The sequence below is a fragment of the Xenopus laevis genome, chromosome 2S, assembly GCF_017654675.1.
Source record: "Xenopus laevis strain J_2021 chromosome 2S, Xenopus_laevis_v10.1, whole genome shotgun sequence".
Taxonomy (NCBI): Eukaryota; Metazoa; Chordata; class Amphibia; order Anura; family Pipidae; genus Xenopus; species Xenopus laevis.
Genome location: NC_054374.1, coordinates 81491048 through 81635226, shown reverse-complemented (window position 1 = coordinate 81635226; position 144179 = coordinate 81491048). Strand labels below are relative to the sequence as shown.

Genomic DNA, 144179 nt, shown 5'->3' with positions numbered 1-144179 from the left:
GTAGCCCTAAATATAACATATGGCTTTATACAGTATTCATTATCATTCGTGACATTCAATTATACTGTATGTCAATGTTATCTATTCATAGGGGGGCATTTATTTCATGTAGGCATATAATTGGTTCCATTACTATAGCTGTGGCACTTACAAATTGCACCTATGTTGGTACATTAGGTTCACGCACGCTCTGGGCTAAGGTAGCTCTATATTTAACATAGACCATAAATGTATTTTTATTGGAAAGCTGCTGTTTGGGGTTTGCAGATCACAAAAAATAGGTAACATTGTATACAATGAGTCTATTTTACTGTTAACCTTGTTTCACTCCCTTCCGTGCCTTTGGGATAAAAAACTTGTTCAATAGGACTCCTTTTTATGTGTCATTGTACAGGGTTAGAAAAGCGTCAGAACAATTCAATACATTATACCTTTTTTTAAGATTGTTATACCAAAGTTATTTTGTGCAGTGACTTTAGAAAAATATGTCCCATTGTTCTTGTACAAAGTTGTTGTTGGAATATGTACAGTATGTGTGTAATAACATCTATCTATTATTGTCCAGTGTCCTCAATTCCTGCTTTTCAGTTCAGATCTCTTCTCAGCATTTCATCTATTTGGAGCAGAAAGTAAAATCACTCTTAAATGAACCCTTTATGTGCTGGTGCTAACATTGCAGGGTGTTGATTAAGGGAGGATGGCAAAAAAAATCATCATGCACAGTGTTAAATACATCAAAACAAAAACAATTCTTTATTAGTTTTTCAGACACCCTTTTTGAGCCAGTTTAGTGTTTACATGAAGCATTTTTATTTTCCTTAGAAGCAGTGGGGATAATGAAAGGCATTCTAGATTTTAATATCTGAATGTGAGGTGTGCAAACGTCTGCATTCCATCACGGACTCTTTGCTTTGCCCTCCATGGATGTTTATACAAACAAAGCAGAGTTTGTTTTTGTAGGTGAGATCAGAGAATTTGCCCTGCACGTTTCCAAATATGATTTGTGACTGGTCCTTTGTGAGTGAGAGACAAATATACATCAAAATCTCCAACATACTTTTCGCTCCACTTATCTTGTATTTGATAAGCCCTGAATAAACAAGTCAGGGTATGTCGATTAAACACATTTGGGATTTGATTTTTACCCTCTGTCTGCACTTGAGATGAGAAGAAAACAGGACAGGTGGACATTATGGGAGTTGTTTATCAAAATCTGAAAATATCTGGGTATTTTCGCAAAACTACTCTAACCAAATATGCATGGGTTTTTCCCCCTTATTTATCAAAACATTTTTCTGAAAATTTCCTGTGCGGGAAAAAAAATCAATTGTTCTCAGTGTTTGGATTTTATGCCCAAAAATTTTGATTTTTTTTCGATTTTTGCCCAAAAACCATGAAATCTTCGGATTATTGCACGAAACCCATGCAGATCAGGATATCTTCAGGACTTCTCCCATTGACTCCTACATGAAGTCGGCAGGTCTGAGTTGGAGTACTTTTTTATTCGGACTATTAACAGGGTTTAATAAATTCTGAAAAATCCTTATTTTTTTTCCACTAAAAATGGATTTTATAGTAAAATAGTATAGCGTTTTGGCATTCTGACTTTAATAAATAACCCCCTATGCGTCGACTGATTAGTTCTGCTTATAATAGAGGAAAATAGAGGATCCCATTGGAAAAAGAGGTTATCTCTATTGATGTGCAGGCCGGTCCGACACCTTTGGGTCAGAAGGGTAATACTTTGTGGATCTCCGGTTGAGCTCTTCTTTCCACTCTCCCTGCCCGTGACCTTATTGTACTGGCTTCTGCTGTTGGTAGCCACTATTTATAGAAGTGTACTGTACCTGCCCTGCCTCCTTTCGTATATTAGATATGGGTGGATCAGGTGTGGGTCTATAAACAGAAGTGCTGCTGGGGTTCAGGTCAGGTGCGGAGTGGTGGGTCCAGGTTGACTTTTCGTCAACCCTCATATCACTAGTTATTACATACCTGACTCACTTTAGCATTTGTAAGTGTAACTTCATTTATGCATCTATTAAAGGAGCGATAAAATGTGAAGTGTGCTCTCCCTTTGTTTTAAATTACATGCATAACCACCTCCTCCTCAGGACACAATATCCATTTTTGTTTAAAAATTTCGAGCTTCCAGAGCAAGCTTTGATGGCATTATGGTGGCTCTTGTATGTGGTGAACATAAACAGTATAGAGAGTGCACATGTTATTTATTTATTTTCATTGCACACATCTAATGTATCAGCCTGTACAACTGATTCAAGGAGAGAATTCCACATCTTCACAGCTCTCACTGTAAAAAACCCCTTCTCAATATTTAGGCGGAACCTCTTTTCTTCTAATCGGAATGGGTGACCTTGCGTCAGCTGGAAATACCTACTGGTAAATAAAGCATTAAATAGATTATTATATGATCCCCTTATATATGTATACATACATTTAGGCATATATTGCCTGCCCTTCTCTGTGCCTCAGGCCCCTATTCAGGTCCCTTATTCTGGTGTATACCCAAGATTTCAGGGTGATACAAAATTTGCCTTAATAACAGAGTGGCACCTACTGCTTACTGTGATTGCAAGTTCTCAGACTGAAGAAACTAAGATTTAAAAATGTATATGTTTGTGCAGGACCATCAGTTTTAGCCGGTGTTGGTACTGTTCTGAGGTGGGTGGGGGACAGGAAGTGGGTTGGCAGAGGCAGGGTAGGAATCACTGTGTGCGGAGCCCCTCCACTGATTTTTTTGTTGGGTGGTCTAGTGCCAACAAGTTACGCATGTAAGTGTCCCTTCATCCTAACCCATACCTTGTGTGTCATTCAGAGGTGCATGGTACTGAGCAGAAGGAGGCACAGGCTGCCCTATCCTTACCACTTGTCCTAAGGCAGGGCTGAGTTGTGTTTCCTGACACAACTCTCTGGACTGTGTGCTCATTTTTTACACTTGCACCCCCTGGCAGTTGTAAATGACCCCTATAATTTATGGCTGCAGGGCAGCAGGAAGTCAGACTAGAAGCCAAAAGTGCCTTAACATCTTCCAGCTCTTAGAGCCACAAGCAGGGGTGTTTGAGGGGTCTGTGCCCCCCTAGGCAGCCTTTCTGATGCAGCTCCCCCTCATAACATTTTAAGCACCAGAGCGAGTGTAGGGCGGGCCACATCGCTAATGCACTAGCTGACATGAAATTCCAATTTAAAGACTGGAATTTTGGCTCTTAAAGTTACCAGAATTAAGAAATGACCCTACAGATTCTCCATAACTCATATTTAACCCCTGAAAGACACTATAAAATGGGTAATCTCCCTTCAGATGGTTGTACTCGATGTCAAGCCCTCAAAGCAGACCTCTTGCATATGTCCTGGTTTTGTCCTAAAATTACAGATTTCTGGCTCTAACAAGCTAACAAGCCGATCCAACCAAATATGGAGTGGGCAATGTTTAGTTCCGTAATACAATATACAAATTTAACTAGAAAGGAGAAACACCTAGCGACCCGGTTGGCAGCAGCATCCAGAAAGGCAATCTTGCATCAATGGCTCTCTAAAGACAGCCCATCCCTTCTACTTACCAAACAAAAGCTACACTACATCTTTTATATGGACTGGCTGGAGGCTACAGTCAAAAAAGAACAGCAGGTAGACAAAATCTTCTCTGTTTGGTACACATATATCAATAACCTCCCACACTCACTTAAATATCTAACCACATATACATTTCAAAATACAACATGGTATGACTTGGAAACTCTTAGAGATAACCCACTATTACAGGAAACTTTTCAATATGTTCAAAATGTGGGAGTGCGACAGCTCCAGGATCGCCCCCCAGGACTCAGCGAACCAACAGGCTTTTGGCCTCATATTTACGGTAATTGACCTTGACCTATGGAAACATTTTGTGCTTTTGTAATTTACTATATCAGAGCAAATAATTTCTGTTTATATGTTTCTTCTTAAATTTTTTTTCCCTCTTTACCTATTCCTTAAATTTATGACACGCGTACAGATTATTCTATGTTACTCTACTTACTCTCTGGAAGGTCCAAATGCTTTCATTGATGTACATGACTGACTTTCAATAAAAACAAGTTAAAAAAAAAAAAAAAGTTACCAGAAGTGAGTGTAGGGTGAGCTGCATCACTAGTGCACTAGCTGACTTAAAAATTCCAATCTTAAGACCGGAATTAAAGTTACCAGAAGCGGCTTTATTACTGCTAACTTGAGGGCTGCTGCCGCCTGAGGCGAGTTAAAACAGCGCCCCTGGCCACAAGAGACCCTTTTGATGATGGATCACCAGTATCAGAGGGTCTATCGGAGGAAATGTAACCAGGATTTTAAGCTAAGAGATTTAAAGCCAAAAAGTGTCAAATGAAAGGGCATGCAGAGACCAGGTTCTAAGAACTTCCCTTGGGTTGGGGTCTCGTTACATTAGACAGTCATACAAAAACACAAATATTCAATTTGCTAAAACAATGCTGTGATTATATAATGGTTATTTCCCGCATTATACATTAGCCCAGATGGAGATCTCATAAGATTAATGCAGTGTTTGACTTTAGCGTGGTGATTAAATTGCAATAACTGCCAGCTCACATTCGTGTGAACCCTGCCTGGTTTATCTTGGCCACGAGTCAACATCATTGTATGAAAAGGGTCAGTAACGGCAGCAGCTTAAAAAAATGCCCACTAAGGTGCTGATTTATGAAAGCTGGAACTGGGAAATCCTGACAGATTTCCAGTATTTGAATTTTACAACACTGATTAACACTTACCTGACAAGAACATTTTCCTTCAATGAACTGGCATATTTAGCAAATCAGATCAGTGCACACAAGGGCTGCTGTCTAAATGCTATGTATGGGAATAACCAGAATGCAACCTTTGCTACTAATTGTTTGGGCCCCCGGTGTCCCAGTCCAACACTGTTTGTGCCCCTCACATAATAAGGTATAATGTGGTAAACTATAATACAATTGAATACAATTTTATTATTATAAAATTTGTTTTTTCCACGTCACCCTCTGACGCTTAAGATGGCCATACACAGGCTTTTATCAGCCCCTGTATTAGATGTGAAGACATGGGAAATACAACATTTCGGACTGGGTTGGCAGCTTATTGGCCTGTGTATGGTGTTGATAGAATCTTTCCTTGGCCATTCTGTCAAATAACAATTCAGAAGTGGTTGGTGTGTTGTCAGCACTAGAGTTATGTCAAAACTTTTTTTTAGTGTTTTCTGTAAGCTTACACATTGATGAAGTGACTGATTTCAAACAGGTGTTGTATGTATCAAATTTTGCTTGAGGAGTTCGGTTTCATTGTGCTCTATTGTTTTCAGTGTTGCGGCTAAATCATAATTCTGATTTTCAATTCTTACTAACTTCAAACGTAATTTAAAATTGCTCTATTTCTTGTACGCTGCAAATTCACCATATCATTATGGCATCTTATTTCCACATAAGAATTGTTGAAAGATTAGAATACCTAGACAGACTCATGGAATGGATCCAGTGCACCTTTAGAATGGTCATCTTCAGGTGGTTCCTGATTCTCCTCTGGCTCCTCTGAAAATACAACATCATCATGTTATTGTGCTTCTTCCTCACATTCTACTTCAATTACAGGGTGACTTGTATTGTCTACATTTGTTCACTACAGATTGTTGTATTATCAACTATTTCAATATTTGTGCTTGTACAAACACTCAAAAAAGCTCTTGGATTATTTTGTTCTAATATAGTGTTTGCTGTTTCAGTATTTAAAGTATTTATTACATTTGGAGAGGTCATTGCTGTTGTAGGCATCAATTGTTGCAAAAAAGGCCTTTGTGTAGGCCACATATAAGGAGACACATTGGAATAAGGATGTGGATGTAAAAAAGGATCATGATGTCTAGCTGTTGCAACATCATAAAGTGTATAGTGTATAGTTATTGGGTTATTAACGACATATATGTTGGGTATTGTTGCACCATAAACACTGTATGGGTGTGTTGTTGGCCAGCTAAGAAAATATGGTTGGTACATGACAGCATGATCCTCTCTTACATTTTCAGGATGATATACAATTGGATTAGGAGTGTCACTTGAAACAGCACCCACTTTTTTGTGCTACAGAAATTGTTAATCACCCATAATCAAATGGCAGAATGTTCACAAAATCAGAATGTTCACAAAATCTTGATGCTATTCCTCCATATGCAGAGTTTTCGATTTAGTGTACATTTCTTTCTCTCTCTCTCTCTGTCTCTCTCTCTCTCTCCTGCTCCCTCCCTTAACCTAGAAATTGGACTCTATTTAGGTATTTATAGATGAAAAGATTACATGTTCAATTAGATTGATAGATTATATAGTTACCGATATTATAGAGAGAGAAACCATTAGACGTACAGACAGACTATCATACAACTTCAATGGTTGATTGACCTTTATCTTACATTTTGTAATGTTAGACTATATTTGTATTTTTTGGGGGTAAGAATGTTAAAATCTGACTATTTTTTATGGAAATTATATCATTTTTCACTCTTCCCAATATTTGGAGTTTTTAAATGTGGTCGACTGCGACACCCACATTTGTGTGTGAGGGTCATATTTCAGTGTTATAACTTTTTCACACTTGGCTTTCAATGTATACCAAACTGTAAGCATATTTGTGCTTCTGTTTCAAAACACTGGCTGGTTGCTAGGCTCCATTTGACCCTAGCAAACAGATACATGCTAACAGTAAAAATAGGAGATGTGATGCAAGTGATTGTTCTCCAAATATACATACAACAAAACCGGTTGCAAAGTGTCAATGAGAAACAATCTTGACATCAGAATAAATGTTGAGGTTAAGGTGAAGTACTCCTTTACGAAACCATAAGGGTATTTTGGTTGCAGTTTAAGGCAAAATAAATAAATAACCAGGTGTTTGATAAGTGGATGGCTCTTCTGTATCCATGTCACCGGGTATCCCAGCCATGCCAGAAGGAGAAATTTTTTTCCTTTAGCAATAATTCCCAATTTTTGGCTCAAAATGCAGATTCATTGTTCTTTACTGAAACCCGCCAAGTCTATTCGCGCTGAGCCGAGGCTCTGCCCACAGTAGGGCTGAAATCAGCCAGCGTTTTTCAACTAGCTGATTTTGGCTCCCTTGTGGCCTAATGCACTTGCATTAGAGGTTGTTTCAGCAGGTACATACATAAAGTACATACATACATACATACATCTAGCTTGCCCTACAAGTATTTGGAAGAGATGGGAAGCTGGAGTTTGGAGCTTCAATGGTAGCAGCTCTTTAAGTGATGGATTTTTAAGCAATGGCTTATTCAATATCAATAAACCTATCTCTATATTCCTAATACACAATATTTGTTCTCATTTATTGGGCATATATGTGTACTAAAGGATATCTGTGTGCTTCTGCTATGTGGCTTCTCTAGAGATCAAGGTCTGAATGTAAACATTAAGGCTTTGCTTCTGTGTTTTCTTTTAGTTTAGAATTTCAGATAGCTATCAAATACTGAAACACTTTTATGTGCATAATTTCTTCCATCTGTTACTTTTTAATGCCCCATATAAATCCAGCCATCAGTATGGGATAAAACTAACAGTCATTTATAAATGTTTTAGCTTGTATTCAAAAACTTTATGAGCTCCCTAAAGACCCATGCATTGAGCCTTCAGCTGAAATCCTGGTTTCTGTGCAAATCCCCCAGCATTAATGGAGAGAAGTTAATAGGTGATATTAAATGATTAATCAGTGATACAAGACAAGTCAACTGTATAGGAAATAAAACTAACAATGTTTTATGGAGAAACTGCAGTAGGAATGTAGGGATAGCTAGCCTTATTTCTTGCATTGTAACAGTAGAAATTAGATTAATTCTTTTGTAACTGGATGCCCAAATATAAGTGACTGGTAATGTTTTCTGCTGTTGATCACTGATTCCTATCAGTGGTGTAAGTAGATGCTACTGGGCCCAGAGCAAATTCAATTTTGGGTCCCAGAACATTTGGTAAGTTGACCTGTTTATCAAGATATATTGAAATAGCTTATTAAATAGGGTCCTCAATACTGCAGGGTCCATCGTCAGACTGGGGGCCCAGAAGGTCCACCAGACCATCCGCCACAGGGCCCCTTTCTATGTCCCAGCCACGACATTCCTCCAGGGCCCCCACTGTACCTGTGCGGTAGTTGCACCAGGGGCGGATGTGATTAGGGCGGCAGCATATGCTGTATGCAGGTGCATGTCTGGGTCAGAGGGGCTCACGAGCTTTGGAACCCACCGGGTTTTTACCCTATCCTGCCGGCTCAGTCCATCCCTGGCAGGGTCTGCATCCTCTGTAGTCATCCCTGATTTCTAATCAGCTATGCAACAGGTTAATAATGTTATACGTTTTCAGTTTTAGAAAAATGATGCGCCAAACCCTACTATACCAGCATAGCATTAGTGCTTATCATTGGCCACTCAGACTGTATAACAAAAATATTTTTTTATCTTGTTCCTGGGACAAATTCTTTAAAAGTCAGTTTAGTTATGTGTGTATGTATTTCATCCCTCACAAAATAATATATTGTCTCTGAAGTCTCAATAACTTTGACTTTTGCTTTTTTTATAGGAAACTTTTTATTTGTTTTTATTCAAAATCATACAGTGGAACATACTGAAAATAAGAAAAAAGAATCATATATAATTTTCAGGTATGAATTATTTACACTGTTTTATATGATACAGAAGGTGTTGGACATTGAATTAAAGATAGGAAGCAAAGTGAGAGTCAGGTTTGATTTGGTATGGAGGTCTGCTAATTCCCATATAAGTCTCAAAGGGCATTGGCAGTTCTAACTTTAGCAAGATTGAAAGTTCTTGAGGCTCCCAGTCCAGATTCCCACCAGGGGCTCCAGATTTTATAAATTTTTTTGTCTTTTTGACTTTGTACATAAGTTTAATGAGAGGAATAGTGTAGTTAACCATGCAGATCCACCAGGTAGGTGAATTGTGGGTATTCCAGCTCCGTTTCCAGAGTTCGGATTATTTGTGCCCAGTAGTAGGGCATTCCCAAAGCTTGTGGTAGAAGTTGGCTTTTTGGGTGTTACATCGTGGGCAGTGGTCATGGGGAGTTTTCCCCATGAGCTTAAACTTGACTGGGGTTACATATAGTTGGTGAAAGAGTGTGTAGTGTATTAATCTGTCTGAATTGAGGTAAGAGGTTTATACATATGTTCAATGGCTTCATCCCAGTTCTTGGGACAGAGTAGATATGTATTCTGACCATCGCGCTTGGGCAGAAGTGAAAGGTGAGAATATTGTTGTATATGTTTGCTGTTAGTTTAGTAGGATTATCAGATGCGAGGGTATCTTCAATACTGGTGACAGTAAGAGTGGGTGAGAGTGTGCCAAACTGTGTCTTAAAGAGGTGTCTCATTTGAAAATACCAAAATAAAGGTACTTGCTGTGTAACGGTCCACTGTTGCAGGGTAGGCTATGAAGCAAAGCTCGAATCTTGGATGAGGTCTTTTAGATATTTGACACCTTGAGAGGGCCAACAGATAAATTCCTCTAGTACACGGTATTGAGGGAGGTTTGAGTTGAGAGGCATTGTAAGAAGAGGGGGTTTCTTTTTTAGGTATTTTAAGGCTTGTAGCCAGGAGGTATGTGGGGCGGTCGTAGTCGGTGGGAGATTGTCCAGGTCTGCCATTGAACGAAATGGAATATTCCTCATGCCTTCCAAGGATCCCATCAGTAAGGATCGGAGGGTCATATTAGGGTTATAGGGATCTGGGTGGAACCACCAATGTAAGTAGATATTTGTGATGCCAAATAATATAAGTAGAATGTTAGCGGCAGATTGGCCCACGTTTTGAGATTGGATAAGAAGTGAGAGACCATTGATTCTAAGTTAAGGTTTATGAATTGTGCAGGGCTGGCGTGGACTATAATTCCCAAGTATTTAAAGTAGGAGGCCCAGCAGAGAGGAGTTGAGGGGTTTAGGGGTCTCACAGTGTCTCCATCTATCGGGAATAGGATTGATTTGTCCCAGGTGATATGAAGGCTTGAGAATTCACCAAAATGGTCAACCAGGGCTAGGAGTTTTGTTAAAGAACTTTTTTTGTCTGCTTGATAAACCAATAGATTGCGTACAGGGAAATCTTCTCCATGATTTTCCAGTTTATGGAGAGGCCTCTGATTACAGGAGTATCGAATAAGGGCAGCTAGGGGTTCAAACATTAGAGCAAATAACAAGAGAGATGGGGGGCAGCCTTGTCGAATGCCTCTGTGGAGGAGAAAGGGTGTAGATGTGATCCTATTGACCCTTACTTGTGCAGAGGGTTTTTGATAAAGTAACTTGATTTATGTTATGAAATGCTCTCCTAGGTTGAACTTTCGAAGTATCTACCACAGGTAAGGCCATTCAATTGAATCAAAGGCTTTGGCCGAGTCCAGTGATGCCACAGCCCTGGACCCCATAGGTTCATGCTTGATGTTAAGGTTGGTAAATAGCCTTCATAAGTTAATTCTGGTTGATTTGCCTGGCATGAAACCTGATTGATCTGGGTGTATCAGATCCGTAATGACCCTTTTAAGTAGGGATGCACCGAATCCACTATTTTGGATTCGGCCAAACCCCTGAATCCTTTGCTAAAGATTTGGCCTAATACCTAACCGAATCCAAACCCTAATTTGCATATGCAAATTAGGGGTGGGAAGGGGAAACAATTTTTGACTTCCTTGTTTTCTGACAAAAAGTCACACGATTTCCCGCCCCTAATTTGCATATGCAAATTAGGATTCGGTTCGGCTGGGCACAAGGATTCGGGCAAAGCCGAATCCTGCTGAAAAAGCCCGAATCCTGGCAGAATCCCGAACCGAATTCTGGTAACTGTAGTATTCTGCGAACCGTTGGGTTATGGCTGTGGAGTTGGTCAGCTTATCTCCTCTCGTGAAGTAGATACTGTATATGGGATGGCTGTAGGGGGGGGATTGTGCTTTTGCTAGGTAAGATCATAAGCGGCCATTTTTATCCCCTTGTTCAAAGTATTTTTGTGAATAGTATAGAACAGCCTTATGAGTAAGTGCAACAATAAGTGTGGAATGTGTATTGTGGTTGGGCTCTGCTGTAAAGTTGTTTTCTGCTGTGAATGACTTTTAATGAGTCTCAATTTGCATTGCATTGTAGCCCAGGACAATGAGTCATGGTTAGAGTAAATCTTACTTGGCTTTGTTTGACAGTCAGTTTACTATATACTGTATAAGCCTCAGGTGTCCAGTCACACCAGCTACAGCTTTGACCCAAAAATAATGTAAAAAATGTACAACGTAAATGTACAATATCTGCTGAATATAAGACACCATACTTCCAGGGCTGTATTTCAGAAACCCCCCAGTCCATCAACTGCGCACGTGTGTGAGACATCACTTAAGTGCATGCCAAGTGACCAGAGCTCCGCCACTTGATTTAGACAGCAAGGTCTGGCTGTGGCTGGGGGATAGTCTTTTCTTTTTAAAAAAATATTACATTTTTATATAGACACACTCCCAACCTGCTGGTTGCATAGGACATTGGCAGAGGAGAAAGGAATGAGGAAGACCAACATATCCTCTTAGCTTACTGTATTAGAATGTCACGTATGACCAACTGTTTGTTATACATTTATAATACACAAAAGCCATGAATATCCTGTAAATTATATCCTTATAAACGGTGAGTAGTGATGTCATCAGTTATAAACGGTGAGTAGTGATGTAATTTCTGTCACATGACTCACTAAAATTTGTGTATTATAATTAATAAAGTACCCCCAGTTGTAAAATATGAGGATATTATAAGTTACCTCGGAGTTCCATGACCTGTATAAAAACACTCGGCCTTCGGCCTCGTGTTTTTATATGGTCATGAAACTCCTCGGTAACTTATAATATCCTTATATTTTACAAGAGGGGGTACTTTATTCACTATATTATCCTGTAGTAAGAGTACATTCCAATGAAGTACATTGAGAGACAGCCATTACTGTAGTAATCTTACTCCCTTTTACAGAAGCGATTTAGTCCCCCTTATACAACACATTGTCACTGAGCTGCCATTATCTGTGGGACACAATACAAAATCTTGGAATGATTAGATTAGTTGTAATGCCTGTATATACTGTATAGCCCCCTTATAATGAAGCTTAAAATACCTATAAATCGATCAAGCATTTTTTACTGAAAAAGTTGCTTATTCACCTTATTTATTCCTTATGCATGTGGAATGTGGATTGATATTTCAGAAGGTTTCGCTGCTGGATGGCAGGATTGTTCTGTGACAGGTGAAGCTGTGCCTGAAACTGATGGACGAATAAATGACAGAATGATTGAATAAAGAACTCCCCTTTCTTCTCACCAAGGGACAAATGATACCTTTATGAGGGTTCTTTTTCATATACAGCCTGCATAGCTTTGATGTTTCACCAGCTGTCAGGTGTATGAGAACCTCTAGGATCTAGGCTAGGGAGGGATGCCTACTGTCTGGTTTTCACACAGGCTGCCTGTCCAGGTTTCAGCATTCTGACAACCAGACAAAGCTTTGCTGCTGTGATCCCTGAAATGGACCAATGCCTGCCTGCCATCTCAATACACCCCCCCCCCCCCACTGACATCATCACTCTTAAGCCTCTTAAATGTCATCAACTGCCCCCTTAAAGGAAAACTATATCCCCAAAATGAATACTTGAGCAACAGATAGTTTATATGTGACATATTAAAAAATCTTATCAACTGGAATATATATTTAAGAAAATATTGTCCTTTTACATCTGTTGCCTTGAACCACCATTTTGTGATGGTCTGTGTGCTGCCTCAGAGATCACCTGGATCAATGGGAGACCAGCACCACCAGTGCAGTGAAGAGGAATACAGGTGTACGATGGAACTATTACATTGATCAGAGATCACCTGACCAGAAATACTACAACTCTAAGGGGTCAATTCATTAACTTCGAGTGAAGCAATAGAAGAAAAAAAACTTCGAATTTCGAAGTGTTTTTTTGGCTACTTCGACCATCGAATGGGCTACTTCGACCTTCGAATCGAAGGATTCGAACTAAAAATCGTTCGACTATTCGACCATTCGATAGTCGAAGTACTGTCTCTTTAAGAAAAAACTTCGACCCCCTAGTTCTCCACCTAAAAGCTACCGAACTCAATATTAGCCTATGGGGAAGGTCCCATAGGCTTGCCTAACTTTTTTGGGTCGAAGGATAATCCTTCGATCCTTGGATTAAAATCCTTCGAACCGTTCGATTCAAAGGATTTAATCGTTTGATCGAACGATTATTCCTTCGATCGTTCGATCAAAGTATTTGCGCAAAATCCTTCGACTTCGATATTCGAAGTCGAAGGATTTTCATTCCCAGTCGAATATCGAGGGTTAATTAACCCTCGATATTCGACCCTTGATGAATTTTGCCCCTAACTGTAACAGGAAGAAGTGTTGAAGCAAAAGACAGAGCTCTGTCTGTTAATTGGCTCATGTGACCTAACATGTATGCTTTGTTTGGTTTGTTTGTGTGCACAGTAAATCGTACCATCCCAGGGGATGGCCCTTATTTTTTAAAATGGCAATTTTCTATTTATGATTACCCAATGGCACATACTACTAAAAAGTATATTATTATGAAAATGGTTTATTTACATGAAACAGGGTTTCACATACAGTATGAGCTGTTTTATGCAATATCTTTTTATAGAGACCTACATTGGTTGAGGGGTATAATTTTCCTTTAATGGCATCCACACCATCCCGTGACATCACTGTCTGTATTCAGAATACAGGAAATGTAGCAGACCTGGGACTAGGTTTTCCTAAAAGAAATAACATCTTTCCAAAAAGTTCTTCACAGTGTAATTCCATGTTTATGACTTTAATATTTTTATAAGCTGCATACAGAGGCATTCTAGATTCTTTTATTTTAGATGCAACCCCACAGTGCTGCTCTGCATTATTTATTAGCTCTCTAGATATTGTGGTATTTACAAATGACATTTCCAGGCCATAATTATTTCGCAATTAAAACCATATGATTGTGCAGACACTAGACTCCCTATTATTAGTATCTGTATTATTATACAAATTCAAATGAAACTTTATTGTATACTCATTTTTACTAATAAGTAGGGCTAATGCATACAAGTTGTTTACATACATGTTGGGGCAGATTTATCAAGGGTCGAATTTCGAGGGTTAATAAACCCTCGAATTCGACCCTCAAAGTAAAATCCTTCGAATTTGAATATCGAATTCGAAGGATTTTAGCTCAATTACTACGACTGGATGATCAAATAAAGATCGTTTGATCGAACGATAAAATCCTTCGAATCCAACGATTGATCTAAGGATTTTTATTCGATCATAAAAAACTTAGAAAAGTGCTGGGGAAGGTCCCCATAGGCTAACATTGAACCTCGGTAGGTTTAAAGTGGCGAAGTATGTAGTCAAAGTATTTTTTAAAGAGACAGTACTTCGACTATCGAATGGTCGAATAGTTGAACGATTTTTACTTCGAATCGTTCGAATCGAAGTCGAAGGTCATAGTAGCCTATTTGATGGTCGAAGTACCCAAAAAAATACTTTGAAATTCGAATTTTTTTTCATTCGAATCCTTCACTCGAGCTTAGTAAATCTGCCCCGTTGTATACATGTTGTTTATATACATGTTGCATACATGTTTTATATGTACTTAGTAGTAGCAATAAAAGGAACATTTTCTAATTGGACAGTGTTGTTAGTGGAGTACCGCAGGGCTCTGTCCTTGGTCCTGTGCTTTTTAACCTGGAGGTAAGCATTGAAATACTGTCTCTACTCTTGCAGATGATACTAAATTGTGCAGAACTATAAGTTCCATGCAGGATGCTGCCACTTTGCAGAGTGATATAACTAAATTGGAGAACTGGGCAGCAAACTGGAAAATTAGGTTCAATGTTGATAAATGCAAGGTTATGCACATTGGTAGAAATAACATAAATGCCAGTTATTCACTAAATGGCAGTGTGTTGGCCGGGCACAGGGCTGGATTTAACTTTCGCCCCTTTAGGCCCAGTTGCTGTTCATTCCCAGATAAGTCAATAGTAAGGGAAACCGAGACCACCAACCTGCAGCCTTATGTGACATCCACTCACTTAAATCTTATAAAAACTTCTCATCTATCTGCCAAAGAATAGTATATTTAAGTTAATTTCCCTGCACAGCAGTGGTTTATTAAAACTCCTCATCTGATCGACGGGCAAAGAAATAATGCATTCAATTCAGAAAGGCATGTAATGACATTACCATGTGATTGCACACAACGTCATGAGATCACTACATTATTTCTATGTCTGTCGGATCAAAAATGGGAGTGCTATGTGATGTAATAAAGCACTGCTCACCTACTCTGGCAGTCAGATGAGATGTTTTTATACGATACCGCTTAAAAAAATATTGTTATTGGGGGTATAGTTAATTGAGAGGGATTTGATTACTTTTGTGGATAACAAGTTGTGTAACTTTAGGCAGTGTTCTTTAGTGACAAGCTGTCTTGCATATAAAAAAGATATTAACTGGAGGAATGAAAACTTAATTTTGCCTCTTTATAGGTCCCTGGTAAGGCCTCACTTGGAGTATGCAGTGCAGTTTTTTTGCACCAGCCTAAAGTTTCAGCCTCTCAATAGCAACAATGATCCAGGACTTCAAACTTGTCACGGGGGAGGGGGTCACCATCTTGGAAAGTGTCTGTGACACTCGTATGCTCAGTGGGCTCTGAGCAGCTGTTGAGAAGCTAAGCTTAGGGGTTGTCACAAATTATCAAGCAGAGAGAATTTTCTGTAATATAAACTGATGTTGCAGGACTGATTTTTTAATTCTGATGCCAATTGCATTGGAATCTGTGCAACCATGTAGAGTAATTATCTGTATTAATTACTAATCAGCCTTATATTGTGACATTTCTATTCTATGTGTACTGTATATTGTGAGTGGGTCCCTAAGCTCAGTAAGTGACAGCAGCACAGACATGTACAGTGAATCACCAGAAAAGAAGATGGGGAGCTACTGGGGCATCTTTGGAGGCACAGATCTTCCCTGTTAAAGGGCTGTGGTTGCCTTGGGCTGGTACAGAAGCCCAAAACATAATGTACAACATTTCTAGTCTACTTCTTTAGTTGTTTATCTTTACAGTTTAAAGATACAGTTTATATATGTAATTAAATAGATAGTACTGTATGTGTATATGGAAGGGTTGAACATGTTGGACCTTTAAACCAGTTAGAATTCCAGGAGAAATTGACCAGTTGGGACCACAGTTTTTGGCAAGATGAATGGGGCCTTTGAGGCAGTACTTATTGTTGATATTCAGAGCCCAGAAGAGATGACTGACATTGTGACAGGGACGCTGCCATTGCTGTTTGTTGCGGTTTTTTGTTTATATATATATATATATATATATATATATATATATATATATATATATATATACGTGGTGTGAAAAACTATTTGCCCCCTTCCTGATTTCTTATTCTTTTGCATGTTTGTCACACAAAATGTTTCTGATCATCAAACACATTTAACTATTAGTCAAAGATAACACAAGTAAACACAAAATGCAGTTTTTAAATGAGGGTTTTTATTATTTAGGAAGAAAAGAAATCCAAACCTGTGTGAAAAAGTAATTGCCCCCTGAATCTAATAACTGGTTGGGCCACCCTTGGCAGCAATAACTGCAATCAAGCGTTTGCGATAACTTGCAACGAGTCTTTTACAGCGCTCTGGAGGAATTTTGGCCCACTCATCTTTGCAGAATTGTTGTAATTCAGCTTTATTTGAGGGTTTTCTAGCATGAACCGCCTTTTTAAGGTCATGCCACAACATCTCAATAGGATTCAGGTCAGGACTTTGACTAGGCCACTCCAAAGTCTTCATTTTGTTTTTCTTCAGCCATTCAGAGGTGGATTTGCTGGTGTGTTTTGGGTCATTGTCCTGCTGCAGCACCCAAGATCGCTTCAGCTTGAGTTGACGAACAGATGGCCGGACATTCTCCTTCAGGATTTTTTGGTAGACAGTAGAATTCATGGTTCCATCTATCACAGCAAGTCTTCCAGATCCTGAAGCAGCAAAACAACCCCAGACCATCACACTACCACCACCATATTTTACTGTTGGTATGATGTTCTTTTTCTGAAATGCTGTGTTACTTTTACGCCAGATGTAACGGGACGCGCACCTTCCAAAAAGTTCAACTTTTGTCTCGTCGGTCCACAAGGTATTTTCCCAAAAGTTTTGGCAATCATTGAGATGTTTTTTAGCAAAATTGAGACGAGCCTTAATGTTCTTTTTGCTTAAAAGTGGTTTGCGCCTTGGAAATCTGCCATGCAGGCCGTTTTTGCCCAGTCTCTTTCTTATGGTGGAGTCGTGAACACTGACCTTAATTGAGGCAAGTGAGGCCTGTAGTTCTTTAGATGTTGTCCTGGGGTCTTTTGTGGCCTCTCGTATGAGTTGTCTCTGCGCTCTTGGGGTAATTTTGGTCGGCCGGCCACTCCTGGGAAGGTTCACCACTGTTCCATGTTTTTGCCATTTGTGGATAATGGCTCTCACTGTGGTTCGCTGGAGTCCCAAAGCTTTAGAAATGGCTTTATAACCTTTAGCAGACTGATAGATCTCAATTACTTTTGTTCTCATTTGTTCCTGAATTTCTTTGGATCTTGGCATGATGTCTAGCTTTTGAGGTGCTTTTGGTCTACTTCTCTGTGTCAGGTAGCTCCTATTTAAGTGATTTCTTGATTGAAACAGGTGTGGCAGTAATCAGGCCTGGGGGTGAGTACAGAAATTGAACTCAGGTGTGATAAACCACAGTTAAGTTATTTTTTAACAAGGGGGGCAATCACTTTTTCACACAGGCCCATGTAGATTTGGAGTTTTTTTTCTCCCTTAATAACGTAAACCTTCATTTAAAAACTGCATTTTGTGTTCAATTATGTTATCTTTGACTAATAGTTAACGGTTTTTGATGAGCAGAAACATTCAAGTGTGACAAACATGCAAAAGAATAAGAAATCAGGAAGGGGGCAAATAGTTTTTCACACCACTGTATATATATATATCAAGAAAAAGACATTGCATCAACCCAGCTTGTGGCCTCACTTGGCTTCCTGCCGAATACACATCATGGTCAGTATTTTTATGCTGTGTATTATTTAAACAAGTGGACTTTATGAATAATGCTTCTCATGTCTGGTTCCTTGTTTATATGCAACACATCCTGGGGCACCTTGTATTTGCTCAGTTTTGAACTATGGATTTACATAGAATATTCATCTACCGTAATTTCAAGGATAGACTGTGTAGAACGGTTTTCACTGTGGTCCCTACGTTAACTATATCAGACCATGTGGGTCAGTGCAACAGTGTTGTTGTATTGAGGGGAGGTCAGGCTGTGGGGATCAGTTCTGGGCCAGTGGGGCCCACCGAGTTTTTTCCTGGTGTTCCGTCACCCCAGTCCGACCCTGGCAGCTTTACTCTTTTTGCTCAGTTTGAATCAGTCATAATAGGCGGACCAATAATTTAAAAACCTTGCAAAAAAAACCTGAAAAGTTGCTTAAAATAGGCCCATCTCTAACATACTAAAAGTGAATATCCTGTTTAATAAATAAAATGCTTACATTCTATTCCATTTGTGTTTAAAATATACTTGACTGGCATTGAGCTAAAAAAAAAATAGACTTTTTATGCATGTTTAGTATTCAACTTCTTGGAACATGTTCAGGCCTGGATTTGTGATGAGGCCCCCGGCTTAGGGTGGCAAAATATTAGGGGCGGCATGCCGCCCAGCTGCTTTCTGAGGAGCCCTAGGGACGAGCAGCTCCCCAGTGCTCCGGCGCATGAGCGCTCATGGTGGGGGGGGGGGGGAGTGTGGGCGGAAGGGCGATATGACCGCTTGGCCTAAGGGGGCCCATGCAGGAAATCCGTACCGGACATCTTCTTCTTTTGAGATTTGTTTTGGGCTATGGAAGTCTACAGCATTGGTCAGGCAGGTAGAGTATTGGACTTTAAGTCATAGTTTACCCAAACTTGAACTAGATTGGCACTCTGAGATTGTTTCTATGGGTAAATGATTGATTTAAATTATATGATTTATACAGTACATGGAATTCAGAGTTAGATTCTGGGTAGAGATTTTGACTGGGCAAAAAGTTACAAAAATAATTATCATTGGTGTATGCTATAAACCACCTCGTTTCGAGTATGAAGCCCAGCTACTCTTGCAGATACAAGCGGCTTCACAGCTGGGTCAAGTTGTTGCTATGGGTGACTTCAATTATCCAGACATTTACTGGGGTAATGGGGTTGCCAAGACAGAAAAAGCTAGTTGGTTTGTAAATATGCTGAATGACAACTTTTTATTCCAGCTCGTTCAAGAACCTACTAGGAATAACTCTCTTTTGGACAGTGTAATAACTAATAACACTGAACTCATCTCTAACATTTGTGTGGGTGAGCATTTAGGGAATAGTGATCATAACATGGTCTCCTTTGAGATTCTGTTACAGAAGCAATTCTATAAGTGTAAGGGTTACAGCGTGGAACCGCTGTGATAGTGGATAGCCATTCCATTGGGAGAGGATATGGCGGAAGCCCAGGGGTGTACCCATAGATGATAGGGGAGGCAGACATGGTGAAAATAAAGCAGGTTTACTTGGAGCTTGCAAATAACACAGGAACAGTTCAAAATAAGGTAATTACCAGGAAGGTGAGGATAAGGAAACAATGCTGGAACAAGGCAACACAGGAGCTTGGAATCCAGGAGCTTGGGATACAGGTAAGGAATCACAGGAACAAGATACAGTGACCAGATACAGGATACGATTACAATTAATGACTCAGCCCTGAGCAAAGCTCAGGGCGGGGTTAATAAAGGGACGGTAATTGGGAATGGGAAACACATGAGGGTAAACGAGGTGGGTGGAGAATGGGGAGGAACACACTAGAAACTGACAGGTACATGAAACACAAGACACACAAGGGTAAGGATCAGCCTCAAAGAGCCCCCAGTGGCTCAAAAGAACACACAATGTCCAGAATCTGGGAAATAAAGGTTTGAGTCCCGGGCTGATCCTTACAGTACCCCCTCCTTAAGGGTCGACCTCCGGGCGACCCAACGAAAGACCCCCATCCTTTTTAGTCCAATGACTGGAGATGGGGACAAAAGTTTGCCAGGGTCAAAGGCTGGAGAGCCGCCAGGGTCAAAGGCTGGAGAGCCGCCAGGATCGGAAGCCAGATCAGAGAAGTCGCCAGAGTCAGGAGCCAGATCAGAGAAGTCGCCAGGGTCAGGAGCCAGATCAGATGGATGGCCAGAGTCAGGAGCCAGATCAGAGAAGTCGCCAGGGTCAGGAGCCAGATCAGATGGATGGCCAGAGTCAGCCTGCATAGCAGAAGAACCAGCCAAGGCACCCATTACAGGCGGCGGACCAGCAGAGGCACCCATTACAGGCGGCGGACCAGCAGAGGCACCCATTACAGGCGGCGGACCAGCAGAGGCACCCATTACAGGCGGCGGACCAGCAGAGGCACCCATTACAGGCGGCGGACCAGCAGAGGCACCCATTACAGGTGGCGGACCAGCAGAGGCACCCATTACAGGTGGCGGACCAGCAGAGGCACCCATTACAGGTGGCGGACCAGCAGAGGCACCCATTATAGGTGGCGGACCAGCAGAGGCACCCATTACAGGTGGCGGACCAGCAGAGGCACCCATTACAGGTGGCGGATTGCCCAGGACAACAGGAAGACCACCACGAATAGCAACAAGACTGGTAGACTCTGGAGCACCAGAACTATCAGATCCTGCAGCAGGAATGGCAGGTCTAGAAGTAGATTTGTCCGTGGGCCCAGAGGCCATGGTACACAGGTCCTCACAGGCTGAACCCAGCAAGGCTGCTGGCACAGAGGCTGGAAGTGGCAAGGCTGCTGGCACAGAGGCTGGAAGCGGCAAGGCTGGGAGCGGCAAGGCTGCTGGCACAGAGGCTGGAAGCGGCAAGGCTGCTGGCACAGAGGCTGGAAGCGGCAAGGCTGCCGGCAAGGCTGCTGGCACAGGAGCTGCAGGCGGGACCGCTGGCACAGGAGCTGCAGGCGGGACCACTGGCACAGGAGCTGCAGGCGGGACCACTGGCACAGGAGCTGCAGGCGGGACCACTGGCACAGGAGCTGCAGGCGGGACCACTGGCACAGGAGCTGCAGGCGGGACCACTGGCACAGGAGCTGCAGGCGGGACCACTGGCACAGGAGCTGCAGGCGGGACCACTGGCACAGGAGCTGCAGGCGGGACCACTGGCACAGGAGCTGCAGGCGGGACCACTGGCACAGGAGCTGCAGACTGGACTGTAGGAACTGGAGCTGAAAACGTAATGGGAGACATGGAAATTGACAGACAGCTTTCGGGGAGCCGGCACAGGAACAGGCAGCTTTCGGGGAGCCGGCACAGGAGGCAGCTGCTGGGGGCCTGGCATTGGAACAAGAGGCAGCTGCTGGGGGACCGGCGCTGGAGCAAGAGACTGCTCTCGGGGAGCCGGCACTGGAGCAGGAGACTGCTTTCGGGGAGCCGGCACTGGAGCAGGAGGCAGCTGCTGGAGGACCGGCACTGGAACAAGAGGCAGCTGCTGGAGAACCGACACTGGAGGCAGCTGCTGAGAAGTCGGCACAGGAACAGGCAGCTTTCGAGGAGCCGGCACAGCAGACAGGACAGGCTGGGAAGCCGGCACAGCAGACAGGACAGGCTGGGAAGCCGGCACAGCAGACAGGACAGGCTGGGAAGCCGGCACAGCAGACAGGACAGGCTGGGAAGCCGGCACAGCAGACAGGACAGGCTGGGAAGCCGGCACAGCAGACAGCCAGTTGGGAGCCAGTCGTCGGGAAGGTCCAGCTGGACACTTGGGTAGCCGATGCTGCTGCGAAGTCTCCTCTCTTGGGGGTACTAGGCACGGCAGAAGCCCCATTTTGGGAGGCACAGAACATGACAGAAGCCCCTCTTCTGGGGGCACAGGACAAGGCAGAAGCCCCTCTTCTGGGGGCACAGGACAAGGCAGAAGCCCCACTTCTGGGGGCACAGGATCAGGCAGAAGCCCCTCTTCTGGGGGCACAGGATCAGGCAGAAGCCCCTCTTCTGGGGGCACAGGACAAGGCAGAAGCCCCTCTTCTGGGGGCGCAGGACTGGAGGTAGCTGTTGCAGAGGGGTAGCAGGACCGGGAATTGAAGCAGACCGCTGTGGGGTAGAGGGCCCAGGAATAGACTGCGGAGGGATGGCTGGCCCTGGAACAGGAGCAGACTGCAGAGGCATAGCTGGCCCTGGAACAGGAGCAGACTGCAGAGGCATAGCTGGCCCTGGAACAGGAGCAGACTGCAGAGGCATAGCTGGCCCTGGAACAGGAGCAGACTGCAGAGGCATAGCTGGCCCTGGAACAGGAGCAGACTGCAGAGGCATAGCTGGCCCTGGAACAGGAGCAGACTGCAGAGGCATAGCTGGCCCTGGAACAGGAGCAGACTGCAGAGGCATAGCTGGCCCTGGAACAGGAGCAGACTGCAGAGGCATAGCTGGCCCTGGAACAGGAGCAGACTGCAGAGGCATAGCTGGCCCTGGAACAGGAGCAGACTGCAGAGGCATAGCTGGCCCTGGAACAGGAGCAGACTGCAGAGGCATAGCTGGCCCTGGAACAGGAGCAGACAGCGGTGGGGATTTCAAAGGCCAAGAAACTGGAGGTGGACGACCAGACACAGGCCAGATAGCAGTTTGTAGCTCATCTTCGCTCGAATCTGAATCCTCCCAGCCCACATCGAAGACTGAATCCTCCCAGTCATCGTCAGAGAGAAAATCCTGCCAGACATCATCACAGAAATGGGAGCTGACTTTTGCCTCATTCTCCCCACCCCAAGGGAGTTGTAGTTCCACATCGGGACAAGAAAGCATGGAGGGCTTTCCCAAGGGCTTCTTGTTTGGCTGAGTCATTCTTTAAGGGTTACAGCGTGGAACCGCTGTGATAGTGGATAGCCATTCCATTGGGAGAGGATATGGCGGAAGCCCAGGGGTGTACCCATAGATGATAGGGGAGGCAGACATGGTGAAAATAAAGCAGGTTTACTTGGAGCTTGCAAATAACACAGGAACAGTTCAAAATAAGGTAATTACCAGGAAGGTGAGGATAAGGAAACAATGCTGGAACAAGGCAACACAGGAGCTTGGAATCCAGGAGCTTGGGATACAGGTAAGGAATCACAGGAACAAGATACAGTGACCAGATACAGGATACGATTACAATTAATGACTCAGCCCTGAGCAAAGCTCAGGGCGGGGTTAATAAAGGGACGGTAATTGGGAATGGGAAACACATGAGGGTAAACGAGGTGGGTGGAGAATGGGGAGGAACACACTAGAAACTGACAGGTACATGAAACACAAGACACACAAGGGTAAGGATCAGCCTCAAAGAGCCCCCAGTGGCTCAAAAGAACACACAATGTCCAGAATCTGGGAAATAAAGGTTCGAGTCCCGGGCTGATCCTTACAATAAGGGAGTAACAAAAACACTAAATTTCAGACGTGCAAACTTTGACAGTATAATGGCATCTCTGCAACATATTATGTGGAAAATGCTTTTCACAGGGTTAAACACAGAACAAAAATGGGAAGTCTTTAAAATGCTGCTTAATAAATATACTTGTCAGTATATTCCACCTGTAAGCAAGGGACGTCGTTGCAAAGCAAAACCTTTTTGGTTCAATAGAAGCGTTGGTGTTGAGGTGGGTAAGAAAAGACGTGCTTTTAAGGCTTTCAAGTTAGCTAGTACAGCCGAATCATTAATAAGGTACAAGGAGGCCAATAAATCATGCAGAAAAACTATAAGACAAGCTAAAATTGATATAGAAATGGATATTGCAGCAAGCAGTAAAAAAAATCCAAAATTATTTTTTAAATATGTTAATAGTAAAATTGAAGCAGGAAGGGGTGGGACCCTTAATATCAGAGGGGGGGGGGGGTCAGCTGGTTGATTAAAACAAAATAAAAGCGCAGATTCTGAACTCATATTTTTCATCTGTCTACACAAATGTGGAACCAGTAAGTGAAGGTTCACACATGAGGAAATTCAAAAGAGACTAGAACATGTTAAGATAAACAGAGGTCCGGGGCCAGATGGTATTCATCCCAGGGTACTTAGTGAGCTTAGCTCTGTGATTGTCAAACCTCTTTACTTAATTTTTCAGGATTCATTGAGATCTGGCATAGTGCCGAGAGACTGGCGAATTGCTAATGTGTTGCCTCTATTCAAAAAAGGATCCCGTTCTCAGCCTCAAAACTACAGGCCAGTTAGTCTGACGTCAGTGGTAGGAAAGCTTTTCGAAGGGTTAATAAAGGATAAGATACTGGATTTCATAGCAAATCATAATACTATGAGTTTGTGCCAGTATGGTTTTATGCGTAATAGATCTTGCCAGACTAACTTAATTTCTTTTTATGAGAATGTAAGTAGAGACCTCGATTCTGGGATGGCAGTGGATGTGATTTACTTGACTTTGCTAAAGCATTTGATACAGTGCCACACAAAAGGTTACTGGTTAAATTAAGGAATGTTGGCCTGGAACATAGTATTTGTACCTGGATAGAGAACTGGCTAAAAGATAGACTACAAAGAGTGGTGGTAAATGGAACATTTTCTAATTGGACCAGTGTTATTAGTGGAGTACCGCAGGGCTCTGCACTAGGTCCCTTGCTTTTCAACTTGTTTATTAATCACATGGAGGTGGGCATTGAAAGTACTGTTTCTATTTTTGCAGATGATATTAACTTGTGCAGAACTATAGGTTCCATGCAGGATGCTGCCACTTTGCAGAGTGATTTGTCTAAACTTGAAAACTGGGCAGCAAACTGGAAAATGAGGTTCAAGTTATACACTAAATGGCAGTGTGTTGGGACTTTCCTTAAATGAGAAGGATCTAGGGGTTTTTGTAGATAACAAATTGTCTAATTCTGGGCAGTGTCATTCTGTGTCTACTAAAGCAAATAAAGTTCTGTCTTGCATAAGAAAGGGCATTAACTCAAGGGATGAAAACATAATTATGCCTCTTTATAGGTCCCTGGTGAGGCCTCATCTGGAGTATGCAGTGCAGTTTTGGACTCCAGTCCTTAAGAGGGATATAAGTGAGCTGGAGAGAGTGCAGAGACGTGCAACTAAATTGGTTGGAGGGATGGAAGACTTAAATTATTAGGGTAGACTGTCAAGGTTGGGGTTGTTTTCTCTGGAAAAAAGGCAAGGGGACATGATTACACTTTACAAGTACATTAGAGGACATTATAGACAAATAGCAGGGGACCTTTTTACCCATAAAAAGGATCACCGTACCAGAGGCCACCCCTTTAGACTAGAAGAAAAGAACTTTCATTTGAAGCAACGTAGGTGGTTCTTCGCAGTGAGGACAGTGAGGTTGTGGAATGAACTGCTGGGTGATGTGATGGCTGATTCAGTTAATGCCTTTAAGAATTGCTTGGATGATTTTTTGGACAGACATAATATCAAAGGCTATTGTGATACTAAGCTCTATAGTTAGTATAGGTATGGGTATATAGAATTTATGTAAAAGTATGGAGGGGTGTGTGTATGGATGCTGGGTTTTCATTTGGAGGGGTTGAACTTGATGGACTTTGTCTTTTTTCAACCCTATTTAACTATGTAACTATGTAACTATGTAGGTGGGGACTGTTAGCCCATGGATGCTTAGTCTCCCTTTACAAACCAATGACCTACATTGTCACCTGGGGACAGTTGGTACTTGCTGTAAGTAGCATTGCTAAAAAGGTAGAGGTGTGCATATCAGCTGTTATTTTCATGGTAAACATGTGATGCTCAAACTCTTCAAACAGCTGCTCTATGATTCTACGATGATCAGCTAATGCGTCCACAAACTTTTTTTTACCCGTGAGTCACATTCAAATGTAAAAAGAAAGTTGGAGAGAAACACAAGCATCAAGGTCCCCTATGATGCCAACTAAGGGCTGTGATTTGCATTTTGGTAGCCCTTGTGTGGACTGGCAGTCTAAAGGTGGCCATAAACCTGTTTTTATGCAACCAAAACTTGCCTCCAAGCTTGGAATTCAAAAATAAGCAGGAGGCCACTGAGAGCAACATTCAAGGGGTTGGTGAGCAACATGATGCTCACTGTGCATCATGTTGTTCAACAAGAGCCATTGGTTTGGACCCCCATTTGTGTGGCCCCCCACATGAAAGTCTACCTGCTGTGACTGCTTATCTTTTGTAAGATTTAAAAGGTCTCACTACTGAGATTAACTGGCCCCTGAATTATTAACACCTCAAATTCAAATCCTGCATTGTTCACACATGTAATAATTCTATTGTTCACACCTGTAAAGCCCTGTACTTTTCAGACCTAGACTGAAAGTGCCAAAAATTGTTCACCTGTTCACATCTCAGACACACTGCTGGAGAGGCACCAGCGTTTTGTCACTTTATGAAGCACAGTATGAACTGTGCAGAGTCCTGATATTTTTCCCTGTCTCCTGCTCTATGCTCCCGGTGTGTGCCATACTCTGCCTGCCCTATGCTCCTTGTCTGTACCATACTCTATCTGCCCTATGCTCCCTGTGTGTCATACTCTGCCTGCCCTATGCCCCCTTTGTGTTTCATAGTCTGCCTGCCCTATGCTCCTTGTGTGTACCATACTCTGCCTGCCCTATGCTTCAGGTAGTGGTAAACACTGGCTTCCGTTATTGGCCCTCCACCATGGAGGCCAGAAAAATTCCAGAAGTTGGACAGTACTGATCTAGTGCACTTTCATTTGTTGTGCCAAGAGCTATGGATTTGGCAATGTGGACAATTTAATGGTTCCTGTTGGTTAAGGGGCCACTGTGTAGACTAGCGATATCTAACAAGATTTCTAACAACATTTCAGATATTGAAAGCTCCCAGATTATTTTCTGTTTTAAAAAAATCCATTTGGCTGCAAATGTAAAAACATGTAGCTGTAAGGGTTAAAAACACATATAAAGTGCCACAGATGTTCTCTCACTCTGTATTCAAAAAGTGCTGAGGAAAGTAAAGGTCCCCATAGATGCAAAGATCTTTCGTTGGTTAAAGCTTGATCTCAGTGCAATCCGACCAATCTGTCAAATTATAGTGAGGTTAGTGGGAATCAAATGATCGTGCATCTTACGATTTTTCGTCCGACATCTGTCAGGAAATTGATCAGCCAGGTTAAAAAATGTTATCGGTCCCAGTGCAATCTATCTATGTTTGCAGGGCCAAGCAGGCAGCTCCCCTTCAGTTTTCCTGGCAATATTGCCCGAAATGGTATTTTTAGTTGATGGACAAATCGTACATTTAAACGATCGTTTTGAGATAATCGTGGTCTCACTTTAACCAAAAGATCTTTTAAAAAATGTTGCATCTATGGCCAGCTTAAGGTTCCCTTATTTCTGAGCAACAGGCTTAAACCAGGAGATTTAAGTTACAATCTGTAACCGGTTTAACCAGCAGTAGCTGCATGACCTAGAAATCCTTCAGACAGACATAAACACGTGAACAATGGTGCATTGCGCAGGGGTTTTCTTATAACAGAATTATTTGCTAAAAAGGCTGACCTACCTTTAGGTTAGTTACAACTGATGCCCATGTTCTGTCTTTAAAGGGTAATATATATAGGATAACCAGAATTATAGATTGTATACATAAATATTGCATACACCATTGGGGAATCATTGTTTATGATTTTATTATATTATTTTCTTGCTTTTAGGGGGGCATAATTAGTTGAATGAATGAACTTTAATAAAGGAAACAAATGCAGTTCCCAACCATGTTACCTTATAGAGCTATGACCCAGTTGTGAGACAGACAGGGAATATCCTGTGTGTGTCCTATTTTCAGTGCTGCCCGGTGACATTTGTTTTCATCTGAGGCATAAAAAAAGTCAGCTGCAAGAGAAACTGCTTTCTAATGTCTTCTGCTTATCAAACATAAACTTAACTGAAATAGATAAGACAGCAGTTTTCTGTCTTTTTTTAAAGATAAATTGTATTGGTTTTCAAACACAAACAGAAAAGGAAATAGGAAAATTGATCATGGTCCATAAGCGTAACAATGTTAGTGTACACAGCACATTATAGTTGTGATTCTAGTTCAATCCAAGTGGACCATATTTTATTAAATCTATTTTAATTGTCTCTAACTTCAGCTGTTTGATTAGTGGTATGGCCTTGTCTAGTTGTCTCCATAGGGACACAGAGAGGAGGGATGATCCCATCCAGTGTAGTGCTATTTTCTTTTTGACATAGAACAAGAGGGTGTGGTACTTGATTCTAGCATGTTTGGTTGGTATGAGTTAGTCCATTATACCCAGCAGACAGAGGGAGGTTGTGAATATCTGGGGTTCAAGGTGCTCAGCTAGAGTTTTCATCACTTTGGCCCAATATCTACTGTACTACTTGAGGGAGAAGAAAAAATCATATGAAAGAAATTGGCACCTTTCACATTACATTAAGGACAGCAGTTATCAGCCCTCCTGCCCATTGTATAGTGCCTCATTGGGGTTATGTACAGTTGGTACAATACCTTATATTGAATCAGTCTGTCTCTGTTTGAGATTAGAAAGTCAGAGCAGTTTGTCTGCTAATAACTTAATTTGCTATAATTAGGAGAGACATGGTGCTCCAGAATAATTTGTAAATGACTCACCAAATAGTAAATGTGGTCCGGGTGCTCCAGCCCCAGACCCCAAGCTTTAGGGAACGGTACAGCACAGGATAAGTAGAAGCAGAACCAACCAGCACTTGAACGGATCCAAAGGACCAGAGAGGATTGGTTAAAAAAATATTGAACTAACCGTTCAAGGCATCCATATAGACCCAATGCACTATTTTTATTACCCAGAAAGAACACAAGACAACTGGACAGAACTCGTGTCCTTTCTTTTATCATTCATCATTTCAGATTTATTTGGTATATATGAATACAAAATAGTGCTACGTTTTCATATGACTCACTTCCTTATTTCTAGTTAAGTTACCTTAGAGTAGGATAAATATAATTTTACAGGGATTCTGTCATGAATTTTAAGTTTTTATTACTAAATTACACTGTTTAAATTGCAAGTAATTCATTAAATCGTTTCAAATTTTATACTTGAACTCAATAAGTGTACTTTTTCATTGTTTTATTGGTGTGTAAGCAGCCCTCTAAGGTCAATTGGGCCAAAGTGAAACTGCTTTCACATATGATATTTTTTTCTCCCACATAGTGTAACTGAGGGAGTCAGGACTTGGGTTAGCTGGACTTTTACTGTTGAGTACTATTGTCATATCTACCACTAGGTGGGGCATGGGAGCATTTTTAGCAATGCAGGTGTCAGGGAATTTTGTTTATTGAGAAAATATTATAGTACAGTAACAAAATCTTATTAAATAGCACAAAACTTTAAAACAGAGCAATATAGAATCTTCTTTACAAAAAAAAATTGAATATATACAAACCAAACAGTTAATAAGCAAATTGTTCCTCCCCGAAAAAGTTTCCCTTACACCTATATCATTAACTGAAAACTTATTTTCCTTTCCCAGACACTCCCTATATTACATTAAACTGTATTTAATCAGTTGTCCCTTTAGATTTCTTTGAGGATTTTGGGAATTTAACAAAATCTTCCTCCAATCCATCCCCAAGCCAAATCTCTTTACCTGAATTCCTTTTACTCCTTGGGAATCACCTTCCTCCTCCAGAAACACCAGCCCACCTCCCTCTGAAACACCCTGCTCTCCCATTTCAGGGGCCCTTCCTTTCCTTTTCTTCCCCTGATCCTCTATGATGGGCTCCTTTCCCACATGCTGCTCTTGCAAATAAACAGGGGTTTGCCTGCATGAACCTGCAACCTCCCTTTCTCTTTCCCTTTCTGTTCCTCCCGGCCTTCCACCTGACTGTCAACTTCTGCCTTATTACTCTGCCTTTTCTTTTTCTTCTCCTCCGTAACTTTCCTTTCTTCCTTTCTTCCTCTTCCCTCTCTATCTTTCTCAACTCCTCCTCCACCTCTGCTAGGTCTCCCCAGTTCTTCCCATCTGGCAGGAGGTACTTGTTTGAGGTGGGTATGTCAGTACCAATCTATCCTCTCCTGTCTGCTGCCTCCATAACATTCCCTTTCTGGCCTCCCCTCCTCTGCTGCCTCCATCCTCACTTCCTGCTCTATCACTTCCTCTTGCCCAAAGAGCTCCCTCTCCACCCTGGCCCAAGTATGAACACAGGTTACAGTGGTTCTTGTTGCACTCCTTACCGATGTTTGTAATATAGTTAGTTAGCGAAAAATGTAATGTATAAAGGCTGGAGTGACTGGATGTCTCACATAATAGCCAGAACACTACTTCCTGCTTTTCAGCTCTCTTGGTTTACACTGACTAGTTACCCTGGTTACCAGGCAGTGACCAATCAGAGACTTGAGGGGGGGGGCACATGGGTCATATCTGTTGCTTTTGAATCTGAGCTGAATGCTGAGGATCAATTACAAACTCACTGAACAGAAATGTACCATGTGCCCCCCCCTTCAAGTCGCTCACTAGCTCAGTGTTATAGAGCTGAAAAGCAGGAAGTAGTGTTCTGGCTATTATGTTAGAAATCCAGTCACTCCAGTCTTTATACTTTACATTTTTGGTTAACTAACTATATTAGAAATGTTTTTTATTTTGCACAGCCTATCTATTTACCCAGTTTTTATTTTTACACCGAACTGTTCCTTTAAAGCTGATGTTAAACTCCACCTCAGAGACAGAGATAAAGGCAAATATATCACTGGGGATAAAGCCCAAATACAATTTTATTAGATTGTTGGCTACAAACCTCTCCCCGGGGGCCTTCTCCTTCTCTCCCTGCCACTTGATCACCACTACATTCCTTCTCTTGAACACCTGTCCCTCAAAATACTCATTCCTCTTAATCTGCCTAGCAAAGAGTCTCCTCCTCTCGCAGATATTGGTTTTCACTAGTTCTGGGGCCCTTTCCTGTGTCCCAGTACTGTCATGAGCATCTGCCCCCCATGTCACCACGTGTTCACCCAGCACCTTACAGCCACTCTGTGCAGGTACCACCCCCCATTATCACTTGTACCCCCAGTCACAGCACTGACACACTCCACTTGCTGCCCCCCTCCATTCTCACTCGCCACTTTCTCTCCAGTCACACTGTCTGTGTGGGTAATGTCCATAGCATTCTGCAGAGGATCAGGATTTTGCTGCTCACTCACAGGCAGAAAGTCCTTTAAATCAGCCAGTAATTGCTGCACAGTCTCCCAAGGCAACTTCCTGGGGCCCTCCATCTCCTTACACTAGGGACTGTTTGTATAGAAATCTACCCAGGGTTGGATTAAACTCATATGGGGGGAATGTAATAAAAGTCAGAAACGGAAAAAATATTTGCAATTCGAAAAGTTATGCCTCTGTTTGAATAAATTTGCATTTGTGCGAATTTAAAACCCGGAAACTGTTTAGCGACCACTTCCAAAAGTGGAAGAAGGTTTGCGCCAGTGCGCAGTGAATGTAATAAAACTTCTTACTGAAAAAGTTGTTATGTTTGCTCCAAAAGATTAAGACACCTTCAAGCACTTCTTAAAAGTGGTCAATGCGCAATTAAAATTCCCAAAGCGCAATTTAAATTTGCAATGTAATAACAGTTTAAGGAAGAGTATTACATTGCGAAATGAGACTTGTTATTCTAATTTGTGCTAATTGTTTTGCTCTTTGTGACTTTTATTACATTCCCCCAATAGTCTGTGTGATTTCTTGCTCCACATCCTCCAGCTCCTTGTTCAGCAGTGTGGCCCTTCTGATGGATTGGGTCCTCACTTCTCCCTAAGCCTGGGGCATTACACTGATCTCAGTCAGTATGGCAGCTTCCAGCTCCACTTTCCTGCACTGCAGAGTCTCCATAACTCGCATGGTTGCCATTATTGCACCAGAGACAAACACAGTTTCATTGGGGGATACAGGGCCCAGTTTGCTACAGTCAGATCTAACACAGTCAATATTAGTCCCCTGGGGCCCATTAGCAGCAGAGGGAATATGAGGGAAATGTATTACCTGCTCTGCAGTGGCCCCAGCACTGCTCCTTCTCTCCAGAGCCTTCTCTACTTCACTCACTGCCAGATTCTAACACACCGGCACCAGCTTGGATTCTCCTCTGACTGACCAGCACATGGGACTCACTTCTCCTACAGTTGCTACTTGAACTTTCTCCCAGCATCCTCCTGGGGTCCCCTGGAAGTTTCCAAGTATAGCCGCTGCCTCCTGCTGCTCTGTCTTTCCTCCATGGAGTCTGTGACCCCAGGGGAGTTCTGTGCAGGTTTCTTCACAGGGGGGTTTCACTGTGACTCTTCTGAGTCTATCCTCTCAGGGGGAGTACAGAACATCTCCACACAGCCTGACAGTCCATGGGAGTCACACTCCAGAGCAACAGAATCAGAACATTCACCAATGATTTCTTTCAGGTGTTCGGCACTTTTTCCCTCATCCAAGATGGCTGCAGGTACCTCATTCCCTTTTCCTCCATTACCCTCCTTCCAGCAGCAGAAACAGCTTTGATTTTCTCCTACAATGCTCTGTGCTCACTGGGTTTCTTGGCTTCCACAGCCACATCACAAACTCTGGTTCTAGTCACACGTTTTCTTGTGGCCGGACGTGAACCAGGAGCCTTGGCTTCCCCACTGCTCTTAGGGCTCCTAGCCACTTTCATCCTCATGCTGCCACTTTGGGGAGGAAAAACTGAATAAAAGTTCAAACAAATTAATTTACAAGGCTGAAACCTTGCTTTTGCTGTTCAAACGGTCCCTCAGACCCCAGGGTCCTGGGAAAACCACTCTCTCCACAAGCTCACTCTAATCTTGTGTTAGGGAGGTGTTATCTGGTTACCTTCCCATTGCTCTGCTGGGAGAAAGGGAGAGGTGATATCACTCCAATTTTCAGTGCAGCAGTAAAGAGTGACTGAAGTTTATCAGAACTTTATCAGAAGTTTATTAAGTCACGTAGCACTTGAGGGCACCTGGGAAACTAACAACATGTCTAGCCCCATGTTAGATTTCGAAATTAAATCTAAAAAAAAAATCTGTTTGTTCTTTTGAAAAATGGACTGCAGTGCAGGATTCTGCTGTTATTAACTGATTTATTTAATATAAAAAGTTTTCCCATGACAGAATCCCTTTATTTAGCTGTATATTTTAACATTGTTAAACTCCAAGATATATTGGTGTTTGGCTAAATTCAAAAAATGTTTGATTTGGGTCACTCATTAGTTAATGTATGTTCACTAATGCAAGAATGGATTGGTGAGTGACCACTGTTCCTGCTAATTAGACCAAGGACACTCACTAAGGTGATACAAAGAGTGGAGAATGTCTATCTAATTTATAACTTATGAAGTGTGAAATGAAATAATACAATTTAGCTAATTGGCTCTGGACTTTCTGATAAATATACATAGTTATGATTACTATGGAGTTTTGGAGCATCCGGCTTTCTAACTGTATAAAGTCTATGTAAAAAGAATGTGAGCAACAGATATTTTAGAGGCTGAAAACAGGAAAGAGGGAATTGTCATTTGTAATGGAAAGTATTTAATCAACTTAACAAAAAATAAAACAAATAAGGAAATGAAAGCAGCATTATTGTCTAATAACTTAACAGTTGAGAATCAATATCCAAGTGTTTTTGAACTTTGCAAAAAGTTCCTGAGATGAATATGCTTGGGATCCAACAGGCCTGGATGGACCATGATGGGTTAATGGTCCATCCAGTTTTATAGAAAATCACAATCTTCATAAAATCATATTACATGTTTCTAAGGTACTAAATTAACATTTTTCAGAAATTCCTAATGTAAGTCATATATAAATATAGACTAATGAGAATAAAAATGCAGATTAGGAACATGAAATTGTAGCTGAAACCCCAGCTTGATGGTCAGTTAGGCTGAGATTTGGGGTGAATATGTATTTTAATTATAGCTGAATGACTCATACACTATTTTCCCTATTATAATGTACTATAAATGAACTAAGGGAGGCTCTGACCAAAGGCTGGACCTTTAAGGTCTTGGCCATGGGTTTCACCTTCAGGTGGGGTTTCAAGTATTGATAATGACTGACTTACTGTCACAAAATGGCACAGGAAGCATGCATGTGAAAACATCTTTATAGACAGATACAGGTAAGGTTATCAAACTTAAATCTGTTAAACAATCTACATTTACAGCTTGAAACCAATGATTCACAGGTACAGTGAAATAACCATTGCAATCAAGCAATGCTAAGAATCATGGCTATATGACTGTTGGTATAATGAGCAGAGTTTGCCTGTGTATGAAATCATCTTGCATCAGCTTGCATACAGGTTTGTCACTTGAATATATATATTTAGATCTAAAATAACCGTGACGTTTATCTGTTTCCAAACTGGAATAAGAAGTCAATCCACATAGAGACTGGAGCTTTATTTCTGTGCAATGAGAATTTCTCCAAGAAAGATGTGCAAGTTGTGCTGGGCAGTGAGTCATTGCTGGATTCCAAACAGCTTCCTCATTAACAGGAAAGGCCACATGGGTATCTGCTGAATACCTCTGACACAATTTTGAATGCATGATTGTACAGTCATTAAGCAATAGAAAAGGCAATTTTCTCACATCATGAACTTCAACCCGCTGGTATTCACAAGTCAGAGTCCTGAACTAACTTTAGTTGTGAACCATAAAACCATTTCAATAGATGTTGCCAAGGTGAAAACACAGCTATTGTCACCGATTCTCTAACTGTATGTCAGTTGGAATTGTTATTAATGATGTGGGCTGACTTGTGATGCTGCTGTTACATCGTGCGCTTTGATTGGTTGTTGCAATTTTGGTGCTTTTCATCTTCAGCTCCCGTTCTGTCCTTGTGCGTCTGTTATGGTAGACAAGAAACACAAAACATAGGTTAGAAAGACAAACTAATGTCATCGTAGCCATATAAACTGTACTGCTGCAATTATATGAATAGAAATTATTTTACTAGGGTTACTAGGCTTCTGAGATCCCCTGGAAGAGCAGACAGAGCATCTTGGTCTTGGAAGATGATTCTGTTGGGTCTCCAATTGAAGAGGGGGATCTCAGAACTGCTTCAATACTTGAGAAATGTATTATACATTCTCTTAATGGCCTGCCAAGTCATCCTAAGTCCTTGTACAAAGCATCAAAATTTGTTAGGGGGTATTAAAGGTAAAACCAATCAGCAGGTAGCAGTTACTAGTCAACTGTTAAAATGCAAACATCTAAAGGGCGTGATGTATAGGTTACTGAGTCTGGTCAATCATCCCATCTCTTGCATCATAATTGCAACTAGGACATTAGTAAATGAGAATTAGTCTCTGCTACTCTTTTGGGATTATACCACTTAAATTATAAATTTACATGCAATCCCATGCTGGAAAAGTACGAGGTTACACGTAAGGCTGTAACATCCCCTAAATCACTTAGAAATCCTTCTATTCCTCTAAATCACTCAGCCCTCTATCTCAGGAATTTGCTTTGGCTGTTGGCTGATGAGCATGCTTAGATTACTAAACACACCCTCCAGTCTAACAGCCAATGAAGAGAGAGTATTGCTGGTTCCCATAGAAACTCTGTTCTCACTGTCTGATCCTATTTTTTATCCTAACCGCCTCTCCTGAACTCAGCTTAACTATTACAGTGTTCAACCTCAGCTACTATTCAATTGTGGATCAGTGCAAATGTGTTTTATATAAAAACAAAATCTTGTCGTATTCCTAAAATTATCTTTTGTGAACACTTTTAAAATGCCAGCCCATGTGATGCTATAGCAAAATTACATTTCACTTCTTCCATTCTAGTGCATTAACATACCTGTTGTACATCTTTAGGGTTACCAGAACCAGTGAAAAGATGATAATTACACCAACAACAATGGCAGCAACTATTGCACCAGCACCTGCAAAAAAAATAAATAAGATAAGCTTTGGGCTCAAATACATACTAAAGTTATGGGGCCTGTTATCCAGAATGCTTGGAACTTGAGTTTTTCCATAATGGATTTTTCCATAATTAAGATCACACCATACCCTAAGTCTACTGAAAAAAAAATCCAATGTGATTTTCTTTGCAACTAAAACAGATTAATTATATCTTAGTTGAGATCAAATACTATACAAGGTACTGTTTTATTATTACAGAGAAAAAGAAAATCTAATAAAAAAAACTTAATTATTTAATTACTATGGGAGATGGCCTCAGTGTTGGACTGGGGGGGGGGGGTCTGGGCCCACCAGGACTGCCATATTAGGGGCCCTCATGTACCTGCTCTGGTCCTGACCCCCCACCAGAACTTTAGCGCACCAGACTGCCCCCTTCAAAAGCTGCCTGCAACTTCCGCTGGGCCCACCAGGTTTTTTGCCGCTGGCCCAGTCCGACCATGGATGGCCTTCCCATAATTAGGAGGTTTCTGGATAACGCATACCATACCAGTAATTTCTTGTTGTTAAGAAAGATATTGACTGTGACACTGAGAATTTTACTGTGAGACTGCCCTGGCAATAAGTAAACTGGCCCTCAGGCCCATTAATTCTAAAACTCACCAACAGGTTGCCATTAACTCTGTTCGGCTAAAATGCCCACACACAGGGTGACACAATCACAATAGGTCTGGCCAGACACACAGTGGCCTGTGTGTCTGACCCCCTTCCCCATGAATCTCACTACCTACTATTAGTTCATTAGATATCATGCCACTGAAATTCACCATGAGCTCTCCACTTACTCTGATAAAGAATTTGTTCTTGTGACTTTGCCGTTGTATTTGTTGGAGATATGGCTGTGTTCATTAATGGAGGAGTCGTTGCCATGACAACTGTAACAAAAATATATAGATGACATTGAAATCCTGGTAAAACAAATCTTGTGTTTATCTATACACACAGGCACGTAGCTCCTAGAATATGAAAACCGCTTATTGAATCTGGGATTGATGTGTTTAAATCTCTATACTCAATACTGGTCATTCATTTTAATATTTGCTTCTTTTACCAAGTTGTCACTGAAAATAATCTTTGGCACCCAACACTCAAATCTGAGCTGATGCTGATCCCAAAGTTCGGCTCGAAGGCCAATATTTGGATCATGCAGAGACCCTGTGTAGAAACTGGCTTTAATGGACTATATACATGGCCCAATGAGGTGTTTAGTACCCTTTATATCTCATATCAAGGGAACATTCAGAAAGAAGTCAACTAGAATCCCTTTCCATTCATTGTAATGGTAATTGTGTGGGCATCACTAGAAAATGCATTGGTCGATGTTTGAATGACTGTAAATAGTGATGAGCGAATAGTGATACATACTCAGCACCAGAGGTATAGTAAGCCAAAGGGCACAGATATTTCTGAGCAAGGACACAATGTATGCTTACACTACTGCAAGAAATGTAATATAAATAAATATATATGATCTGCCCCTTCATGCGTAAACCCTCATGGAAGCTGCATTGTGGGGTTAATGAAAGCACATTGCCGAAGGCTTAGAAGGGTGTAAAGCAAAGAGAGAAGCGGAGGGAATAAAATGAGAAGTCTTGGTAGGAAATGAGAACCATTACAAACAAGAGCATGGTATAAGCCTCAGATTGTGAGGAACAGTATGTGACGCATAGAAGGCTATGAATGGGAAGGTTTATGGAGTGTGAGGAGCTGAAGCTATAACATTGAAGGCCAGGGACTATGTCGAGTATGCAGGAACAGGAAATGGGCACCGACCAATTTCTGAAATAAGAGAGAGGGACTTTGTTTCGGGAAGATGGAATGACAACAGAGATTTTATTCACACGTGCAATAAAATATATTTTTAAACATAAGTAATAATAATAATAATTAAAATTATGTTGACAATTTATTTACACTGTTCCAGATATAAATACCAACGCCATTTTTTTTAAGTATGCTGCTGTTAGAGATACAGATGAAGTACAGAAAGGTCTGCAAAATTAGCAGTTGTTAAATAACAACAAATATTAGTTTCAACATTGTAAGTTCAATTGACCAGGGCCCTCTTTACTTGTGTTTTGGATATTTTGTATGTTTTCTTGTATGTTTTATGTATACACCCATTTATTGTACAATGCTGCTGAATATGTAGGTGTTTTATAAACTGTAGTAGTGTTTGCGAAGCAAACACATTAGTTGTACCAGTGCATCACAACAGTACATTATATTTGTATTACTTTAATACACTTTCATTGTTTAGTCTTACTGTTCCTTTAAATGGTGGGGTAAATAAGACCTAATATAGTAATTTATTTTAATTGGCAGTTATTGTGCAAATTAGATATATATACTGCAAAATGTACGTGTCAATATTTTCCTCCTATGCTTACACTTGAACGCATGACACCTGCCAAAAACTTCAAGGGGCCGCAATTCCTCCATAAAACTGTCCAGCTGTTCCCGTATGGAAGATGACCATACTAAAAGCTGCTTACCAGCACCATTATAAAGATATAAATGTATGCACAAATATACAGCTCCCAAAGCAGAAATCCTGCAATATACATATTATTCAAAATACTATAATTGAAAACCCAACTTATAAGTTATATATTACTTTAATAAAACATGTATTAATCGCTTTATAACCAGTTCCTTGCAGAATAACTTTTGACTGTAAGATGCCGATACAAAGTCGCAGTTTTTCTTTCTTTTGCAAAATTTTGTCTATTTAAGCCTCAAGATCACACTTTTTAATGCCAAACAAACTTGGTTTTACCTTGTGTAAAATGTTTGCAAGAGAAATTTAAGGCCTCTTAGATTCTGGCTTTTCATCAGTATAAATATTTATATCCCTTTAACCTGATGAAGAGAGCCATTGTATGTATCCTGTACACTTCCTACTGACAGCATGGGACTTCTGAAAACTCCACGCTATGTTAAGGAGTCAGTGTTTTGCCCCACAGCCCAAGTGAGTAATTAATCTTTCATCCACAAATCAATAGATTCTAGATTACATATATAATTGCTGGATTCTGATCAGAGAACTGTATAGTGACAGACAGGTGGCTGAAAATACCTTCCCTACTTGCACTATATAGTCATGAACATGAATGTACCTGCACCTTTTTTTGCACTACTAGGGGTAATGCTAAAATCCTGTTTAAACTCAAATAATCCCACGGATTTAGTTTCTTATCAGGATTTACAGAGTAAGTCACTACATCAAAAAATACATAGAAAGAAGGCTGTGAGAATGGAACCAGGTCAATAAGAGAAGTTAAGAATCTGTAAATTGTAAAAAAACATTAATAACATTAAAACATTAATAATTAACAAACAATATTAATATTTCAATTATTTAGCACAGTATTTATATGAATGTTTACTTGTACACTACCAAGGTTGTACTTTCAAGAAGCTAAAGGGATATTTTATTTTCCTTTCCATCCCATCATTTCCTTCTTTTTTATGCCTCTTTCAATTCAAAATTCATGATAAAGGCAGAATGGGTGACAAGAGACTTTGCCAATAAATTAATTCCAAAACGTTATTCACTAACGGTATATAGGGCTTGTTAATTGTACAGAGAAATCATACTTCTAGAGCAGTGATCCCCAACCAGTGGTTTTCAAGCAACAACCCCTTGGATGTTGCTCCCGGTGGCCTCAAAGCAGGTACTTATTTTTGAATTCCTGACTTTAAGGCAAGCTTTAGTTGCAAACTAGATGTATTGCCAAACAGAGCCTCCTGGGGAGGCTTAGAGGAGAACATGTATATGCATTTATACAAAATCTCACTCCAAATGGCCTTCAGGCTCCCTACCAGCTACCATTCACTGTTTTTTTGTACCAACCCCTTAGAAGAAACTGCTCATGACTCACTGATGGTTCCCTGTACATTTCAACAGTCCATATGTTACCAGATATTTACATGAAAAGTTCTTCAATCACTGATTACTCAAAACCAGAAAACAAAGTAGTTATTGACGATAAACTTAGAGGAAGCAAATTAAACCTGCAGGAGTAGGAGGAGGCTATGATTAAGACTGAATAATATCCCTTTATGACACACACTTATACAGTACAATTAATAATAATTAATAGTTCAGGAACAACCTTGAATTGGCGAATCACACCCCTAAGTACAGGCGACAATAACTGGCATTTGTACACATTTAGTAAATGGGAATTCCCTGACATTCCATCGTGTGTCACTTCAATTATCCTCTTCTTCTCCTTAAGGAAACAATTAACGGCTATAAAATTCCAAACTGTAATTTAACTTGTATATATACATATTTCATTCATCGATACAGTGAATCATAACATATTCCTGGATGAATAGCTGAGTCAGTGACTTTGGAACACCATTTAGGGCAACCCCAAAGAGGTTCTTTAAATAGGCATGTTGTCTCTGCACAGACTTGGTAGAGTTCTGTCCCATTTATTTCAAATCAATATATCCTAATGGAGAACACCAGAGCTGTCTCTGTCATAATATGTTTGAATTGTTTACATGCTTGCCCTGCAGCTCTCATTTCTGAAATTTCATCCACTATCTGATTGCTATTCTACCTTTTATCCCATCAACCAGGTAGCTGTTTGGTAGTCAGCATGGACATTAAATAGGAGAGTGCCTGAAAAGACAACTGGTAATCAGTGATTTCAGGACTTTTCATCAGAATATCTGGTAAAATCTGGGCTAATGGAATATGCAGGGAGTCCGTGAGACATGAGCAGTTCCTTCTTAACCATAGGTTCCCAAACTGTGGGGTTGGTGCATAAATCAGTGAATAGTGGCTGGCAGGAAACCTGATGGCCATTTGGAGTGAGATTTGGGATAAATGCTTAAAACATAGTTGCTTCATCTGTGACTACTTTATTTCATTTTGTTTAGAATTTATTCCTTGAAATAGCATTTACAGGGCTCCAGCCCCCATAGGCAATTATATTTAGAGCCCCCGATAACTCAGGAAAGATTATGGGGCACATTTACTATTGGTCGAATATCGAGGGTTAATTAACCCTCGATATTCGGCTGTCGAAGTAAAATCCTTCGACTTCGAATATCGAAGTGTAAGGATTTACCACAATTTGTTCGAAGGATTTTAATCCATCGATCGAACGATTTTCCTTCGATCACAAATTGCCTAGAAAGTCTATGGGGACCTTGTACCTCGGTAGGTTTTAGGTGGCGAAGTAGGTGGTCGAAGTTTTTTTTAAAGAGACAGTACTTCGACTATCGAATGGTCGAATAGTCGAACGATTTTTAGTTCGAATCGTTCGATTCGAAGTCGAAGGTCGAAGTAGCCAATTCGATGGTCGAAGTAGCCAAAAAAAACCTTAATCTATTCCTTCACTCGAGCTTATTAAATGTGCCCCTATGTGTTTTTATAGTTAAATATGGAATTGAGCAAATGTCTCTACTGCTACATTTCTGCTGCTGCATGAATTTGTCTGTGTCTGTGTGCACAATCCAGCTACCAAATCCCATGGCAAATTCACCTGCTGTATAAATGTCATTTTCCCTTCCATGTCTCTGTATGTTCTGTGGTTCCACCCTCTTTGCCTGTCTTTCTCCACACTCCAGCTCATCCTCCTTATCCTTGCCTCTGACTATTTGTGCTTATTTCTTACATCCCCTTTATCTGTCTCCATCTGTGCTGCTCCATATCTTCCTCATCTCTTTTTACTGCCCTCCCTCACTCTTCATTGTTTCCTATGGACTTCCTTAAATAGTCTGTTTTTATGTGTTGTATGTCATTCCCTGATGCTATAGATGTCCCGTGCATTGTGTTTTTATGTTGTGCTACAGTGTGTTTGAGGGCATTATTTCCATGAGGCTAAAGAAAGTTTTACATATATGTTTAAATGTCACAATTTCATATTGTTTCTATTCCATGACCCTTTAACAGTTATAGCAAGCCTAAACAGGTGAGAAACCAGCATGCATCAATAGCATGTGTTTAGCTAAAAACATATATACTTAGGCAATGCTCTAAAAATGGGCTAATTTGTTCTTCTGACATGGTAAGTGACTGTTAGTATACAAATGTCTGATTGAACATCCGGCCGTGCCGCTTTGCTCTCTGTTTGACATTTCACGCTTGCTGCATTTGGACACAACAGTGAAGGACACAATACTATAAGAATTATCAGCATTAGAACTATGGGAACAGATTCAGATGTTACAGAACACAAAGAAACCTGCAATTATATTTTGAAACTGTAACTTTTGGATGTATGTCTCAACCCAACAACACTTCTTTACAAATTTCACTTCATTAGGATTTTAATATAGATATATATCTATCCTGTAAGTGCAACAATATCGGAGAACCCTGCCAGGCTTCGAATTGCAAACCGGATATTGTGAAACATGCTACCTCTAAAATACTGCAATCTTCCACAGGGACTTAAGGGGTCCAAGGAATCCCTGAGGAAGGAGAAGGAAGAAAAGGAAATTGAACAATTTTTTTTTTATATTACCAGGGAAGAAGGAAAGCCAATATTTATCCTTCCAGAAAGTGGCAACCCTAGAGGCAATTACTGACAATCATCAGTAGGAACATGACCACACAGCACAAATAATATTCTATGTAAAACCATCAAAAAAGATCAGCACTCAAGTATAGTGCAATTAAGAACTTTTATGTGAAGGGCAAAGATATTGGCCAACACGTATCATCATGAATTTGTATATGAAGATTTTCATATATCCAGGACTTGATATACAGTATCTAGCAGAATTAAGTTCCTTAAAGGAGAACTAAACCCTAAATATGAATATTGTTAGAAATGCCATATTTTATACACTGAACTTATTGCACCAGCCTAAAGTTTCAGCTTCTCAATAACAGCAATAATCAAGGATTTAAAACTTGTTACAGGGGGTCACCATCTTGGAAAGTGTCTGTGACATTCACATAATCAGTGGGCTTTGAGCAGCTGTTGAGAAGCTAAGCTTAAGGGTAGTCGCAAATTATCAAGCAGAAAATGAGTGTGGCCTGTAATATAAGCTAATGCTATAGGGATAATTATTAAATTCTGATGCTAATTGCAATGGTTTCTAGTAGTAGTAGTTTCTTGTAGTAATTATCTGTGTCAAGTATTTAAGTATCAGCCTTATACTGTGACATTTATATTCTATGTGTACTGTATATTATGAGTGGGTCCCTAAGCTCAGTAAGTGACAGCAGCACAGAGCATGTGCAGTGAATCAGCAGAAAAAAAGATGGGGAACTACTGGGGCATCTTTGGAGACACAGATATTTCATTCTAAAGGGCTGTGGTTGCCTTGGGCTGGTACAGAAAACCAAAACATAATGTCCAACATTTCAAGCCAACTTCTTTAGTTAAGCTTTAGTTCTCCTTTATGTCCCCTACTCTGCTTGATATTTACTATTAACGGATGTTCATTATCGTTTGCACACATTCTCCTTTAGAATCAACAGGATTTACAAGAACATTCCTTAAATTTTGGGCTGTACTGACTGTCTTTGTATGACTTTTAAAGGGGATGCTGTAGAGATTTTTTTCAATTCCCCAGAGGAGTCTTTAGAAATGATCAGTTTTAAAGCCTTAGTGGGTTCCTGCTTCTGTGCTGGACAGAGCTCAGCTCTACTGCATCCTGTGGGATGATGAATAAACTGGGCGCATCATCCAAATTAAACAGCAACCGAATTATATCTTATCAGTTGCTATTCATATTTTGCCTTCCCTGCCTCTATGCTTTGATAACAGCTTAGACAGAATGGTTGCTGCCTGTTCGCTGTGATTGTGGTTTCCAAAAGAAAAAAAGGGTAACAATATTTAAATATTTCATATAGTGTATGTAAAGTTTATTTTGCCCGAGAAGCACAATAACATAGAAACTTGAATTATTCCTTACAGTATATATATATATATATATATATATATATATATATATCTACAAAACAGTTGATATTTTCCAAATTCTGACCACATCACAAAGCCTTAAATCTAAACAGACTATACGGATTATTGAAATATTTCTAGATGATGGTTACAGTACTTAACTGTATTATGGATTGTTCCTTGCTACTCCATAATACAGTGAACTTTTGTTGCTAGACTCTGCATAATAACATGGAGGTTTAGGAAGTATTTTTATAACATGAATTATTCTCCCCATCTAAGATAAAGAGACTTCTTTATTAACAGCTGGTGAAAGACTGAAGCTTGGCACAGAGTTCAAAGCAGTGATATACTTGCGTTTTATCTGCACATACAGTAAACTCTTATTTAAAGGGTATATTTCTTAATAAAGAATGTCTGCTTGGTGAAAACACTAACTTCACTGGTTTTCAGAACTCTAGATAGCAGTGTTTGCCCAAGGATAATTAATCTTATATAAATGCATTTACTCCAGCTATGGTAGATCATATTAGTAAACGAGTAGCTGGCACATTAAGGGCCATGTTGCTAACTTTCATCAACAAGACATGTCGGTCAGAACAATTTACAACCTTGTGGACTCATAAACACAACCAAACTATGTGAACTCATGATGAATCTATTTTGGAAGTCATTTCACTTAAAAGGCATTTTGTATGGTTCTAGTGATCAGTGTCATTTTTGTAAAAGGACAAGAAGGATCTACAAGAATTGACAGGCAGAAAGGCATTTTGGAAAACTATTCCACTTTGTCATATGCTTGTAGGAATCTTGACCCTTTTCTTCAAGGTGAGCAGGTGGGTGACCTCACCTTCAGCCACATCTGCTACATGCACATAGGGTTGCCAACTGGCCAGAATATTACCAGCCTAGCCAGTAAAATACCAGCCAAGGCTGGGGCTGGTATTACAAATTTCCCAGTAATGTATTTGCCAGTAAATTAGTAATTACTTGATGTTTCACTTCCTGCCTGTCCCCAATCCTCACTTCCAGAGGGGCCTCTCCTTTCCCTCTGCCTCCACCCAATTTTCCCACAGTTTGGACCCTACCCATAATGCCCAGCTCCCTTCGTGTTTTAGAAACACCCTTTAAGGTCATTACCCTACCCCCATTATCCTGCCCCACATGGGAACAACCTCCTCCTCTGGTTGGAATAGGTGGCAACTCTACACGGTCACTTCTCTGACCAAATAAGATCATTTCTGTTTAGAGCAGAATGAAACCACCCTCCTTTCACAACCTCATCACTTGGTCATGGTTAAAACTCCATGTCTATTCTCCCCCATACCTGTACATGCAGAACTATGCATCATGGCAGGTAGTCACTATCTTTGGCACATCCATTGTTGGAATTAAAGGCCAGGGATCCTGACACCAGATATGACACGGAAAATATGGCCACCAACCCAGTTGTGGAGCTCTTGGAATGTGCATTGATCAATGTACTATCTTTTGAATGGCTGCAAACATGTCTGTCATAGTCTGAACTATGCATTTTGTATACTGTATATAACATATTTTCAAATGTCAACACACACATAACTTCATATCACAAAGCTACATAAGTATAATATCTGTGTGATCAATCATTACCACTCTAGTGATCTGCCTTTCTGAAGCCTGACATATAATCCTTCACATATCAGGCAGTATTTTATTTGCTGCATACGCTATCAAATGATAAGGTGACTCTCTAAAGGTCAAAGGGAGGAACAACAACCTTTGAAACCTGCCCATGACACTGGGATCTAAGCATTAACTGTAAAGAGTGATATGCAGTCATCTATGGTTTGTGACTACAGCCAACTGTAAAGAAGCCCCCAAGGCTTATGCTAGACCTTGCAGATCTTGGCCTGTGAAGAAATGTAAGCTGTGAATATGCTCCTCCATTGCTTGCACCCAGATACATTACCTTTGGCTGGGTGCAGGCAGACGTGCGCCAAACGCAAATTCTTGCATTGTGGCTCTGATATCCACCATGTCTGCCTGCATATTGCATGTCTGCCTGCACTAGGTAGTGTATCTGGGTGCAGTCACATCAAGCAAAGGAGAAGCAGCGGTGGAGTAGATTCTATGACTGCAGTTCTCCACAGACTGACATCCGCAAGGTCTAGCACTAGCCAAGAGCTCTGTATAGAATGTTCAAAACAGGTGATCAACAATAGATAGATTCAGTGTCGGACTGGCCCATTGGGATACCAGGAAAACTCCCGGTGGGCCCAGGTGTCAGTGGGCCCTCTTGCCTCTAAACATTTGACCTAGTTTATGGTCATTCCCTATTTCTTCATTGGAAAAATGGCAATATTGAAAGACTATAGTAAGTAGATATAAAAGACTAGAAGAATAAAGAGGTTGAGTGAGGAGAGGAGGAATAATAGTTTGGAAAGTGGACCCACTGTCTAAGGTTTTCTGGTGGGCCTCAGGCATGCCAGTTCGACGCTGGATAGATTGCCACCAGACGAAAAAGATGTCCAATGGAAAAACAGAAAAAATATGTGTATTATATTCAATATCTTTCCCAGAATCACTAGTGTGAGACTTACAATATTATAAATACATGCATTGCTCCTCATTACTATCCCAGGTAAATATCTTGGGACTTACAGTCCCACTTACAGTCCCATTATATAAATATGCTTACATAAATATGCTTTACGTAGAAAAAAACCCAAATAATGTTATGGTATAGCTTAAAAATACATACCCACATTGCGAAACTATCTTCACTCAAGAATATGCTATACTTGACACACAAACATGTGAGCTCTCTATATGCTCACCTTGACTCAGGTTCAGTCCATTTTTTAGCATGTCTGTCTCCTTATGATTTACAGTTACAGTGGTTATACTTTTGATGCCATAGAACATGCTCCTAATAGATGACAGTGTTTAGCTGCTTGGGGAAACTTTTAGCAACACATTTTACCTTGCAGGGCTTTTTTTTTTTTTTTTTTTAAAGAGCATAAATTCTATCAAATAAGAAGGTGACTCCCTCAAGATCAGATTGAGAAATGGTGAATAAACTTAAAAAGACTGAAACTATCCTTAACTGTAAATTAATATGTATCCTTTCCTGCTGATAAGTCAATGCAGGTTAGAATATTCATTACTTTGAACCTTCTGTAAACTCTAACCACTGCCAGGTCTAGATTATGACCCTGGCATACCCCGTATGTGCTTGTGCCAGCCACATGAAAGAGCCTTTATTTATCCCAACCATGCTGATCCTTCTGCTTCTCCTGTGTGCAAGGATATTAATTTCCATTTGATAAAGACACATTGAAACCAACCTGTTATATCTCACCATAGTGTTTTTTTATGTTGGCTGCTCTTCTGGATTGCTGCACTGAGCAGTGACCTGTATAATGGCCAAGAAATAAATGTACCTGACTCCTTGATGCTACAGACAGCTCATTTATTCTGAAAACTTCTGTTCACCCAAGCAAAACCTGAGCCATTCAGGCTGAAATTTACACTTTTCATCTCTCCATATTTACCCAAACTATTTCTACATTCTACAATCTGCATTGCAAAATAGGTTTGGATCCAGAAATGTACTTTTAGGTTTATTTTGCTATGGATGAAAACAAACTCTTTCTAGCCCTAAAAACCATGGCACACAGTCAGATGCTTCATTTCCTTATTCATAACTGCAGTAGACCACTAATAGCTAAAAGCTTATTGGTTGCTTTAGATTTCTAGGCCAAATTAATGAATCCCAGCAGACGTTATCCAGTTTCAGCAGAAGTGGTCCAGAGCCAATGGCTCAACATACCTCCCAACACTATCTAAAATCAGTTCAGCTTACAGCTCTGATGTGCTTTGACTACTCTCACTTGAACTTTCTTTTACTTTCACCACACCCACTTCCCAGGAAGCCCCGCCTTTTCTTATGATTCACTGAGGTGCAGGTGCTAAAAGATATATAATATAATTTCTAGATGAGGGTCTTTGGGCAGTTCACCACCCCTTAATTTTTAATTAACCAAATCCAGGATTTTGTTTCTGGATCCTAGTGATTGGCTGAAACAAATCCAAATCCTTAAAATCACTAGGGATGCACCGAATCCAGGATTCGGTTCGGGATTCGGACAGGATTCGGCCTTTTTCAGCAGGATTCGGATTCGGCCGTATCCTTCTGTCCAGCCGAACCGAATCCGAACCGTAATTTGCATATGCAAATTAGGGGCGGAAGGGAAATTGCGTGACTTTTTGTCACAAAACAAGGAAGTAAAAAAATGTTTTCCCCTTCCCACCCCTAATTTGCATATGCAAATTAGGATTCGGATTCGGTTCGGTATTCTGCCGAATCTTTCACGAAGGATTCGAGGGTTCGGCCGAATCCAAAATAGCGGATTCGGTGCATCCCTAAAAATCACATGACTTTTCCCCTCTTTTAACCCTTCCTTGCCAGACAGATTTAACTCGGGATTCAGTCGAATCCTTCATGAAAGTTTCAGGATTCTCCAAAATCCCAAAGTAGTGGATTCAGTGCATCCCTAATCTTCATACTAGTTTCCACCGTGCCCATGATTTTATCATTTGGGACCCCTAACTTCTCCAACTAAAAAAAATATATATATATTATTTGAGGAAATACATTCTCCTTTACAAATAATTATACTTTTGGTGCATTTTCTTTCTAAATTGTTGATTATAAGAACCCTTACATTAAGGATTGTACAAACCAGGGATACAAAGTCACCCCGAAATAACTATGTTTGAAAGTGGAGTGGACTTCTGTTAATGACATCTGTCTCCTGACATCCCAGCTTAAGGTGTACCAGTATGTTTTTTAATATGCATTTTCACTTAAAGAGGAAACACTTGGTTCTGTTCAGGTACACTGAGAACTGAAAGCACGAAACTGTATCCAAAAACCATGAGAACTTTAGGGCTACCTGCCATATATAGTTTGATGGAATGCAGATAGAGTAAAAGGGATTTGCCTCTGACGTATTTCTGTTACATTCTTCCTCCTTTGTCAGCAAACAGCTCAGCTTTAGAACAAAGGAGAACTGGACTGACAAATGAAGACACATACTGTACTGAACTCTCTATTTCTCAGTGAGAAGTATGATTGCACACCTGCCCAAAACCTCAGTACCTATGACCGAGAGGCAAAAGCAGGCATAAAATTCCTTAAAATTAAATTTTTTCAATCAAACTAGAGATGTAGAGGTATCAACAGCCAGAAGGTAACACCATGTCAAAGTGTTTATAGGCAAGACCAGGTTACTCAACAAATGAGAGCAGATTAGGGATAGAATGGCAGATGTGTCCAGTGTAACACTTTTGGGCCAGTTCCTAAAAACAGTGATTGAAGTAAAAAAAACCTACAAGCCTACCTAGCTCATTGGGTGTGCCAATGTTTAGTTTTGTACCTATTATTTACATAGACTGCCTTTCCCTTTGCCAAGCTTAAAATACAAAAAAAATGCTTTTTAAAGCATGAACAACAAATACCACCTGTTTCCTTCATATGAAAAATATGTCTTCTTATATGTCATAAAAAAAAGCGAAAGAAATGTTTATGATGTCACCATAATGGCTAAAATTCATTGTGGTTTAAAGGAGGTTATTTATAATTATGTTCGAAATTGAGCATTTGTTGGAAAACTATTGTGTATATTAGTGTCATTTTACAAGTCTAAACGTTTTCGTTTTTGTTGACAATAAAACAATGCCATAGTGTAAATATATAAGAAATGCCAGTGCTTTAAAAATGATCATGTGCACCTTTCCTTTAAACAGCATGTGGAGCTAATTTGGGGTCCTGACCCATAGGTTAATAATGACTGCCCTGAAAAGAACAGTGGCAGGGAGTCTATGTAAAACTAAATGCTATGAGTGCCTAATTAATTACAAATAAATAGATGGTTCAATTACCTATTAAAAATGATAACATATGGCCTAATCTTTTTATATGGCATAGCCTTCCAAATTAGCTCAACAGTTAAGGCAACACACAAATTTGGAGCATTGTTAGGGAAGGAAATTGCTGCTGTGAATCACCAAGAGACGACAAAAGTGATGAGCACTGCTTAAGCACTTATTTGCAAGTAACTATTATGCTTAACAGGAGGCTATAGCAATTACGATGGGCTACAGGATGATTAAAGGTTTTATGCAAGAGGGGCTATTAAAGACTTAACACAAACTATATGACTGATTACAGATCGTGCTGTAGATTCCACATGTACATAGACATTCATCAGAAAATGAGTTTCATGCTTCACTTCCTCCTTAAAATGTTTATAAGATAAATACCTGGGATCAATTTAACTGGAGAGACATAGGCACCTCAATGAAAGCCTGAAGATTCTTGTATTTTAATGCCAGAATTAATGTAACTCCGTTCCTGCCTGCTCTTCCTGCTGCAAAGTACCAATCGCTTTTCCAAGATTACTTTGAGATATCTAGCTCTATTTTATGGCATTGCACAGCAAAACGGCTTATCATAATGTCAAACAGATTTACACATGAGCGTTTTTACCTGCGCTCCCCTGCGCTCCGTTTTTCGGCGTTCAGCCGCAGGGGAGCGCAGGAATAGACGCATTTCATTATTTCAAATGGCTGTACTCACACAGGCGCCTGTAGGCGCAGAATGCAGGAAAAATGCAGCATGTTGTGTCTCAACCTGCGTTCGGCGCCTACATGCGCCTGTGTGAGTACAGCCCCATTTGAAATAATGAAATGCGTCTATTCCTGCGCTCCCCTGCAGCTGAACGCCGAAAAACGGAACGCAGGGGAGCGCAGGTAAAAACGCTCATGTGTAAGAGCCCTAAATCTGTTCTTTACATCTATTAATAGTTTAATGTTTTAAAATAACTTCAAGATACATAATCAGGGATCAATTGATATAGGAGATGCCTTGAAAAAAAAAAATTAATGGATTTTCCCCACAATCAAAGACTGCAATCGGCTAGTTGATGTGGTCCTCTTCCAGTCTGCGCCCACTGTTGCAATCCCATTGTTTGGTCCTAGGCCGAATGATCGGATTAGCCCAATATTGCCCTGACTGTCATTTGTGGTTTGCAATTTCAGCACTGTGGTTGCTAGGGTCCAAATTACCCTAGCAACCATGCATTGTTTTAAATGAGAGACTGGAATATGACTAGAAAGATTAGTAATAAAAAGTAGCAATAACAATAAATGTGTAGCCTTACACAGCATTTGTATTTAGATGGGGTCAGTGACCCCATTTGAAAGTTGGAAAAAATCAGCAGAAAACAAGTAAATGAAAAACTATAGGAAATAAATAATGATGACAAATTGAAATGTTGTTTAAAATTGCCCATTCTATAACATACTAAAAATAACTTCAATGTGAACCATCCCTTTAAGTCACTTTTATAGCACAGTGAGGTAAGAGCAATGTTTTTTTGTATAGTATAAGTCACACTTTGCAATATTTAAATATAGAGAGATGTACCAAATCTTTATATTCTTCCAAATAAACAATCCTTTCTAGAAAACATGACAGATTGAATATCCTAATTTGTTTGCACAGAGACAGTTACAGTAACAGCTGTACATTTTAGTTGTTGTAAGCAAAAACAAATCTTTGTCTTCAGGTATGTGGCACCAAAAAACAAGTATTTGCATTGGCTGATACTGAATCTTACAAAAGATCTATGGATTCGGCCAAACCCTGAAACAAATACTGGTTTCAGTACATTTCTAATCTAAATCTCATGCAGAATTCTGGGCAGGACTCATGTCATTATCTAGTGACACGACCAATCAGGGAGCAACCTACACACCCTAATATATATATATATTCTAAATCTTATAAATGCAAACAGTCCTGGTAATTATTACACATTTAAAGTGACAGACCTACTTTCTATATTGCTCTGGCTTCAGCTGTCATACTAGAAGTGCAGGAAATCACACAATTTCTAGAAATATTGTCCGGTGGGTCAATTTGCCATGACCATGAAAATGAAATGGCACGCAATATAGGTGACATTGCCCATTGGACATCAGTTACAGTATAGCCACTTTATGGCGTAGTTAATAAATAGGTATAACGTAGCACATTAACAACGTCTGCCTCACTTTTTACAAATCACCTTTGTTAATCTGTAAGAGGGGTTCTGTTCTGAGAGACACAGTAGGGGATCGCTAGCAAGAAGCAACTATTCTAACTATTAGACCAATTTGGCTATTTTAATGTTACAGTTATTTTCATTGCAACATCATCAAAGGGTGGATATTTAGTCATGCTAGGACTGGAAATCATTGTTTGTGAATAGGGTATTTGTGATTTAAGTAAAATGTAAATGTACTTTGTAGTAAGAGGCATTTCCTTGTACATTTTAGATCTTTCATTCCTTTTTCATTTCAGATTTTGGTTGTTCTATTTTTGACCCTTTTAAACTGAAGGCCTTCTATACACTTAGGGGGTTATTTATCAAAGGTCAAATGCCGACCCGGAAACTCAAATCTAATTCGAACCGAATTTTACTCTGATAAAAAACTCGATTTTTGCACATCAAATGTTTTTTTGACTTGACGCTCCTCATTTTTTTTGACGTGCAACATTTTTTTTCTCCCATTGAAGTCTATGAGGTGTAATTTTCGAAGCAAAAATGTGGCTCATCGCTACCATTAACATCTTAAAATAGTTCAAGGGGCCTCTGCCATTGACTTTTACATGAACTCAGCAGGTTTTAGGTGGAGAATAGTTGAATTAGAACTGTTTCCAAGGTCAAGGTGTGATAAATCTCACATTCAAATTCGAGTTTTAACATTTTTTTTGAAAATTAGAATTGAAATTTACCATTGGAACTTTAGTAAATCTGCCCCTAATACTTACACATTCATTCAGAACTTTTCTTAGTGTAAATCAAGTAGTGATTCTGTGTCAGCACACAACTCCTCCACTGTTTCTGGTGCACGTTCAATGGTGGCCACCCCACACCATAGAAGATTCAATGTAGACAAGAACAGCACCTTCTTAATGTAATAAAAAGGCCTTTATTCAAACATGGCACCAACTAATAGTAGCAACGTTTCAAGCCATCTCTGGCTCTTTATCAAGCTAGTTCAAGTTAGTGTAAATCAAGGTTAACATAGATGTGCAGACTGTGAGCCCTCCTGACTTGGATGGATTCTGTTCTCAAGCAAGCCTTGGTCACTGGTTAACCTGGCATTGAGGCAGAACCACCTTATTGACTTTAAGAGCAGTTCTTTGTTTTTCTGTGCTATCAAAAGATATCTCTAAGCTCTCCCACCAGTAATTCCCTTCTACCCCCACACCTTCTCATGTCATACTTTTCCAAGTCTAAAAAACTATGTGACTCTTTTGTTTGGGATTCTGATTATTGGTGAGTTCAGAATCCAAGGACCTTGTTTCAAATAAACTTTATCTTTTACCTTAAGTGATCTCTGGAAATTGAATTTCCATAACAATATATGTCCTAGAAAATATAATATTATGCAGTCTAGCCTTTGGTCACACCAGTAATTTTCACTTGCATCAGCTTTATTGCTTCTGAATTGCAAAAAAAAGCAAAAAAAAAAACCAAAATATAAATAGTGACATTGCTTTAAATTGAGTTGTGCTCTCTGGTAATGCCAATCACAACACACGCCAAACAACAATGACTGCTATTCATCTTTTTATCCGTCACGTGAAAAGGCCTTTGTAATAACAGTTTTTTTATGCAGAATGTATATTTCTTAAAGAAATGGAGTTTTTTTTGGTGGTTAAAAGTGTGCATCCCTAAATACACGGAAAGAAAACAGTTAAATGTAAAGGTTTTTCCAAAATTACTGTAATTTATAGACTGTCTCCAGCAAAGTAAAACCAGGAAATGTTAATTGAAAACATAAACGCTTACTGAACAAATGGACGCTACTGTGCTGGCACATGTGTTTTATGTTTTCGGCTGAATTATTGGTAATAGCACAAACCTGCCAATGTCAGCAACATATACCATATAAAAAAATATATATGCTAAATATTGATCAGTAGATGTTATATCTATTTACTCATCTATCTAAGACTGTCTGTCCTCCTTGCAGACAGAAGTCAAGTCCCAGGGTTAAGTGCTTGGTAAGTGAACAATAAGGTTAGAACTCCTGGCAGCAGGATACTGACTAGATACATATTTAATCAGTTTGGTCCATTAGTTATATATTACTGGGCATGCCCACAGTAAGTGTAAAAAGTTAGCATCAGGGACCTGGCACTTGGGGCAATTAGCACTGGGACTCCTACCCATGGCTTTGAGTCTCTGTGGAATAATATACGTCCTATGAATGATCTAGAATTGCACCATTTGGTCTCTGGTTGAAATTAAAGAGTTGCAGAGTTATTGCATCTTCCCACAATTAGGTATATAGTCCTTTAAACAAAAGCGGTGGCTGTATCATGTAACAGTTTTGGAGATTACCACAATGGGACAATTGCAGGAGTAATCCAAATAAAATCCCGTAGATTAAAGGCAGCATATCGACTTGGCCCTTTATTACAGACCAAAGGACAAACTGTGTGGGCCGCATCATTCTTCTCTGCCTTCAAATTCAATATTTCTGGGTAATTTAACAAGCACCTTAACATTTTTCAAAAACCTAAAATGAGATGGTTTTGAAACACAGGATGTGAGAGACTTGTGCCTCGCTCTAAAAGCTGTGAGTTTGTGAGCAGGGCAGGAAAACATTTTGTATTATGTTTGTATCGAATTACTTGGATTTTTTTACAAGTGGGCAGTGAAAGACACTCTGCAATTGAATGCAGCTGCCGAGTTGGGCTCTACATAATGAATACGGGCTCTGATTTACAGGATAATCCCCTCCCTGTCATGTTTGCAGAGAAAATACAGGCCCTTCTTTAGAAATACACTCAGATCAGCTTTAATTTTCAATCTCTTCTGTAATCATACATATACATGTGGCTTGCTTTCTCTTTATCTGGCACTGTGCCCCCTGCAGTAGGAAAGCTTATATCAAGAAGCATTGTAGGCTGAAACATTGATATGGACCTATACTAAATACACGTTTCTTTTTATAGCATATAGCAGAACATATACTATTTATAGGAGTCAGAACAATTGTACTGTATGTGTATATATATATATATATATAGTCCAAATACTGGTGCACTCAAAACAAACGTTAATGCCTAGGTGCTGGTTATAGCAAAACATGTATAACGAAAAGGAACCGCACTCACAGGGCTTTATGAAGGTGCAAAATCAAAAATTGATGTTTATTTCGACGTTTCGGCTATTCACTTAAGCCGTCATCAGGAAGTGAAACACATACATACAAACACTCCATTTAAACCCCTTTTGGCGCCCAAACCTATTGTGTGACGTCATAAGTGGGTGTGCATACAAAGCCAAACCCATATAGAGTGTAGATATCCATCGCATTGATATAAACATTGTATAATAAACTAAGTGACATATCATATACACGAGAACATTCCTGTGTCCCTTAATGTGCCATAGTGTGCTGTAACCCACACCTACTATACCGTGAAGCCACATTTGTGCTCTACATGTAACCGCATGTGCAGGGCGCAGTAACAATCGGAATCGGCAACTTGTGACAGCTCATGTGATGGCGGAAGTCATAGCTGATGGCGATATATATACGGTCAGCATATCTTCTGGTGGATCCGGTTCTATACACACAGGCTGCACATGCGGTTACATGTAGAGCACAAATGTGGCTTCACGGTATAGTAGGTGTGGGTTACAGCACACTATGGCACATTAAGGGACACAGGAATGTTCTCGTGTATATGATATGTCACTTAGTTTATTATACAATGTTTATATCAATGCGATGGATATCTACACTCTATATGGGTTTGGCTTTGTATGCACACCCACTTATGACGTCACACAATAGGTTTGGGCGCCAAAAGGGGTTTAAATGGAGTGTTTGTATGTATGTGTTTCACTTCCTGATGACGGCTTAAGTGAATAGCCGAAACGTCGAAATAAACATCAATTTTTGATTTTGCACCTTCATAAAGCCCTGTGAGTGCGGTTCCTTTTCGTTATATATATATATATATATATATATATATAATATACACACTGAATATATATATCTGTGTATTGACTGTACCTGGTCATCTAGACCAGTTTCAAATCCAGTTTATAAAGCAGCAGTCACATGGATACGCTGTAATTAATTGCCTTGACTTAATAAAGTTAAGGCATTATTAAGGTTAAGAAACTATTTACAATGTGTATAATTCTGACTGGTGAGCAAAGTATATTGATATAAATATGTTACTTTAGCTCTTAATTCAGAACATGCCTGAAAAGTAAACCAAAATGGTTTCTAATGCAGATCAATCAATACAGGTAAATTCTTGATGATTATTTTCTGTCCCTGTTTATTGTTTCCTGCCTAAACAAAGCACGCCATCTGAACAAATGATCGAATAAACAGGACTGTGGGATATTTCAGCGGCAGCTAATTACGCTGATTGCATTATGTTTAAGGTCTTTAGAGGATTGCTGTAACAACTAATGGAGCTCAATTCACAGTTGAAGTACTTTCTTGTTTATTTTATCCCTAAGTAAAGGGCTTGTGTGAATCAAAGTGATGGATCTGTCAGAGGGAATAGGGAGCTACTTACATAAAGCGGAGGATATGCTGTGAATAAAATGAGCTGTTCACCTTTAAATTACCTTTTTGTGTGTTATATAATGGCTAACCTTAAGCAACTTTTCAATTGGCTTTCATTCTCTATTCTATATAGTTATTTAAAATTGTTTGCCTTCTTCTTCTGACTTCTTCTTTCTTTCCAGTTTTCATGAGGGTCACTGACTCCATCTAAAAACAAATGCTCTGTAAGCAAATGTATTGTTATTGCTACTTTTTATTACTCATCTTTCTATTTGGGCCCTTTCCTATTCATATTCCAGTCTCTCATTCAAATCAGTTCATGGTTGCTAGGGTAATTTGGATCCCAGCAACCACATTGCTGAAACTGCAAACTGGAGAGCTGCTGAATAAAAAGCTAAATAACTCTAAAACCAGAAGTAATAAAAAATGAAAACCAAATGCAAATTGTCTCTGAATATCACTCTCTACATCACACTAAATGTTTAAAGGTGAACAACCCCATTAATAAAATGGCACATGCAGTGATGGGTTCTCATTTTGTTCTTGAAAATTTTGTCTAGGGAATAAGAACGTGTCAAAAAGCTAGTAACTGTCACATATTGTGGTTTTAACTGGCAATTTTGCAGAAAAGCCATACTTACCATGATTACTGGCCATACATTTATCTGTTCCAGTCTGATGCATTGTGTTGTCATGGCAACAAATCATGGACAAAATGGTACTTATAGGGACAAACTTCCCACCTGACTGGACAGTTATATTTAAAGGGACAGTAACACCAAAAAAATAAAGTTTTTAAAGAAATGACAATACTTCTGCCATGTACTGGTAAAACTGGTGTGTTTCATAACTATATTTTATATAAAAAGCTACTGTGTAGCCATGGGGGCAGCCATTCAAGCACAGGATACACAGTAGATAACTGATAAGTTCTGAAGAATCCCATTATATACTACAGAGCTTATCTGTTATCTGCTGTTCATCCTGTGCCTTTTCTACTTTTTCAGCTTTGAATGGCTGCCCCTATTTCTGAAGCAAAAACACACATTTTACCAATACAGCTCAACAGTACATTATAGTTGTATTACTTTAAAATACTTTCATGTTTTGTTGTTAATGTTCATTTAAAGGACAAGACAAAATGGAAATACTGGGAGGTGGGGGGAGGGGGCATAATTATAGGTTATCTTTTTCCCAGGGCCAGTGCATCTCTTTTAATAAAACAGGCAAGGGATACTTTTCTTCCAACTCCACCATTTTGACCCTACTGGCAGTTATTTCTTGCACCTGCCACAGGTAAGCACATTTGTACTACAGAACCTTCTCTGTAACTTACTTAATCAGCCCAAGAGATTGTTTGTCACCAGAATCCCTTTTAACAAAGAGCCTAAACAGCAGCAAATGAAGATGCTGGCAGATGACATTTTCAAATCTGCCAGACTTCTAAACTGAGTGATATTCATTGTACATGGATCAGCAGAACACCATAAAGGCACCAATATTCATACAATACTATTGTGATATGTATATAGCCACCTGTACCCATATAAACCATCTATTCAGTGAGACCTTTCTCCATTTACCATTTACAGATCCACCTACCTGCCAACCCACTGATCATATCATCCTTTTCTGGATAGGCAATCCAGCATCCTCTTAAACTTTTGGGAAAGCCTCCTAAGAACCCCTGTCTTATTGTATGTGCACTTATGCCCTAGATCAAACTAAGGATTTTTAGGCACCAGTCTGCTTAAAGGCTCCATAGAATTTACTATATGACATCACCATTTAAATTTAATTTGGCCCTCAAACATTCTATTATGTGAGCAATAATTGGCCCACTACTGGTAATAAATTGGGTAGCACTGTCCTAGATTATTCTAACAAGCAGTACCTTCCACATTCTTATCTTAGTTTGTTTCTGATTGCTGCTTTGGTTATATTTGCCCCAATATATTGTACTGTGTTGTGGTTTTGAGAAATAAGATTGATTTAAGTATAATGTAATATATAAACAAATCGTGATCTACACTATATAAACTTGTATTCTGGATATTCTCTTGTCTGTTTGGACTCTGAGCAATATCCACACATTTCAAGAAGGTTAATGATTTATAGCAATGCTTTTATTACTGGCAGCATGCAATGATAACAACCCATCCCACAAGGTATACAACAATATTATCATTATTCCACATAGCTTCTATACCTGATTGCATAAGTATACACCAGCAAAGAATAGAGATGATTGTGCAAGAGGAGCACTGCATTGCTCATAAGGTGTGCCCATTACAGTATACAGACTTCCTTAGTTACACCGGCTTGTAAGTATCTCTTGACCTAGGGATTCTCATAAGGCTGAGAGCTAACAAAGGAGTCAGTTACCTAGAAGTTACTGAGACCTATATAAAATCTTTTAGGGCAGAGACACGGGCAGATTCGGGGAGATAAGTCGTCTGGCTACAAATCTCCTCTTCTTCGTGGGGACTAATCTCCCCGAACTGCCTTCCCTGCCGTCCCACTGGCTAGAATGAAAATCGATGGATGGCACTCGGAGTGCTTCGTATTCCGAAGTTGCCCAAATTTTCCTCCTGAGACAAATCTCTTGAAATCAAATCTTGAAATGTAATTTAGGGTATTACTGTGCCCCCAGTAATATCAATGTCTTCTTTCTTTTACTCACCACTGTAGTAGTAAATCTACTGTAGCTAATCTAAAAAGTGAGGTTGAAGCTTACTCTTCAAGTCTAGATGCTAATTTTAATACCAGACAATAATTTGATTATTTACTGGATTATACCTCATCCACCAATTAAGTTATTTTTATTTAACATATTCATGGGCTTGTGTAAACTGGTTTTACATGGTTTAAATATTATATTTGAATTGGTCAGTAATTGAATGGCTTGTATATTACTAACAAATGGCATGCAATATGCATGAAAAATTATAGCTGAAAGCCCATGGTGGAAATCACTCAAGGGCTTTCAGTTGGGCAAGCCGATCTGGAGTATGCCATAATTCACATTAACATGACAAAGTGCAATATCTCAGACTTACAGTAACAACAGCACACGTGCAAAGAGGAACTGTGATGGTTGTGGTAATGTGACTGACTCACAGGGCTTCTTGTAAAACCGTAAATTCTAAAGTCAGAAACTGCTAAAGATAAAAAAGGAATATAAATTGCAAAAGTGCTCAGAGCAAACACTGAGTAGGTTTACATCAATTTGCTTTTTGACTTTTTGACTTCCCTTTAATATACAACAAATATAAAATAATTTAATATATTTGAATAAATGCTAGGTGAAATGATTATTTACACATGCAAATACTGGTATTGCTACTATTATCAGCAACTTAATCACATTAGCGTTTTGCTATCTTCTTATTTAACACAAGAACAATAAGACATGATGAGCTGCAAAGGTTAATTGGACAGAGTAAACAGTGAACCATGTTACTTAATAAGCCAATTTACACAATACCATTTACCATTTGGCAGTAAAGCTTAAATACCACTCATGCCATGTGGATTTGTGAGTTGTTTGAGAAACTGCATTTTACTGAAGTAAATATCTTGTGTCTCGCTGAAGTTTGCCAAACCGGCAGACCTGCCCATTGAAAATGACAGAACAAGGAAATCTGTAGCCAATTTGCCAACACAAAGCATGCACTTAATTGACAAGAAATTGGCACTGATCCAGACCTTCACCAGTCTATAGAAATTTTAACAAAAATACCAATTGATGCAGTGACCAAGGTTGTTCATAATGCAATACAGGTGTTCGAACAGAATCCCAAACCCAGAAAAAACCCCAAGGTCCCGGTCACGGCTCAATCTTTTGCCTATAACAGACACCTTTCGATTCAGGAGGAGCTCTCCACTACTCAGATGCTGCCAGGTCTTAATGCGAGAGGACCAAGGAGAGAGTTCTGGGCAGGCAAAGGAACCATACGTTTGCAGCAGGAATAGAGAACAAGGAATGTGATCAAGGGACAGGCGGGTCAATACCAATCAGGAAAAGCAGTACAATTACAATAGACAAGAGTGTAGTCGAGGTCACAGGCAGGGTCAAACACACCAATATCGCAGTACAAAGCAGGATCCAAGAGAGTAGTTAGTACATGGCAAGGGTCAGGACAGGCAGCCGACTAAACAAGATCACACCCAGGAACTATTGAAAATAAACCTACAGTGCATTGGGCAGTGTGTTACCGACTGCGGGCCCTTTAAATATTTGAATTTCGCCGCAAATGCGCTAGACCAGGGCTGTCTAAATGGCGACCCCCCCTTGTGTGGCCCCCCACATAAAAGTCTGCCTGCCACGTCTGCTTACCAAGTATGAGTTTTAAAAGGTATCAGTACTGAGATTAACTGGCCCCTGCATTGTTTACACCTCAAATTCAGCCTGCAATCCACTGTATTGTTCAAACATGTGATCCCTCTGCATTGTTCACACTTGTAACACCTCTATTGTATTGCACTTTTGCAATTTATCTATTTTAATCATGAAAAGTCTGTTCAGCTAAACAGGGCAAAAGGGAATCTGAAGAAACTTGTTGAGACATTGATAATAGATTACTCGTTTCTTCAATTGGACAGGTTAGAAGATTTCTGTCGGCTAACAATGAGATCTCTGCATGTATTGTTTATCTGACGATATCAGTGGGTGACTGTCACTAGACTCACTACTATTTGTTGGACATAACTTGGACATTTGGACAGTTGGACATTTAATCTCAGTTGGTTAGTTGTAGGTTGGTAAATTACAACAAAAGAGTGCGTGTTGTAGAAGAGAAGATCTGCTTTACTGAAAAATACATTATGCAGGGGGAATATCTGTGTAACGATAATCTCGCTATATACCTCGCAAGAACCAAACATGGAGTAGCTTCAGTTTTCCTGTTTAGCTAAAGAAATAACAGAAAGACATAGATATTCTGTGAACAACAGGCCTAAAGTATGCTCAGCTCAAGCCTTATTATTTAAACTAATGTTGAGCAAAGGGGTATACTGCTCTTTTAACTTCAGGTACCAGTCAGGAGTAGAAAATGCAACAAGTGCATGAATTTAAGTGAAAAATGTGGAGGGATATGTGCGCTCAGAGCCGCCATCAGGATGGCACTGGGGAGACAATTGTCCTGGGCCCAATGGCTTCTATATGTTAATGGAGCCCGGTCGTGCTGCGTTTCCTGGATTAACTGGGTCCCCCTTGAACTGCTGAAGTAGGAGCTGAGTTGTGCCGACGTAGGAGCCGATTTGTGCCAAGTATGAGCCCTGGCCACTAATGTTTTTTTTCTAACTTGTAGGGGGCCACACCACCAATGTTTTTTTTTTCTTTGTAGTGGGGCCCAGAAAATGTTGTTGTACGGGCCCTGTGAATTCTGATGGTGGCTCTGTGTGCGCTAAACTATTTCCTTTTAGGTATTTCCTTCTAATGAACAGTTGTATGCCCAGTGTGCAGATATTTACCTAAGTATGTGGTCTGTAGGGTCCCCAAAATGAAAATCATTCACTTTTCTTGGCTGCCAATTCAGCTTCTGCAAACACAACAACTTGCCTGTGTACTGTAGTGTGTGTTTTAACACAGTACAACCAAAGCACATTCTAGATTACCCCCATTATTTCATATATATAATTTTCTCTACATTCCTCAACTAGCTACTGTTCACTAGTTTCATTTTCTCATTTTGTTTAATTTTCTTCTTCTCTTTTCATGTGTACATCTTTTTTCTACTTCACTCCCAGCAATCTTTTTTTTCTAATTTTACCTTCTCTTTTTCCCTGTGCTTTTTAACCTCTCTATTTTATTTACTGAACATGTAGAAGTGGGCAGGACCAAAAGAAGTTTTGGTATTACAAAAGCAAAAAGTTCCAGGATTTAAAACTCTTTCATCCCCCCTGAGGGGATACTATTGTACAGACATAAAGAAGTGGAGGGATGGCATCCTTGTCCATCTCTCCCCAATTTCAGAACTGCCTATAACAATGATACATGACTTTAAAGTTGTCGATAGAAGATCCCTATCTTTAATCACCTTATACCATCTGTTAGGTGCCAACGGCACAGTACATGCTCAGTGTGCTTTGTGCTGCTGAAAAAATAAACTTAGGAGTCTTTGAAAATGATCAAAACCATAGCAGAAATTGAAGTAACATCTTATAATAGCTGATGTTCAAGAATGATTATTATTTTATTCTTATGAAGAATCCATATAGACAGTAAATTGTAAGTCAGTTCCTAAGCTTAAGTAACTAACAGCAGACCACAGCATGTGCTGTGACTCAGCAGAAAAAAGATGCGAAGTTACTGGGGCATATTTGGAGGCAAAGGGCTGTGGTGGCTTTGGGTTGGCACAGAAACCCAAAACACATGTTGTGATATATCAAGATTAACTCTTTGTTTGATTGTCCTTTATGTTTAAAACTAGTAAACTGCAGAAAATGTAATGAAACACCCCACACATATAATGGTTAAAACAAATAATAATTTTCTTAGAATATAACTGTCTACATCAATGTTAACTTTTGTCTTAGAAGACCAAAGGGAGTCTGCATTGTGACCCAAAAATATGTTATACAGTCAGTTACAAACCTTGTTTTAATGCATATTTTCTATAGTCAGGGGAATGTTTCTGCTTTTAGGAACATTGTAGTGATCCAGGAAGGAATTCCCATCTACAGCTGTTTCAGGCCTGCCAGCTGAATGTGACCCTCCAAAGTGAATTTTATGCCCACTCAGTGTGCTTCAAAGACCTCCTTGCCTGACACATTTTAATATAATCCAGGCTGCTAACTTGAGGTATATTACATGTCACTATTCACAACATGGAAACAGCTTGACAGCACTGCTCTACATCATTCTAAAAGTTCATTTCAAGTTAAATTTGCCTATAAACTGGTAACAAATGCAGGGATGGGACCTGTTATCCAGAATGCTTGGGACCTGGGGTTGTATGGATGAGTCTTTTTGTTTAAACATTTCACATTTAAACATAACATAAACCCAATAAGATGGTTTTGCCTCCAATAAGGATTAACAGTATCTTAGTGGGGATCATGTACAAGATACAAGTAAAAATGAGCAATTACTTTATTACTAGTAAAAATAATAATTGATTGTTAAAAAATGGAATCTTGGGAGATGGCCTTTCAGTAATTTTGAGCTTTCAGGATACCAAGGTTAACGGATAAGGAATCCCATATCTGTATTTATGCATTATATTTAGAAGACAGAATTGGCAGAACACAGCAAGCAAATTATTTATAATAAGCTCCTTTAAGTGACCAACTCTTTAGCCCTCGAGGGCCCTTTGGACCCAGACATTGCCCCTACTATTATAAATAAAAGAAAGAAAAAAAAAAAATATATATATATATAGGCAAAAAACGGCAGCACTCCAAGGATTTTAAACAAAGTTCAAAGGTGAAGAAAGATCAGGTTTATTAGAATCCAACGTTTCAGTTCCTATCAGGTATATTATATACATTATACATATATATATATATATATATATATATATATATATATATATATATATATATATATATATATATATATATATATATATATATATATATATATATATATATATATATATATATATACACTTCTGACCACAGATGTAACAAATCCTTAATTTTTGTAGATACCAAAGTTTGGCACAACACAGTTCTTATTTATAAAAAAAAAAAAAATTATATATATATATATATATATATATTTATTTTTATATATATATATATATATATATATATATATATATATATATATATAAAAAATAAATATATATATATATATATATTTTTTTTTATAAATAAGTCCTGTGTTGTGCCAAACTTTGGTATCTACAAAAATTAAGGATTTGTTACATCTGTGGTCAGAAGTGTTGCTTTCAGAAATGCAATTTAGTCTGTATTTTAACATGCAACACAATTTCCTTTCCAGAATGTATCATTGCCTGCTGGAAGTGAGGAAACTATAAACCTGATGTAATAACAGTGCCCTACAGCATATTTATCAGATACAGTTGTTAGCTGTGGCAATAAATGAATGTCAGTGAACAGTAAAGTACACCGGATGATTGCTAATTAACCAGAGCGATGTAACTAAGAGGATCACCCAGTTCACACTCTTACAGCCCCACTTTGCCTCACATATAACATGAATAAATGTACACTGTGTTATTTCCCAGCCAAGTTAGCAGAATGAGTATTAAACAGGTTTGTCTGGATACAACTATACCATCTGCAGTGGGACAAGTAAATAGCAATGATAATTTAAAGGTGAGAATATTCATCCCTCTGCCAGCCAATAGCGCCCTAACCCGATAGAACAGTGGCGTGATACAGGGAATGACATTAAATCAACTCTGTATCATTGTTGCCTACTTCATATCCTCAATATACAGTATATCATCTTGGTATTCTGACACTGTCTGTACATAAAGCACAGCTGCTGAGTGCCCCCCCCCTTTAAGGAACCATAATAAGAAGAGCGCAATGCTTAATATGAAATGATTAATAAGCAGGAATACATTTATTCAAGTGTAAAACATAGTATACTTATCTGCCATAAATACCCTACTTATCAACCCATTTATGTTGAGTGGTCAGAGTTGCCATAATGATGCAGACACAAACACAACAGTCTCTCCTGCAGCTGTGCCCAACAGTATCATCTGATTTTTACGATTCTGAACTATATGAACCATTCTATTTTACATAATAACTATTACCTTGTCCTTAAAATGGAGGCGACGTATAACAAAAACGGGGACGAGAAGCACTTCAAATGATGGATTGTTTTTCAAAGTAAAACGTAACCTACAGATAACCATGAGAGACCCACAGGATGCCAGGTTGTTTCTATAGTAATAGCACTGCATGTGGTCTGACAGGAACAGAAGACCTGGTTGATAAGTAAAAATGACAGATCCCCCCCAAGTCTCAGAATGATAAAGTCCAGACTACATGGAACAGGTTCCAACTTACCTCCTCACAGATAGCAGACGTGCTGAGCCTCACACCTCACAACACTCAGGGAGACACTTTCATTCCACTCAGGGACAGGTCTTCCCTTCTCACCATGATGCTACTTAAATGCCAAGCCCCGGGGAGCAGTCTCTTAATGACAGCAGCAAATGATGTCCCTTTTCCTCTACAGACGATTAGATCGCCATGTTGAAACTACTTAATGTGATCCTGTTTTTCAGGCTCTACCACTCCTCGTTCAGGTGTTCTCTGACTTTTCTTTCTTGTATTAATCACACACTTTTCTGTCTCCCTCCGCCTCTTCCCCCCCCCCCCCCCGCCTCCTGTGCATTCTGTAAATCAGTAGCTGCACACAGAAGGCTGATTCTACTCCCACCTCCATCTGGCTGACTGCCACCAACCACAGACCCAGCCCAGAGCTCTCACTGGATCGCTGTACAACTGCAGCAGCAATGAGTAGATTTGTCTCAGTGCTCTGGCCAGTGGGCATGTCCAGGGTTCAAAAAGTTTAACTGCAATAAACACACTTTTTTCCCTGCATAATATTTTGTTTAATACCATTTAAACAAGGATATGCCAGACTGTAGAGCAGACACAAGCGCCTCTGTTTTTGGGGAGCTACAACTGGAAGAAAGCTCATTGAGAAAAATTCATAGTCTTTATAGAGACATACAATGTGTAACTGTATCCAGTGCCAATATCACTTATTAAAGTGATATTGTACTGCGGCCCCAACCCCCAACTACCCCAAGGTAGAAGCTTAACCCTACTTCAGGCCCTGATTGGAAAAGGAAGGGCCCACTTGAATTTCTGTCCAAACATGTTTTACATTTACCCTACTTGCTGTTTGTCATGGCAAAGGTGAAAATGTTGTGTACGGCCAACTTAAAGTGACACATGTTGGAATCTTTATTTGCAGTAACTGTGTTAGTTAAAGAAATACTAGACGGTAACACCTCCCTTCATAGTACATTGGTACCATTTGGGAATATATGACTGTTAATGCTATGGCTAACTCATTAAAAAAGCCGATTTATATGGAAGATGACTCCTAATAACAAAAGGAATTTGTACTGAGAACTACATATTGTCTGTTGTACCTTATAATAAGAAGTGAGCCTAAAAATACCTCCATAAATTGCTTTTAACAGTAATTCAATTAGGAATAAAATGATGGATTATGTAGTCACTTGGACTTTTTTAACAATGAATTTAACTAATTACATTTTGTATGCAACAGTATTGATTAAGCCGCAGGGGTCGCCAACCTTTTTTTTACCTGTGAGCCACATTCAAATGTAAAAAGAGTTGGGGAGCAACACCAGCAGGAAAAAGTCCCTTGGGATGCCAAATAAGGGATGTGATTGGCTATTTGGTATCCCCTTTGTGGACTGGCAGCCTACAAGAGACTCTACTTGGCACTATACTTAGTTTTTATGCAATTAAAACGTGTTTTCAAGCTTGGAATTCAAAAATAAGCACCTGCTTTGAGGAACCTGAGAGCAACATCCAAGGGGTTGGAGAGCAACATGTTGCTCACGAGCTACTGGTTGGGGATCCCTGAATTAAGCATATTGGTTCTATATGGCAGTTCTATTTGATATGTGCAATATAAATGTCATTCAAATGAAATGAATGGTGTTAAATACATGACTTTCTACTAAATGGTTTTGGTGCATATAAATTGATTGTAAGATTTCAAATGAATTCATTATTTTTTTAAATAAATAAATAATTACTAAAATGTACTTTTTCAAGTTTTTTTTACTTTTTTCAAGTTTTTCGAATTACATTTTATCTCACGCACCTCTCCCAGAAGCAGTTAGTGCAGTTGTTCCTTCGTATAAATATGGTTCCCCATTTTTGTTAATACACCCTCAATTCTGTCCCCCAGATTGTGTAGGGAAATAAATATTGGCCTTCCTTTGTCTGTTATCTTTCTTCCCTGTTAATAACATTGGCAACAGGTATCATTTTTACTGGTCTTGACAATAAAATACTGGCCAGGTATCGACTTACTCAGCTCTCTTTTTCAAATAAGTGAAACTAAATACAAAATGAAACAAATCTCTGATTCCCAAACAAAATCATTGCAGGGTGAACGAAACCAGTTTTACAAACACAAAAGAAAATCTGTATGTGAAAGGGTGGCTGGAAAATTGTCCTTCAGAATGAGCCGGTTGCATAGTGCAAAGCTTCCTGGTCAGCCTGTGTATAATCTTTATCTTATGTCTAGAAGCCTTTAGGCTACATATATGTGACACATATAATGGGGATTCTGAAGCAGTGAAGTGCAGTGACGAAACGCGTCAGACCTCAGGCGCAGTTTTTAATGTTGCATCAAGATGTACCAATAAAGTAAAATTTTTCTACCTACAACCTGGAATCAAGCAGTTCTTCTGAGATGAGCTATGAGTGCGCTGCTACAAACGATCAGTGTGTACAGTGAACACGTCTCTCTTAGTGACGGACTCAGACGGCAGCACCTGGGTCACCACGCCATCCGGGTAAGATCCTTAATGGAAGATTTATTTGTTCTGCAAGTGTGGGGAGATATATCTGCTCCAGTAATTTAACCGCTGGGTACGGGGCTGGACGCACCTGGGCCATAGTAAATTAATGGTGAGCGGAGCACAATTATATTGTTAATATAGAACTACCGGAATTTGGCTGAACAAATGTAGGATTTAAGGTCTCCATTGATGCAAAGATTTCTCTTGCCGAACGACCGATTTTAGGAAAGTCCGACCAATCCTTCGAAATTATCGTGCAGTTGGTGGGATTCGAACGATCGTACATCTTGCGATTTTTCGGCCGACATCTGTCAGGAAATTGATTGGTCGGGTTAAAAAATCCTTATCAGTCCCAGTGCAATTTATCTATGTTTGCAGGGCCAATCAGGCAGCTCCCCTTTGTTTTCCTGGCAAATTGGTCTTTTCAGTTGATGGACAATTCGTACGATCGTTCCGAAATAATTGTGGTCTCACAATGACAATCGGATCTTTTAAAAATCTCAACATCTATGGCCAGCTTTACTTAGGAACTCCCATTATAGTGCTGGATTGATTGCATTGACATATAACGGGGTTGCTCACCTTTAAATTAATTATGTGACATAGAAATTGATAGATATTGATATTCTGACACAATTAGCAATTGATTTTTTTTTTTCAGCAGCTCTCTAGGAATTTCAGCAGCTATGTAGTTGCTAGGGTCTTGTTTGCCTTAGCAGCCAGGCAGTGGTTTGAATAAGAGTCTAGATATGAATAGGAGAGGCCTGGATAGAAATATAAGGAATAAAAATTAAAGGGATTCGCCTTTGAGTTAACTTTTAGTATTATGAGACAATTTGCAATTGGCTTTCATTGCTTATTATTTGTGGTTTTTGAGTTACTAAGCTTTTCATTCAGCAGATCTACAGTTTGCAGTTTCAGCAATCTGGTTTCTAGGGCCCAAATTACCCTAGCAACCATGAACTGATTTGAATAAGAAACTTGAATATGAATAGGAGAGGGTGTGAACGGAAAGTATAAGAAAAGGTAATAAAAAGAAGCAATAACAATTAATTTGTAGCCTTACAGGGCACTTGTTTTTAGATGGGGTCAGTGACCCCAATTTGAAAGCTAGAAAGAGTCAGAAGAAGAAGGCAAATAATTCAAAAACTATAAAAAAAATGAAGACCAGTTAAAAAGTTGCTTCGAATTAGCCATTCTACAACAATTAAAACAGTTAATTTAAAGGTGAACCACCCCTTTAACAATAATACAATTGTAAGCTCGTAGAACAAAAGTTTTTGGGTTTAGGGGTCAGCAACCACAAGCTACAAGGATGCAGCAGAAAAAGGCTGCATATGACAAAATAATTAAAAACCCTATAAGGTGGCCCTATGACAACGTAAAATTTAACACCCCAACTTAATACTTAACACCCCAGTGAAAGAGATGAGATTTGTAAAAAGTTGGGAGAGTACTTTGAGTCTGTGTTTTGATGATGAAACTTGGCTTGCTATATTTAAAGACTCTATAAATTGTTCAGTTAATGTGTTAATACATGAGACCTCCCAAAAGGTACTTCACGATGGTATCTAGTACTGAAGAAACTGTCTCATGGTATCAGTCATCTTCGCTGTTTTGTTTAGAGCATGTAATCAAAGAGGCTCATTTCTCCACATTTGGTAGGACTGCCCAGTTGCAGTACATTTTTGGATCAGAGTATAATTTCTTATAGTCAATGACAAAGGTCTCTTTCTTCAGAAGAATCCTGCAGAGGCACTCCTAAACAAAAACATCTCAGGAGGCAATAAATATCTTGATCACCCACGTTTCCTCCGCAGCTAAGAAAACTATGCAGAATCTTGGAAAACATCCACACTGGACATTCTATTGGTAAAAATCCGCCAGCCCAAGGCAAACACAGCCCTTTAGCAGTAAAGATCTGTGCCTCCAAACATGCCCCAGTAGCTCCCCATCTTCTTTTCTGCTGATTCACTGCACATGCTCTGTGCTGCTGTCACTTACTGAGCTTATTGACTGACTCACAATATACAATACACATAGAATAGAAATGTCGTAATATAAGGTTGATTAGTAATTCACATCCTTCATTCTAATTTAATTTATGTGGCAACTATTTCTTAAAGAGATACTGACACCAGAAATCAAAACTTTTTTTTTTTATCTATCATAACATTGTCTTTGCGTGCTATTCATAATTTTGCCATAAAGGTATTTGTCCTATGCTTTTGCATTATCTATCTGCTGCCCCTTGTTCCTCTATGAGGAGGCTACCATATTTGGGCAGTAGTAGTCCATTGTCAATTTCTAACTGACAGGCTGAGAAGGGACAGTCAGGTTGTCAAAACAGTCAGGTTTAGGAACTCTAAGTAACAATGATTAATAAAAGCAGAACTATCAGTGAAAAATGATCAACATGACCTATAGGTAACTTTTAATGTACATTAATATTTTGAAGAGTAATTTTTTAGTGTTAGTTTTAGGGCAGGACTACATGGCCGATTCAGCCGTGATCCGACACGCAAAATCACAGGCGTCACTTCGGATGCAACGGAAATAAGGTAAGTAATTCCATTGTCGCATCATGTAGCAGCATTGATGCGACACGACACGACTGTCGGATGCAGACGATTCACACTGCGTCTGCATCCGATAGTTGTGTTGCATCGCATCAACAATGCGAGACGATCCGACACTGCCATTACTTACCTTGTTTCCTTGCATCTGACGTGACGCCTGCGATTTTGCACAGCGCGTCGGATCGCGGCTGAATCGGCCATGTAGTCCTGCCCTAAGCTATACAGTACCAGACAATTAAGCAGCCAAAGAACATGTACTGTCTTGAGAAGTCTATCAAAGGATTATATGACATAAGTCATGCATTTATCACATAAGAATGGGTTCCAGGATGAGTTCAGATGACAAAAGAACTACTGGGGGAAATGCATGGGAAGAGAAAGTTAATGATTTTCTAATGAAAGATATATATGAAAGAGATATGAAAGGGTTGCTACCTTTTTCCACTTACCAAACTTACTATGCACCTTATTCCCTACATCAAACCCAATATTACTGTAAAATAAAGACCTTAGTTAAAAAAAGATCACAGCAATCACTGAAAGAGCCTGATTAGGTGCAGCCATTGGCTGGTGTAGGTAGGTTTATAGGATGCTATTAAACTGAGATCATATTGTTATCTGTGTTGAGATATTCAAATAACAGACAAATAGACTGCATGGTTTACTGAAAATAACGCATATCATTTTTGTGAAAAACCTGAAAATGGTAGGAGCATTTCCCTCCACTCTCTGTGTAATAAAAAAAGAACTCTAAACTCTGCTGTAATGACATTATATAAAGTATTTTACTTGATATTTTACTTGTATGGGCTTCAGTATACTTTTCCATATACAGCAGCCATAAGCAGCATTAGTTCAGACAAAGAGGGAGGTCTTGCTAAACATTCACAATAGAGTTGTGGTGTACTATAAAAGCATAATTAAATAAATACTAAACCTTTTTCCAGCAGCATTCCATTTCAAGGGCTGCTGCATGATACCAGATAAATGTTATGCTATTATATGAGTACTTCCTCCCCACCCATGCTGAAGCCACTTGGCTTGGCCAATAAAAATGCTGCTTGATGCCAATGGTATTAATAGGGAAAAAAAAGTACAGGAAGGCAGGTATTGGCAACACTATTCACAGTAGGTTGGTGCACCCAGTACAATATGTACCTCCTTAGGATAGAGCAGAGTGGTATGGCTAGGGTTGCCACCAGGCTGGTATTTTACTGGCCTGGCCGGTAAAAATGATGCTTGATGCCAATATTATTAATAGGAAAAAACTTCAAGAATATAGGAAGGCCGGTATTTTTTTCAGGAAAAGGTGGCAACCCTAGGTGTGGCATACTGTAGTATTATAGATGTCCATACACATGTCCCCCCTACTGACTAAATAAACAATTTATTGGCCAGAGTTTGGGGCTTAAAATAAATGTAATCCTTAAATTTAGTTAGAGCTTATCGAGATATCAAACAGTAATATTAAAAGCAATATTTCAAGATCTCAATTCTCTGGGCGGAAAAAAGCATCTCAAGTCCCATAATGAGCAAGTTGCGGCATTCAGTCATTATCCGCATGCATGCGCCCCAACATGGCCATTCGAACCAGGAGCTGCCTCTGGGGGTAGGTGTCCTAGCGCTGGTGGGGGGCAATTAATAGAAAAAAAACTACTTTTAGAGTGTGGGCTCTATTACCGCTCACCTGCTGTATTACCCATAACCTTTGGTTGGGGAACCAACAGGTGCCTTTTAAAAAAAGCTGGTATCCTGCTTATGTGGAGGAACCTGACTTTTCAACTTTGAGGTGACTTTTAGTATGGAGGAGAGAGTGTTTTTCTCAGACAATTTGCATTTGATTTTAATTTTTTATTATTAGTGGTTTCTGAGTTATTTAGCTTTTTATTCAGCAACTCTGCAGTTCTATCTGGTTGTTAGGGTCCAAATTACCCTAGCAACCATGAATTGGTTTGCATGATAATGGTATTTGAATAGGAGAGAGTCTGAATAGAAAGAGTAATACGAGTAATAAAAAGTAGCAGTACAAATGCTCTGTAAAACTACAGTACATTTATAGCCTTACAGAGCATTTGTTTTTTAGATGGGGTCAGTGACCCCCATTTGCAGTCAGGCAGAAGAGCAAAGCAGGTAATTCAACTATAAAAAAGACAATATGAAGGACAATTAAAAAGTTGCTTAAAATGGGCCATTCTATACCATACTAAATGTGAACTTTAGTTCTTCATTATAGTCTCTTAAACAGGTAGTGAAGGCAGGGCATGGTATTTGCACACAGAGCATTCCTTCTTTGAAATTATGCATGTCAGTAATAGGGGTGTCTCATTTGTTTCCCCTTTCATACCTATATGTGGGGATTAGAAATATTTACTTATCTTAACTGAGGCATTCTAAGCTGAATTAGCAACAGTAACAGTACCCCTAGTAATATTGGAAGAAATATATAGCACACTACAATCATTGTTAGTTTTCCCATGCAGATAGTTATTTATGGAACTGGGGAATTCCTTCTCTGCTAATTTATACAAACAGGTGTTGCCAAAATATTTGTCTTTTGTGAGACATTCCATGCAAGTCATCACCCCTAGTGGATATAAAAGCAAAATATTCCATGTTATAAGTAGGGTGCTTGCTTAGTGCATGGTTAGGCTGTAAAACAAACATTGAGACAGTAACATTTTCTTTCCTTGTAAGGCAATAGATGATCAACTCTCTTCAGGGTTCTAGTGTTTAATTGCTCAGTAGACCATCTAGTCCTAGGTTTTAAATATATTTAAAGTCCCAACAAACTCTGCAGCACTGTTCAAAAGAAATGTGTAAATGTCTAACCAATACAGTAGGTAAAGAGGGATCTGCTATTTAGAGCTTACAATCTAAAATGCTGATGGGTGACATAATTAATATACAGCTTAACTGTTTTTTTTTTTACAAAGAGGCAGATGTATGCTGGCATCTTTTTAACCAATACCATTTGTATACACGTTAACCCTTTATAAGGCATTGCATATCCTAAATGTGTTGTGCTCTGCAACCAAGTTTATTATGCATTTCTAAAATATTTTACTTTATAATATTATGTGTGTCAAATTTTGATTAACCCAATTGCAGGGCTGGAAATATAGGTAGGTAGAATAGGCATGTGCAAAGGTGGGGTGCGCTAGGCACTTACCATTGAAATTCTTGCATACAATATAGTTTATATATGGTAGAAAGTCAGATAATACATTGTCAATCATTTGTCAGGCATTGAATGTGCCCATGTAAATCACTTTACATTTGGTGACACTGTGTAATCCCACAAAATGACTGCTTTTGCATAAGTACCTGCCATCGATATATGTTTGAATCACCTCATGTTCTCTTATCAACTAGGAATGCATTGAATCCACTATTTTGGATTCGGCAGAATCTCAATTCTGCTGAAAAAGGCTGAATCCTGGATTTGGTGCATTCCTACTATCAACTGATGGCAAGATACTATCTGGTGTTTTATCAGCCACAGGAAAGGTGATCTCCCACCGGCAACAAATCTCCCCCTTTTTACTGTAGATTTTTTTAAAAAAAGATTGACTTATGAATTGTATATTTTGATGAGCCAACTTGTGTCACAACCTGGGCATCAATTCTCCTTCCCAAACACAGATTTTTTCAAGACTCCATGTACAGTTATATACCTGCAATCTGCAGCTCTGGCTCTACTAAAATATAAAATATAGATATAAAATCCTTTACAGGATTACTGGACAGGTCATGGGTTTTTGTCCCGGGGCTTGTGTTGATCACTTTACTGTATAATACTGTAGTCTAACATACCAGCTAAAAGAGATAAGTACATCACCTTTATCTTCAAACATGTATGACAATACATTCTATATTAAAAAAAAGGGCAGCAAGTTCTGGGAAAAGGAAAAGAGCCCAAATATATCATACACAAAAGTAATAAAAACACTCACAAAACATAAATGTGCTAAGTAACAAGCTTACCTAAAGTACGGTGTTCTTATTTAATACAATGATTTGCGTTTGGTAAAATATGTAGAACTTCAGTGGGACAACTGCGGTCCTGGACTCATGATAGTGCTTCTTACTTTTCCTTTTGTCCAGACTGCTAATAATTGGGAACGCTAGCTTACTGTCTGGATCTTTGTGAATCCTTCTACCACTCCCTAATAATCATACACCAGCTTTAGCCCTTCCCCATGGAAACACAATAAAATATTAACTTCTCTGTTCCTGGAGAGATATGGAGTGCATTGAAAATAGTTACACTGTAAACTTGTTCGAGAAGGGATTTTATTATTTATATCATCATTAACCCAATGCCGAAAGGTGCTGCGGTCCATTTTATAACCTAACGTAAATCAGGGTGGTCTGTCTCTATTCTGGCACCTGTACGAGTGGAAGAAGGCTCATCCTTCCCATGTCTTGATGGGGTACCTCAGTAGGGGGGCTGGTTATCAAATATGAAATCAGGCTTGTACTCTCCTATGGGCTATACAATCATTCCAGTTTCCCCCATATCCAATATTCAAGGGCAGCTGTGGCCGTGGGAGGGAAATTCTGATTGTTCCTTATATGCATATTCCTTTTTAAGCAGAAATCCTTGTATGTCTTGCAATGTGTTTTTTCTGTTGTTTTCAGCCATCTTTTATCCGCTGTCATAACCCATTATTCCGTCATCTTCATCATTGTGCCAGTTCACTGTGGGATTACAGGAGAAAATAGTAGCCTGTACAATGAATCACCCATTATTGTTGTGATAGCTCTGCTCAATTGAATGTGCTTATAAAGGTACGGGATCCCTTATCTGAAACCTGTTATCCAGAAAGCTTACTTAGACCTAATTTTAATCAAATAATTCACATTTTTAAAAAAGTATTTCTTTTTTTTCTGTAGAATATAATTGTACCTTGATCACAAATAAGATACAATTCATCCCTTTTGGTGACAAAACAATCCTATTGGGTTTAAATTAGTTTTTTTAGTAGACTTAAGGTATGATGATCCAAATTACTGGATAACAGGTCCTGTACCTGTACAGCATTTGTCCAACTGGAAATTTCAATGGATAGACAAATACAACAAATATATACAGTATTTATTGAGCTTGGAATTTTTTTTCTCATTAAGGCCTCATAATTGTCAATTACAAATGATTTACTAATACAGGTATGTGACCTGTTATCCAAAATGCTCGGGACTTGTGGTTTTCCAGATAACGGATTTGAATCTTCATACCTTAAAGTGGTGGTTCACCTTTAGCTTAACTTTTAGGGGCCGATTCACTAAGCTCGAGTGAAGGATTCGAATGAAAAAAATTCGAATTTCGAAGTATTTTTTTGGTACTTCGACCATCGAATTGGTTAAATTCGTTCGAATTCGAACGAAATCGAACGAATCGAACGAAAAATCGTTCGACTATTCGACCATTCGATAGTCGAAGTACTTCCCCTTTAAAAAAAACTTCGACCCTCTACTTCGGCAGGTAAAACCTACCGAAGTCAATGTTAGCCTATGGGGAAGGTCCCCATAGGCTTGCCTGTGATTTTTTGATCGAAGGATTTTCCTTCGATCGTTGGATTAAAATCCTTCGAATCGTTCGATTCGAAGGATTTAATCGTTCGATCGAACGAAAAATCCTTCGATCGATCGATCGCAGGATTAGCGCTAAATCCTTCGACTTCGAAGTCGAAGGATTTCAATTCGAGGGTCGAATTTCGAAGTATTTTTAACTTCGAAATTCGACCCTTAATGAATCTGCCCCTTGGTATGGCTAATTATAAGCAACTTTTCAATTGGTTGTCATTTTTTCTTTTTTATAGTTTTTAAAAATATAAACCTCTGACTCTTTCCAGTTTTCAAATGGGGGTCACTGACCCCATCTAAAACAAATGCTCCATAAGGCTACAAATTCATTGTTATTGTTACTTTTTATTACTCATCTTTCTATTCAGGCCCTCTCCTATTCATATTCCAGTTTCTTATGAAAATCAATGCATGGTTCCTAGTGTAATTTGGACCCTAGCAACCAGATGTCTGAAATTGAAACTGGAGAGCTGCTGAATAAAAAGCTAAATAACTAAAAACCACAAATAATAAAACATGAAAACCAATTGCAAATTGTCTCAGAATATCACTCTCTGCATCATACTAAAAGTTAATTTAAAGGGGAACAACCCCTTTAAATATATTAAAAAATCATGTAAACATTAAATAAACGCTTCCAGTAAGGATTAATTATATATTTGTTGGGATCAAGTACAAGGTACTGTTTTATTATTACAGAGAAAAGGGAAATCATTTTCAAAAATTTGGATTATTGGATATAATGGAGTCTATGGGAGACAGCCTTTCTATAATTTGGAGCATTCTGGATAAAGGGTTTCCACTTAACGGATCCAATCTGGCCCCCCTGCCTCCCTACTGTGACGCGAAGGCACCGCTCTACGCACATGCCCGAACGGCGCCACGTGCAAGCGTGAACTACGTCGCTCGCTGCACGGTGCCGAAAAAACATTTTTTTTTTGTAAAAACTGAATGTCGGGAGAGGGGGTCTGGCCCGGTTTTTTGCCGAGTGTCCCGCTGGGCCAGTCTGACCCTGCATGCCGGTTTGATATTGGTGTAATTAAAAAGAAAAGGAGATTATAAGGGCAAACTTTATTGCAGATATTATCAGTCTAGAAAGGGCTAGAAAGGAAAATCTGTGCCTGTAGCAGGTGTTTTATTATATGGTCTGACGTTTAAATGTTAAAATTGCTTTATTATTGTAAAAAAAAAAGTCTGATTTCATTTATTGTTCTTTTTCCTGTTATCATTTGTACAATCAGATCTCCACATGCAATATAATCTCACTTCCTTTTCTTTTCCCCATGAGAACTCATAAAATGCCTCTATTCTCACAGTCAGGCCATTATTCTCACTGTAATCTAAGCTTTGTCATTATTCACCAGAGCTAACTTGCAGTGAAGACCCAAGATCAAAATGTCCTGTTTCAGTGTGTGTTTTAATGGGACTGTTCTACAAAGAGAAAATTGATGGTGCACAAAGATCTCTTTTGCTGTGTTGCTGATGCATAACATGTTTATTTATTGAGGGATGACCTGCCTTAGTACTGTTACAGAAATAAAGCTTTGTTCTTTTCCTCTTACCCTGTCTTTGCTGAAGTTCTTTAGTTCACATAATCCTTAGTATCTGCCTGAAGCTGACTGATCTTAGGGCATATATATATATGACTGCAGTTGAGTCCAATGTGTCAAATGAATGCAATTATGGGTATGTGTTTTGGAATGCAGTTGCGTCCAGAGTTTGTCAGTGGGAATTGCATTATTTCTAGTACATAGTACAGGTATGGGACCTGTTACCCAGAATGCTTGGGGCCTGGGGTTTTCCGGATAAGGGATCTTTCCGTAATTTGGGTCTTCTTGCCTTATGTGTACTAGAAATTTTTTTAAATATTAAATAAACCCATTGGGCTGGTTTTTCTTCCAATAAGGATTAATTATATCTCAGTTGGGATCAAGTGCAAGCTACTATTTTATTATTACAGAGAAAAAGGAAATAATATTTAAAAATTTGGATTATTTGGATAAAATGGAGTCTATGGCATCGATTCCATTCCGTAATTCGGAGCTTTCTAGATATCGGGTTTCCGGGTTAAGGGATCCTATACCTGTATAAATATGACATTTACACTTTATTCGCTGTGCACAGTTTTGCTGCACCTGCTGACACAATCTGCAGAAGAAACCATAGAATTACTGCAGGTTTATAGGTGCTATTGGGTTATATTGCTCAAGATTGGGAACAGCAGGCATGATAGAAGCACTGGGACAAAGCACATCTATAGGAAAGTGCAAAACACTTTGAAGTGTCAATGCAAGCAACCACTGAGTTTTTATGACCAGACCGGCAGTTTAAGCCCTAAATGAGCCCTTTTGTATATTTTGAAATTCTTGCCAGTTAAATGGAACATATAGAGGCCTGTTTATAACAGGCAGAATTTAAGTGGGATAGAGCTTTTTGAATTCACGATTAAACTTATTTTCTTTAAAACCACAAATGACGTGAAATTATTAAAAGATCCGATTATAAAAAGCATGAATGAAAATAGCCTGTGAGCAATCCAGAAATGTTTTGCATTTACGTCCAAGAACGTTCACATCTCCAAAAACCTCTAAACAGTGGCGGAACTACCGGGGGAGCAGAGGGAGCAATTGGGCCAGGGCCCGCACCCCCTCAGGGCCCCCCGGCAGCTCGCGCACTGCCAATTTCCGGCCGCATGGGCCAATTTCGGCAGAAAAAAATCTGGTACGGAGGGGGGTGGGGGTCCGGCTGCACATCCAACACCAGAGCCCTTCCCCCTCCAGTTACTGCCTCTAAACAAAAAGATTTTTGCAAGAAATGACGGGCAGCTTCTATTGATTTATAAATACCAATAAGTCCCAAACCTAGTGTACCCCAGTCCAAACAATCCGCTAGGTTCTCTTCCACCTTCAAAAAAATCGAATTCCAAAAGGGGATTGCTGTATACTGGAGTACAGCAATCCCCTTTTGGAATTGGAGCTTCTATTGATTTCTACATGACCTTGACAGCTTTTTTTGGTGTACTTTTGTATTCGTGCATTTTATGGATTTTACACTGGATAAATTACGAAAAAATTGTGGATTAAGGAGTTGTGAGAGATTTTTCACTAGTGTTGAATTGGTAAACATTTAACTCCAGGGAAATATGTATAGCATTGCAGCAAGCATGACTGAATTTGTGTATCAGCTCAGGAAAAGCCAGATAAATGGGTCCCTGGAGTGAATGGAGCGGAGTAGGCTGGACCTTCCATTTCATGCTCCATTGAATGTTTTCAGATGCAGAGTTAGAGGTATCTAGGTAATTAGGCTGCAGGTGAGCTACAGATAGAAGGGGTGTGGGACTACACCTCAAGTGCTTCCCCCTGGAGACCTCCTTGTGCTGGAAGAGGATGAGTGGCCCATGGCCACATCTGTGTGCTGGAAGGAGGTGTGTGTGTGAGAATAGCTGGGATGGAGACTGTTTCCCCGCTGAGCTCCAAGTGACTATTTATTGTAAATACATTTTTTGAAAATTTCCCAAGAGACTGTGGGGCAAATTCACTAAGGCGCGAAGCGCCGAACGCTAGCGTTTTTTTCGCTAGCGTTCGGCATTTTCGCTACTGCGCAAATTCACTAACGAACGCTGGCGTAGTTTCGCTAGTGTTACTTCGCAACCTTACGCCAGGCGAATTTTCGCTAGCGACGAAACTACGCAAATTCACTAACTTGCGCAGTGTAGCGAACGCTACCTTTTACGCTAGACTTCCTTCGCCACCTCAGACCTGGCGAAGCGCAATAAAGTAGATAGGGATTGTTTCAAAAAAAGTCAAAATTTTTTCTAAGTCCCAAAAAACGCTGGCGTGTTTTCTACATGATGGCTGATAGGCTGAAAAAGATCGAAATTTTTTTGGGGCTCCCCTTCCTCCCCCCTACTTTTCCTGACTCATGGCAACTTACCTAGACAGTGGGCACATGTGTAGGGCAAAATAAAAATTTTATTTGCAGATTTAAAGGTTTTCTAGGCATTTGTAGTGCAGATAGGTGTTCCTCCATTGAAATTTGAATTTCGCGCCGTATGCAAATTAGCCTTCGCTAGCGCAACTTCGCTTTATATAGCGAATCAACACTAGCGCAACTTCGCAAACTTACGCTACCCCTGTGCGCAACTTCGCATTTTAGTGAATTTGCGGAGCGCTGGCGAAAATTCGCCTGGCGAAGTGCGGCGAAGTTGCGCCTGGCGCAACTTCGATTCTTAGTGAATTTGCCCCTGTGTGTTAAGTGAGTGTCTAACAGAGGATTCTGGGACTTGTGACATCCAAGGCTGTAAATGCTGTAAATATTGTGTGTATGTGAACACCAAGGTGGGTGTTAAAGCGGGACTGCTATTCTTATGTGAAGCAAGTATGTAGAAGCTGTGATTTTGTTCAAAATAAAAGCCAGCCAAGCAGCATTGAACTTTAAAACGTGGCGTCAGATTCCGTTTTGTGCTTAAACTGGGCGTGGCTATGGATTTATCTAACCTGAATGTCACAAAGCTATGAGAAAAATGCACTAAAAAGCCAGAATTGGAGAAACAAACATTTCCAGAATGTTCTTAAATCAGACCCTGGAGGTAAACTGGAGTAAAATACTTTCTCCATATTCACAAACAGAAATCCACCTAAATTCTGACTCAATCGCCACTTTTTATATTTTAGTGAAAGACAGTTTACGGATACTTTTATGAATTTGTCTTTCAAACAACATGAAAATGGTGCAAAAACGACATGTTAAACAACATTTTCTCCCGACATTTTAAAAATGGAGTAAAACTCAGTATAAATCTTCCCCATTTGTCAATTCTAAGATAATTTGCTCTGCTTTGGTTCTACAAGTCTTCATTTCACACCTCGTGTAGGTGCCCCATTGGGGAAGGATTAGCATATTAATAGGGAGCTCTCTAAAAAACGGAAAGAATCTGTAATCTGTGCGCTGAAACAAGGTGAATTGCATGCAAACTGGACATTTATAGCAGCGCATTTCTGTTTATATAATCTATATACCTGCTGTGTTTTAATATAAGTACAAACAATACAGTCACATAAAAGAAGACTGTGTGACATATATTAATATAATGCTATTTATCCATCAAGTATTAACTGTAATCTATATTGTTTGTTCATTATCTGTTCAGTTCCTAATATATGACTTATAATATACGAATATATGATTGTTTGTATAACAGCACATGCTCTGTGCTGCTGTCACTTACTGAGCTAATTGTGCATTCCGAATTACAGAAAGGCCGTCTCACATAGACTCCATTATAATCAAATAATCCAAATTATTTCCTTTTTCTCTATAATAATAAAATAGAACCTTGTACTTGATCCAAACTAAGATATAATTAATTCTTATTGGAAGCAAAACAAGTCTGTTGGGTTTATTTCATGTTTACATGATTTTCTAGTAGATTTAAGGTATGAAGATCCAAATTACACAAATATCCATTATCCAGAAAGCCTGAAGTCCTGAGCCTTCTGGATAATAGGTCCCATACCTGTGTGTGTGTGTGTATATATATATATATATTTATATATATACAGTATATATATAAATATATATATAGAGAGAGAGAGAGAGAGAGAGAGAGAGAGAGAGAGAGAGAGAGAGAGAGATATATAGATATATATATATATATATAGAGAGAGAGATATATAGAGCTATATATATATATATATATATATATATATATATATATATATATATATATATATATATATCTTTCTCTCTCTCTCTCTCTATATATATATCTATATATATATCACAAAATAAGGCTGATGGTAAATAATTCAGATTAACAGTACATGGAAGCTTAGAAACCAGCACAATTAGCATCATAATTTAATAAATATACCTGTAGCATCATCTTATATTACAGAAAACCCCCATTTGTGACAACTCCTAAGTTTAGCTTCTCAACAGCTGCTCAGAGCCCACTGAACATGTGAGTGTCTTAACATTCTTAACAAATTCCAAGACGGGAAACAACTTTAAAGTCCTGAATCAATACTACTCTTGAGATGCTGAACGTTTCGGCTGTCTGAATAGGTTTTAATTTATAAAATATGACATTTTAAACCATGTTCATTTTTAGAGCTCAATTCTCCTGTAAGTAGGCCATGCTTGAAAACACGGTAACTTTGTGACACAGGACTAAACTCATCATAATCATCTAAACTGGGCCTAACTTACTAACGAGCGCTTGGTGCTTGTGCTTTAGAGTTAAATCACTAAATACATGCACATTTATAACAACATCCATTGTATAATAAAATATGTCTTTGGCTGGGGGCTATCATTTTAAATAGCTTTTGTACAAACTTGGCATGGTATAATCAGTTCCTGGAAGAGTACTGAAACACAAAATAACCAATCAATTTTTGAGAGCAATTAATACACCATTAAGTTGATGTGTACTGTATTGTTTTCACACTATCAGTGAGAATATGTGCAAGAAGCTCACATGGCCTTCAGGAACCGCCACTGTTTGCATAGTAACATTGATTATTGGTAGACTGTGAACTTTGGATTGGAAATAAAATCTTCATATCCTAAAGGCATGATGAGAAAAAAAAACTTCTATCCTTTTGTACAGTGAATAAAATAAATATCAACTTACCTCTACAGAGTACCCTACAGATACACATCATTGTCTTCTGGCTTCTTGCTCTAGATTTTCCTCGATCCTCTTGTAACTCCCCTGCCCCAGACTGTTGTGTACAAACATAACTATTTTCATGTTTGCCCTGCCAGCTAACAAGAACAAATTAATGAATTAAATGGCCTATGGTTGGCAGCAAGTATATCAAGAGATTTCAGTTGCCATTCAGTCCTCCAAACATCTCATACAAAGAGATTTTTATTATATTTAATATTATATATTTATATAGACAGTGTCTTATTTTAGCTGAAGTGGCTGAAGCGACAATAGGGGTTATAACTAATAGCAACCAATTAGAGATTTGCATTTGTTTGCCTGAGTTGCATAAGGCTAACAGAACGAATAACAGATCCTTTTCTTGAGAAGATTGTAATGAAGGTTGCGCAGCTGGAAGCTCATGGCAAGATGTGGCCCTTTAAGATATCTCCACCCCACAGTCCCTCCAATTCTTTACATGTCCCACAATTGCCTGTTTGGATATATGACAGTGTGATATGACAATGTCAGGAATACTCTAAATGCACTTACAGTAACAGCCATATGGTACTGTTTATTGGTGGCAGCTTATTGGGAACATAGATTGCTATGGGCCACCAACCCACTGCAGTGGAGAGACAAATGTGTATCTTATTAAAGAGCAAATGAAACCCAACATTTCAAAATTAGAAAGCATTTTAAATGCTTGCATGCTGCAACCACATAACAAAAGTAAAACTAATATAAAATAAATCATGGTGGAAAATGAGAGGGCTAAAGCCTTATGTTTTGAACTTTTTACAGATTGTAAGGCAACATTTAAATTAATGGTAGGAGTTTGCTACTGACTTCCTCACATGAGTGAGTGATAGTTACATAGTTACATAGTTACATAGTTAAATTGGGTTGAAAAAAGACAAAGTCCATCAAGTTCAACCCCTCCAAATGAAAATATATATATTCTATATACCCATACTAACTATAGAGTTTAGTATCACAATAGCCTTTGATATTATGTCTGTCCAAAAAATCATCCAAGCCATTCTTAAAGGCATTAACTGAATCAGCCATGACAACATCACCCGGCAGTGCATTCCACAACCTCACTGTCCTGACTGTGAAGAACCACCTACGTTGCTTCAAATGAAAGTTCTTTTATTCTAGTCTAAAGGGGTGGCCTCTGGTACGGTGATCCTCTTTATGGGTAAAAAGGTCCCCTGCTATTTGTCTATAATGTCCTCTAATGTACTTGTAAAGTGTAATCATGTCCCCTCACAAGCGCCTTTTTTCCAGAGAAAACAACCCCAACCTTGACAGTCTACCCTCATAATTTAAGTCTTCCGTCCCTCTAACCAATTTAGTTGCACGTCTCTGCACTCTCTCCAGCTAATTTATATCCCTCTTAAGGACTGGAGTCCAAAACTGCACTGCATACTCCAGGGACCTATAAAGAGGCATAATTATGTTTTCATCCCTTGAGTTAATGCCCTTTTTTATGCAAGACAGAACTTTATTTGCTTTAGTAGCCACAGAATGACACTGCCCAGAATTAGACAACGTGTTATCTACAAAGATCCCTAGATCCTTTTCATTTAAGGAAACTCCCAACACATTGCCATTTAGTGTATAACTTGCATTTATATTATTTTTGCCAAAGTGCATAACCTTGCATTTATCAACATTGAACCTCATTTTCCAGTTTGCTGTCCAGTTTTCCAGTTTAGACAAATCACTTTGCAAAGTGGCAGCATCCTGCATGGAACCTATAGTTCTGCACAATTTAGTATCATCTGCAAAAATAGAAACAGTACTTTCAATGCCCACCTCCAGGTCATTAATAAACAAGTTGAAAAGCAAGGGACCTAGTACAGAGCCCTGTGGTACTCCACTAACAACACTGGTCCAATTAGAAAATGTTCCATTTACCACCACTCTTTGTAGTCTATCTTTTAGCCAGTTCTCTATCCAGGTACAAATACTATGTTCCAGGCCAACATTCCTTAATTTAACCAGTAACCTTTTGTGTGGCACTGTATCAAATGCTTTAGCAAAGTCTAAGTTAATCACATCCACTGCCATCCCAGAATCGAGGTCTCTACTTACATTCTCATAAAAAGAAATTAAGTTAAAGATGGAGGATCAGTCATTGCAAAAGGAAAAGTCTGCTGGTTTGAGGCTTAGTCTGAATAAAGGCAGATTATAATTAATCAGATACTGATTGCAGCAACAATACTGTCAAGATCATGCTATACTGGGTCTAGTGATCTCTCAAGAACCAATAACAAATATGCAAGTAGTAGAATAATTGGGTAATGACTGCGATATTATCTTATTTAATGATTGTTGCAAAATAGTTGATAAATAGTTGATATTAGTTCTTTCAGCTATAAAACACATAACAGAAATGGTTGTCCTGTAAAATGATATTAAATCATTACAGTGTTTATTCCCTTAAAAAGGAAATGTAAAAGTGTCAAGGACCACCCTATGTGGCCAGAAGTAAGAAAGTTATTGGGAATGAGGAAGAAAGTATTTAAAGGAGAATTAAAGTCACTTACTGGGTGGTACCAAATATTAAGCACCCCCAAGTGATTGTAATAGCTTAGCAAGGCCCGGATCACAGGACAGGTCAAAAAAGCTTGGGCCTAGGGCGACATGCTGCCCACTGGAGCAGCAGCAGGGAACAGGTAATGGTAGTGTGAGCGCACGGGGCTGGGAAAGGACAGGGGACTTGAGTGCAAGTGGGTTGGGGTGTGCGCACAACGGGGGTGGGTGGATACAAGTGAGTCAGGGTGTGTGTGGGAGGGTGCGAACGGGTCAGGGTGTGCACACGGGGGGGGCTGTGATCGGGTTGGGGTGTGCATGGGAGGATGCGAGCAGGTAAGTTGTGCACACAGGGTTAGTGTGCGGGGGGTTGGGATGTCGGTGGCCTAGGGGTGCACCAGGTTTAAATCCGGCACTGAGCTTGCCTGACACCCTGAGCTGGTGCAGTTTTCTGCTAGCAGGAGCACCAGCCCAGGGTGTCAGGTAAGCGCAGAAGTCTGCAGAAGTTCTTTTTTGATAAATTTTGGGCACAGACATGCGCATGCACACTAGAGTGAAAAAGCTGGCTTTTCGTTTCAGCTTTCACTCTGCTGCATTTCAGTCAGGTGCTTGTCTGAACCAGAACAAAAAAGAGATGGGAAGAAGGATCATCTGCAGAAATATCGTGGGTTGCACAGTTTTTAGCGAACAGGAGCACCCAGTGTATATGGTAAGCAATTTTAATTACAGTAGAACCCCCATTTTACAGTAAAAATTGGTGTAAAATCAAGGAAAATGTAAAATCAGGGAAATGTATGATGCGTAATATACAGAAGGGACCACAAATAAACTAATAAAATGAGGGAAGACTAAAAATCAGGAGACTTAAAATAGGAGTTCCACTGTTCTCCATTCTTCTTTAAATCGACAAGTATGAGGGGACGGAAGCTTATAAATAGTACATTAATTACTATAAAGCAGCAGTCAAGAAAGTTAAATTCCACTGTCCTGGTACTGATGGAATTCATCCTCAAGTACTTACAGAGCTTAGTTAGTTTTAGCCAGGACACTTTTTCTTATTTTTTCAGACTCTTATCTGGTATGTTACCTATGGATTGGATAAAGGCTGATGTAATTTCAGTATTTAAAAAGGATTATGAGCTCATCCTGACAAGATATCCTATAAGATATTCTATAAGATATATTGTCAACTGTCAATGAATATCTGACACCCAACTTCTGCATGAAGACAGAATGAAGAAAAACAGATGCTGAGAGAGGAATAGTGAAAATAAACTTGATTATTTCAGAAATGGTACAGACTTTTCAATCGATTGTATTTAGAAATGTTCTTATTTCAGTATGAGGAAGCTTATATTAAATTTTCTTTTCCGCGATAGTACCCCTTTCATTTTTCCTCAGGTGCAACCTGATTGACGCTAGAGCAGTAGAGGGGTGAAGTATGTGCCATGCGACAGTGGCCCAGTACTGGGCCCTTTACTTGGCCCTATGCTGATTGATGCAATTTTTATATAAAAGAATTTGGGGGTACTTGTGGATACACATATTATGCATATAGGATTATTATTAGTATATAGAAAGCAGTGGTGTAACTAGCAGCAGCCAAGCCTGGGTGCAGGGCCAGTCTTAACAACTGCGGGGCAAAACTGGGACCATTTTGGCGGGGTACCCTAAATTTAATGCTGCTGGCTGGCGCAGGGTTCCAGGGTTGGGTGAGCCTGCCTCTCCCTTTTTCCATGTGACTTCTGCTGTAACTCTGCCTTCCGCATCTGCAAAGACTTTCCTGCCGTGCCACCTGTGATAAGCCTTATCATGGCTCTGGCAGGCCCCAAGGTGATCACACACCCTGCACCCCAGAGTTGCATCACTGAAAGGAAGTCCAAACCCAGAGTGACAGGCTAGTTAAGGGCATGAAAGGCCTCAATTATGACGAATGACTGGCCAAATTGGGGTTTTTTTTACACTGCAGAAGAGGAGCTGAGATACTGACAAGAAAATAAATTGTTTTATTATCTATCATAACATTGTCTTTGAATGCTATTTATAATTTTGCCATAAAAGTATTTGCCTGATGCTTTTACATTACTTTCCTGTTCCTCTGTGAGGGGGCTGCCATATTTGTGCAGCAGTAGTCCGTTAGCATTAGAATCTCTAACTGAAAGGTTAAGAAGGGACAGTCAGGTTGGCAAAATAGTCAGGTTTAGGAACTTCAAGTGACAATTACCTATAATAGAAGATCAACATGAGCAATAGGTAACTTTTAATGTAGATTATTATTTTGAAAAGAACATTTTTAGTGTCAGTATCACTTTAAGGGAAGATATGATAAGTACGTTAAAATATAAGGAAGCAAGAAATTTGCGATAAAGTTTTTTTTGTTTTTTTTTTTACAGTGAGAGCTGTTAAGTTTTAAACTTGCAGGAATCACTCCCCGAAGTAGATGTATAGACACAGTAGGTATGGGTTGGATAGCTGTTTGACAAGGGAGAAATGCAGGGTTAGTGATATTAGATTAGCTTTAAATTGTCCCAGGAACAGGTCAAATGATTTTATAAAGTAAAATGTAGTAGTTTGACAGCAATGGAATAGGGAATTCTCTAACCAAATAAAACATTTCTTGTAGAATATTTTTGTGCTTTCCTTTCCTCTAATTCCCCTCTATTACTGGAGGAATATGGGAGAAGCTAAAAGAATTTGTTAGGTTAATTCTTTTTCCTGCTGAATTTCATACATGACAATTGTCGTGGAACATTTCTCATCATTCTCAGCTATTTATCATTTGATGCCTGGAAGGTGTTAAAAGAAATACATTCTAGAATTCAAATGTATTAGATTCACAATTTTTTAGAAAAAGGTATTTTCTCTCTGCCAGTGAACTATGAATATCGTACAGATATGGAGAAGTGTTTTAGTGATGTACTCAGAGCTCCATCTAGTGTTAAAAATTACCTATCTTTCCATAGTCTGCTTAGTGCCAGCATAATATAAATTATGATAAATTTCAGACACTTGCTTGTTCACAGCACAAGCTACATAACAGAAAGATTTAAAAAAAATAAACAAAAAAAACAGACATTGAAATTCTGGTACAGTGTCGGGCCAAGTCGGTCAGGCGCCCCAGGCATAGGCAGACAATTAGCCAGCACTCACCAAGTTCATTTTCAGAAAGATTCCTGGTGCACGTCAAATTGTGTCCACTTCCACCAACTTCAAATATCCAAAATGTAGCAGACAGCACCGTCCAAAGATTTATTCAAAAAGCCTTTATTTGCTTCTAGGGATGCACCGAATCCAGGATTCGGTTCGGAATTCAGTTTTTCTCAGCAGGATTTCGGATTCGGCTGAATCCTTCTGCCGGCTGAACCGAATCTGTATTTGCATATGCAGATTAGGGAAGAGGAGGGAAATCGTGTGACTTTTTGTCACAAAACAAGGAAGTAAAACATGTTTTTCCCTTCCCACCCTTAATTTGCATATGCAAATTAGGATGCGGTTCAGTATTCAGACAAATCTTTCGTGAAGGAATCCAAAATAGTGGATTCGGTGCATCCCTATTTGCTTCACATAACTAACTGTCCAGATCATTAAGCCATGAGAAGCAAATAAAGGCTTTTTAAAAAAATCTTTGTAGGGTGCTGTCTGCTACATTTCTGGCGCCCCCGGCAACCCAGTCAGCCACGTGTCTCCCCATGCACACAAGACCATACACACTAAGGTGAGTGCACACAAATAAGCATGAACAGGCGCACATACACGGGACTTGCTCAGCTGGACTAGGGGTAGGCAATAGGGAATGTAGGTGCCTGGAGCCCCCCCAAGCTTTGCTTCTGCCTATCCCTAGTTCCGGCCCTGTTCTGGTGTATTACTGTATATTACAAGGGGTGCCATCTTGGAAACTTTTAAGTTTTATAATAGCTTGACTGCAATGGAATGGGGTAATCTCTAAGCAAAAAATAAATTTCTTGTGCAATATTTTTGTGTTTTCTTTTCCCCTTATCTTCCTCCATTTCTGAGGGTATGTAGGAAAAGCTAAAAGAATTTGGCTTGTATGCATTTTCTCCAGAGTGAAAAACATCCAGGATTTTTTTCGCATATTGTACTGCGTTCTCATAGATTTTAATGGTAATGTAAGACTTTCGTCTATTGCTAAGAAGGTGGCAATACACGGGCAGATTTAAGATGCCGAGTTTAGTCCTTTAGATCATTTTGGCCAGTGTCAGACTGGCCCACCAGGATACCAGGAAAACTCCTGGTGTGCCCAGGTGTCAGTGGGCCCTCATGCTGCTAAACATATGTCATGGCCATTTCCTATGAGAACAAAGAAGATAAAAAAAATGGAATAATAGATTATAGTATGTAAAGAATAGAGACTAGGAGAATAGAGGTTGAGTGAGGAGAGGAAGAATAATAGTACTGAGAGTTGGCCCGTCTAAGGTTTTTGGGTGAGCCCCTGGTGTCCCAGTCTGACACTGGTGTTGGCAGCTTATCTGCCCATGTATGGGAACCCCCCGACAGACTGACCCGAAATCGTCAAGATGTTGACTGTGCAGGTTTGATTTTCATATCAGATTGAGGACCACATTAGCTTGTTGATGCACTCCTCGTCCAACAGCCCTATTCAGGTCATTGTAATCTGAACTAGAGATGTCGCGAACTGTTCGCCGGCGAACTTGTTCGCGCGAACATCGGGTGTTCGCGCTCGCCGGAAGTTCGCGAACGTCGCGCGACGTTCGCCATTTTGGGTTCGCCATTGTTGGCGCTTTTTTTTTGCCCTCTCACCCCAGACCAGCAGGTACATGGCAGCCAATCAGGAAGCTCTCCCCTGGACCACTCCCCTTCCCTATAAAAACCGAAGCCCTGCAGCGTTTTTTCACTCTGCCTGTGTGTGCTGAAGAGATAGTGTAGGGAGAGAGCTGCTGCCTGTTAGTGATTTCAGGGACAGTTGAAAGTTTGCTGGCTAGTAATCGTTTTGATACTGCTCTGTTATTGGAGGGACAGAAGTCTGCAGGGGTTTGAGGGACATTTAAGCTTAGGTAGCTTTGCTGGCTAGTAATCTACCTTCTACTGCAGTGCTCTGTATGTAGCTGCAGTGGGCAGCTGTCCTGCTTCTGATCTCATCTGCTGACTGCTGCAATAACAGTAGTCCTTGTAAGGACTGCTTTTATTTATTTTTTTGTTGTTTTACTACTACTACTACTACTACTATAAGAGCCCAGTGCTATTAGTCTAGCAGTGTTGGGGAGTGGGACTGGTGTGCTAATCTGCTGCTCCTAGTAGTTCAGCAGCACCAACTTTAATTTTTTTTTTTTAATATTCATTTTTTTTTTATTTTACTTTTTTTTATTTTACTACCGCTGTAGTAGTGTATAAGTTGACCTTTTAGGCATTATTTGCCCTGTAGGCATTATTTGCACACTGTTTTCTTCAACCCGCCATCTAGCTGTGTGACCTTGTTCACATTCTGTCTAAATATCCATAATATTACCGTCTCCAGAAAAAACACCGGAGTGACTTTTTTCAAGCAGCCATAATATATTTTACGTAATCCGTATCCACCGCTGTAGTAGTGTATACGTTGACCTTGTAGGCATTATTTGCACAGTGTTTTCTTCAACCCGCCATCTAGCTGTGTGAGCTTGTTCACATTTTGTCTAAATATTGATAATATTATCGTCTCTAGAAAAACCACTTGAGTTACTTTTTTTCAAGCAGCATTCATATATTTTACGTAATCCGTATCCACCGCTGTAGTAGTGTATACGTTGACCTTGTAGGCATTGTTTGCCCAGTTTTTTTGGCCGCAGCCACTGAAGCACAGAGGCCAGAAAAAATATGCCATATAAATGCTGAAAATAGTAATTTTTTGCCATACGTTGACTCAACGTATATGGCAAAAAATGACTATTTTCAGCATTTATATGGCATATTTTTTCTGGCAACTGTGCTTCAGTGGCTGCGACCAAAAAAACTGGGCAAACAATGCCTACAAGGTCAACGTATGGCAAAAAATGACTATTTTCAGCATTTATATGGCATATTTTTTCTGGCAACTGTGCTTCAGTGGCTGCAACCAAAAAAACTGGGCAAACAATGTCTACAAGGTCAACGTATGGCGAAAAATGACTATTTTCAGCATTTATATGGCATATTTTTTATGGCAACTGTGCTTCAGTGGCTGCGTCCAAAAAAACTGGGCAAACAATGCCTACAAGGTCAACGTATGGCAGTTGTTTAAAGAGAACAGTAGATTACTAGCCAGCAAAGCTACCTAAGCTAAAATGTCCCTCAAATCCCTGCAGACTTCTGTCCCTCCAATACAGAGCAGTATCAAGCAGATTACTAGCCAGCAAACTTACTATCATCTGTCCCTGAAATCACTAACAGCTCTCCCCCTACACTATCTCTTCCAAGCACACACAGGCAGATTTTTCAGATACATTTTTGCCCTTGATCCCCCTCTGGCATGCCACTGTCCAGGTCGTTGCACCCTTTAAACAACTTTAAAATCATTTTTCTGGCCAGAAATGTCTTTTCTAGATGTTAAAGTTCGCCTTCCCATTGAAGTCTATGGGGTTCGCGAACCGTACGCGAACCGCTCGCGTTTTTGCGCAAGTTCGCGAATATGTTCGCGAACTTTTTTTCCGACGTTCGCTACATCCCTAATCTGAACATTTCACCCTAGGACCAAACAATCAGATTAGTTCAGTATTGCCCAACTTTGGTGGGCATATCAGGGTTCTTGCCAAATAAGTGGATCTTACAAAGTATAGCTACCTTTAGTGGAGTGAGAGAAATTTTCATTTCAACAAACAATGGCGTACCCCTTGGATTAAGATGAGCATGGCAGGAGGGAGCTATCACCATTTTTGGTGGAAAAAAACAAGTGTTAAAAACCAATTAAAAAAAATCAGTTGCTATTTTGCTGGCCGAGAGATCTATTGGTGGGACATGAAGTTTATCTTAATGTGTACCCCTCTCCCTTTCCCACTGTCTGCCTCCAATAATGAGGGGATTGAGCACTTTTGCTTTGTATAGATAACTGATTTCAGGCGGTACCAATGGGTATTTGTAAGTGTTGTTACAAAAGGGCTCCTATGGCACAAAATACATATTTTTGGCCAAAATATGTAAGCTTACATGCCACGTCAAGGCCCCTCATTGTACTTGAGTCCTACACTACCCATTCTAGCATTCTAAGTGGCGAATATTACATACATTGCGTATTATCGCTAAACAAAGGTTAGCGGTAACACCTACTCTGGAGTTTCCTTAAATATTTTGTTACAAATATCGTTTTGCAGTTGCAAAATTTTACATACAATGTGGATGTTCGCAACAGCCATTGGTTGCAAACTTTGCGAGGAAGTCGTTGAGGTCTGTAACTGGTCAAAACGGGCGCAAACTTGGTCCATTTTTGCCCTAATGACACATATTACATTCCCCATTTGTCTTTTACAATGTACTTTACTTAATGACCACAAACTAGAAAGCAGAATAATCCTGAGGCTAGAATAGTTTTCTTTTTTTCTGCTGAGAACAAGCCATTCTGCCTAATTGTCTATATGCCTAGTACACCATTCGCAAATTAGGGATGGTGGGGTGGGCAATTTCCGGACTCTGGACCCATGTAGCTTGTGAATTGATGGTCTTATCTAATTTCTACATATCAAATGGTTTTCTGGGAATGGCAGCGGGTTTGTATGCTTACAACTGGTGCCATAAATCTAATTACTGTACTGTAGGTGAGAAAACCTGCTTGACAGAATGTGGTCAAGTTGGGGAATTTTACCTACTCCATCTCATCAGTTGGCAGGTGAGCTGTGGCGCAGTTGCTGAGGACTGGCAAAAAAAGAATCCTTGGGTTAGCCAGAAGGGAGCCTGAGAAGAGAAAATGAAGACAGAAGCAGCCTGGGAACAGGAGCCATCAGATGGATAAAATCATTTTTTAAGGGACAACAACAATGTAGACCAGGGGTGCCAAGACTTTGTTAACCTGGGATCTACTCTCAACACCTGGCCCCCATCAGGAGATCTACTTTGATAAAAATAGTGGGCTGTCTACCGTACGGTACAAGAACAAGTATCCCAAGCCCATAAAATGGTTATAATTTAAAGGTGAACAATCCCTTTTAAAATCAATGAGGATAATGATGTAATCTGCATTGTAAAACACTCTCCAGGGTAGTATCCACTGACTGCAACTATTGCAATGCTTACCATTTAAAGCATGTGCTCTCTAAGATGTATTGGGTTTGGTGGGTGCCAGTGGTGTCACTAGTGTGTGTAGATCTTGGGCCCAGGCCCAGCAGCATAGATAAAAATAAATATAAAAAATAATACAAATATTAATTGAAAAAGTAGATAATGGGCTACTTGTGTCTCCAGGTACACCAGTGACCCTGATTAATTGTTGTATGTTTGGGAGTGGGAGTAACCAAAAAGGGGAGCCTGTGGAAAGTGTAGCCTAGAGGCTTCACACCCTATTAATTTCTCTAATATCTTGACTGGGAGTGGAATGAGACCTGACGGGATACCGAAAAGTTCTGTACAGTAAATTCAATGCTGCTTTTTAGCTGGCTAAAACACGTATGGTCAGTAGGTGGCAGCAGGAAACCTATAAAGAGGCAAGAAGCCATTTGAACAAGACAAGGGGGCAAATTTACTAAAGGGCGAAGTGGCTAACGCTAGCGAAAATTCGCCAGTGTGACATCGTTTTGCCACTTCGCAAATTTACTATACATATGGCACCTAAACTATACTGTGGGCACATGTGTAGGGCATTAGAAAACATTTATTAAGGTTCCCTGGACTTGTGTAGTGTAATGTGCTTACATGTGCTAACATCGCTAGTGCAACTTCACAAACGATCGGTAACTTGTGCACAACTTTGGATCTTTGTGAATTTGCCCAGCCCTGGCAAATCTACGCCTGATGAAGTGTGGCAAAGTCAACGCTGGTGCAACTTCGGAGGTAAGTAAATTTGCCCCATGGAGCCTGGACTGTCAGTCCCGGGCCGGCTCCAGCCACCATTAGACCATCCAATAAAGCACTGAGCAGAGTCTGCCTTAATAATTACTTCTATCACCTCTGGGACAGGAGACAGGACCAGCCCGGGAGAGGGGAAGGGTAGAAAAGGTGAATGTGAGCGGGTCCCGATTGCGCCCAGTGGCAGTTTTCTACATTGTCACAGTCAGACCTTTCCTTCCAGCACTTTAATATTAGGTTATTACTCTCCAGTAAGTCATTAAGCTGGGGTGAAGTGAATATGTGGGATACCCTAGCACAGCACCTCCCTGCAAAAATTGCCATCCTGGGAAATCCAAGCACCGAAGTTTGCAGCTAACCTGTCTGTCTGGCACTCCAGGAACACGTTCAAACGGCACTCAAGAACAGAGAGGAATGGGAGGGGCAGAGAATTTATAGACCCGCCAATGACGTCACAAAAGGGGCGGGTTGAGCAGGAGCGTGGCTATAAAGCCGGCATTTGAAGATGGCGTGCGGGGAGAGCAGAAGAAGAGCTCAACCCGCACCCACCCGCAAAGAGGAGTGCGGGGTCGGCCCAAACCCGCCCGACCTGCGGGTTTCAGGCCAGCCCGTACATCACTATAAGGCAGCTATATAATTGATACAATAGTTGCTAATATTCCGCAGATGCTGCTGAGAAAAATACCAACTAAACAATTGTAACCGATCAGAGGCTGTCCCTGCCAGAGAACGAGAGGAACATTACGCCCCAGTGCCAATGCCCACAAACAGGATAAGCAGGTTCAATAAATATCTGCTACAGAGAACTCAGGAAGCCAAAATACTATTTATTCTTAAAAAGCTTTGCTTTTACACATTTCTCAAAATAAACTCATGTCAACTGATCTTACAGTGTAAGTTATTGATAATAAACAAGGACAAGAAATGAGACAAAGTGTTAAGGCTATGGCACACGTAGTGTTTGGATGAGTGCTGCTACCTCCTGCAGTGCTTCCAATTCAATTGGGGTTTTGGCCCAGTGCTTGCAGTTATTTCACACAAACACTATATTTGGAATATGAATACCAAAGAGTTATTAGTAATTGCAGCCAAAATATGGCAAAGTCTTAAACATTCCTGCAATATCTTGCAATATTTTATAAATAAAATCTGCATATTCATAACTTCTTGCCGCATATCAGATCTTCAATTGCAGCTTTGGGAAACAGAATTTGTAATTTCTCCCTATTGGATTAAGGCAAACAGCTAAAAGATCACTTCTTAGGCAAAGTCTTATGTACAAAGTCCCAATCAAGTCATGAAAGCCTCTAAAACAAGCGAGGACATAGGAAAGATAGTACAGTAAAGTACTTCTCCAAAACAGATTTTCACAGTATTTAATGTAATCTGACAAGTGTAAATATCTTTTACTATCATATCTTGGTTGTAATTTGGGTTTTTATATTTGGTTAATATGTATTTGTGATACAAAATACTACATTTCAGCCATTATGAAATGTGTGAAGCATCCTGTATGTTTTTGTCTGTGAGCTTGTCTAGATTTCTACAGGAGTAAACCCAGAAATGCCTGGGGACTAAGGGAGCTTTTTGCACAAGAGCAGAAAAGGGAAACAGGCCATTAATAAAGTCTGTCCATATATGTATTGCTTGAAAAAGCTTTAAAGTAACCAAGAAATACATTTACAATTCCTTTGTCACTAGAATATTTGGTTATTAATATATCTCATATGCCCTTAAAGGAGAACTAACCCCTAAAATGAATTTGATTAAAACTACCATATTTTACATTCTGAACTTATTGCACCAGCCTAAAATGTCAGTATATCAATAGCAGCAATGATTCAGGACTTCAAACTTGTCACAGGGGGTCACCATCTTGGAAAGTGTCTGCGACACTCACATGCTCAGTGGGCTCTGAGCAGCTGTTGAGAAGCTAAGCTTAGGGGTCGTCACAGATTTTCAAGCAGAAAATAAGGTTGGTCTGTAATATAAGCTGATGCTACAGGGCTGATTATTAAATTCTGATGCTAGTTGTACTGGTTTCTGAGATGACGTAGTAATTATCTGTATTAATTACTAATCAGCCTTATATTGTAACATTTCTATTCTATGTGTATTGTATATTGTGAGTCAGTCCCTAAACTCAGTAAGTGACAGCAGCACAGAGCATGTGTAGTGAATAAGCAGAAAAGAAGATGGGGAGCTACTGGGGCATCTTTGGAGGCACAGATCTTTACTGCTAAAGGGCTGTGGTTGCCTTGGGCCGGTGCAGAAGCCAAAAATATAATGTACAGAATTTCTAGCCTACTTCTTTAGTTCTCCTTTAAAGCTGTGGGTTTATGTTAAGTACAGTATAGCTTACAGTATAAGTGTGAGTACCTAATAATTACAGGAAACTGCTCCTAGAGAAATTTGCACATCTCAGCCCTTTTTACATAACTGATTATGTTTTGCATAATATAGGGTTCGATATATTTTTAAGGCATGTATAGACTGCGGCCCTTCAGCTGCTGCTAAATGTATACCTTTGATAAAGAGGTGAGGGGTCAGCTAAACAAACTGTAGCCATAACAATAATCAGATAGAGGAGCAAAAAAATGGTTCTGGTGGAAAACATGGCTCAGCTTCCAAAATGTCAATCATTTTGAAAATGCTTTACCAAGAAATTAATACTGTACGTAAAGTAATTGAGAAATGTTAAATTAAATATGAAATGCACAGCCATACCCAGGATATACTGTATATTACAGTTTAAAGGACAAGGAAAGTCTAAAACAGAATAAGGCTAGAAATGCTGTATTTATATACTAAACATAAGCATGAACTTACTGCACCACAAAGACTAATCAAACAAATGATTTATGCTTTTAAAGTTGGCCACAAGGGGCTGTCATCTTGTAACTTTGTTAAACATCTTTGCCTGACCCTGACCCTGCACATGCTCAGTGTGGTCTGAGCTGCTTAGGGATCGTCATAAACAAAGCTGCTTGAATTCTGCATGGCTGGTAAGGCGTGGCTGCTGTTCATAAGTATGATTGTTTCCCTACTCAGCAGTTAGGGACCATCTGACAATTCCTGTCCACAACAGTAAATGAAGGAAGAATTTCACTGCATACAGTCAGGTTTCTTATAAAAACGGTACACATTTTTTAATTAAAGTATATTGGAGATAGGTTTCTTTTTCATTAAAGAAAGTAAAAATGGGATATTTGGCTTCAGTGTCTGATTCATACTGAAACCAACTTATTATACCAGGTCTGTTATTCAGGATTGCAGCAGGAAAAGAAAACTGTTTCAAGGAGAAACAAAAAAGCACCTGCAAATTGGTAAATTCAAGTTATTTTCTATGCACTGTAAGGATGAACTGTATGGTGGTTATAAAACGAGGCTGCCTAGGCAGAGAAGAAAAGCTACTGAGGCATTTTATTGCCAATAGATTAGCCACAATAGTGCAAGCTATAACACTATCTTTATTCTGCAGAATGCTTTACCATACCTGAGTAAACAGCTCTAGAATCTCTGTTTGTTTAGGATAGGAGCTGCTCTTAGCTTAGTGTGACCACTTCCTGCCTGAGTCTCTCCCTGCTCACTCATAGCTCTGGGCTCAGATTACAGCAGGGAGAGGAGCAAACTGAGCATGCTCAAGTCCAAGCCCTGGAGGTTTAAGATGAAAATAGAAGCCCATGTATACACAATAGAAGGAAATAATTGCAGTGTTTCTTTTGACAGGACTCAGAGCAGCATTACTTTTTCTGATAAAGCTTACTTAGTTTTAGCCTTTCCTTCTCCTTTAACCATATAGGTTATACTCCAGTATTGCCATGGAAATTTACACCTACTTTCAAAGCTAATTTAAACCATGTACAATAACATATACACATAAAGGTTATATAACTGGTGCAGTTTGTGGTCATTACTCTGCTGCAATGACTTACTGCCCACCAGCTGAAGATCTATTACTGGATAAGGCTCTCCACTGCCCCTTTAGGCACCCTGGTCATATGATAACAACAAATCAGATCACTGTTAGTCCTATGAAGTTTGGAGTAGTTGTAGAAGGATTCTCTTATGTGGCTGGTACATTTGCTTGAGTTACATAAGAGTGAAACAAAAGATGGCTGGATTAGTCCACCACTCGCTTTGATAGCCCAGAGTGACGTAATACTAGAACCCAAGAGAAAACTGATGGGTTGCCATTTGTAATCTGCCTTGAGTTGCCATTTCATGAGGCTTTTACTACTTATGTCTTCACTTGAAGAGTATATAATAACAGGATGATGTTTATATTTCACACACAAGTCTGAAATAAATCTTTAATTAATACTCAGAACATAAAACGGAGGAAAATAATGATACAAAAAAGCGGATTGTTAAACTAAGATAATTGCCTCAGTCTTACTGCAATAAATTTTAACCATTTTTCATGAATTAGCTAAAACAAAAAAATAATATGTAGTACAGACTGTATAGATATAATTCAGTAAGATTTATATCCTATACTATTGGATGCTAAATGGCAAGAAATGCTTGTAGTGTTAATAAAAGAGGAGCAAGCAATACCAGTTCTGGTACTGACAGTAATACAAGCTGTTACAGGCGGATCAAGAGTCATTTCTGCAGCGTGACCGTACATTGCAGCACTGATCTGCTTGCCTGGTTTGCTACAGGTATAAGTGAGGCCATTTTTTAGCTTCTGCATGGGAACACCTGACTTTTGGATTTTAGGTTAATTAACCAAAACATGTTTGCTTCACTAATTTCTTTAACATTATTTATCTGGGGTTTAACACCAACAAATGTATATATACTCAGAACTGGGATACCTATTCTGAAATGACTCAAGAGGAACCCAATAGACAAGTGATCTGCAAACTGTGGCCCTTGAGTTGTTACTGAACTATACTCTAGCTGGTAGGTCTAATTAGGCAATGGATGCTTGTTGCAGATTCCTACATTAAATTTATCAGCAGGGTAAATGAAAATTAGATACCCCCCCATACAGAATAAGCATATGAATACCTATTCACCCCATGTCTCACCATAACTGGCTTTCAGATGAATCTATGAGATCAGCGAGAATACTCAGAATGTCTCCTTTATAGTCCTTTAGTTACTTCACTTGCTGCCAGGAACCAGTAAGCAAACCCAGACTGGTAATCTACAGATTTTGTCTCATGTCAGAGAGGCTGCTGTAAGATGCCATAGACTGGAACTATTAATTGGGCCTGTGGCGGCTGTTTGGGCCTTGAAATGCCAAGGCCAATTTTGGACCTACCAGTGGCTATAGAAAAGGTATATTTCAGCATCAATCCAAACCATATATTACGGAAGAACAGTATCAATCCTTCATTGACCAGAGACATAGGGCAGATTTACTAAAGGGCGAAGTGCCCGTCCCCAGAAATCCGATCCACAAGGACATCGCCAATTTACAGGCGTAGAAGACGCTAGCGAAAGAGTACATCGCTAGCTATGTTTCGCTTCATTTCGTCAGATGAATTTTTGCTCAGGCGAATGAACGTTACTCCGCAAATTCACTAAAGTGTGAATTTTACATTATGTTACCCCTTTCGCCAGAATTTCCTTCACCAGCTTAGACCTGGCGAAACCGATAAGATGAAGCTACATCCTCCTCAATCTTGTGTCAGTGACATCATATCATGTATGCAGAAGAGCCATAAAAATAAAAAAAGCTGGCATTTTTTTCATATTTTTAAGTGTGATTTAAAAGTTGTAACTGTTAAAATTTTTTGATTTAACCATTTGAGGGGCATGCCACATTTGTTGTAGGGTGGGCTCATGTCTAGGACATTAGATCTCTTTTGTCTTTATTTTGCTTCCTTGGACATTTTTGTTAATAAGTGGCCACTTCAAGCATTTGCACCAACATCTCTAATAAAGACGTCTATACCAGCCCCGAACTGGCAATCTGTCCGTTCGGGCAAAATCCCAAGGGGCCGCTCTATTTTTTGTACAAGTGGGCTGCAGTGGCATTACTACCAGGGGCCTGCCGGAGCCGTGATGACTGCTATCACAGACGGCTGGGCAATGGGAGGTGAGGAGCAAGTTTTCACGTGAGCCTTGTCCCAGAGCTGGCTGATTTTGAGAGGGAGAGAGGTGAGGCTAAAGGCAGAGGAAGGAAGGGAGGGGGCAACAAATGAGAAGGGAGAGAGCCTCAAACACCACTCCTGCAATTCCCTAACTCTAGTCCTTCCCCCTAGTGTCGGACTGGCCCACCTACCCTGTGGACCTCAGCATTATCTCACTACTCCTTCTCTGTGCAGCTGCTTTTTTTTCCAGTTTCTGAATTATTTTAAAGTTCAGTGGGGGGAGAGTGGGCTGTCCAATATGTGCCTGTTAGAATCCTGATGTGATATGTATCTTTGCTCAAGTATAGGCATACGACCTGTATATCCTATTCAAATTGACCTAAGTGTAAGTGTACTAACGAAGTTTCACTAGGCAATAATGAACGTTAGCAAAAGTTTGCTATGAAATGCTCGCACTGACGAATTTACGCTAGTGAAACAGCTGGCGAAATGTGGAAAAGCCTTCTCAGGCGAAAATTCACCCTTTAGTGAATTCATCCCATGGTCTTCAGAGTTATTGAGCAGATTAACGTTGGTTGAACTCATTTTTGTTGTTTTTTTTTATGTCATTTTACAGGTTTGTATGGCACATTACTGCTGGTAACTCTTCAGGAGGTGGTGTTCCATTACTTTCAATTTGAAAAATGAAAGGAATTATAACTGTAAGAACTGTTCAACTAACCCCAAACCGAAAGGGGATTTAACACTTTAAATTGATAACTATTTTAATTCAATAAATATTTTGTCAGGCCAATTTTTTTTACCAAAGAAATGCCTTCATCATTTTTGGATGGGTTTCAAGAAGTTACTATACATAAAAACATTAAAAAAAGGTTATTTTTCTCCAAGTGTCTCCAGAAAAGAACAATGTTTGTGAAAAAAACATAAAAAAAAAAATATTAAGGCCTCAATGTGGTCTCCGTATACAGTTCACTTGGCAAGCTGCTTGGCTACATCAGCGTAGGCTATTTCAATCTCCCGGTCTCCTGGGCATGTGTTGGTGAACTCATCCCTGCTGTATGCATTGCTCAGGTATCGCCAGATCCCAGCCATGGATTTGGGGATTTCAAACCCCCGGTATTTTTTGGTTACCACCTGGAAAAATACAAATATGTGGTTACGTAGGATAATGAAATTCCACTAATGAAACATATTATTGACTGCAAATATAATATATGCAAGCGACTAACCAGGAAGGCTAAGTAACTTGTACCTTTTCTCCTTTTTCAGCTTAAACGGCAGCCTCTATGTTTACACAGCAGCCTATTTATATAAACTATAGTAGCATTTCTAAAGCAAACACATAACGTTTACCAATGCAAGGCAACAGTACATTATATTTAAAATACTTAAAAACACATTTATTTTTTGGTGTTCCTGTTCCTTTAATTATACCGTATAAAGTAATAAAAACATACAAAATGTATAATTACACATAATAAATGGTTAATGATTGGCTATTTGTGACAAAAAAACCAATTATTACCTTTGGAAAGACATATTCATTGTGCAAAAATACCATTATTCCCTCTAAACTTAAATGGCCAAGGCATGTTCATATTTGCCTGCAGACTAAAGTTTTGAATATTCCATTAAAGCCCTGTTCATTTGGTCAAGTCCTAGTGCAAACAATGCTAAAAACATGGCCATTTTTGCTTCTTGTTAGGAAATTATAACACCGCTGTACAGCAATGGAAAGACATAAGGAAGCCATGATCAGACAGTTTCAGAGTTTCTGAATGGCACCTGAGGCTGGCCTAAAAGTGCAAGTAAGCTGCCAGAATCTGTGACGAGGGGTAAGTATAAAGTATGGGGCATTTCCCCGGGGGGACAGTTAGCCTGGGGGGAGTCTATGTTGGGTGGGGGGGGGTACAGTTTTATTTTCTACAGGGCTGAATTCTCCGTTAAAGTAATTAAAATTAGTTTTGCGGTTTCCCTGCACAGATATTACGGTTTCCCTGCACAGATAGAACTGATGTGTTAGAAAGACTACTGTAGTTTGTATAAATAACTGCTGTGTAGCGAAGGGGGCAGCCATTCAAAGCATAGTTTACATAGCAGATACCAGATGCACTATGTAGAATCCCATTGTATTTTTTTATACTAACAAGTTTCAAGTTTTCTACATTACAATGCTAAATACACTTGAAGAGAAAGACCATAAGAAAAGAGAAAGAAAGAAAAGAAAAGAAAGAAAGAACATAATTACAGCTGGGATACACTAACTTATTATGCATATTAAAACCATTGGTACATATCTGCAGATGTATTACACATGGAGATCTGAGACAAGTCCAGAATCATGTTCCTATACTATCTATGATAGCCAAAATTTATCATACGTTTCCATATTTATTCATAATAGGTAAGTTTCTCATTGGTAGCAATATTTATTATTTTAGAGTTCAGCTTTGTTAATGGCAAAGTAGTTTTTTTTTCCAATTAGCTATTGATAATCTCACTACCATTAATATATGTTAACTCAATGTTAACATTACATTTTTTAAGTTTTTTCCGCCTAATAATAATGCAAAAGGGTTTCAAGGAAACATTATTTGAGATAGAAAACGCACTCCTAAAAGGTAGCTACTACTCTGCATTCCCACCAAACATGTATCATGGTACGTTCTTTTGCACAACCTCTGAAACATTTTAGATCACATTCTGGGTAAATTTTATGTAATTTATCTGGAAAAAGATAAGTCCTATGTAATACTTTTATTAATGTTTCTCTGATTGAAGCATTACTGTGTCCATTGTTTTGAGACTACAATGCATTTAAGTCTCTCCTTTTTAAAGGGGACCCATCACCCAAAAAAATTATTCCAAATCCTATTTTTATCATGTTAGTTAAGCAAAATGAACTTTAATTACACTGTATAAATTATTTGAATCTTGTTTCCATCAGACTGGGAATTCATAATGATAGCAAGCAGGCAGCAGCCATTTTGTGGACACTTATTAAGACAAGCCTTGTATCATGTCAGAATCTTGTTTGTGCACCAGAATGGGGAACCTGATGTCCATCCCCATGCCCTGGCTACACAATTAAATGGTGAAGAGAACGGGGGAATGTATGGAGAGCAGTGACATTTAGGAAGTGCAGAATGGAATTGAAAGCAATTGCATGGCCAGCCTCTATGCCTAAGGCATAGAGGAGGAGGGGCAGACAATATTTGATCGACAGCTGAGATTTTTAAATGAGTTTACAACAGCTATGAACACTAAAAAAATTATTTGGATTTCATGTTTAATCATGTTTAATATGAAAAGGGCCTTTTTATACAGATTTTTATGTCTGGGTGACAGGTCCACTTTAAGCATATTAATTAGGTTAGAAGAAACCAACCTTTGCTGACAAATTCTCTAAAAAAAACTAAAAGTTAGCCAAAGTGTGTTGAAATGTTTAATGTATCCCATTGTGAGTTAAAGAATAGAGTGTTGTAATCCTTTTAGTAGCCCAACATATCATAAAACTAGAAAAACCAGGGGGGGGGGGAATTTGGGTTCAATGTTAGGGGATCTAAAGGAAAAGGAGATGAAATAAGATGGTATCTTCTCTGCAGTGAAGACCAAAGGCAGAGCATCTCTATTGTAATTGTGGAAGCATCTATTACAATTGAAGTGTAATAGAAGTGCAATACAATATGGAAGTCTATAGGGTATTTTGTTTAGCCAGAATACATGTTGAGAAGCATATGGATATAACTGATCATCCTCAATCTGCACCCAGAAAGGGGCATGAGCTCCTGCAGGTATTGCGGCTATCTGTGCCACTCTTGTTATCAAATAATGTTTAACTATATTCGGAGCTGAAAGGCCTCCATTAACTTCATGTAAATAAAGTATTTGTTTAGATATCGGATGGTGTTTTTTTCTCCATATAAAGTTGCTAATCTACCTTGCAACTTAGATCTGAAATTGGCACTTTTAAAAGTAAAGTCCTAAAAAGATATTACATTTTAGGTAATAATACAATTTTAACACTATGAATTCATCCTATCCACAAAAAAGATTATATTTATTCCGCCATATTAAATATTGTGTTAAGGACTGAATCATGAAGGGATAATTTACCTTATATAAAGAAGCTAGATCTTAAGTAAGGTACTCCTAAGTATTGAAAACATGCTTCTGAATTTTAAATCAAAAATTTTATTCTATAAGTTCCAACATCAGACAACATATTACATGGCAACATCTCCGATTTATCTGAATTAATTGCCAGACCAGAGTTTTGCAAAATCCACTAAAACAGTCATAAGATTTGGCAAATACGTATGTTCGTATTGATCAAATCCACTAATAGATCATCAGCGAACAGCTCTTAATTGGAAGGCCTTTAACAAGTTACATTTTATCTTATAGCCCTTGCCAGAGGTTGCATGTCTAAAGCAAATAATGCTGGTGAAAGCGGGCACCCCTGCCTGGTGCTGGGTTCTATATGGATTTATTCTGGATTTATAGTTGTGATAGGTTAAGTTGGGCTTTAGGATGGGAAACCCCATTTTATTCATAATGACAAATAAATACGACCAACTCAATGTATCAAAAGCCTTCTTTATATTAAGTGTGAGAAAGCATAAAGGAACTTTATTATGGTTCGCAAGATACACTTTATTAAGAATTTTCCATATGTTATTGGGTGCCGAGAGCTTTGCCTATTTTAATCATTCAGAATGTATTCTATTAGAGAGCTTATCTGTTATCTGCTAATTATCTTGTGCTTTTTCTCCTTTTTTAGCTTTAATGGCCGGCCTCATGGCTACATAGTAGCCTATTTACATAAACTATAGTAGTCCTAAAACACAATTTTTACCAATGCATAGCTACAGTAAATTATATTTTACTTTTAAATGTTTTTTTTGGGGTTTTACTGTTCCTTTAAGTATAGATTCTGGGACTTGTCCCAAATAATCATGGTTATGGGATTTTGCAAATTGAAAGGAATATCTGTGCAGAAATTAAAGAAAGGGTGGTGAAAAAAAGAAGGTGTTTATGCACCTTTACTACATCTGCCCAATCGAATGACATCCAGTCAAAAAGTGTAGTGTGGCTACATTTTCCCAGTAGTTTACCTTGATGATATGAAGTTTTGGCAGTAAGTTGCAATCAGCTAAAGTCATTTCCTCCCCATCCAAGAACTTGCGATTGGATTGTATGATATCATCCATGCTGTTCTCATCAATTTCATCGGGCAGAGGGGAATCCAGATAGTCATCAAGCTTCTGCAAGGTTTTCAGAAGGCCTCTCTCAAGTGCTGCCATGTAAGAATTATATGCGTTATACATAATAAAAAAAAACAGGACACAAGAGGTCACTCAAGAACCTCTGGTTGCTGAAAGAATAGGTAGAGGTGACAGAGGTATTGCAGATGCGGCATGTATTAACTGAATAAGAAAAAATCCATAGGAAGTATTTCTTTGACTATCATGTAAATGCAACCTCCTACAACCCACTATGTTGAGAAAAGCTGACAATACACTAAATGGTCCCATTGTTTCACCAAGAAGACAAATATGTGATTGTCCCCCCGATTTACTAACCTTAGACATCCCCATGACAACATAATAATTAAAACTGAATGTCTGAAAAATAATGGACTAAAAACTCCAATCAACTTATTTACATTTTGTATCTACACCTCTAGATTCCTAGTGCTGGTCTGAGGGCAGTTTGAGCATGAAATAATACAGGAGATTTACAGTTAACTCTTAGAAGTGTTTTTATGTTTTTGCTATGAATAACCAGTGTAAAGAAAGAGAAATAACTCCTGTAAAATCTAGAGGGCAGTGTTGTACAAAAAGAAGCAAAACAAAATTCTGCCAAGCACTAACAAATAAAAGATCTACAGAAATTTCGCCTAAAATTTGAAGGGAAAAGGTTGCTATCTTTTCAGAAAGGTTCACTGCAGTTTTGGGTAAGAGGAGCTTATTAAGTGCATAAGGAAATACAGTAGTATTTGTAAGTAGTTGTACAAATCATATAATGCTATATTGTGAGGGCAGCAACCAAAAGTACAGAGATTTTACTACTGCTCTCTATATGTAAAATAGACCTTGTTTTTTTATTTAACAAACTATATGCAAATATAGACAGAGATTCAACACTGGGTAGAAAACATTTTAAGATAAATAGGTACATATATAAAGAAACTGTCCTGAGAGAGCAAAGGCATGCCTAAACTGTATCATCCTTATCACATGTTATGTTATAATTGCTTAAATTACATTGGGTTTTGCATGTAAGTTTTTCCTTCTGCAACCCTACTGATAAGGGCTGTGATAAATGCAGAGTAAGGAAAGTACATTTCATATGTCTCTCCTTTTGAATGAACAGCTTAGAGGTGCCGTTTGCATGCAAGCTGTGGGGATGGGGTACAGGGATTTGTGTTAAAGTACAAAAGTAACATTAAATAGTAAAAGTGATGTTTTTTTAACTCTCCAAGTTTGGCACTGAAAAACTCAAGGACCTGGATACTAGCACCCATTTGGGTATTTTAAATGCCTAACTTAAAAGCACCAAATTAAATACCAGACAGGAGAAAAATATGTGAAATTGGCACAATATAAATATATATATATAAAAAAAGGGTATCTGAATCTTAAGATCAGTTTTAAACATATGGAAAGTTGCTCATGTTATGCAAACTCAGCAGGGACAGGACATATAACAGACAAAGGTACCGTAGAGCAAATCAAAAATAGGACACTTTGGTAAAAATTATGAGATTCAGATACCCTTTTTTTCTATATCATTTCATATGTAACAGATCCCAGAAAGACCAATGCAGTTTATGCAAGTGGTCTTTTCTGGAGCACAAAGTATTTGCAGTTGCAATAAGAGAGCACTAACTGTGAATCCCAGGGGCAGGACACACAATCATAATAGGCATGGCAGGAACTAGGGGTAGGCAGAAGAGGCAGCTGCCTAGGGCACAATGATAGGGGGCACTGGGCAGCTACCTCTAAAATTGTCTTCTGCCTACCCCTAGCCCACACCCCTTACTCCCCTTCCTTCCATCAGCCACCCCTCCGTCCCTCTCCCCTCCCTTCTTTCACCCTCCCCTCCGTTGCGTTCTCCTCTGTCCCGTTCTCCTCCCCGCCGTCCCATTCTCCTCCCCGCCGTCCCATTCTCCTCCCCGCCATCCCATTCTCCTCCCCTCTGTTGGGCACACACTCACGGAGGGGCGGTATCAGTTGCTAGGGTTGACTAGGTCCCCGGCTGGCCCTGACCATAGGAACAACAGTTTGGGCAGTGTATGACTGCTTGAGAATCAGTTTTCTCTGAAAAAAAGGCCTTTGAAACACTTCTATGGTATGTGACTTAGGAAAACAATTAATAACTGGTATCAGTCTTAAGACTAATGCCACACAGGGCTGATTCTCTGCCTGCAAAAAATTGCAGGCTGAGAATTGTCACATACATTAGTATCAACATTTTTTCTTGCCCACATCCAGAAACACAGCGTTTGATCAGGAGCAAGTACACACAGCTGATTTCTGCCACGTATCTGCACGTGAGCCAACACAGTGTTTCTGGGTACAAGGTAGGAAGGCGGCCATGTGGTATTAACCTTAAGTGCATCATACACATAAAAAAAATCAGGTTGTTAAACAAGTGGATCTTTGTCAGATTTGACCACCTAGGTGCATGGCTAAATTGAGCTCATCCGATCTCTGACCCCAGGCTGAGGCAGAGGTTTATGCATGCCTGTTAGGAGTGAACCACTTCAACATAATGATGTGGTCCTTGCCCAATTGGATTTTCAAACCTACTTGATAGATATATGTCCACAGCCAGATAGTCAATGTACAGGCCATCAAGGAGGGTGCAGAGACATGCAGAGCAGCTACAGACTTCTCTCTGTGTCTTGAGAAGATTCAGCTGGAAAGCCAGATGGTTTCATGTTGAACACAGCTATGCATTCCATCCATTACAAGAGACTAGTGCTTGCTTAACTCCTCCAAAGTATTTATTACACCAAGCATGCCACTGGCTGGTATCCTGTACATAGTTCTGAATCTTCTGTTTCTTATCAGTACACTCCCTTTCTATCACTTGTCTTTTTCTATCATTTTCTTTTCTATCATTTTTTTTCATACCAGTTACTGAAAAATGTTATGAAGTTACAAGAAGTTATGAACACTCCATAAGTCCTGCGATCCAATAAAATGTCTATATAATGATTACAAAACTTCCTGCTGATCATTGATAAATAGGTCATAGCTGACAACAAGAAAACATGGTATACAGTGGTGTGAAAAACTATTTGCCCCCTTCCTGATTTCTTATTCTTTTGCATGTTTGTCACACTTAAATGTTTCCGCTCATCAAAAACCGTTAACTATTAGTCAAAGATAACATAATTGAACACAAAATGCAGTTTTTAAATGAAGGTTTACGTTATTAAGGGAGAAAAAAAAACTCCAAATCTACATGGGCCTGTGTGAAAAAGTGATTGCCCCCCCTTGTTAAAAAATAACTTAACTGTGGTTTATCACACCTGAGTTCAATTTCAAAGGTTATAAAGCCATTTCTAAAGCTTTGGGACTCCAGCGAACCACAGTGAGAGCCATTATCCACAAATGGCAAAAACATGGAACAGTGGTGAACCTTCCCAGGAGTGGCTGGCTGACCAAAATTACCCCAAGAGCGCAGAGACAACTCATCCGAGAGGCCACAAAAGACCCCAGGACAACATCTAAAGAACTGCAGGCCTCACTTGCCTCAATTAAGGTCAGTGTTCACGACTCCACCATAAGAAAGAGACTGGGCAAAAACGGCCTGCATGGCAGATTTCCAAGGCGCAAACCACTTTTAAGCAAAAAGAACATTAAGGCTCGTCTCAATTTTGCTAAAAAACATCTCAATGATTGCCAAGACTTTTGGGAAAATACCTTGTGGACCGACGAGACAAAAGTTGAACTTTTTGGAAGGTGCGCGTCCCGTTACATCTGGCGTAAAAGTAACACAGCATTTCAGAAAAAGAACATCATACCAACAGTAAAATATGGTGGTGGTAGTGTGATGGTCTGGGGTTGTTTTGCTGCTTCAGGACCTGGAAGACTTGATGTGATAGATGGAACCATGAATTCTACTGTCTACCAAAAAATCCTGAAGGAGAATGTCCGGCCATCTGTTCGTCAACTCAAGCTGAAGCGATCTTGGGTGCTGCAGCAGGACAATGACCCAAAACACACCAGCAAATCCACCTCTGAATGGCTGAAGAAAGACAAAATGAAGACTTTGGAGTGGCCTAGTCAAAGTCCTGACCTGAATCCTATTGAGATGTTGTGGCATGACCTTAAAAAAGCGGTTCATGCTAGAAAACCCTCAAATAAAGCTGAATTACAACAATTCTGCAAAGATGAGTGCGCCAAAATTCCTCCAGAGCGCTGTAAAAGACTCGTTGCAAGTTATCGCAAACGCTTGATTGCAGTTATTGCTGCTAAGGGTGGCCCAACCAGTTAGGTTCAGGGGGCAATTACTTTTTCACACAGGTTTGGATTTCTTTTCTCCCTAAATAATACAAACCCTCATTTAAAAACTGCATTTTGTGTTTACTTGTGTTATCTTTGACTAACAGTTAAATGTGTTTGATGATCAGAAACATTTTGTGTGACAAACATGCAAAAGAATAAGAAATCAGGAAGGGGGCAAATAGTTTTTCACACCACTGTATCCCTAGAAATTGGGACGAAGATAAAATGAGGTGACTGGGGGAAAGCTTAAATACATTTTTGACTTTAAGAAGGTGTAATAAGAAAATCGGGAAAGTATTGTAGTCAGGAAAGGTCCAACCCTCAGATATATCAGCTTTTAGTTTAAGAAAAGGCAAATTTGCTTTAAAGGCTTCTTGCTTATCAAATAAAAGCAACAGTCTCTACCCATCTTAAAGGATTTGGTAAAACTAAGAGCACTTGCCATTGCCATTATCTAAGGCATGAAAAGTTTGAAATCAATATTTGCCAACATTGCAAAATAGCTCTTCACACAGGAACAAGAAGTACTCTAAGTAGTTTCATTTAAGACACTGCTCATTTATGCACCATTATACTCATTCCAAACCACTATTACGGACCGGTGTTAGGCAACAGCAACACTAAATACCAATGGCTGACCAAAGAAATATAAATCTGATAAATTCAGGATTTTTTGGAAAAACTTTGGAAAACAAATTGCGCCGAATGCCATCCTGCCGGCGATTTATATTTTAGCTGGTGGAAAGGCAGTTTGGGGAGATCAGTCACCCCGAAGAAGAGGAGATTTGTCGCTGGGCGACTAATCTCACCTAATCTGCCTGTGTGCCCTGACCCTTAAAGTGCCCAAACAGCCCCAATGACTAACAATTAACTGAAAAGGCGTATGTAAATCCTTTTACATTTTTATACACCTCAGATTGGATCAAAATGTACAAATAAACTGTTGTATACGCAAGATCAGTATAATAATTTAACTTTTTTCTAAGGAAGGCGTCTACTCTTCAGAGACTGGAATAAAAAAATGTATTTACTAATACAACCACAGAACAAGAGGTCAAGAAATTCCCTAGAAAGTAAGGTTTAATCTTTTCAGGGCATAATAACACAGCTATCAGAAAGTAAGTGACCTGTGTGAAGATGAACAGTCATGTCGAAAGCTGATGGGCTTGATTTTTGTTACACGGAATTCAGCCAACCCCCTGAATCCTTTGTTAGTCGGGAGTATACTGAACTAAATCCAACTTTGCATATGCAAATTAGGGGAGGGAAGGACAAAGGAGAAACATTTTTCACTTCCTTGTTTGTGTGACAAAAAGTCATGTGAATATAAGGTTTAGGATTTTACCAAATCCACATCTTGCTGAAAAAGGCAGAATACTGAACCCAATCCTGTATTCCTGGATTCTGTGCAACCCTATTTTTTGTCATCTATATCGGTTTACAAAGTAAAGATTAACTTGATGGAATTAGCGTTACAATTTTTTTAAACCTACTTTGATATGGGCCCTATTATATAGTTTTTTTTGTTATATTAATTTCTCCCACTTTGCTTCTTGCTAAAACTATACAACCAATTTATACGACTTTTATGAAGGTTTTAGTCGCATCTATCTTTTGGCAGGACAAAGATTTTCTTTGGAAAAAATAAATGATGCAATCATTATTTTACTTGACGTTCTAGAAATGCTGATGAAAAAATTTAACAAGATAATAAAATACTAGTAATACTATATGTCTATTGCACTATGGAGAAAAAGGTTGTTCAAACTTCAACAAAATGTAGCTACATTAATTTTCAAAATAGATGGAAGCTAACAAGGTGCACTGATGTAGTAAATGCTACTTCTTTAATGTTTATAATAAATCCCTAAGTTTAACAATGAGTTCGCTATAGCAGGCTCTATCACTATAAACATACCTTCATTGTTTTCTGGTCGAGAATTCTTAATGTAGGCTGAAAATTTGGCAAATATGTCCATGCCAGCAGTGTTGGACTCTGGATGCTTTGCTGCTAACTTGCGATATCTGAATTAAATATGATATATGTATTAAGAGCTTTTCAGAATATAAAGTATACATTGCACATTGTAAATGTACATTTGTCACATCAGAAGGCTGCTTCTTTTAAAATCTTCACAATTTACTAGACTCTCCACTCTATGTAACTAGCCAAAACTGCTGCAGCACTACTAAGAGACACACATTAGGCAAAAAACACACAGTAGGATGCATCAGAATTAAAACAGAAGGCCAAATTCTGAATGATGTGTGTAATAAATCACCTTCCCAAAAGTTTGACATTTAGGGCAGAGACACACGCTCAGATTCGGGCCGATTAATCTTTGGGCGACTAAACCCCCCTGAACTTCCTTCCCACCGGCAAGAATGTAAATCGCCGGCGGGATGTCACCCGGAGAGCTTCGTTTTCCAAATACGCCCAAAGTTTCCTCGGGAGGCAACTTCGGGCGACTTTGGAAACAAGTTGGCTCCGGGTGCCATCCCGCCGACGATATACATTCTAGCTGGCTGGAAGGCAGTTCGGTGAGATTAGTTGCCCAAAGAAGAGGAGATTTGTCGCTGGGCGACTAATCTCCCCGAATCTGAGAGTGTGTCTCAAATACTACCACTTGCAACTTGATTAGAGGTCATGTGACTGAATAAAACAAAACAACTTACTTTGGAGGACATAGCACTTCTTCCAGGAACTCTTCTACCTTATTCACATCAGTTTTCACTTCATGATTGTAGGTTATAAATGGCGGGTGTGTTCCTGGTGCAAGATTTTGCAAATCTGCTGGTTTTCTGTAATTAAAAAGGAACATGCTTATAATGAAACTGTCTGGATGAGATCATTAAAATTGTTCTAGTAACTTACATGACTGAATAAAAAAAATGCCACTAGGGGATATATGCCACATAGTAGTTCCCATTACCACAAGTTTACTACGTATTCATAGGCTATAACCACAAAATGCATCAGACTACAATAGCATCAGTTTTTTAAAGGAACGGTAACCCTAAAAACTGAAGGTGTATTAAATTAATTAAAATATAATGTACTTACACTGGTAGTTATACGTTTGCTTTTGAAAAATTACTACAATTTATAAAAACATGCTGCTATGTAACCATGGGAGCAGGCATTTAAGGTGGAAAAAATGAGAAAATGCACAGGTTACATAACAGATAAAACACCATTGTATTGGACAGTGCTTATTGTTTTATGTGCAATGTAACCTGTAGCTTTTTTTCCAGCTTGAATGGCTGTCCCCTTGGCTATATACCAGCTTATTTACAGAAACTATAGTAGAGTTTCTGATGCAAACACACAGCTTTTAACAGTGCAGCAGTATACTATATTTTTATATATATATTTTTGCTACACTTAAATTTTTTGGTGTTACTGTTCCATTAAATAACACTTTATGTATTTAGAAATACCTACTTCTCTACAATATTTATGACGCTCTCCCTCTTTGCTTAAAGGAACAGTAACACCAAAAAATTAAAGTGTTATAAAGGAATGACAGTGTAATGTACCGTTGTCCTCCACTGGTAAACTGGTGTTTGCTTCAAAAAGACTACTATAATTCATTTTAACAAGCTGCTGTGTAGCCATGGGGCAGCCATTGAAGCACAGGATACATAGTTGATAACAGATAAATTCTGAATAATCCCATTGTATACTACAGATCTTATCTGTTATCTGCTGTGCAACCTGTGCCTTTTCTTTTCCAGCTTTGAATGGCTGCCCCATTGCTACACAGCAGCTTGTTTATATAAACTATAGTAGCCTTTTTGAAGCAAACACACCATTTGTACCAGTTCAGAGCAAAAGGTACATTATATTTTTATTACTTTAAAACACTCATTTTTTGGTGTTACTGTTCATTTAAACTTCACAAGCTGCTACGGTGAGTTCCACCTGTTTTTGCCTCTGGACACTTTTTAATAGGTATTATAACAAATATATAATGTTCTTGCTACAGTCTATAACCCATTTGGTGTTCCTTTTCAGTCTTGCCTTGCGTAAATGATACATCTCCAACGTAATTTGCGTATCTGTTTCCATGCATCGCTCAGGATTTCCTTTGAGTAAGTGTAAGCAGTTACCATAGCATACCCTGCTGCTCCATCTTGGATTTCCAAGCTTCCCAAAGTTTTTATGCTCCCCCAAATTTCTCTTTGGTTTCAAATTATACTAAAAGATGGGGTCCAAAATCCTTATCTCTTCCACCCTGCATTCTAAACTCATTTGCCAATGGCTTTGATTTTCATCTCACTCGGATTCTGAGTGGGAGACAGTACAGCTTTAAATCAATCAACCAAGCCCATCACTAACTGAGCTTACTATCTAATTTATATTCATAGACACCCATACAGTGAAACAAAAACTGGTCAATTTAAATGAGCAGGCAATGTGCTAATAAGGTGGTATTCAGACTAGATATGTGCCCACAGACTCTGTTCCAGGACATTTCCATTTTAGAATAATCCAGCAAACTCACAGTTTCTGTATAAACTAGAACTAGATAATTTATATACTTCATGGAAAATGTTGTGCAGCGCTGCTGTAAGTTATTCTATATAGGGATACACAGAACCAAATCCATATCCTAAAAAGGAACAGTTCAGTGAAAAGAAAAAAAAACAAAAAAAAACAAAAACTGGTTGTTTGGCTATGCAACATAAAAAATGTTTCTAATATAGTTAGTTAGCCAAAACTGTAATGTATAAAGGCTAGAGTGACTGGATGTCCAATATAATAGCCAGAATCCAACTTCCTACTTTTCAGCTCTAACTCTGAGTTAGTCAGCGACTTTAAGGGGACCCACATGGCACATAACTGTTCAGTGAGTTTGCAGTTGATCCTCTGCATTTAGCTCAGATTCAAAAGCAAACCGTTTTGACCTTTGTGCCCCCCCCCAAGTCACTGATTGGTTGCAGCCTGGAAACCAATCAGTGGAAACCAAGAGAGCTGCAAAGCAGGAAGTAGTGTTCTGTTCTGCTATACAGTCTCTGCAGCCTTTATAGTTTACATTTTTGGTAAATTATATTGAAAACCTTTTTTATTTTGCACAGCAAAACTATTTACCTCGTTTTTATTTTTATACTGAACAATTCCTTTAAAATTATGTGATTTTTCACCACTCAAACAAGCAAAATTTTGATTTTTCTTTTCAAACCTTTCTTATTCAAAGGGGCATGTTTATAAAAAATGTGAGGTTAGAGCTTAATAAATAAAAACTCACCCATGTTCTTTTCATTCCTATGGGGTGTTTAGAACTGTATTTAGTGAGTTCTAACTTTTACCCATTGATAAATACAATTCTAAAAATCCCATAGGAACGAATAGAACATGGGCACATTTTTATTCATTAAACTTTAAACTCACTTTTTTTATATAAACATGCCCCTAATTTGCATATACAAATAGTGGCTTTGGTGCACCCCCAATTCTGTAATGAACATGTACAAACAATACATTTCATATTTAATGCTGTTTTAGATTACCATATTCATAAGCATTGGATTTAATGATGCCAATTTCTGTTCCATGAAATCAAGTTACATGAATTATAATATATATGTGCTTATTTTGTATGTATGTATGGAAAAAACAGGCAAATTGTTTTACTGATTCAGTGCATTTACTGGCTGCAGTCACCAATACGCTGCACTTTTGCATATGGTAATAAAAGAGGCAACTGGTATGGTAGAGGTCGCATTGTAATGTTTTACCTTAGTAAAATATTTTATTCATTGAATACCAAAAATAAGATTAGCTTTTTAAAAAGAGGCATTTCCATTTTGAGAGATAGTTTCCATGTAAGCTCAGCATACAAAAATAGCCTTATTTATGGGCCAAGGGAACAGAAAAGGATTTGCCTATGCAAGCTTGTAAACAGTGCTTCTATACAACTGAGGACGAAGGGAACCCAGGTTTTAATTTATTTTTACAAAACAAATGAACAAAGGTTAATATTACTCTGGGGCTCTATGCAAATGAGTATTTCCAAGAGTGCTTACATGAAAAATTCTATTTGACTCCTTGCACCTGTACCAAGAAATCACCTGGCCTCTATTCAAGTGGGAGGCAATTTCTATGCCAAACTAGGCTTGCTGTTAGGGCAGGACTACACGGCCGGAAATAAGGTAAGTAATTCAATTGTCGAATCGTGTCGCAGCATTGATGCAATGCGACATGACTGTCGGATGCAGACGCATTACTTACCTCCGTCGCAATTTTGCGCAGCGCGTCGGAATCGGCCGTGTAGTCCAGCCCTAAGTCTTTCCAAAACTAAGAGAGAAAACTCCATGTGAGGCAATTGCCTTGGAGAAAAAGCTTATTTTGTTTGGTTTAGTAGGCCCAGGCTTTTACATCATGGCAGAGATGGACACCAGGCAGGCTTATGATTTCCTTTTCTTCCCCATTATTTGGAAATTATGCGTCACATCTCACATTGATAAATATAAAGACAGCTGATGAGAGTGAATGGGATTCCATGCAAAGATCAGACTTTAAATTAGACCAATTATTTCATTTATGTATGAGTGGGTATTTTACAAGCCCTCCTATAAATATAATTTCTTCCTCCAAATATTTTAAATGAAAAAATTGACACTTAAATGACCTCCAACGGGCTTCCCCGATCGATATGTGGCGGAAAGTCGGCCAGATGTCGATCCAGCAGGGTTAAAAATCCTGTCGCATCTATTCGTTGATGTGGTTCCGCAATCTGACCACCTGGCTTGGCAACATTATGATCCGATCACTGGACCCTAGGGCCCACGGATCAGCTCATTATCACCCTCCTCAATCGGGGAGAGATCCGCTCATTTGGCAAGATCGTCAAACGAGTGGATCTCTAAGTGTATGGCCACCTTTAAGCTTATATATTTTGTTGCTTGGGTGGGGCAGATCATGAACTATTACAGAGAACCTATTTTCATTAATTAGATGCGGGAAGACACATCTGGATTAGCAGATACACCATAAAATATGATACACTTACACATTGGTGTATTTTTTAGGGATGCACTGAATTCACTAATTCCCGAATCTTTTACAAAAGATAGGCTGAATCCCAAACCATATCCTACTTTGCATAGGTAAATTAGGGAAACGAGGGGGGAAAGAACTGTGCATGCTAAAAATGTTACTTCCTTGTGTGGGAAAAAATTCACATGATGTTTTGGATTTGGTTCGGCCAGGCACTTGGATTCAGCCTTGAAAAAGGCTGAATCTTAGTCTAACCATGGATTCGGTGCATCCCTAGTATTTTTAAATAGAAAAATACTATACTATATTAGTATCCCAAAGCCTTTGGCACTGAAATGTTTAAATCTACATCGAATTGAACGATCTGTTTGGGAGTCCTATGACCTCTACAGGAGACTGGTTAAATATACACACACAGACTACTTATACAAGATCATTTTCATATTTGCAAATAAACCTTCAAAGAGACAGTGCAAAACAGGTGCCATAAAATACAAACATCTTGACTGCCACAATGCAGGGAATATACAAAGAGTGCTTTGCCGTGTTTGACGTAGACCAAATATGCACCATGGAAAAAATGTCCAATACGGATACAAATTGTTAAAACACACATTGTAAAGACGAGCAATACATGGTTGCAATAAAAGTTGGTGAGACGCCCGCCAACCCTTTTCTGCGCCATCGCCGGTTCCTTAGGACCTCTTCGTAAATTAAAGGCGCAGGCGCTCTGGCGTAATGACGCCAGCGCACAATGGCAGGGAATTTGAACTCTTTAAAAGGCTCATTCAGGCTTCCAGATATTGCCCGTTATAGGTTTTGTTGACCCTTGCCTGAATACCGACTACCTCTTCTGCTAAATCCCTTCTGATTGATCACTCGGTTTGACCTTTGCCTGCCTGACTACGTTTCTACTCCGCCTTCCTCGGCAGGGCCTGTTCTATTCTGTTTCACGCCTTGTACTGCGACCTTCTGCCCAGAGACTTTGCAATCCGGTTTTGCCCCTCTGCTTGACCAGAACCCCTTGCCTTGCACCTCTCGTTATAAGACCTGGCGCCATCTGAGTAGTTGAGGGCTCCTCCCGAGGCCAAAGGCGGCTGCTACAGGCAGAAGCACGAGCTGAGACCAGGGTGCTTGGCATCGATTCTGGGTTTTGGATGCCAACCGTTACAATGGTGCTAGGAAATGTATAACCATTTTTTGAACTGGGACATCATCGTTGGCCGAGATTATCTTCAAACCCTAACAGTATTTTTCCCATTATTAGATCCTGCGCTTGGGTGGAGTAGGTGCATGGTCTGGGTGTAACAGGACAAGCCTAAAATCACCCAAGGTTGCCATCTCTACAGTGCACGCACCACATTGACGAGAGATAATATCTAAAACCAACTTTTCATATCATGGGGGCATGTTTACTAACATTGGAGATAAATATCTGGAGAGATTTCTAGCGATGTTACCCATAGAAACCAATCAGATCTTTGCTTTTGTTTTCTAAGTTATAGGTGGCTGTTTAAATCTAATTGCCGATTGGTTGCCATTGGTTGCAACATCTCCAGAAATCTCTCCAGATATTTATCTCCAATGTTGGTAAACATGCCTCATGATTCTGTGTTCTGAAAAGGCCAACCTTTACTCTTCTGCTTGGGAAGTACCATGGCACCAGACCAGAGACATATTTTTACAGCTACTTAGGTGCAATTTTAATTCAGAACTGATATAGTTAATAGGGATGCATCAAATTTACAATTTTAGGATTTGGTTTAACCGTGAATACTTTGTGAAAGATTTGCATATGCAAATTAGGAAACCAAAAGGGGAAGAAACATTTTTTTGACGTCCTGTTCTTTGGATTTAGATTCGGTTCAGCCAGGCACTTGGATTCAGCCAAAGCCTGTGGAAAGGCAAAATCTTGGCCAAATCCCAAACCGAATACTGGATTTGGTGCATCCCTAATAGTTAACAGTAAATTGTAAGGTCTTGTAACCAGGGCCCTTTAACCTTAAATTATTGCAAGACCTGTTTCTTATAAACGAATGAGAAATGCTGTGCAACTAAATAAATGATGATGAAAATATGGTAGGAATGCAGATGCTGAATGTCCCAAATGTCATAATCCAAAAGCTACTTTCTATCATATAGTTTAGGAATGCCCACGGATTTCCAAATTCTGGTCAGCCGTGGTCAATTATCTAAATGACCACCTGGACTTCCTGGTTACCTGCATGCCAACAGTTTGTTACTTGTGGTAGTCGAGGACTTCCTCCCCTTTATCAAGACCAGAATGTTCTATGCAAAAAATGCGATTGTTCTGAATGGATGGCCCTACAATGTCTCACAATTCCTTATTGGTTAACCCAATAAATAGTGTTTTACCTAAAATAAAACTGATGTACATGGCCAGATTATGCACAACTAAATTTTGAGAAAATTTGGTCTCCCTTGTTAGACCTACACCTAGAATGCGACTCCTGAACACCCGATGAATGCACTCGCTATAGTGACATTTGCTGGATCTCCTGTAACTGTTTGACCTTTAAACATTGCTGATAATGTCTAATAATTGTGACACAGGAAACAGACAACACTGTGATATTAAGTATGGTTATGTTTAGTTGTCTTCCCTTTCCCCTGTTTGAAACTCAATAAAAATGCTTTAAAAAAAAAAAAAATAATAATGATGTCACTAGCTGTGCAAGCTTACTTAGCAAAGCAATAAAGAAGTTGAAAATATGTAATTTTTTAACTCTTGCCTCTAAGTCCCATCTAAAGAAAGGAGAATTGTGCATTACATCCAAATGCAAATAATGAGAACCCACAAGCATTCATTATTTCTTCTCATTAGTATGTTCCTCCCAGAAACCCTTGCAGGACAAACCACTAAGCAGAAGTATGTGTGTATGAGCTGAATGGTGCTATAGATGAAATCCATGCAGAGTAGTGTTAATTGTATTCATACATTCTCCCTTGAGATCCCAATTATTTGGCAAAACATCCAGACAAGCTTTTCTCAGTCTGCACTCTTTAAACCCTTATTTAAGTTGCACCCTTAAGATTAAGACTCTCAATAACACAACATTATTCCTCGATCCCTCTCACTTAGACTGATAACCCACACTCATCGTTGGGGCACACAACATGCAATATATTGCAACATCATTAATAACAAATATGTTGATAACAGAACAAAGGAATTCTAACCAGTACTCAAGATTTCTGGTGTGTATTTTTTTTAATTCCTTTTCTGCACACTCCCTGTGAAAGTGACACAGTGAAAGAGATTGTATGTTCTTTTTATCCAAACCAGAAGTTTTCACTTTTCAGGTGACAACATCATGTGCTGGAGTGGCTATGCTCAAAGCATTTCCCTCGAAGCAACTTCTTTTTTTTTAATCCAAAAAATTAAATTAAAACCTGAACTGGAATATAAAAATAATAATGCTATTAACATCATTTCTGCAGTAACGGCTGTTCTAAGAACAGTCACAGAAGTGACATATCACTATGATTTTAATGTCATGCTGTACAGAAATGAAGTACAGGTATGGGACCCGTTATCCAGAGTGCTCGGGACCTGGGATTTTCCGGATAATGGATCTTTCTGTAATTTGGATCTTCATACCTTAAAATGTACTAAAAAAACATTTAAACATTAAATAAACCCAATAGGCTATTTTTCCTTCCACATAAGGATTAATTATATCTTAGTTGGGATCAGTTACAGGATACTGTTTTATTATCACAGAGAAAAAGGAAATCATGTTAAAATTGGGATAAAATGGGGTCTATGGGAGACTTCTTGTCTGGATAACATGTTTCCGGATAACAGATCTTACATCTGTACAAGGAGTATACAAGGCACAAGAAACAAACAAAGGGGCACATTTATTATGCTGTGTAAAACATTTGCAGAAAAAACTGTGTAAAAAAACTGTGTAAATTAAATGGCTAATTTATCATGGTGTTTGTGATTTTACACTGCTATTTTAAATTGCTTCTGGCAGAGGCTACTTTAAGAAAAAAACGTTAAAAAAAACGTACACTTTTTTTTACACGGCAAAGCTTGACGATGCGTGGTGTATTATGCCGCTGTTTTTAACACAGCATAATAAATATGCCCCTAATTAAATGAGAAATCTGTTTTTATATCAAGCCATTCCGTTCATATAATTTAATGTATAATTTTTACATATTATTCAATTTAAAGCCTACCTTTTTAAATCAACAGTTGTCACGTTGAATACAACACCTTTTAGCCACAATATCATGAACAGTCTTTGTGAGAAGGGACAGTTGCCAATGCTCTCACCATCACTCCCAGCCTGAAATATAGACACAGCATATGGATTAAATAATCATGGGGAAAAAAAAAGTTAAATGCTTGTTTAGGGTGTTCAAAAACAATTACTTTCAAATAAATTAGTAAATATAGAAAAGTAAAGAGCTGCATAGACAATGTCACTATATAAATAAAGAAATAGATACTTGGAACATGGAAGTAATTGTGTCTAGCACAGCAACAAAATCAATTGATTGATTGTTTTCAAAACGTCTATGTGGTAGGCATAATGTCTATTTAATGTTATGTATACATACACATCGACCTATTTATACACTGATTAGTGTATAAAATTAGGGATTTGGTTCGGTATTCAGACAGGATTCAACCATCTTCAGCAAAATTCAGCCGAATCCTCGTGTCTGGCCGAACTGAATCCTTAAAATCACGTGATTTTTGTCACAGAAACAAGAAAAAAAATGTTTAATCTCTTTCACCCTTCCTTTCCCTGATTTGCATATGCAAATTAGGATTCAGATTCAGTATTCGACCAAATCTATCAGGCTGGTGTGTTTGTTTCAATTTATATATGCATGCTGCTGGGGGCAGCCATTCATAGTTGAAAAATAAGAACAGGTATGCAGCAGATAACAGATTAAGTTGTGTAGATCTACTGTATATCCTGTGCTTGAATAACTGCCTCCATAGCTAGACAAATGCTTATCAAAGGGACAAAATGAGGCATAAAAATGTTTGCAGTATTAACACTTCATCCTTTCAATCTCTGTGCCCTGGTGTGAGCAAATTATTGTGAAATGATGGTGTAATATAAAGTAGTGCACAAACTGGGGCTATTAGAAAAAAATGGATAGCTATTATTTGGCTAGTTCAATCTCCCAGCTGAATGTGCAGATTTTAGCCTTGTATCCGACATATGATAGTACGTTGCAACTAGCCTGCAACTAACCATTCCGATTAAAAAAAGTAGTAAAACAACAAATCAGACGATGTTATGGCCTGTGACAGCAATCGTACGAAAGTTATGTCTGACAAATAGTAGCGACAGTCACCCACTGATATCGTCAGATAGGCAATACATGCAGAGACATTATGTTAGCTGACAGAAATCTTCTAACCTGTCTGATCGACTAAATAACAGATTGTCATGGTATTAAAAATGTCGGGACAATCCACACACGGTCTGAAAATCATATGAGTCATATGAAAATCTTGTGTCATATAAAATCATATGACACATTTTCTCAAACATGGTCAAGTTATGACCTGGCTGTGCTATTTTCTTTCTATATCCGTTCTATAGCTAAATATTCTATGATTCATTGGTCCTTTCCAGTATAATTAAAGGTCCCCATAGACGCAAAGATTTCTCTTGCCGAACGACCGATTTTAGCGAAGTCCGACCAATCCTTCGAAATTATCGTGCGGTTAGTGGGATTCGAACGATCGTACATCTTACGATTTTTCGGTCGATATCTATCAGGAAATTGATTGGCCAGGTTAAAAAATCTTTGTCAGTCCCAGTGCAATCTATCTATGTTTGCAGGGCCAAGCAGGCAGTTACCCTTTGTTTTCCTGGCAAATTGGTCTTTTTAGTTGATGGACAATTCGTACGATCATTTAGAGATAATCGTGGTCTCAAGATGATGATCGTATCTTTTAAAAATCTCAACATCTATGGCCAGCTTAAAGCAAACTGTTATAAGCTTCCCCTGCTTAGAACACTAACATTCAAGATATTTACAAGCATTCCTGCCAGTGAAATTCCATTAGACTTTGTCCTTGCAACCTTCCAAAAATGGCTCCAACTATAAAAGGGCACTACATGTACACTTAACATTCTGAGCCTAGAACACAATGACTTATTCTTGGTTCAAGTGAAATAGCTGCATCTTCTTATCTTAAACTGCTGAGGTATAAGATCCAGAAGGTAGACAATCCTAATATGGGCCTAAAAAATAACGTGCAGGCTTACAACTATTTTTCTATATTTGATGATATGTGTATATGAAAAAGGGAATATATGTGGTTAATTGATAGCTGGTATACAGACCAGACAGAATGTGAAAGCAAACTTGTGGCTGGCTTGAGCAGTGCCTGAATCTGACTGTGCTACCAGTCTTTGGCTCTGGTGAAGACAAACATAAGGAATTTTAGTTTAAATAGGACACCAGGGGAAATAGTACAGTACAACATTTATGCATTTTGGATAATAGGTCTCTAGAAAATACAGTATATCCAAGCATGCAATAAAAGATTAAAATCATTTATGGGTGAGGGAATCTGTTTTTGTGGAAACAAAAAGCAGTAGAGAGAGAATGAAAGATATACAGGAGGTATGCAATGCATGTGCAGCCGATATGTTTGGCGTTTCCAACATGGCCATATCATACTTAGAGTGGGTACAGGCAGGCTAATAAAATGTTCCTAAAAAGTTTAGAATACTTTATTCAGAAGTAATACCAAAATCTCACCTAAAAAGGACTTGTAGATTTTATAAGAAAATAAGAAATTGCAAGCTGTTTTGGGCAGAAACCTCATAACATTTTGTATGAGTTGTCTATTTTGTATGTAATCTGTATGTTTATAGTATTCACCCCATTTATACACATTACAATTGTTGTTACTGTTATTATAACATTATTAATAATCATAATAATAATAGCACATCATAGACTTCCCTGGTGTTTCTATGGTTGTCTCCCCTGCCCTTAAAAAGCTAAATAAGATACCCTGGAGGTAATTAGCAATATATAATACTAATCCTAATACTAATCCAAAGTACAAGAGATAGGCAACACTAGCACTTCCACTCTTTTTGGAATTATGGTATTTGCTGGCAAGGCCATCTTGGGAATTGTAGTGCTCAACCTTCTCCATTACATCTAGTCATGCTTGAATATTGTTCAACTGATAAATACTTTAGCTGACTGACAAATTCTTGTTTGCATTCAACTTGTTAGTTAAACCTCCTTTTAGGAGGGAATGTCCCATTGCTCACACAAAGTTGTATTCTGCAGAAGGAGCAGTGGATTTTTAAGTGCCAAAACTAAACAGAAACCGGATGTGTCTGCCACAAGCTGTTCTGGGTAGTTCTGTTTGTGAGGCATTCCAGATGTGCCATAGAACTGTAGTTTTATTGTGCTAATGCACAGAGCCATTTGGAAACCAAGAACACAGGATATTACTAGAGCCGTAAGTGTTCGGAGAGGCCAATGAACATGGCACATCACTACTTGAGTAAAATGATCCAGTGAGTTTTTTGGAAGAGAGCAGGGATATAAGACAATGCAACGTTTTTTCCTCCAATAACAAATTGCCAATCTTATATCAAAGCTTAAAAGATGACTCAAAATAAAAAACAGAAAAACAAAGAGTTGGATGAAAATTATATTACCCTCCATCTCATTATATTTAAAGACTCCATAATAGGGTAACTGTAACCAAAATCAGTCTGCTCCACTTATCAAAAAGCCCTATGGCAATGGAATTGGGCCCTATTTTCCAAACAACGAGGCAAATTTTGGGTTCTCATAAACTGTCTTGGGCACAATTCTAGTCCGTGAAATCAGCACAATACCCAATAAGGATTTATTTACCTAAATCCCAGTGGCACCACCTCAAGACTATGGCACACAAATGAGATTATCACATGAAAATGCTTCTGTCCATGTTTTTGTAGTTCAGAATTCATCTTTCCCATAGAAAGAGTACGGGGTGGGCCTAGCCAGAAGGCTAATCATTTCAACATAAAGGGGCGAATACTTGATGACAAGTTAAAAGCTTTTAGGGAGCCTCATAGGAAACATTTTATCCTTATCAGGAATAGTCTACAGAAAATAAATTCAGTGAAATAGATAAAATACCACTTACAGTTATCTAAGAAAAACAGGATCTCTTTGGGAGACAGATTATTGCTTACAAATTATATTTCTATAATTAGCTTAACTTGCTTAGAGCAACCATATTCAGTTAACATTATGGAGTGCACCCGGGATAAGACATCAATCACTTTTACCAAGAAAGTGTGACAGGTGAAATGATGCAGGATACTTTGTCAAAATGGAAATGACACTATTTTTAGGGGAAGATTTCCAGTAGCCAATGATAATAAAGCTAGAGGACAAAACACCCTCATGTGTTGTAATGGTTATAAATTAGACTTTGTAACACTGCATCATTTCTCACACTGCTAAAATAAGGTCCTTTGTTAAAGCACCTGTCACCAGATGAATTTTGCAAAGCTACAGATATGGCAGCTGATTGTATGGCATCAGTTCTTGAATTATTCAACTGAAAGGTCCTTCCATATTTAAAGGGTTGTAAACAGAAGTCACGGGACATTTATCATTTGCTCTCCAGTGTTTACGTCACCAGTTACAATGCAAACTAGTGGGTATCATGTCTATGTAGAATCATGGAAAGGGCTTGATACCAAAGCAAAGGTGAATTCTTTACAGTTATATGAGCACTGTGCTGGACTGCAAGAAGTTGCTGCATCTTTTCTGAGTCTGGCACGGTAACAATGGTAGGTTAATGGAGTATATACTCTGCAATCAGCTTTCTGATTGGATAAACCGCTTGTATAGGCAATTAATCCAACTCATCACCACAGTGTGATTATTAGTTACTGCAGTGCCTAACAGCAAGAAGATCTATACACAATGCCCTTTCTGACCATTACTAGACTGATCTAGATATGCCAAGGGTCTCTGCCATTTTTGTTAATCTAATAGTTAACATACATAAGACGTAGGTTGTCTAGGCTTTCCGGAGGAAATAGGGAAAAAAAAACTCCTATGGGAGCAGCCAGTCCTGTTCATTCAAGCTTTGACAAAAATACATTTCCTTTTGCTGTGCCCCTACTATCTCCTGCAACATGCATGAGTATTGTTAGTGCCTGAGATGGTATCACTTTTACTATGGAAACAATAACAGACTGTAAAAATCACACTAACTGCTCAGAACACAAAATAAAGGGCTTTTTTATGGTACTAAAGTGTTTTGTAGAGGCTGCCAAATCACAATACATACAGGATTAGTAGCGGAGATAAAAAAAAAAAAAAACAGCATGCAAAGTGGGAATTGAAATAAGAATAATGACTATATTTCCTATAATTATATAAAATTTCCAAAGAACAAATCACATAAGCGTTGTCATTCTATGATTGCATGTTATTGCCTTTATCATATGCCATGCCTATAGTAGGGATAGAGAATAAATAATGACGTGCTCAGTTTGCATGTCTTTCTGGGAAAATGTTTTATTGTATTGTAGTCACAATAAATTGGAGCAACACCATTATTAGGGATGCACCGAATCCAGGATTCGGCCTTTTGCAGCAGGATTTGGCCGAATCGAATCCGAATTCTAATTTGCATATGCAAATTAGGTGTGGGGAGGGAAATCGTGTGACTTTTTGTCACAAAACAAGGAAGTTAAAAATGTTTTCCCCTTCCAACCCCTAATTTGCAGATGCAAATTAGAGTTCGGATTCAGTTCGGTATTAGGCAGAATCTTTCATGAAGGATTCGGGGGTTTGGCCGAATCCAAAATAGTGGATTCGGTGCATCCCTAACCACTTTGCATTATTACTGCATTAAGGGTATCTATAAGAAAAAGACCCTCTTACACCTTACTTTCTCTCAATCATTAGAAAGATCTACAATCAAGGAAGAAGCCATGAATATATCGTATTCCCCCGCTGGGAAATTGTACATTCTCCCTAATTACATCTGCAAAGTTCCACAATATTGTGGTCCTTCTTCGGCTTATGGAGCTGTTGTTACTATGTATATTAACTTGTATTTTTTAAAAACTGTGCAAACTATATGAATGGATGAGGTAAAATCTCGCCTACTATGGCACAATATCTGACTACAGATAAAAAGTACCCTTTTACCAATAAATAATAACCCACTTTTTCTTCCTGGCTACGCAACTCAGTTCAGTGGTGAAAAGACAACAGAGTACAAGACATGCTCAAATTAAATCACTGCAATACATGCAATTCACAAAATGTGAGAAAGATATATAGATATATAGATACTCCCAACTCAACCACATTATCAAGTCAATTAACATTTCCTTCAGAAATCGACCACCTACATTACTTGAAACATGCTGCCAACAAGCAGGACAACTTAAGGGAACTCTTTCCCTATTATATAAGCAAATAATGTCTTTGGGTACGGATGATCCTATGAAATATATGACAGACTGGGAGGCAGACTTAGGACAATCAATCATCCAACAAGAATGGAACTTAATTTGGAATACTGTTTCAAAAATTTCCATAAATACTGTGATAAAAGAAACAGCATAAAAGGTTATAATGCACTGGCACATGACCCCAGCAAGGAAAAATAGATATGGCCCCTCTGCTTCCAGTTCCTGTTTTCAGGGGGTGTACAGACATTGGAGATTATACACATCTGGTGGACATGCCCCATTGCGGGTTGGAAATATTGTAAAGACATTTTTTGGATGGTAGAGATGTTTTTTTAACAAGACCATTACCTTCAACACTCGCATAGAACTATTAACCTTTCACTCTAAAGAGCTTACTAAGACCCAAAATAAACTTTTGGGACAAATTCTGTCTGTACTGAGGATTAATTTAGCAAAACAATGGTTACAAACATATATAGTTACTCATTGAGTAGTTGAAAGAATCAGTTGGACACAAAACCTTTTATATTTGAGAGTCTAGAGGCTGCAAAAAGAGGCTCAACTAAGTATTGATGTAATATCTCTGTTGGGGTGCCCAAATGTATGCACCTGTCTAATTTTGTTATGATGCATATTTTCTGTTAATCCAATAAACTTTATGTCACTGCTGAAATACTACTGTTTTCATAAGGCATGTTATATATTAAAAGGAAGTTGCTACTTTGAAAGCTCAGCCAATGATAAACAAAACTCCAAACAAATAAGAGGGGTTCCCAAACTTTTTCACATGACTGTAAGATGTTCTGATCAGGTACCTCTAGGTTAGGGATGTGCAGGTCACAAAATCTGTGACCAAAACCTATGCACTTAGGGCACCCACACCCACCTGAGCACCTATTAGTGGGTTGTGACCAAAACTTGCTGTACGGACAGGGCACACTGGGAAGCTGTCTCAGGGCCCCCCGCTGCGCCGCACGTGCGTGCATGCGCTTGTGCATTGTGTTTTTGCTGCAACCGACCTGAAGAAGGGAGATCATGACAGTTAAGTGCAGGGAGCGGGTCTGGGCTGTCAGGGCCCACAAGAGCCAGGGGCCCACTGGGTTTTTTCCCGGTGTCCCGCCAGCCCAGTCTGACCCTGTCTGCTGCTATTTGCCCTGTAGATAGGGAAGGCACAAACCAGTATGTACTCACAGGGAGACGATTTTGGCCCTAACACATGCAATTGTGTAATTTCAAGGCACAATCTGCCACTGGAACATGAGACTGATAGCAGGGCACTGGTGATTTCTCTGCCACGTGTGATATTAGCTTTATTATGGGCTCAGTTGCTTTCCCATTAAAAGGGGATTATTGTGTTACATCGTAATTTGTTAATTCCTTAATTTCAGACCCTTTTTAATGTTATCATTTAACTGATAATTACAGTCATAATCAACTATTACCTATTATATAACATGCAATCAATTTGCACAGACCTACTTACAGCATTTGTTGTGTCCCAGATTTTTTCAGAACACCTAGAGTCTAAAAGCTCTATTATTGTACAAATTAGAAACAGTTATTTCAATTACACATGCAGGCTTAAAACTAAATATCAATGTGGCTATTTCACTTGTATACAGTATTCTGACTCATGCCTACATGGGGAATATCACATAGATCAAGACTGTTAGAGGATATGTGCTAGAAACATTATTTTGGGCACAGTAAGGCCTGCTTTTGGCTACTTTTCACTGTAGTTGATCTTCAGAGGGACTGCTATAATAATCACGACAATCAAGTAGCAATACACACCACCAGATTTCCTCTTTTCCCACCCAGCAGAGTTGGCCATGAGAGGACAGTCCAAGAAGGGTGATGCAATCTCACAGCAAGATGACAGTCTGTGGCAACTATGAAACAACACCTGTTCCCAGCAGAACAATTACAGTCTGACAGTTACAATGAATGATTGTGTAATGAGGGGAAACAGACCACATGGAATTCATCTTCTTTAAAGGAGAAGGAAAAGTATTTTTATACTGCTATTGCAAACTGTTGGTTGAATTCCCTCCTCCTGAAACACTATAGGATGACTAGCAAATTCGGTTTAGTTTAATTGTACCGGCACAATGAAAAAAAATCACTGTGGACTTTGCGACCGCCATCTTGGTTAAGGTCACATCATATCCTCTTTCTCCCGGTTTGAAAGTGTGCATGTGGCAACTTAATTCCTCCGGATTACTCCTTCATGTTACACTTTCAATGCCCAATATAGACCCCAGCCAGAAAGAACACTTCAGTTTTTGATCACTCCCGAGAAGCTACCAAGCAAAAGCAATCACATTGCTATGATAACCCAAAAGATTGTTGGTGTTGGTGCTTAAAGGAGAACTAAACCCTAAAAATGAATAGGGCTAAAAATTCCATGTTCTATATACTGAACCTATTGCACCAGCCTAAAGTTTCAGCTTCTCAATAGCAGCAATGATCCAGGACTTCAAACTTGTCACAGGGGGTCACCATCTTGGAAAGTGTCTGCGACACTCGCACGTTCAGTGAGCTCTGAGCAGCTGTTGAGAGGCTAAGCTTAGGGGTTGGCGCAAATTATCAAGCAGAAAATGAGGTTGGCCTGTAATATAAACTGATGCTACAGGACTGATTATTAAATTCTTATGCTGGTTGCACTGGTTTCTGATCAGCCTTATACTGTGACATTTATATTCTATGCGTTCTGTATATTGTGAGTCGGTCCCTAAGATCAGTAACTGACAAGAGCACAGAGCATGTGCAGTGAGTCAGCAGAAAAGAAGATGGGGAGTTACTGGGGCATCTTTGGAGACACAGATCTTTACTGCTAAAGGGCTGTGGTTGCCTGGGGCTGGTATCAAAGCCCTAAATATAATGTACAACATTTCTAGCCTACTTCTTTAGGTTAACTTTCCTTGTCCTTTAACAATGAAGAGGAGGTCGGTGATGACGTTCGTTTTTACCACATGACCTGAACGTCATTGCTGGTCTGAGGGAAAGTAGACCATCATTTGCTCATGTGCAGGGCTTGGATGATTTATTCTGCACATAGAAAACTGCACAACAGGGCTTGTATATCAGCAGAGCAATGTCTTATATTTTATGCACTTTCAATATTTTTAGATTCATCTTTGCATACAGCTGAACAGGAACTCGTATAGAGGCAGCATTATTGTAAGTAGCTCAACACTTCAGGGGCAATCCATAGAGCTTTATTTATATTTTACCTTTCATTCTCCTTTAAACTACAGGGCCAACCATACAGTTTCAGTTTCATTTTATCAGTACAGAAATGCTGAAGCACACATTCCTGTCAGTATTGGCTACACATGAGAAGTATCAATGAGAAGAGAACACAGCCACAGGCAGGAAGTCAGGTTTTAAAGGAATTATTTAGTAAAAAAATAAAAACTGGGTAAATAGATAGGCTGTGCAACATAAAAAAATGTTTCTAATATAGTTAGTTTGCCAAAAATGTAATGTATAAAGGCTGGAGTGACTGGATGTGTAACATAATAGCCAAAACACTAATTCCTGCTTTGCAGCTCACTTGGTTTCCATTGACTGGTTACCAGGTAGTAACAAATCAGTGACTTGAGGGGGGCCACATTGGTTATAACAGTTTGCTTTTGAATCTGAGCTGAATGCTAAGGATCCACTACAAACTCACTGAAAAGTTATGTCCCATGTAGTCCCCCTTAAAGTCGTCAACGAATTCAGAGAGCTGAAAATCAGGAAGTAGTGGTTTGGCTATTATGTACGAATCCAGTCACTCCAGTCTTTATAGATTACATTTCTTTCTAACTAACTAGAATAGAAACATTTTTTATTTTCCGCATCCTATCTATCCTATTTTTACAATGAACTGTTCCTTTAAGGATCCTGCACCAGAACAAAGCCATGTAATCATACACCACCACCTGGATCTGCAAGGACTCTTAAGCTGGCCATAGACGCAAAGATCCGATCATACGAATCAACGTACGATCGGACTTTCCCATCTCCCGATCTGCCACTTACCGTTCTGATCAAATAAAGTAGTAAAAGAATCAGCCGATGTTCTACCCCTGACAGCAATCATACGAAAGTTATGTCCGACCAAAGCTAGTGGCAGTCTCCCTCGGAAAATTGTACGATCGGCAATACATGCAGAGATATTATCGGCAGCCGACAGAAGTCTTTTAACCTGTCCGATCGACCAAACGACCGATTTCCGTCGGGATCTCCACACACGGGCAGAAAATTGTACGAACCGAGGATCATTGCGTCTATGGCCAGCTTAACCCTTTAAAGATCTAATGATCCACCTGTTAAATTCAAATGGGACACTCTCCGCTTCATAGTATGTTATCTCTAGAAACTTTCTGTATTATCAGTGCCTCTAGCACACATTTGGCTATACATATAAACTCAGCTTAAGTATATAGTTGCCCGATTTGACTAGCCATGCCCCAGGGACAAACCAAGCAAATGTGAATGTTAGCCAGGGGCCCACACACAAATAGGCACCTGGAGAAAACCCACATAGACATGGGGACAACATTCAACCTATTGTAGTCCCCTGTCAGAATCAAACGCTAGACCCCCAATATTGCAGCAATGCTCACCACTGCACAAAACATGTTGCCAATTTAGCTGGATAACTACCACATAAACAGCAACATGCAATGGTTTTGATTTCATTAAAGGAAAATATCTCTAAAATGAATACTTAAGCAACTGATATTGTATATCATATAAAGTGACATTAAAGAAGCTTACCAAGCTGCAATATATATTTAAGTAAATATTCCCCCTTTTACATCTTTTCCCTGGAGCACCCATTTTTGATATTCTCTGTGCTGCCTCAGATATCACCTGACCAGAAATACTGCAGCTCTAACTAACAGGAAGAAGTTTGGGAATAAAAGAACTTTGTCTGTTAATTTGACCTAGCAGCTATGGTTTGTTTGGTTGGTTTGTGTGTACTGTGAATTGTAGGATTCCAGGGGGCGGCCCTTAATCCTTAAAATGACAATTTTTTATTTAGGATTATTCAATGGCACATACTACTAAATATATATCATATTATGAAAATGGTTTATTTACATGAAGCTGGGTTTTCATATAGGAGCTGTTTTATGCAATACATTTTTCTCGAGATGTACATTGTTTGGGGGTATAGTTTTTCTTTAAAAGATGTTTTGAGGCTTCAAGTGCTCAAGGTTGCCCCTGAAGCCGCTGATGAGAGCCGAATAAAAAGCATCAACATCACTGCATGTTGTGGTTTATGTGAGTGCCATTTGGATTATTGGTTTATTAGAGTTATACATTCCTTCTATGAGCAGAAGAAGCACCAAGAACTGTTTGCCATACGATGCTTGGAAGCTGGATTGTAATAAAATTATATAATCAGAAAGGTCAATAAAGCCTTTGTGAAGCCCGAGGATCATAAAAATCTTTCATCCTCAACTGGTCCCCAGGCCTCCAGATGCAGCTCTGCGCAAGTGGATTTGTGACTAAACCTACTGCTGATGGAGTTGTGCATCATTTTGTTTTTTCCACCTGGAAAAGCTAAACCAGGAATGTGACACTTGGCATATTCTCAAGCACTGTGACTTAGACCTCCAGTACTATCACCCCCACTAGCAGCTCGAAACTGACCCTTACAACCCCAATGCAGGCTGCAGATTTTACGCTACTGCAAAAAACGTAAATGCCCCCGTTAAAATACACAGCATACAAGTGTTTCTCAGAAATTCTTATCCAGAAAATCTTAGAAAATCATGTAAACATTAAATAAACCCAATAGGCTGCTGTTGCTTCCAATCAGGATTAATTATATCTTAGTTTGGATTGAGGTACTGTTTTATGATTACATAGAACCGAGAAAAAGGAAATCATTTTTAAAATTTGGATGATTTGGATAAAATGGAGTCTTTGGGTTGGGAGATTGCCTTTCCGTAATTTGTAGCTTTCTGGATATATGGTTTCCAGATAACGGATCCCATACTTATACAAGGGTTCCCTTGGTCAATATGGATGTGCTTTTCTCATACTTGCCTTTTTTTTTTTAATACAGGCTTAAATATCTAGAAATGTCACAAATGCCACAAAAAGTGTTGCAAATAACATCTGCTCTGGTAGCTAGTTGCTTTCTATTTATGACTGCAGCTCTACTGACAATCAACTTAACTTTGTTACATGTTAGCAAGAGGATTTAATGGCTGACATATAGCTGTAGCAATTAAACATTCCATAAATTGAGTAAAAGAACTGGAAAGATTGGGTGCTGGGAAGGGAAGAAGGAAGAGAAGGAAAAGGATTGAGAACAGAAGTCAAGAGAGCGTGAGAGAGGAGGGGGAAGAGAGGTGGAAAATGGGATGGTGGGAGAGAATAAAAAGGACATTGTAGGGGGAGGGGTGAAGAAGAGAGCGCAGTGTGTCTATTAAAAAGAACTACACAGGCCCAGTTCTGGCAAAACAAAAACATACAAGAGGGCTGCTCTGCAAACACAGTCGATCAGCACACCCCATGCAAAGTTTCTGCTAAGTATGATAAGAGGGAAGAGTGAGTTTCCCAGTTGTTAACCACTGAGCACCATGTATATAGCAGAGAAAGCAGTAAAAAAAGTGTTATAGTTATACAGTTATATATTAATTATGGCTGGGGTTAATGCTGGATTTCCTGTGACTTTCAGAAGCAATAGAGTTCATACAGACACAGACCAATGTTTTGTACCCACAAATCTTTGTGCTGACGGAATTACACCTTGAGGCTTTACTTGTAGTAACTGGTCCTGTTCACCCCTACTGGCTTTGTATAAACTCATAAATAAACCAATCAATTAAAAGTTTTCCCTGCATTTAATCTTGTGGTTAAAACACAATGTGGATAAATGTATTTTGGTGGATCACTCTAGCATGCCACACAAGGCAACAGCAGCACAAAACAAAAGTGGGTACAAGCCCAAATGCATAAATCTATACTATGTAATTAATAGCAACGCAGGCCAGAGGCATCTACTTACTGAATGTGACTAAGCATTAACAGTGTGTACACTGCGGGTTAAAGAATTGGGATAAATCAGCAGAACGTTTCTGTTGCTCAATAGATTTAAGGATGAAACAGAAATAGGAATTTAAAGGAGACATATTGGATAAATTAAAAAAAAAAACTAATTTTGTAGGCAATTATAAGTTATATATGGTGTTGATTTTACATGGTGCTAAAAATTAATATTACCTTTAAAAATCGCCCCTTTATTAGAGCTCCCTATAGATGTTCTCTGGTTCCTGTCAATGTTTCAAATGAGGGGTGGGCATGTCCTAACGGTCCTGCCAGAAACACAGTAGGAGGGGACAACCAATCACAGCCCTGCAGTCACATAAGCACAGACAGGCTTCAGTTCCCTATTAGGTCCTGCTAGCTGCTGATTGGTTCCTGTCCTACAGTGCAGTGAGTTCCTGGCTCCCCTGCACAGCCTGGGAATTCAGGAAGTGGAAGAGAAGGGAAGGATTATTTATTATATTATTTTAGGGTTTTTGCAGAAATATACAATAAATCAGCCTGAAAAACTACTTTTTAAAGCACAATTCTTCTATATCTAAATGAGCATAATGCACTGGTACATTCATACACAAAGATTTTGATTATGAGGATACAACCTCACTAACGTAAAATGACATATTTTGTTACTGGAGCTGGCATTTTTTTTCAGGCCAAGTCCTATTAACCTACAATTTACCAGAAGGTATAGCTTGATGGTAACACAGCTGAAAGGCATTCCTAGAGAGCTTGCCTAGCAACCAATCCCTGGAGCAATAACATCACTGCTTATCATCATCACTATTTATTGAGCTACAGCACATTAGGTCACTGCAACAGAGAACCTACATAGATTCTCATTCAATATTACCCATCTGTACTGCTATCAATATAGATAGCTTAAAAATATATATATATATATATATATATATATATATATATATATATTTGTCCAAAGTGAAAATTTAATCTGCCCCTGTCACTTTTTCATTGCATGCGCAGGGCACAGAGTACAGTTAGATCAGTCTCATTTTCCCTTGTTTCGTAAGTGCCAGGTTAACAGCTAAGTGCCAGGTTGTCCTACATTCCTCTAACACAGGGGTCCCCAACATTTTATACCCGTAAGCAACATTCAGATGTAAAAAAAGTTGAAGAGCATGCAATCAAGAAAAATATTACTGGGTGTTATTGTGATTGGCCATTTGGTAGCCCCTATGTGGACTGTTAGTTCTGGCTTAAAAAGCACAGATAGGTAAGTGATATTATATGCCAATATGATCACTTGCAAAAAGCTTAACTTCGAAAGAAGGTTTAATTTAAAAAAAAAGCCTATAATCAAGAAGGGTGTTTGAGTGCCGAGTAAATACTGTTATTATCTGCCTCCTTGACTTCACACCAAGGGACATCTACGTTAATCGTAGAAATTGGACTGTACAATAATAAGCATAGTGCACAAATGTCTCACTGAATTGCACAATATGGAAACTTTCAAGCAACCTGGTTGGTCACATTTTTGCTTTACTTTTTAAAATATATCTGACACCAGTCTAAATACAGAGGCCTATGAACTCTATGCAAGCTATTATAAGTATCTGAGTGATTGGGTTGTTTGAATGGGGTTTGAAGAGAGTGTAATTGAGTTCCACTGCATAACATATTGCAGCCTGCAGAAGAACAGTCAATACCCCTCTGTGCTGCCCGTACTTCACACAAATCGAAGCTGCCTCGCACAACCCCTGACAGGCATTTTTCAGGCCGATTCATGAGTCATGCGAATTGCAGGCGGCACAGAGAGGTATCAAGTGCTTCTCCACCAGCAGAATGTTATGTATGCTATGGGCATAACACTTGCTACTTAAAGGAAAACTATACCCCCAAAATGAATACTTAAGCAACAGATAGTTTATATCATACTAAGTGGCATATTAAAGAATCTTGCCAAACTGGAATACATATTAAAGTAAATATTGCCCTTTTACATCTCTTGCCTTGAGCCACCATTTAGTGATGGTCTCTGTGCTGTCTCAGAGATCACCTGACCAGAAATACTACAACTCTAACTGTAACAGGAAGAAGTTTTGAAGCAAAAGACACAATTGGCTCATGTGACCTAAGAAGTATAATTTGTTTGGTTTGTTTATGTGCACAGTGAATCGTACGATCCCAGGGGGCGGCCCTTATTTTTTAAAATGGCAATTTTCTATTTATGATTACCCAATGGCACATACTACTAGAAAAGTATATTATTATGAAAATGGTTTATTTACATGAAGCAGGGTTTTACATATGAGCTTTGTTATGCAGTATCTTTTAATAGAGACCTTCATTGTTTGGGGGGTATAGTTTTCCTTTAAGCTATTGCAGTGTGTCTGACATGTTTCAGTAGGTAGTTTATAGCAGTATATCTCTGTCAAACATTAGGTCTGTAATTGAAACCCCTACAATATATACTCTACACCAGGGGTGTCCAAACTTTTTTCACCAAGGCTTTATGCGGTAAAATACACAAACAGCCGGGCCACTCACTCTAGGTGAAGTACGTGCAGGTCCTCTCCATTTTTAATTGGCCTGCGTAGCGCCTCAATTTTGACCACGCCCATTTTTTTGACCACACACCCTGATTACCATGTTCATTTTACAAATTGTAAATAAGTAACACACACATACAGACACACATACAGACACACAGGGCAGCCATCAGGGGGGGACAGGGGGGAGAGTTGTAGGGGGCCCTGAGGGTAAGGGGGGCCCGGCCACGTCACACTTACTTGATAAGCCGGGCCCCCCCATCTTTCTGAGAGCTGCTGACTTTGGGAAGGCATGGCCGTTTAAGGGTCCCTAGCCACCAATTTTCTCATAATGTGGGGGGAGGCCCTGGCCACAAATGTTTTTTTATGGGGGGCCCTGACCACCAATATCTTTTTATTAACATGTGGGAACCCTAGCCACCAATATTTTTTTTTTTTTTTTTACTGTGAGGTGGGGGGTGGACCTGTGGGGTGGGGAGGGCGGACCTGTAGGTGGGGCTTGCGGTGGGTGCAGCCCAGGGGGCCCAGGAAATTTTGTCGTATGGGGCCCTGCGATTTCTGATGGCGGTCCTTGCAGACACACACACATACAGTAACACACACAATGACACACATACAGACAGATACACACACACTCGATCTGTAACCGACACAGTAGAGGTCTCCCTTGCCCGGCTGCAGCCTCCCTAAATCCACCCCTCCCCCAAACCAAGCAGTTACTCACAGATCATCAGATGCACACACAGTTCCAGCACAAACAGCATGTAACAGGCAGGCCAGCGCCTTCATGAACAGCACCGGGATCCAGCCCAGGTTTGGCAGCAGCGTAGAAGGGGGATGGAGCCATGCTTCCACTCGTTTACCGGCACCCCCCTGCCCGCACTACACTAAACTCCTGTCATGGAGAGGGGAGGGCGGAGTTTAGGACTTCTAACATGCTTCTCAGAGTCTCAGACACTGAAGCACTGTAGGTTTCGCCCCTCAAAGACGCCGGGGTTAGAAACTTTTTTTGTTCTGGCTGCTCAAAAACTTGTCGGGACTTTTAGGGTGGGAGGTATTATTGCACGCTGCAGGCCAATTAAAAATGCATAATAGGCGCATTTGGCCCGCGGGCCGTAGTTTGGACACCCCTGCTCTACACAGTTCTCTCATTTATCAAGTGTAAGCACGAGTATATACTGCGCCAGAGAGCACATAAATATGACCCGTGATGGTTTGCAGAAGCACTTGCTTTTCCTGTTAGAAAGAAAATGGGGCACAGATTCTCTCCAGTGCAAATTCTCAGTGTGTGGCCTGCATGAATAACCGTGGGACAAAAAGCAATGAAATACCAGGTCAGAGGAAAAACTCGGCATTCATTTGCTTTGTACAACAAGCACAAATAAGCCTGGTCAGAAGGACATTTGTTTATGGGAAGCATTTTGCTCCCAATAGAAAACACTGCGTAGCCTTTTATGAACAGCGGGAACATGAGATTTATACAATTCCTGACTCGCCAAGACACTGGGGTGTGAAGGAAGCTGTGTGTGATACACTGGGAATCCCCTCTGTTCTCTATGAGTGACTAGACTTCCAATAGATCACGTGCTGCCAGTCAATGTACCACACCTTCCATACAGCCCACTAACAGTAGCACAATTACACCAGACGCCACATCTAAGAGGTCCCATGACACTCCTGGATAAGCAACTGTGAGCAATACTATGGCGCAGAGCCCACACAGCAGCATGCAAGCTCAACATACCCCCCTAGCCTGAGTCTTATTAACCTCCTCATATTAAACTGAGCACATACACTCGCTGAATATACACTCATAGAAGGCACTGCCATGTCGGAGGATTGTCCACAAAATTTCATTTGCTAAAGCCAAGCAAAGGACACCCGTGAAGATAATAAAGTGCCCACTAGGTGGGAGGTTATGTTGGATAGGATTTTAGTGTACTTCAGCAGTATGGCAGCTCCAGAATATTTTAAAATGGGCTTTAGCTGGCTTCTTTTTTGGAATAAGATTAGTTACAGGATTTGTACAGGAATGTAAATAAATGTAAATAGGAGGCAAAGAAATGCCTCCCTCAGCCATCTAACAAAGTCCATGCTGTGTAATTACAGTCCGGCAAGTGTAATGCTGTGGATTTAGAAGAGTTACAAGCACTAAAAACTCACACACTACTTTATAACAAACGATATTCCCTACAGCACAAGCAATGCCAACCCCTGACTGGCTGCCACATGGCAAGCGCTAGAGGGATCCCCGGGCAGAGCGCATGGCGGAGGGGGAGGCAGGGACCCATCACTTACCTTAACAAAGAGCTCGATGAGGTTGTCTTTGTCCGCCTGCACTCCGTTCTGAGGCACCGAGAGAGACATACTGCTGCTGCTGACCTCACACACACAGATGCAACTTGTCCCTGGCTGCTGCTTCCCTCCTCGCTGGCTCCCTGATTGGCCTCCCTCTCCTTGTTCGGTTCTCCTCCTTTCTCTCGCCCTTTATGCTTCTTCTACTTGACTATCTCTCTTTTCTCACAGCCACTGCGCTCCTTTTCTTCTCCTCTTACTGGCTCTTCTCAGTCTCAGTCCACAAACTTTGCACTTTCCGCCCTTCTCTACCTCCTTTGTATCTCTACACGTCTCACACCCTGGCTGGGGAATCGGTCTGTGCGTATAACGGGACTGCTTCTCAGGCAGCGGCTCACAAGGAGGAGAGGGAGGAGGCACAGGGATGGGTGAGTGGAGCAAGTGGAACCGTTAACCACTTCGGAGCCGCCTTTGCTCCTCACACCATTCCTTTTCCTCATGAGCTTTTTTGGAAATTATATGGGAACCTGCAGTAATACAACAGATAATATAGTGAATAAAGTAGCCCCCTCTTGTAAAATATAAGGATATTTATAAGGTACCAAGGAGTTTCATGACCATATAAAAACACGAGGCTGATGAGTCATGTGACTGAAATGACATCACAACTCACCATTTATAAGAATATAATTCACAAGATATTCATGGCTTTCGCGTATTATATAGTGAATAAAGTACCCCCTCTTGTAAAATATAAGGATATTATAAGTTACCGAGGAGTTTCATGACCATATAAAAACACGAGGCCGAATGCCGAATGTTTTTATAAAGGTCATGGAACTACGAGGTAACTTCTAATATCCTCATATTTTGCAACTGAGGGTACTTTATTTATTATAATACACAAATTTCAGTGAGTCATGTGACAGAAATGACATCAGAACTCACCGTTTTTAACTGATGACATCAGAACTCACCGTTTATAAGGATATAATTTACAAGATATTCATGGCTTTTGTGTATTATACTGATATTAGCACAAATTAAGTGTCACTCATCCACCACCTGCTGGAAAGCTGGTTACATTATCTCAGCCTAGGAGCACCACGCCTCGAGGACACGTTGATATTTAAAAAGTATTATAATATAAAGAAATATATATATATATATATATATATATATATATATATATATATATAAAACAAACAAGGGAAAGTTGTGCTCACCACTATTTTTTAAAACCATTAGGCGGGGGTGCAATGAGGGTGTGACCACAAAATACATATAGTCAAATACAGGATTCCTCTGCACTCAACCCATTATCAATATATTTAAGACAGAGACATTTTGTGCATACTGCTACTAAAAAATGCCTTACCCTTTAAACAACACAGGGATTGTTTGTCCATATATTGCAATATATTTAAGCTGGCCAACTACGTCAAAGTCATCCCATATCTGGCCAGTCCTACACTTAATTTTCATCTGATTCATTAAGAATTCAATTGCTTAATTATACATTTTACAAAGGGACTAAGTTTTACCTGCAACTTACTAGCTGCTTTCAAAGTAAAACTCCCAAACTTGGCTGCCCTTTTATTAGACACTAGTGGGATCACCTGACTATAGCTGGGAGGGGTGGGAGCTACAACATGGAGCTGGTCACTGCTCCTGTATAACTATAACAAACAAGGGAAAGTTGTGCTCACAACTATTTTTTAAAACCATTAGGCGGGGGTGCAATGATGGTGTGACCACAAAATACATATAGTCAACTACAAGAGGTCCTCTGCACTCAACCCATTATCAAAATATTTAAGACAGAGAACTCTATATATATATATATATATATATATATATATATATATATATATATATATATATATATACTAAATCCAAAGGTGCACTCCGTTAACTGCGTCGAAACCTGGGTGCCAGCCAAAGTAAATGGATATTTGCAGAAGAAAGCGACACTCACAGGAAGTTTTTTGATGCAAAATATTCGTGTATTTATTCCACTCAACGTTTCGATCCCACACAGGGATCTTCGTCAGGAGATTACAAACAAATTTTGTTTGTAATCTCCTGACGAAGATCCCTGTGTGGGATCGAAACGTTGAGTGGAATAAATACACGAATATTTTGCATCAAAAAACTTCCTGTGAGTGTCGCTTTCTTCTGCAAATATATATATATATATATATATATAATCAAAATAATATTTGACTGTAATTTGTCTGTGTATCAGATGTGCAGGGTAGCTACAGAGGTAGCAGACCCTGCGGCTGCAGGAGGGCCCAGAAGGTATAAGGGCCCCATGAAGTCCTAATTAATGAGCAATTTTAACATATATTGGTAAAACAGGACAAAATCTGGATATGCTGGGGGCCCTAAGATTAATTTGCTGTGGGGTTTAGTAACATCTAGTTACGCTACTGCAGATTTATTTAGAATATAGATATATTTATAGATGTATATAGAAGAATAGGCTTCTTTATAGCGCTTTGTTGAATCCCCCCAGAGTGGGACTGTGCCACCTAGGGCCCGACAGAGACCCTGACACTGGGAGCCGACCCCCCACAACTACATGCACACGGTGCCATTGTACTTGTTATGTTGATTCATGGATGGATTAGCCCAGCCTAGCAGTGGGATCTTCTATGACAGTGCTGTCCAATTTCTGTGGTACCGAGGGCCGTAATTTTTCCAATCTACATTGTGGAGGGCCGATGACGAAAGCCAGTGTTAGCCACTCCCTGTTTTAGACCACACCCACTTTAAACCACACCCATGTTACCGCAAGACCATGTCCACATTAATAGCACACCAAAAAAACAGATGGTTGGTGCTCACTGCAGGGATCAGGGCCGGAACTAGGGGTAGGCAGAGTAGGCGGCTGTCTAGGGCGCCATCATTGAGGGGCGCACTTTTTTCAAGCGTTTAATAATTTGTTTCAGTAATCATGGTCACCCAGTTGGGTGGAATCCATCTCCTTCCCCTTCTTCCTCTTGCCAGCAAGTAATAGCTCCTTCTGTGTGGTGCAGCACGACGTGCAGACACTCTTCAATGACATCGCTGATGTGTTGGGTGGCAGAGAGAGGCAGAGAGCTAATATGTACTACATACAGTGACACAGTGCTGGTGCCCCATTAGCATTTTGAATAAGGTGTGAACAGGTGAACAATGTCAGTCTGGGTCTCAGGTAGAACAGTACAGGCTTTAGGGGAGTGAACAATAGAGGTGTCACAAGTGTGAACAATACAGGGGGATCACAGGTGTGAACAATGCAGGGGATTACTCTGAATTTGAGGTTTAAACAATGCAGGGGCCAGTTAATCTCTGTAGTGATACCTTTTAAATTTTACATATGGTAAACAGACACAGCAGGCAGACTTTGATGTGGAGGGCCACATGAGGGGGGGTCGCAGGCCAGCCCTGTTCTATGAGATTCCTCTATCCCTGAATCCATGCAAAGGCTATGGGGCAGATTTACTAATGGTCGAAGTGAATTTTCGAAGCTAAAATCTTTAAATTTCGAACTATTTTTTAGGTGCTTTGACCATCGAATAGGCCTAAATTCGACTTCAACTTTGATTCAAAGTGAAAATACTTCAACTATTTGACCATTCGATAATTGAAGTACTGTCTCTTTAAAAAACGTAGACACTTCACCACCTTAAACCTGCCAAATTGCTATGTTAGCCTATGGGGACCTCCTAGAACATATAGCCAACATTTGGCTAAGTTTTTAGAAGTCGAAATATAATCGTACGAATCGTTTTTTGTGTACTTCGACTAACGAATAGTCCAAATTCGATTCGAATTTGCAAAAAATTAGAAAATTTGAATATCGAAATTCAACATGTACTGTCTCTTTAAAAATTCGACCATTTGCCATCTAAAACCTGCCGGATTGCTGTTTTAGCCTACTGGGGACCTCCTAGAACCTATTTGGACTCAATTGGTGGACTTTGAAAAATCAAAGGTTTTTTTTGGGAAAAACTTTGAATCGAATTCGACTGAATAAGCTATTCCTTCGATTCGAACACTGACCTATTCGATTGAAAACGGACCTATTCAAACAAAAAAAACTTCGACTTAATTTCGGTTGGTCTTTTTGAATTCGAATTTCAAAGATTTTTCAATTCGAAATTCGACCCTTGATATATAGTATGAGGAGGTGTTAAGTCCTCTGCCCTGTTTCATTTTGTACCCAGGGGTGGATTCATTATTTCTTTGGCCCAGGGCTGTACCTGCCCCCCCCATCTGTCCTAGCCCTGCCCCAATTCATGGTGCTGGCCCCCATGGAATTAAGGGCCTCAGGCAACCACCTTTTTAGATTGTAAACTCTTTAGGGGAGGATCACCTTTACCGTTTGCATTGATTATTGCTTGTTATTGTTTATAAATATGTATGGTCAATGTAATCACCCATTTATTGTACTGTGCTACGGAATATGTATATCACATATAAATACATGATAATAATAAGCACCTATATTGCCTATATGCAAACCAGCCAAAGGTTTTACCTACATATGAAACTGATTTGCATGTAATGAACTGCATGCTGATGTCATTTCCATCACACAACATTGTAGCACCATCATTGAAACAATTTGCAAAAAAACATTCACACACCAAAAGAGCAGGCAGTGGGAACATTGCTGCCTACTTCTCCTAGTGGGGTCACCATGTCTGCCTTATATGCTGGTTCAAGCAACTGTGAAATGCAAGGAACTGAGGAGGCTATAGGGGTCACTTACCTACCACACTGTAGTTGCTATTGCACACATTTTTCCCCACAGTTAGTTCTATGTAATACCCTATTTATTAAAGTTAATTGC

General features: G+C 39.4%; 2 protein-coding genes across 2 annotated transcripts; both read right to left on the bottom strand.

Annotated features, from left to right (window-relative positions):
• Positions 1–33624: 33624 nt before the first annotated feature.
• On the bottom strand, positions 33625–65863 carry ncmap.S (non-compact myelin associated protein S homeolog). Its single transcript, XM_041584035.1, has 4 exons — positions 65568–65863; positions 36834–36923; positions 35924–36008; positions 33625–34964 (listed from the first exon to the last, which is right to left on the bottom strand). The coding sequence occupies exons 2-4, from the start codon at positions 36916–36918 to the stop codon at positions 34820–34822; spliced, it is 315 nt and encodes a 104-aa protein (XP_041439969.1). The 5' UTR covers positions 36919–36923; positions 65568–65863; the 3' UTR covers positions 33625–34819.
• A 32865-nt stretch (positions 65864–98728) lies between these two features.
• On the bottom strand, positions 98729–139698 carry clic4.S (chloride intracellular channel 4 S homeolog). The gene is given in 6 exon segments (NM_001090815.1): positions 98729–101613; positions 105597–105778; positions 111922–112028; positions 112680–112805; positions 121219–121328; positions 139337–139698. Coding segments are annotated over 6 exon segments (759 nt in total). The 5' UTR covers positions 139406–139698; the 3' UTR covers positions 98729–101448.
• Between the last annotated feature and the right edge of the window lie 4481 nt (positions 139699–144179).

Coding starts and splice junctions, on each gene's coding strand:
- ncmap.S (XM_041584035.1), bottom strand. CDS start 36,918: ATGGCAACGACTCCTCCATTAATGAACACAGCCATATCTCCAACAAAT. Junction 36,009..36,833: donor AGAACAAATTCTTTATCAGA/GTAAGTGGAGAG, acceptor TTTTTTTTGCAG/GTGCTGGTGCAATAGTTGCT. Junction 34,965..35,923: donor ACCCTAAAGATGTACAACAG/GTATGTTAATGC, acceptor CTACCATAACAG/ACGCACAAGGACAGAACGGG.